General features: G+C 44.8%; 1 protein-coding gene across 1 annotated transcript; it reads left to right on the top strand.

Annotated features, from left to right (window-relative positions):
* Positions 1-28,587: 28,587 nt before the first annotated feature.
* ACVRL1 (activin A receptor like type 1) lies at positions 28,588-114,485 on the top strand. Its single transcript, XM_066585982.1, has 10 exons — positions 28,588-28,790; positions 63,038-63,143; positions 67,665-67,901; positions 70,313-70,509; positions 72,604-72,697; positions 76,696-76,842; positions 80,903-81,178; positions 83,193-83,390; positions 93,381-93,511; positions 113,640-114,485. The coding sequence occupies exons 2-10, from the start codon at positions 63,089-63,091 to the stop codon at positions 113,772-113,774; spliced, it is 1,470 nt and encodes a 489-aa protein (XP_066442079.1). The 5' UTR covers positions 28,588-28,790; positions 63,038-63,088; the 3' UTR covers positions 113,775-114,485.
* Positions 114,486-144,179: the final 29,694 nt, after the last annotated feature.

The following is a 144,179-nucleotide window of genomic DNA, read 5'->3' as shown; positions in this document are numbered from 1 at the left end:
TCGCGAGACAAACCCGATGCATGTGTTGAAAAAAAAAAACGGATAGTACTTACCCGAATCCCCGCGCTCCGATGACTTCTTACTTACCTTGCGAAGATGGCCGCCGGGATCTTCACCCTCGGTGGACCGCAGGTCTTCTGTGCGGTCCATTGCTGATTCCAGCCTCCTGATTGGCTGGAATCGGCACACGTGACGGGGCGGAGCTACGAGGAGCAGCTCTCCGGCACGAGCGGCCCCATTCAGAAGGGAGAAGACCGGACTGCGGAAGCGCGTCTAATCGGGCGATTAGACGCTGAAAATTAGACGGAGCCATGGAGACGAGGACGCTAGCAACGGAACAGGTAAGTGAATAACTTCTGTTTGGCTCATATTTAATGCACAATGTACATTACAAAGTGCATTAATATGGCCATACAGAAGTGTATACCCCAACTTTGTTTCGCGGGACAACCCTTTTAAGACGCGTCGTCACATGTATTCCAAGCCGCTGAAAGTCATTTTAGACAGACTAAATCATGGGTTATGTAAATCGAGTCATGCCGATGCAATACCAGGCTTAATGAAAGCGCCCTCTTGTGGATCATGTCTGCATCACTGCAAAGTACACACATTAAATGTGTCATTTTGAATACTCTGCTTCAATTCTCATTGTTCAAATTCATCTTCAATAACCTTATAGATAATTGTGCATTATTACTATTTCACTTTGCACATTATGTTCCTGGAGGAGGCGGTAACTATGCCTGGCACAACCTAGCAGCTCTTCTGAGTCGAGGACCTGTTACATGGGAGGGAATGTCATCTGAGAATTTCACACCAAAATCCACACTGATGACCGCGAACTTTAATGCAGAAATGCCGTCAGGATTCGGTTATTTTCAATCTTGCACCAAAATCCGTGCGTTAGCAGTGCAGATCTTGGGGCTGAGTATTCCCCGGGAGCATAGTGCAGCATATTCCGTCCTGCGTGAAAGGTCCCTACAATCGGCTTGTTCCATTGAAGTGAATGGGACAAGTCGGTGGAACTCAGAACCTTGTATTACTTATAACGGCCATTCGGAGTATGAACAGGACTGTGCTCAGATGTAATCACTGAAGAGGCTTCAGCGCTCACATGATCAGCGGGGATCATCATTGGAGAGTCCCGGACCTGCCGGCGGGGTACATGCAGGAACCCAGGAGAGCTGAGTAGAAGCTCGGTTATTATTATTCAGCCATAGAGAACATGATTTTAAAATAATTTTTTTTAAGTCACAGAAGAAACTGCCTTAATTTTATTAAAGATGATAAAAGTGATAGAAAAAGGGCGAGCACCTAGACCCCGTGTCCACGGGCGTTGCTGTATCCTGCCTGGGAGCAGGAGCCGGCAGATGGATCTCCGCTGTCAGCCTATCTGACAGATAGGTGGACCGCGGAGAATCGCGGCAAATCGCAGCATGCTGCGATTTGACGTCCGCCAGCGGTAAGTCACATTGATCCTCCGCTGGTGGACAGGGCGCCTGCGCTCTCCATAGCACTGCGTTCCCCGCGGCAGGATTATCGCTGCTGGGAACGCAATGCAAACTCGCCTGTGGACAGTCAGCCTAATGTAACCCTGTTATACCCTATACTGACCACTGACCACATAGAGCACTCACCCCGAAAAGGGTGATCCCATGCTGGGTTCTCACCCTAAATCACCCTATTATTATTACACGATTGACCAGATGTTCGCTATGCAAACATAAAATGTTTGGGAAAATGGTTGCTGTGAACTTCTAAATCCACTTCCTGGTGGCGTCAAGATACACTAATACCGATACACCCACCCTGCTCTCCAGCCACTAATTGACTGCTGTCTACCTATGACTGTGCATAATGAGATAGTTGCCAATCATTGGCTGGAGGGCGGAGTGGGTGAGACTAGCTGCAGCCCATGAATATGTAAGACTACTTCTGTGTCTGGCTGATACTAATAAATGGCAAGTTTCTCCCAAACTACTGCACAGATTCACAGCAGATATATAACTGGAATCAGTGTGATAGGCACTACCTTATGGTGCTCTCTGAGATGGCTGCAAAAACATGGTGGCATTGTCTCTTTAATGCCCCAGTCACATGCTCCAGAAGCAATCTGTGCACAATAATGAACACAGTGGGTTTTAAATGTTCATTTCTACAGTGGATCTAACCCATGTGATTAACCACATATTAACCAATGAGAAAAATCCATGATGGAGTTGCCTAATGCCAAACCAGATCATGTGAACATATCCTCATGCAGGTTCATGGAGTATGGTACAGTTCTGTGACATTGACAATTTTTGAATATAAGTGTATTTTTTTACTTTTGTGGGTCTTTTTGTTTTTTATCTCAGTGCAGTAATTTTATAGAGTATCCAGTTGGGGTTTCTAATTTCCATTAAAAAAATTCTTTTGTAACTATTTTTCTCCAGCAAGAATTAAAACCACCACAAGGTGGGGCTGTAGGTTGTAGCTAAAGCAGTTTGCACAGTCTATAACAAAGCACGTCTGATAATTCCTTATGGCACTGGAGTAATTTTATAAAAGTAGATGATTTTTAGGGTTTTCAGGAATTCCAGTACTGATGAGCTATCCTCAGGATAGGTCATCAATATCTGATCAGTGGCCATCTACCTCTCGGAAGCCACGCCAATCAGCTGGCTGTGCTGTTTACCTGGAGAGGTGACCATGGATGTTCACAGATCTCCATTCACGTCTTCAGTCTATGAGAGTTATGGGAACTGCCATTAGGGTCTTTAACGCCTTAAGGTCAAACAACGGTGTTTTGGTACTTAAGGACCAGACACTTTTTAGGGATTTTACCCATCTGGTGGTTTTACTGCCCTATTTTTTTCTCCAGCTGCCAAAATGATTTTCACTGCGTTATTTTTCCCGTGACATCTAGGGCTACTTTTTATATCGGTTTTACTGACTTTTTCCCCCCATTTTTTTAGCTAAAAAAGTGGTTTTTATAAATTTCTAGTTATTTGTTTTTTTTAAATTAGTGTATTTATGCTAAAATAAAGTATAGGAATGGGTTCCTCATTTTATTTCGGATGTTTTGATATATAATATGTATGGTCTCAGTTTACAGGGCGCATACGGCAACTGTTTTGGTTGGGGTCAACTTTGGGTCATTTTCTTTTTTATATATATATTTTTATTTTATTCTGTAATTTTTTTAACCTATTTTTGTAACTATTCTTTTTAACATCTATGTCTTCCATGACGTCATATAAGACCTTTGGAAGTCATTCACTCATTCACATGGTCTTTTTTTTTCTTTTTTAATTTCACACTTTTCCACTGTAGCTGGGGCATCCATAGGAGCCGCATCCATAGGAGCCCCCTTTACAGGGTAAAATATCCCCCTGTAGTGACATCAATCACTAATACAGCTGATCATAGTCAGCTAAGACCTTGCAGATCTGCTGTAACAGGGGGCACCCAGTGGTCACCGGGTCGCATGGTGGAACTAATGCTTCTGCTTTCACTTTTCAGTACATAGCACTCATTCAGCGCTATGTAGCCTGGGAAGGGGAAGGCAGAAGCGATTAAAAACTACTTCTACCTTCTCCTCCAGGTCTTCGGCTGTGTCTGAATACAACTTCATAGTACAATACAAATTGGATAGTTTGATGTTAAAAAAACAAAAAACTGCAAAATGTCTTTGTCATTGGCAGCCAAGATTTCAGAAAGAAGTTAAAGAAGAAATATGCTTATGTTTGCTTTGGGCTCAAAAGAAAATTGCACGCTCATCTCCTTTAAAGGGAACCTGTTACGTCCGCAGTGCACCATAAACTCATTTATTGTACTGTTTAGATACATGACAGGGAGCCGAGTGATGTATTTTTTATACTCACCCGCTTCCTAGATCCAGTGGTTTGCCCCTCTGAAGTCCCATGCACTCCCATAGACTTGTATAGGAAAATGCGCACACGGGACTGTGAAGAGTCAGATTTTCATGACATGCATTGACTTCAGAGATGGACAGCGCTATATTGTGGTAGCCAGGGAGTAAAAAAAATACATCACCTGGCTCCCTGTCACCTCCCCTAACAGCACCATAGCTTAGTTTAAGGTGCTGTGGGGATATGACAGGTTCCCGTTAAGTTTGCTGCAGCCACTTCCCATTCCAACTCACCGTAGGGCTCAATTTCTTTTGTGGTCAAACTATCTCCTTCCAAAGGAATGAACACCATCTCGGTTGTCATAGACCAGACCACAAGATGGACCGTATTATTTAACCCCTTAAGGACCAGGCTGTTTTGTACCTTAAAGGGGTTGTCCCGCGCCGAAACGGGTTTTTTTTGTTTTTTTAACCCCCCCCCCCCCCCGTTCGGCGCGAGACAACCCCGATGCAGGGGTTAAAAAAACAAACAGCACAGCGCTTACCTGAATCCCGGCGGTCCGGCGTCTTCATACTCACCTGCTGAAGATGGCCGCCGGGGTCTGCTCCCTCCGTGGACCGCAGCTCTTCTGTGCGGTCCATTGCCGATTCCAGCCTCCTGATTGGCTGGAATCGGCACGTGACGGGGCGGAGCTACACGGAGACGGCATTCTGCACGAGCGGCTCCATTGAATACAGCAGAAGACCCGGACTGCGCAAGCGCGGCTAATTTGGCCATCGGAGGCCGAAAATTAGTCGGCACCATGGAGACGAGGACGCCAGCAACGGAGCAGGTAAGTATAAAACTTTTGATAACTTCTGTATGGCTCATAATTAATGCACAATGTACATTACAAAGTGCATTATTATGGCCATACAGAAGTGTATAGACCCACTTGCTGCCGCGGGACAACCCCTTTAAGGACCAGACACTTTTTAGGGATTTTACCCATGTGGCGGTTTTACTGCTCTATTTTTTTCCTTTAAGTACCAAAATTATTTTTGCTGCTTTTTTCTTCCCCGTGACATATAGGACTATTTTTTTAATATCTTTTTCACTGACTTTTTTTTCCCGTTTTTTAATTTTATTGGGGGTAAAATGCTAAAAAAAAAGATTTTTTTTTAACATTTATAGTTTAAAAAAAAAAAGATTTTTATATTTACTTTAAAATAAAGAATGGAAATGTGTTCCTCCATTTATTTTGGACGTTTTGATATATAGTATGTATGGTTTTGGCTTACAGGGCGCATACGGCGACGGTTTTTGTTGGCGTCTGCTTTGTGTTATTCTCTTTCTTATGTATGTATTGTTTTATTCTGTTGTTTTGTTTTACTTATTTATGTAATTGTGGTTTTTACTATCTGTGTCCCCCATGACGTCATATAAGACCTCTGGGGGACATTCAGTTTGTTTGTTTTTTTTTAAACTTTATTTGACACTTTCCCACTATAGCTAGGGTGTCCATGGGAGCCCTAGTTACAGGGGAAAGCAACCCCTGTGGTGACATTAGTCACTTGCAGAGCTGCCAGGCTCTAGTCTGACCCTCCAGCTCTGCAGTAGCAGGGAATCCCGGGAGGTCACATGACCCCCCGAGGCTCCCGTACTGAAAGTAAATGTTACTTTCAGTTTCCCCATACAGTGCTCAATGAGCACTCGATATCGGGGAAGCAGAAGGCAGGAAGGGTTAAAAACCCCTCCTGCCTTCTGCTCCGGGTTATCAGCTGTCACTAACAACTGATAACACGTTCCTGACTCTGACTGATTGCAGAGGCAGGACACTTAGAGCACCGCTGTAAATTTACTGTGGCTGGTCCTAAACGGGTTAAGAAAAAGAAAAAAAAACACTGCAAAATAAACTGCCGAACTGATCCAGGACATTCAGATTACATGGAATTCCTACTAATGTGGTTTCAAATCAAAGAGTGCAGTTCATCTCCAAATTAAGGAAAGGTTTTTTCCCTGGTCTACGAATAGGAGTAAATTTGTTAACTGCTCTTCATCTATATATATAAAATTGAATGTATGCGTGTGTGTCTGTCTGTCTCTGTGTGTGTTTGTCCTTTATGCGCTACTACACCATTCATCCGATCGCCATGAAACTTTGGGAAGTTGTTGAGTAAACTCCTGGGAAGATTATAGGCATAGTAAAACTATCCTATGATAAATGGCGCGCGTGCGAGCGTCGTCGACAGTTGCGCCCCCCCAAGTAGATCGTTTGATTTCCATAACTGCCACTAATTCTCTCACTTCGCGATGTCATAGAAACTTGAAATTTGGCACGAGCATTGATTATGTCATAAATAGGAAAAGTTAATGGGTCCCAACTCAATTATTCAATTCTAAGCGCCAAAGAATTAGCGTCCAAATTTTACGTACGGAATCTAATTCTCTCACTTCCCAATGTCATAGAAACTTGAAATTTGGCACGAGCCATGATTATGTCATAAATAGGAAAAGGTAATGAGTCCCAACCCGATTATTCAGTTCTAAGCGCCAAAGAATTAGCGTCCAAATTTTACGTATGGAATCTAATTTTCTCGCTTCCCAATGTCATAGAAACTCGAAATTTGGCACAAGCATTGATTATGTCATAAATAGGAAACACTAATGGGTCCCAACTCGATAATTCAATTCTATGCGCCAAAGAATTAGCGTCCAAATTTTACATACGGAATGTAATTTTCTCACATAGAAACTTGAAATTTGGCACGAGCATTGAATATGTCATAAATAGGAAACGCTAATGGGTCCCAACTCAATTATTCGATTCTATGCGCCAAAGAATTAGCGTCCAAATTTTACGTACGGAATGTAATTTTCTCACATAGAAACTTGAAATTTGGCACGGGCATTGATTATGCCATAAATAGGAAAAGTTAATGGGTCCCAACTCGATTATTCAATTCTATGTGCAAAAGAATTAGCGTCCAAATTTTACGTACGGAATGTAATTTTCTCACTTCCTGATATATATAAATGAATGTCTGTCTGTCTGTCCTTTATGCATTACTACACCATTCATCCAATTGCCATGAGACTTTGGGAAGTTGCTGAGTACACTCCTGGGAAGATTATAGGTGCCGCGCGTGCGAGCATCGTCGACAGTTATGCCCCCCAGACAAAGATCGTTTGATTTCCATCTCAAGCACGAAAGCAAAAGGCATTACGAGCAACGGGATGCGTGTTCAACCAGAAAATGATGCATCCGCCGAACGTTTCGCAAGGCAATTGCTGGATATTGAGAATGCTGAGGTAACATGAAAGCTGTGCTGTGATTGGTTGCTATTTCTTATACTGCTGAGGTAACATGAAAGCTGTGCTGTGATTGGTGGCTACTTCTTATACTACTGAGGTTGCATGAAAGCTGTGCTGCGATTCGTTGTTATATATTATACCACTGAGGTAACAGGAAAGCTGCGCTGTGATTGGTTGCTATATATAATACCGCAGAGGTAACATGAAAGCTGCGCTGTGATTGGTTGCTATTTCTGGTTGCTATTTCTTATACTACTGAGGTTGCATGAAAGCTGTGCTGCGATTCGTTGTTATATATTATACCACTGAGGTAACATGAAAGCTGCACTGTGATTGGTTGCTATATATAATACCGCAGAGGTAACATGAAAGCTGCGCTGTGATTGGTTGCTATTTTTTATATTGCTGAGGCAGAATAAAAGTTGCGCTGTGATTGGTTCTTATTTCTCTTACTGCTAAGGTAACATGAAAGCTGCGCTGTGATTGGTTGTTATATATTATACCACTGAGGTAACATGAAAGCTGCGCTGTGATTGGTTGTTATCTAGATATATAAAAACGAATGAATGTCTGTCTGTCTTCGCAGCAACGCGCGACGGGTAAGCTAGTCCTCAATAAAATGGGCAAAAGGAAAGTACTAATCAAACTCTTGAATAGTACCATTGATGCTCCATAAGTTATCTTCAGGATAACTGAATGGATTGTCCATCAACAGCCTAGTTTGCATATAATATCTCCAGGCATAGTTCAACATCATAAACTCCTTTCTATGCCAGTACAAGTCTTAACCTGATCTTCATTCCTGAGTTACTAAATTCAACCCCTCTTCCAGCAGGGACTGAATGCTTGACAACATTACAAAAGCAAGAATTGATGAGACTTTGCGTGAAACTCAAAGATCATTTAAACAGGCTTCTGACAAACACCGGAAAACAACCCCTGATTTTCATGTAAGGGACAAGGTGGGGTTTTCCATTTAAAAAAAAGTACTTTCTCCAAAACTAGCCCAGAAATATATTGGGTCTTTTTAAATTTCTGCTCACAATAATAAAACTACTTATTTAAAACTTCCTAAGACTATGTAGGCGCATCCTGTTATTCATTGCTCACTCTTAAGACCACTTAAGAAAAAACCTTTGCCAGGCTGTAATTTGTCCTTCCGCCACCAGTAAAGGTTCAAGGTGAAGATGAATATATTCTTGAAAAAGATCTTGGACTGTAGAAACCATTGGAATAATCTGCAGTATTTGATTCAGTCGAAGAGGTGTGACTCTGAGGAACATTCTTAAGAACCAGAAGAAAATGTTCACGCTCCTAGATTTACAAAGTAATTTTATCACATATTTCCTGACAAGCCCTAGGATGTGATTACCCTGGACGATGGAGGTACTGTCAAAATTCCAAGCCAGAAACACTTGTGTCTCAGGCAATAGCTCTTCTCTCTATATAAGCCTAAACCCAGCATTTCCTCCTTACCAGGTTACTGTGCTTCCTGCCTCTGTCATGGGTCAGAGTATGATGGCACAAGGCTCAGGATACAATGCAGCAGATAGAGTTACCAAAGTATGCAATATTTAAGAACACGGAAATCAGAGTAAACAAATTGGATAATCATGAATAAGCATTGAGATTTCCTTCCTCCAACTCTCTAGACACTACCTGAGATGAACTAGAACACCGTAATACCTTTTCGAGTAATAGTAAAAATATGATAACTTCAGTCTAACAGAGATGCAGATTATGAAATTTAGCACAGTTTCTCTCTTTTGACTATGGCTTTAGTAACCTCTACGGCTGTCTTTCTGTTAACCCCCTGTAAAATATCTCAATCTGGAAATAAGGGGCTCAAGTCACATAACAGTGTCTATTTGAGTTCAATCTCCCTGACAGCTATTAATGGCTGCTGCAGCAGGCCTGCTGACTAAACTGCTCCTATCCCCATGGTATGCACACCTAGATTCTTTGCTTAGGCCAGCCTCACTTACAGTTTGAAGCGTGGGATTTGCAGCTTCTACTGACCCAAGCTTTCCAACAGCATTGTTTGGAGTTTAAAGCGTTACTCTCTGCTCCTCTTTTCATCTCCTTACTGTTGCTGATGGACCCTCACATGTTCAGGGCTGTTGCAATCCTGCTCTTTTTATTGACTCCAGCACAGTCAACAGATCTCCAAGTCTTCTCTCTGGCATCAGCGCAGCAACTACACAGCAACAATCAACCAGTTTTATAGCAGAGGACCAACCAACTACTCAGCCTCTAATGACCAGGCTCAATCTCATTGCACTAAATTGTAGCTCAAAGTTTGGCACATGCTATGATTTTGGCACAATTTCTGCTGCATCTCTCCTAATACATCTCTAAGACATTAACCCTTTCCAATCCACTGTCTGACGTCTTAAGACATTATGATTTAAGGCTGTACAGCTCCGATGTTGGAAGACGTCTGTCGGGGTTCTCTTACTGTATATTGTCAGCCTCTCTGCTTTTGGAGCCTATCCAACGTGTCACCTCATGCAGTACTGGCTTTAGCCAGCAGATAGCGCTGTTGTATAATGGCAGAAAAATAGTACACCCCCTAGGAAAACCAGGATACAAATTGGATTGGAAAGGGTTAATACACATTAATGTGGGTCCTTTAACCTATAGTCTAGCTTGTTGCTGCTCTTGCTGCCTTATTCTACAAACATTTGCTGCTTATCTGTGTACCGAACATGGATTGCTTATGACTACATCCCTGCCTCATGCTACAAATTGTTGCTGCTTATACTGAAACTGGATTGTTGCTTGACATCCATCAAGATTATTTTAGCCACTGGACTCCAAATTTGCTTACATACTGTTACATCCAAACGGGACGCGCTGGATCCATAACCTGAAATGCTAATGCAAATGCACACCCAACAGTGGTAAACAATAAAGACAACCGCAACAAGTGAAACGCTGTCCCTAAAGAACCTACCCAGGGAAGGGACCTGCCTATACGCTGGTAATCCGCCCTGAGAACTGTGAACCTGAGCACATACCTAGCCAATAGCTGACCCTATATGGGGTAGGAGAATAACACAGCAAACACAATGGGAAAGTCCATACCTCTATGAGAGGATTTTCAGATTGAGGGATGGACAGTTCTTTAGATTTTACCCTCCGGTTTAGTCCCAAGCCAAATGGGTCCACATAATTATACTGGACTGTTAGAAATGGGGTTACCACTAGGGGCGCTGGGGTCTGGTTGATGCAGGATGCTCGTCCTGGTGCTGCAGGGGCCTGGGCTGGCGGCTCTGTCCGGGGTTCCCCCACTCTGGTAGTTGGTTGCGGCGACCGGCGGTGCGTCCTGCATTATGCGCAGGAGCGGCGCTGGGGGGAGGAGGCTTTGTGATTTCCTCCGGTCGTCATGTGACTTCACCCCGCGCTTTTGGGCGGGGTGTTCTGCATATATACCCTGCTGAGCCTCTCACTGGTTGCCAGTGTTTGGTTTGACTTGTCTGCCTACACCCACAATCTTTGATCTGACTTTAGTGTGTTTAGACTTCTGCCTTCCATTTGACTCTGCCTCTGTTTTGCCCTCCTGAACTCCGCACGTGTCTTTCAGTTTGACCCTGCTTGTATCATGATTACCCTCTAGTTTATTCTTTGTTGCTTCCAGTTAGCTACGCGGTGCTCACCTGCCGGTCTCCCCATCCCTCTTTCCTTGGGCTCCCTATCACTAGTGCAGCGCAGGGACCATCACCCAGTTGTCGCCAAGGGGCCTAGCCCAAGGGGGCAATTAGGTAGGGACACGGGAGAGAACTGGTGTAGGGGCAGATTTATGACGAGTCAGATAGGGCGGGGTACACCGTGAGTAACCTTTTGAGTCTTCGACAGGGAAGATGTCCCGTGGAAGAATTCTGTTCCCAGTTTCATCAGTTTTGTGTGGAATCTGGATGGAATGACCACGCTCTGAAAGATTTGTCTTTAACTGGTTTGTCTGAATCCGTAAAAGATCTGTTATTGTCGCACCCGGGACCCAAGACGTTAGAGCAGGCCATGACTATCGCGGTAAAGGCCGACCATCGTCTTAGGGCCCGACACAAGACGCTGACTGACCTGCCAGTGACCCGGTCCGAGAATCCGTCCATGACCTCAGCTACCAGCGAAGTCGAGTCAATGGAAGTGGGCTCTATGTGGCCACGGGAATGCAAGGAATTCCAGCTCAGGAACCGATTATGCTTCTATTGCGGAGGTCCAAGTCATCGGATCGCCAACTGCCTCAAGAAACAGCCGCCGGAGAAACTTTCGCTCCTAGGCGTTGTCTGGAGGCATCGCCTAGGAGCTCAGGTACTTCCGGAATGTTCCAAATTGTTTGTGCCGTTCTCAATTTCTTATAAGGCTCATCATGTCAACGGTCGGGCCTTCATTGATTCGGGGGCTGCAACGAACTTCATTAATTTTGAATTTGTCAAATCTATGTCCACATATCTTTTATCGTTAAATCCTCTAATCTGGGTCTCGGGTATTGATTTCACTCCGTTATCGGTGGGGTTAATCAGTACGAGAACTCCTGAACTCATTTTTTCGGTAGGGGCGCTGCATTCTGAGGTGTGTTCCTTTCTTGTGATGGAGAGCCTTTCAGTTGATTTAGTCCTTGGGTTACCCTGGCTCTGGCTTCACAATCCCCAGATTGATTGGTCCACCTCTGAACTAGTGCGATGGGGCAGGATTGCAGGGATCATTTGGTCTCAGTCCAGGTACATCCCGCTGAGTGTAATGTAAGGGGGTTACCTTCGTATATTGAGGATTTTTCTGATGACTTTTCGAAACAGCTTTCGGAGACGTTACCTCCGCACCGTGAATGGGATTGCAAGATCGATCTTATTCCCGGGAGCAAGATCCCCAAGGGGGGGATATATAATGTAACAGTCAGGATGTGCTGCTGGGATCTGTTGTACTATGTGTTTCCTCGCAGCACATCTGACAAGTGGGGTGAATGATTGAGCTAGCTGGGTGTGGTGATCTCCTGCTAGCCCATCCCCTGGCTCTGAGCTCACATATAAAACCAGCTCTTAGCAGTGCCTGTCTGGGTTCCAGAGTGAGCAGTCATGTTACTTCTGTGCAACTTGCTGTCTGTTCTGTGGTGTGTAGCTTGTTCCCACTCAGATCTGTGTTGCATGTAGGTCTGTTGTGTCTTTCTGCTTCCCCAAGATGGTTTGGACACCTGTAGTCCTTTTCTGTAGCACATACAGTGCCCCTTTTCCCTTTACAGGTGCGGCCTCCAAACATCTTATGTCTCTCTCTCTGCATGTCAGTTGGTGGATTCCTGACACAGTTCCCTGTTCGGCTGACTGTCTATCCCCTCCATATGAGGATGCATAGACTTGCTGTGAGTTTCATCTGTGTGAAGTGTGCTCTGGTTCATGTCCGTTTGTACGTTTACTTTCTGTCAGTTTTGTGTTAGCTTGCTGTATGACTTGCAATCTGTGTCCTGTCCTGTTGCAGCGTGCCGTGTGAACTGTTCCGGTTCTGCTGGACTCCTGGTTAGTGTAGGGACTAGCGGTATAACCAGGAGCCGTGAAGGTGGCCCGCTAGCTTCCACGTTTTGTACAAAATGTCAACTAATACCTGGTATTTATATTCAGCTTATTATCTGTTTCTAGTGGTTGCATTTTGGCTGCTGTATGCTGTGTGTTCTGGCTCTGTGTGTCCTGTTATTCTTGTCCCTGTCAGGTGGCATTGTATGTATCCTGTTCTGGTGCGTGGTTTCAGATCCGAAGACCGCTGGGCCGCCCTTTATTGGGGCGATGTCCCCGCTTAGGTAGGGCCATATCATCCTCTCTTGTAGCACAGGGCCAGTTTGTATGAAACCCCGTGTGTACCCGTCTCTTTGGTCATGATCGTGTGGGCCCCGTTCTTAGTTTGGCCACACAACCTGACCAAGAAGGGGGCTTGGGTTGATTCCTGGTCGCAGGAGGCTGTGAAGGCCTTTACACTTCTCAAGAGAGCTTTTTCCATGGCACCGGTTTTGGCTCAGCCGGATCTAGATCGCTCATTCAGCATTGAAGTGCATGCCTTTGAGCATGGTGTGGGGGCAGTCCTCTCGCAGGAATCTCCCGGCCGACCTGGTCTCCAACCCTGTGTGTTCTTTTCCAGGAAGTTTAACCATGCAGAACGCAACTCTGATATTGGCAACAGGGAATTATTGGCCATAAAATGGGCATTTGATAAATGGAGACATTTCCTAGAGGGCGCTCGTCATACCATTACGGTCCTCACTGACCATAAGAATTTGGTTTATCTAGAGTCCACCAAGTGCTTGAATGCTCTTCTAGCAAGGTGGGCATTATTTTTTTCGTGCTTCAATTTTGTAGTCACATATGTGCCTGGGTCCAAGAATGTCAAAGCTGATGCTTTGTCGCGCAGATTGGGGATATCCGAAATAGAGAAGCCTCAGACAGAGAGCATTCTGGGCCCAGGCATGGTGGTAGCCGCCCTTACGTCCGAAACCTCTGCTTTACTCTTGGCGGCCCAACAGTCCGTTCCCAAGGGCCTCCCTGAGGAGAGGTTATTTATTCCCCATGCCTTGCGGCTCCTCATAATGGAGGAAGTTCATTCGTTGGTCTTAACTGGTCATCCAGGAGTCCGAAACACCCTGGAGCTGTGTGGCCGTATGTATTAATAGCCACAAATGTCTTGGGACGTCAGGAAATTTGTCAAGTCCTGCTCGTTCCGGAGAGACCATGGACCCATCTGTTGCTGGATTTTATTACTGACTTGCCTGAGTCCAAGGGGTGCTCGGTCATCTTGGTGATTGTCGACAGATTTTCCAAGATGGTGCATTTTACTGCTCTTAAGAAGCTTCCGTCCACTCCTGAGTTAGCCATATTTATCAAGGAGGTTGTGTGCCTGAATGGGGTCCCCAAAGATATTGTTTCTGACCGTGGAGTCCAATTTATTGCCCGGTTTTGGAGGGCTTTTTGTAAGAGTATCGACATCGGGATGTCGTTTTCCTCTGCCTTCCACCTGGAGTCTAATGGGCAGATGGAACGTATGAACCAGGAACTGGTTTAGTACCTCAGAATGTACGTGAGTGATTGTCAGTCTCTGGGTCAATTATTTGGCATTGGCTGAATTTGCTATCAATAACCATACACATTTGGCGTCTGGCGTGTCTCCCTTCTTCTGTAATTTTGGTTTTAATCCCAGTTTCATAGTGTCTTTCCCCTCTTCCTCTAACAATCCTTCTGCAGACACTCGGGTTCAGGACCTGCGGGAGGTGTGGGAGAAAGTGCGGGGCAACTTGGAGCAGTCCAGGGGTGCGGTGCTAAGAAGGAGTAGAGGTACACATACTATTTCTGGACCTTTTTCTGTGGGCCAGTTGGTATACTTGTCTTCCAAGAATCTGAAGTTAAAAGTGCCTTCTTTGAAGCTGGCTCCCCAATTTGTGGGCCCTTTTCCAGTCACCAGAGTGAATAATCCTATGGCATATGAGCTGGCACTGCCAGACACGTGGAGAATCCATAGCGTTTTCCACAAGTTGCTCCTTAATTGGTACGTCCCTCCAGTGGGTAAGTCCCTCCTTGTTTGCTGACCAGTCCAAACTTGGGGATTGCTGGAGGAAGCCAATCCGCAACTGGGGGCGTTACCTGCACCTCCCCTGTCACTCACGCAGGCCAACCCATGTCTCCACTCATTGTTCCGCGGGAGACATAATGCACCAGTACCTCTTCCTCCTCTTTTTATCCAAAATTCAAGAATAGCATGATCACTACCTTCTAAGGTCCTGGCCACTCTTACTTCTTCAACCATTTCCTCCCTGTTGGTAAGAATTAGGTCCAAGATAACAGATACCCTTGTTTTCTCTTCTACCTTTTGGAAGATAAAGTTGTCAGCAAGAGCGGATAAGAATTTGTTGGATCCATTACTTTTGCCTGAGAGATTCCCAACAAATGTCTGGATAGTTAAAATCTCCCATGATCACTATGTCATGTTTTTTGAGAGCTTGGCCATCTGATGTAGAAAGAGTTCATCCATATCTTCTGCTTATCCAGGTTGCCTATAGTAAATGCCTACAATAGTGTCCTTTCTGTTGTTCTCTCCTTGTATTCTTACCCAAACAGTTTCTACAGAACTACCATGCTCTGAAGCTTGAAGCACCTCTTCCCCTTTTTTTAGGTCTGTTTCTTATAAATAAGTTGTATCCATCAAGTCTTGTAATCCAATCATATGTATCATTCCACCAAATTTCCGTGATGCCTATGACATCATATTTCTCTTCTTGGGTTAGGAGCTCCAATTCTCCTTGTTTGTTTCCCATGCTCTGGGCATTTGTGTGGAAAAATTTTAGTTTGTGATCAGTGTCTCTTGCTCCTCTACTTTCCTTCCAAATTTTTTGTCTTTGTTCTTTCTTTCCACCTCTAATAGCAAGGTTCTCAAATGTATTAATTAGCTGTATATTTTTAGCTGGCCTTTCACTTCCCTTCCCATATTCTTCTAGTTTAAAGCTCTCCCAACATAGAAGAGCATTGTATTTTTTGGCTCCCAAATAATACCTGTATGGAGAAGACAAAATGGAGGGATTGAGGATGGCTCTCATTTCCATCTTGCGGTACTGATAGAATAACCTGCATGACAGAACCCGATTGATAAGAAACATCAGGGGTACTATTGTATCTTGTCTCCACCACATAAATAGGTGGAGATCTGTTACTGTGGGAGGTGTAGGGTACGCCTCCAGCTGCTGATTGTCTGTGATCTATTCTCAGCTGTATGTGCATCTGTCCTGACGCTGATGGCCTCCCTGCTATGGGCCCGCCTTGGACACTGACAGCGGTAGGCAGACAGAAGCACAGCTGGAAGTGGCTTCCTCTCCGGCCTCCCTGTAATGGTCCGCGGCCTGGACACTGACAGCGGCCAGCAGCAGGCGGGAGCAAAGAGCGTCCAAGGATAGTGAGGGAGCGGCGGCAGCGGGGCGCACAGCTGGGAATGCCTTACCGGCCGGCCTCCCTGCAAAGCCCCCTGGCCAGGACATTGACAGTGGCCAGCAGCCAGGGCGACACAGCGGCAGAGGACACTGAGGAAGTGGTGGTGTGTGAGCCTGCATACAGTTAAAGCGGACGGGTAGGGCACTCAGTACAACACAGCACCTACTGCAGCAGAGAGCGGCGGGGACAGTTAGTACTGAAGCCAGCAGGAGGAGAGACGGGTGAGTGGCGTGGTTACAAATAGGAGGCCGGCGGGTACACTCACCGCTGCAGGCAGCCGGGGACATGAGTGAGCAGGGGTGGGTTGGAGGAGGCCAATAGGGAACACATAGGAGACATGCGACGGTAAAGTGGCAGGGCTCATGGAACAGCAACAGGCAGCACAGCTAACATGGCATCCCAGCATCAACCAATTGCCTGCTGTGGGCGTCACCAAACCCTCCCCTAGAACTTATCCTACAGAACCTAGGTCTCCACTCATTCTTCATGGTGGAGACGAGATACAATAATACAGGAGGAAGAACTGATAAGACTCAGACCTCAAGGTGGAATTTTAGAAAGGCAGATTTTAATGAACTCAGAAAGAGAAAAGGAAGAATCAAATGGCTAGATGTTCTTAAGGACAGAAATGTCCAAGAAGATTGGGAAATATTGCGAAATGAAATTCTCAAAGCACAATCATTAACAATCCCTAAAAGAAGGAAGAATGTGAAGCATTTAAAGAAACCAGGATGGATGAACATAGAACTTGCACACATGTTAAAAACTAAGAAAAACATGTTTATCAAATGGAAAGAGGGGGAATAGCTAAAGAAGAATATAATGCGGTCTGCAGAAACTGTAGGGCAAGTGTCAGAAAAGTTAAAGCTAATAGTGAATTGAAGCTTGCAACAGAGGTCAAAAGCAATAAAAAAGGATTTTGGGGGCATGTCAAAAGTAAAGTCAAAGATGCTATTGGATATTTATAGGATGACAATGGTAAATTGGTTAAGAATGATGTTGAAAAGGCCGAACTTTTAAATTCCTATTTTGCATCTGTTTTCTCTCAGAAAGTAGATGAAACATCAACTGATCTTCCCTGTGCTGGCTATCTATAAGAATGCAGGCTATCTATAAGCAGAGAGATGATGAGGGAGTACATAGCTAACTTAAATGAATTCAAGTCTCAAGGTCCAGATGAATTACATCCTAGGATACTACAGGAAGCAGCGGAGGTAATTGCTGAACCACTCGCTATAATCTTTGAAAATTCCTGGAGAACAGGAGAAGTCCCAGAAGATTGGAAAAGGGCAATTGTTGTCCCTATCCTCAAAAAAGAGAAGAAGGTGGATCCAGGAAACTACAGCCCTGTGAGCCTGACTTTTATACTGGGAAAGATCTTTGAACAAATTATTAAACAGTATGTATGCAAGTACTTGGATAAAAATGGAGTAATTAACCAGAGCCAGTATTGGTTTGTAGCATGTCATGCCAGACGAATCTAATTTCCTTCTATGACAGAATCACCAACTGGGTTAATCAAGGAAATGCGGTGGATATAGTATATCTTGACTTTAGTAAAGCATTTGACAAAGTATCTCACACCATACTTATTAAAATGATCAAATATGGGATTGACAAGGCATCTTTTAGGTGGATTCACAACTGGCTGAGTGATCGTACTCAAAGAGTGGTCATAAATGGCTGCACATCCAAGTGGAAGAATGTATCAAGTGGGGTACCACAAGGCTCTGTCCTAAGCCCAGTGTTGTTCAACATTTTTATAAATGATCTAGAGGAGAGAATTGATGGGAAACTGATCAAATTTGCCGACGATAAAAAGCTAGGAGCAATAGCGTACACTAGGGAAGAGAGAGAATTCAAAAAGATCTAGAAAAGCTTGAACAGTCGGCGGCAACTAAGAGAAAGGTTTTTAACAAGGAGAAATGCAAAGTCCTACATCTAGGCAAGAAAAATGAAAAAAACATACGAATGGGAGGAATTGGGCTTAGCAGCAGCACATGTGAAAAATACTTGGGTATACTAATAGATCATAGACTGAACATGAGTCAACAATGTGATGCAGCAGCCAAAAAGGCAAACACAATTCTGGGATGTATTAAGAGAAGCATAGAGTCTAGATCACGTGAGGTAATTATCCCCCTGTACTCTTCCTTAGTCAGACATCATCTGGAATACTGTGTCCAGTCCTGGGCACCCCACTTTAAAAAAGATGTAGACAAACTGGAGCAAGTTCAGAGAAGAGTTACCAAGATGGTGAGCGGTCTGCAAATCGTCCTATGAGGAACGGTTAAAGGATCTGGGAATGTTTAGCTTGCAAAAAAGAAGACTGAGAGGAGACTTAATAGCTGTCTACAAATATCTGATGGGCTGTCACAGTGCAGAGGGATCAGCCCTATTCTCATTTGCACAAGGAAACACTAGAAGCAATGGGATAAAACGGAAAGGGAGGAGACACAAATTCGATATTAGAAAAAACTTTCTGACAGTGAGGGTGATCAATGAGTGTAACAGGTTACCACGGGAGGTGGCGAGTTCTCCTTCAATGGAAGTGTTCGAACAAAGGCTGGACAAATATCTGTCTGGGATGATTTAGTGACCCAGCACTGATCGGGGGGTTGAACTCGATGACCCTGGAGGTCTCTTCCACCTCTACCATTCTATGATTCAGTAGCAAGAGGGTATTTTATGGACTCAAAATATGCTCTTGATAACATTCCAAGTGGAACGAATCAAATAACAATTGATTTGGAAACTGTGGATGGATCGCCTTTATCCTCAGGGCCTGTAACTCAGGAGACAAGTGAACTGGAAATCTGTATTGAATCTAATCACCATGAAATGATTAGTTTTCATCTTATGCTTGGCCTTGTTCTTCTCCAGGTTCAATTTTAATTTTTACTATCAGCTGGTTCAAGAAATGGCACGGCGGATGCCTTCGTTCAGGATTTTTGGTGAACCAGTGGAGTAGTCTAACAAAAGTTTCCTGTGTATTCTTGACTCAAAAGAGTCCTTAACAAAATTTAAAGAAGGGTATGAAAGTGACTCTTTCCTTAATCATCCTTCTAAGGACATGGATCTTTTACTTAAAGAAGGGTTTTAGATGCAGGAAAACAGGCTGTATGTTCCAAAATCTGTTTGACTCAAAGTCCTTAAATTTGTCCACAATTTGAAACTTGCAGGTCATTTTGGGGTCATGACAACTTCAGAGCTACTGCTTAATTTTGGTTGCCTAATTGAAAGAATGATGTGAAAACTATGTCGCTTCTTGTGAAACATGTGCACGAAATAAGACACCACAATCTCCTTCTTTTGGACTTCTTTAACCACTTCTAGTTCCATCTAAGCCTTGAGGATTAATATCAATGGACTGTATTGTGGATCTCCTCCGTTCCAAAGAAATGACTGCCATCCTTGTTGTAGTGGACCAACTAACAAAAATGGCCCGTTTCATACCCATCAAAGGGACTCCCGCAGCTGAGCAAACTACGGAATTAATGATCAAGAAGATATTTAGGCTACATGGGATTCCTTATTAACATAGTTTCAGATAGAGATGTTCAGTTTAAATGAAGATTCTGGAAGAACTTCTGTACGGCCCCAGGGATTACTATTAATTTGTCTTGTGCCTTCCATCTGCAGTTCAATGGTCAGACTGGAAGGACTAACCAGACTCAGGAGCAAAACCTACACTGTTTTATTTCCCATCTCCAGGATTATTGGGTAGACTATTTACGAACAGTGGAATTCGCCTACAACAACTCCAAACATAGTTCTACAGCTCAAAGTCCCTTTTATGCTAACCTTTGCTTACATCCAGTATTTATTCCTGACCTTCCATGTAATACTGCTATTACTGCTGTTACTCAGAGGCTGACAACCTTATGGGAAGTCCAGGAGAAACTGATAGAGGTACTACACAAGGCTGAAGTCAAGTACAAAAAAGCAGCGGTTAGACACCGCAAAGTCTCTCCTACCTTTCAGGTGGGAGATAGGCCTCATGTCAAATGGGCAGGTCGGATTCCGCGGGCTGGAGCCCACAGCGGAATCCCACCCTGCCCATGGCAAGAGGACACTACTTGCTCAGATCCTCTATGTGGCTTTGCGGGTCCTACCATATTCTCCAATGAGGAAGTTGTGGGACCAGCAGAAAAATGGAACATGCTGCGATTGTTTTCCCGCGCGTGCGATCTGCAAATCGGGAAAAATTACAGGTATTTAACCTGCAGATGCCCAATGATTGTCAATGGGCTGATTGAACTGTGGATTGAACATGCTGTCAGGGTAAAATTCTAAGTACAGCACCAATCAGGCCCACCCCACTTGCCCCGCTGCCGGCGGTAAAGAAGAAAACACCACACGGAGGTCTGGTATCGTTCCTCACACGGGGACATGACTGCGCTGCGCTTTATTACAGATTACATGAGATCTTATACCCTTTGGTCTCATCACTAGCAATGGGTGATGGGCTCATTGGCTAAAATTCACAGCATAACCATATATGGGAAGTCCGGATTTCCGGCCTGAGACAGTGAAAGTTCAGATGCATAGTTGAACGGTCTTCATCTAGATATGGCGCTTCTGGGAAAACGGCCAAGTACACGTGGCCTTCGTGTCTGGTTATTCCTTGTGTTCAAGATACATTTTGTCTTCGCCTTGCAAGGCCTCTTGGCATATCTGATGTAAGGCGACATATACGTTTTTCTCATTTTAACTTTGAATAGAACTTGCATACAGGTATAAAAGCATAAAGAACATATGGCAATATATACATATACCCTCACAAACCCCCCTAAAAACTTATATGGAGATCAAGCATCAGACCTTGCACTCTTCCTCGGTCGTCTCTCCCTTGCGTCAGGGTTTCTCCACTGCCCGTAAGTCTCTACTCCTAGGAGGGGGGGATCCCTACCTCACCTCAGAAGGAGGCCATGGATTCCCTGGGCTTATTTCCGGGCATCCATACCCTCTATCTGTACAAGTTAACACCCCACAGGGTGTGCCCTCGCCGGAACCTAAGGTCTTCTGCACTAACCCTAGGCAAATGGGAATTCCACTGACAATTCATCTTATGAGACCGGGGCGGCGCAGTACTAGTCCATTTCTCCATGTTTTTGGTAACGTACGTGGCTGGCATTATCGGAACTGGCTCTTCATCTTTTTCAAACAAGGGAAACGTTGGTGTCACATTATCCATTCCCTTACTCATACTCTTTTTGATCAAAGGGATAATACACATACAGGAAATTACATACCCCACCTCTTTCTGCTAAAATCATATCCAGGGCCACTCTAGGGCCATGGATGCAGTGGGCCCTAAATGGTCAGCTAACCCTTGTAAAGCATGCCTGGTGTAGTTTACAAACCTCTGCTGATTGTAATAGATATAATTCATCCAATCTACATTATTATTAACAGTGACAATAGCAAATAAGGACTCAAAACCTGCTTTAACCTGATCTCTAGAATTAAATTAATCTGGCACCCCCCTTGTCACTCCTATTGCATCTATGTATACATGTGGATCAAAGTTACCACCTGGAGCATCAACTTCTCTCTTAGCACGATGCGGTGTTGGATTCTCACCCTCAGTGTACTCTTCATATTGCACATTTGATTATATTAATTTGTTCTGAACCAGGGGGCGAGTGTACAGTAGTCAAAGGTGTGTGTTAGAGGAATTGTACCACATTATAGCATGTAAAGGATATGCAGGATCATGAGTTTTTGCAGTGCGAAATGTGGATCCAAGTGGGCTTTCCTTCAAGCTTGACCGCAGTTGGGGTGGTAAGCAACATCTGGTAAGGACCTTTAAACAGGGTTTTTCTCTCAAACTCTTTCACATGGACCCTGTCACCTGGTTTCAGATTGTGACACTCATCTGTAGGACCTGGGAGAAAAGCAGAGACTACAGAATGGATTACTAACAATTCCTTGGAGAGACCTATGACAAAATTAACAAGAAAATCATTTCCCAAGCTCAGCTACTGTGGCATGTACCCTCCGGAGAAAAAGAAAAACTAATAGAAGACACTCAATTCAAGATTTGCCCATTTCCTCATTGCCTTTTGGATCTACTTTCCCCCTACTCCGCGGATGGTAGGGTGTGTGAAAAGTCTGGAATATACCCAAAGCAGACATGATGTGTTGCATTATTTCACCTGTGAAGTGTGTACCTTTGTTTGACTCAATCACTTCCGGTACCTCGTATCTGTGGATTACCTCATTCATGAGCTTCTGTGCGGTTACCTGCTTATTTACTTTGGTAACAGGGTAGGCCTCCAACCTGAAAAACATCAACAACAACAAGCACATATTCATACTTCCCAACAAGTGGGAGCTGAGTGTAGCCAATTTGCAATCCCTGAAATGGGTAGAGTGGTCTAGGCAAGTGTGATGTGGCAAATTTACTTTTGCCCTGTTGCTTACGGCAAAGATCATGCAAAATTGGACAAATGATGCAGCAGCTACAGAAAACCCAGGAGCCACCCGTCCTTGTTCAAGCATCGACATCATTGCTGCTTTGAGAGGTGCGTCTTTCCGTGCATCAGCTGGGCCATCATGGGGCACAGGGACTGTGGTGGGCAAGTGCTGTTGACTGTTCACCATATGCCGTCCCTTTTTAGTCTATTTTTCCTTTTCTTCCTTGCTGGCTTGTAACTGTAAAGTCTTTAGCATATCAAAGTCCAAAGTTTTTATCAAAGTCCAAATTCATATCAAAGTCCAAGTTCATATCAAAGTCCAAAGTTTTTATCAAATTCTTCTTTTCTTCTTTTCTTCCACGGCTTGAGGGCCGCTGCTTTTGCTGTGTGGTCTGTGATGGCGTTGCCTCTTGCTTCTCCGGTGTAGGAATTGGCGTGAGCTTTCCACCTTGTCAGGTAGAAGTAGGGCCTCTGTGAGACTCTGCCCGCTGCATCATTCTCAATTGGTTGTCCTGCTGAGGTAAAAAACTATCTGGCCTTCCATGTTGGGCCGTAATCATGAGCTATGCCAAATACATACCGGGAGTCAGTGTAAATGGTTGCCGTCTTACCTGTGGCCACTCTACATGCCTCCGTGAGTGCTTTTAATTCCGCTTCTTGTGCTGAGACATGCGGAGGCAGAGGTTCTGCTTTTACCGTGTCATGTTGTGGTACGACTGCATAAGTGGAGTGGAGTTGTCAATCACCCTGGGTACCATCTATAAAAAACAACTCAAAATATGCATTGTTAACAAGGGCTTTCAGTAACTTTTTAAAACTTAAATTTTCTTGTTGCATCACTGCTAGACAATCATGCTGATATTCTATTTCAAAAAGATTAGAACCTTGTTGCAAAAAATTGTAAAAATTTAAAAATGGCTTGCAAAAAATTTAAAAATGGCTGATTTGCAATACCTGGATCACTTATGCCTTCTCCTCCCCCCCTTTAAACCAGGGTACTCAATTGGAAGAATAGTAGCTGGGTTTAAGTTAGTACAACATTGTATAAAGATTTGATGGATGCAGATAAGGCCTGTAAGATGTTAGCACTAATAACAGAGACATGAGTTACATCAGGGCAGAATAATCTACAAACATCTATTAATATTGGAAATGTGATATTCCTTTAAGCAAATTCATTATGAATCTGATCCTGCCTGCAATGTCTTATCAAATTTGAGAGAGAGAAAAAAAAACAAAAAAAACTTTTACTAGCTGCTCAAGATTCTCACCCCCTCCCTTGTGGACAAGAGGGATGACCCACATTACGTCCTTTACATCATCTAGCTCCACCCCTTCGATACTGGCTGCGTGCGTCTTTTTTCACAGCTTCATTTAAGCTTAACAGTCTAAGCATCCACACCACAACCAAGCAAAGTCCCATGCATGGGGGGACCTCCATCCCTAGTCAATATCCACATCACACATGTTACATACATCACAGCCTGAGCACGGGTCACTAACTCTCATCCATCCATTCGCTCAAGTTTGCTCCGTCACCCCCTTTTGAAGGTGTACCAGTACATACAGATGCACAGACAAAAAGTTTGACAAACATGCATACATCAGTTGAAAAACATTGAGGTGAGTGCTACAATGCTACAAAGTACATGATTCTATTGAGATGAGATTGTGAATGAGTGCTATCTTTGACAAATTATGTGGAAAAAGTTTGCTGAGTGACTGAGACATTCTATCTTTCTTATTTACTGAAACTATTATATGCTGTATTAAACGCTGAAGTACTTTAGTTTCTGTGACACTGAGTTTGAGTCAAGTCTGAAAGCCCCCACCTTTTCAAAATATCTGTTATCTCTCTACGAATATGAAACACAGACTGAATAAGTTGTTTTAGTTTAACTATTCCCTGCATTTGAACTCATAAATAACATCCTGGGACCTTGCAACATTCATTTTCAACCCCTGTATAAGTAAGAATATACCTTAGAAATTGCTATATTTCCTGCCTACTAAGACAGTATAATTAATTAAATTCATTTCAAGCCTCCATTCCATTTAAGCAAGCAAAGATATTTTCCAGGGTCAGTATTGCATTTTCTCTGCTTTGTTATCGCTTGACCTTGAAAACTAAACACAAGCTCTACAGCTTCATGTAAACAATCTTTCTCATCTAAAAGCAAGCTCAGTTAACTATTTGCACACACACACACACATATATATATATATATATATATATATATATATATATATATATATATTATCTATCTTGTATTATACACCTTTTCTTCTTTCTCTCTGCCAACAAATCACATGCTTTGTAACTTTCTTCTCGACTTTGCTTGTTCCCCATACTTCTCTCCCTACCTAACTGCCAATATAACCTTCGATAGACACTCTCCTGACGCCCTCTTGATCACTTACTGTACTTTCCAACATTTCACTTACGGATACTTTCTTAATACGTGTACATACTTAACTTTCTCTGACTGTCTCTCTCTCCTCCTCCTCACTCCAGCACTTTCTACCAAACCTTGGTCTTTCAAGGCGCTTCTTGGTCCTAAAGACCTCCTCCCAGACACCATACTGTAATCTACCGTGCGGGTCCTTGTTACACATTTTCATTAGAGTTTTCTTACAGTCTACAAATTCATCCGCACGGCGGCAGCCCTTGAGGGGCTCTGTCTTCTTTAATAAGGTCTTATGCATATTACAACAACAATAATAATAACACGCTCCATAGAATGCATCCCTCTTAATTTCCAAATTGTCAGCCCCTTATATACCGGCAAAACAACCGAGGGTCCCTTCTTCTATGGAACCAGCCTCACAGAATGCATCTCTCTGAAATCAAATCGTTAGCCCCATATATAAGGCAAAACAACCGAGAGTCCCTTCTCCTATGAAGCCTGTCTCACAAACTGCATCCCTCTTAATTTTCAAATTGTTAGCCCCTTATATACTGGAAAAACAACCGAGGGTCCCTTCTCTTGTGAGACTAAATATAACAAACAACCTTCACTATCGTTAAAACACCATGGACTTCAAAGTACAAATAAACTACAGACTAGTTTCCGGGTGACCGATTGGTGCGCATATCACGGTCAGTGGTCCATGACGGCAAACCCGAAGCCCACACGAGTTACCGTGTAGAACTCTTAACCCAACCCTTCCGGTCACAAAACACAGATAGTCCCTCCTGCTGCAAGACTCGCAGTGTAAAACACAACATAAATATATGCTGGTCTTACCTGGAGTTCTGTGAGTTGATCAGGCTCGGTTTGCAGCAGGACGGCTTCCCCGTGGCGTGGATCCGGGTGGAATGCGTTGTACGGCTCCGGTTTTGTCGCCCCAGTTGGTTGCGCCAAATTGTCAGGGTAAAATGCTAAGTACAGCACCAATCAGGCCCACCCCACTTGCCCCGCTGCCGGCGGTAAAGAAGAAAACACCACACGGAGGTCTGGTATCGTTCCTCACACGGGGACATGACTGCGCTGCGCTTTATTACAGATTACATGAGATCTTATACCCTTTGGTCTCATCACTAGCAATGGGTGATGGGCTCATTGGCTAAAATTCACAGCATAACCATATATGGGAAGTCCGGATTTCCGGCCTGAGACAGTGAAAGTTCAGATGCATAGTTGAACGGTCTTCATCTAGATATGGCGCTTCTGGGAAAACGGCCAAGTACACGTGGCCTTCGTGTCTGGTTATTCCTTGTGTTCAAGATACATTTTGTCTTCGCCTTGCAAGGCCTCTTGGCATATCTGATGTAAGGCGACATATACGTTTTTCTCATTTTAACTTTGAATAGAACTTGCATACAGGTATAAAAGCATAAAGAACATATGGCAATATATACATATACCCTCACAATGCGAGTGACCCTCGCAGATTCTGCAATTCAATTATGCCCGTGGATGTGAGACCAAAATGTGTGGTTATCTACAAAAAAATCATAAATCGCATGTACCCTCTCCAAAGTTTGGCCAAAGAGTCATGGGACCATTCTAGATTGTTGTGTAGATTGGCCAAATGGCCTTCCATTTGAAACTCTCTGACAGCCTGAAAATTCATCTGGTGTTCCATGTGTCACTACTAAATCCATTCAAAGGGAACATCTTTCCCAGAAGAAACCAACCTCCTCCTCCACCAGCAAACATCCAGGGTGACGAGGAATACCTTGATGAAAACATTTTGGATTCTAAGAGGTAAACTGCAATACCTCATCCAATGGAAGGGATATGGTCCGGAAGCAGAGGCGTAACTTTAAGATTCTGGGCCCAATGCAAAACCTGTAACAAGGCCCCCAACTATAATGCTTTATTCATAGTACTCGGCTCCCTATATGGAGAAGAGAGGCCTTATGGGCCCCCTAAGGCTCCTGGGACCGGGTGCAACCGCATCCCCTGCATCCTCTATAGTTATGCCCTTGTCCAGAAAAGAATTGAATGGGTGTGCAGAAATCTGCAGTAAATATGCAGGAAACCTGCGTATTCGCTTTGTATTTATGCACAAAATCAAAGGTGTAAATACACAGTTTATTTACACGCAAAAACTGTTGATAGGCAGAAACACACAGGGAATCAGCGTATTTTGGTCTGTGACTACGCTGTGCATTCACGGACCAAAATACCCAATACATCTGTATGAAAGAACCCTAAGATAGGCAGAAAGCATTAAGTAACCATAAAGTAAAAATCAGGCTTCTTACTTATACTGGTATTATCTGCATTGCCGAATCCTTAGGGCTCAGTCACACGGGCGCATCGGCGCCCGTGTTACTGCACGACAAGACGGCCACACTGCAGGTGCGGATGACTCTCCGCACCGCCAGAAGAAAGAATACATGACCAGCTCCATCGCCGGTCATGTGTTCTTTCTTCTCGCGGTGCGGAGAGTCATCCGCACCTGCAGTGCGGCCATCTTCTTCATGCAGCCCCGTGTGACTGAGCCCTTAAAGGAAGTTTTTCCGCTAAATGTGCCCTATTAACCTGATATAATAAATGTACATGCTGTTATAATGAACCCAACGTTACCCTTATATTTTGCCAAAGCGTCTCTTCCATGAAGATATTGACAAATAAGTATCTCCCGCACTATACACCTCCAGTTCTTTCCGCTGGAGACATCATGCATCCCACCTTGCATGTGCCTGAGTTGCACTGTACAATCGGGCACATGCGGAATGACTTGTTCTTGGCAGGACTGATGGTGATACATGCATGTGATGTTAGTACAGCCAGGAATACGTGAGTCACAGCACATGCGTTCAATCACACATGCATGACGTCACTCCAGCCGTGTCTCAGTGATTGCACCAGATCTCACAGTTTGGTGCAGGCGCATGCAAGGTGGAACTCATGACGTCTTCAGCAGGAAGAGCTGGAGGCGCTACTTGGCAAAAAAGGAGGCAGTGTTTACCGAAAAGGGCTGAAAAGGAGCTGGACTGCTCGCAGAGGATGAACACCCATTGGACGGTCTGGGGCTCATGAGCATATAGCATGGAGTTATTCGCGGAGAAGGCACTTTGGCAAAATATAAAGATGACACTGGGTTCGTTATGACAGTATTAGGTTAATAGGGCAAATTTACCTGACACACTTCCTTTACATAAAAGTATATTTTTGGTAACTCCGCTGGCTCCATAGTACCCTGAAATCTGCATCATGCTCCACCTCCCGCGACACATTTGTGACACTTTCCTAAGGATGAATTGATATTTTAGCATCCAAATAATAGCAAAATTGATGACAGATAAATCCAAAATATTTCCGCTTCCTAAATGCATTGGACAATTGCCTTAAAAAATGGAAAACTTGATATAGTAGAGCTGGGGGCATAGACACGCCACATGCAATGCAGATCATTTCATCATGTGGATAGATGGCAGCTCCAGGACCTCTTAGTCACTTCTCATTAATCCATTTAGTTTGAGCTTTCACATCGGTGGCTGGACTCTGAAAAGGGAACTGTGTCATGTGTTGCATCCTGTATTTAACAAAAAAAAAGACCAACAGGAAGTGCTGGGATTGGTAGCCAGAAAAAAAGGACTGTTTTTAGAGAGGAAACTAAAGACATTAAAAAGCCATGACGCGGGTGTGCATAGTTATAATGAAAACCATGAGCAGGCACTGAAGGAAACTTCCAGCTGCAAGAAGGAATCCCAGGCGAAAGCTGAAGAACAAAACCTAAATGGAAGAATAAGGCTTTTTAATGATCTGCCTCCCAGTTCCAGCTGCTCCGGTTGCTCCTCAAGCCCTTTGCAGGTAAGGCACACTAAAACTGTCTTCTCCTCAGACCCCCTTATCTCTAATGTCTGACTTGTGGACAGGGCAGCTGCCCTCTGCTAGAATTGTTCCTTCTTCATTCCAGATATGAAAACCCTGCCTGCTGCCTCAAAGTGTAGACAGACCTCGTTAGCATATGTTTAGTGTAATCGCTTATAGACTTTGGCTATGTAGCGGTTCATATATGTGTAATGTATATGGAAGTCAATTAAACATGACCTTACTTGAACACATTATATCATATACTCTCTAGGCCGTATAATAGCTCTATGTGTTTATTATTGGGGAAGGCTTTCCTGATTACACAGGACGGGATACATTTTTGTCCTTGACACTAAATATATTGTTCTTACGTGATGCCATAATGTGGACATGGGCAATGAGCCGTACAAGTTGGTTCACACTTATATAGCGGACAAGATAATCAATAGTGACTTTATTCTCCTCCTAGGCCAAGATCGTATATCTAGGAAGCCTGTGGGGCGTTTATTATATAAAAAAGTTAAAAGTTCTAGGAAATTGTATTCAAACTGTTTCTGTACAAAACTGCATCTTTACTATCATATCTACATTTTTGCTACACTTTATGCAGTTTTGTGCCAAAAGTTCAGTAAGTTGTGATATTTAGGAAATACACTGAAACCCCGACTCAAACAAATTGAGGCACATTTATAAAAAAGGTGTAATTTTGCTGATTGTATTGGCAACGGATCATTGTTAAAAGTGAGTCAAAATGTATCAGATGTGCATAAAGTTTATGAGAGTCTGATGAGAACTTTATGCAGGGTTGTGATCATTAGAACCTAAAGTATCACACAAGCTGCATTATTAATAAAGCATCGGACCCGGGATAGGTCAACAGCTTTTAAGGGTAGAATATTTTCTATGGACCTTATAAATTTGGGGCACACTAGTGATGGATTAATCCGCCCCACCAGTCTGAAAACGTTGACACCTCGGTTGGCCAAAAGATAGTATGTGATCGATAAAAGTAGTACAGGGCAGTGGAACTTATTTTCCAACATGTTGGGAAGTAATGTCATCAGATGGTCCCCTGACATCTGTTTTGAAGGCAGATAATCATTTGTCTATTTTTAGGCAACAGAAACAAAAAAAAAGCAGCGTGAAAATCATTTAACTCATAAGGCGATTGTTACATTGCTTACGCTGATACTGTTTCTTTAACCCCTTAAGGACGATGACTTTATTTTTTTCATTTTTGGTTTTTCCTCCCCACTTTTACAAAAATCATACCTCTTTTTTTTTTTAAACTCGTTTTATTGAAAATTAATAGCATGCCAAATCTTTCGTTCTACAAAATCACATATGGATATTAGATACCCATAAAAACAAAGAAGAAAAAGGGAGGAGAAGGGGTAGGGTAAGGGAAGAGAAAGGGGAAAGTTTCCCCTTGTCGTTATAGTGTATAGCCCTTGCAGTGTACTCCAGGGGTGCGAGAAAGGGAGGAAGGATGGAAGGAGAGATGCAGAAAACCTATGCAGACAGTGGACATGTCACAACAGAGGCAGTACTGGACCATCCAGGTGACTGCCCACCCGTCGCTGTGGTCTGACATGACAAAGTAGGTCCCGGATCCCCTCGCCCGTCTCCAGCATCTGTTGATTACTGAGGTCCCCTTCGCAGAGTTGATATAACCGAGGAGAGCAGTCGCGGAGGGAACAGGGTGAGTGAGGAATCACACCATCGACCCCATACCTTCTGGAATTTTTCTGGGCATTTGCGAGCCTTATAGACTAAGTTGTTGAAGGGAATGGTTGTGTTAGTGATCTTTCTCCACATCGCCAGGGTAGGGCCCCTTGGGTCCATCCACCTCAGCGCAATTACCTTCCTAGCCAGGAACAGGATCTATCATGGTGCTGCCAATGCTCCTCGTCCAGAATGCCAAAGAGGCAGACCTCTGGAGTGGCGGGAATCGGAATACTAAGAATCTCAGCTAGCAAATTTATGACCTCGCTCCAGTACGACTGGACCGTCGGGCAGTCCCAAATCATGTGCCAAAAATCGGCAAAGGTGCATGTACAACGGATACAATGTGTTGTCAGGTTTCTGCCCATCCTTTGCAGCCGCGCCGGGGTGAGGTAGCACTGATGCACTATGTACATCTGGATCATTCTATTATTTACTGAGGGGGAGACGAATAAAGGGGATTCTAATAGATCTTGGAAAGTGTCATCAGTTAGCGTCGGGATCAGAGACCTCCATTTAGTTAAGGAGGGGGGAACCACCCGGGTGGCCTTTGAGCTTATTAAATGTGAGTATATTGTCGATATAAGTCCCTGGGGTCCCTGGGACCGCAGAATTCCTATTAGGGGATAGCGGGATATGTTGTTACTTGCCGGAGGGAATTGCGTCTGCAAGGCGTGTCTAATCTGGAGGTACTTATAAAAGTGCGATCTAGGTAATTGGAACTGATCTTTCAGTCGCTCAAAAGATAGGAATACATTCGAGTCGTAAAGGTCGCCCAGACACCTTACACCACCCTGTTCCCATGTCGCGAGGTCAGCCAGTAACACAAGCTCCCGCAGTCCAGGGGTTCTCCACAGCGGGATCTCTGCTACTATGTCAGTGAACCCGCCAGCTGCCTTGGCCAGACGCCAAACCTGCGTCGCCAACCTGTGGATGGGTAGCATCTTTCTTGATATTGTTGCAGAGAACTCCAGCACTGACCAGAGACTCTGAATATCAAGGACCTGTGCTAGGTGGGCCTCAGAATTAGGTAGCGGGCTGTCTCCCAACCAACATTTTAAGTGGGTCAATTGACTGGCTATATAATACAGACATAGGTCTGGGAGTGCCGCCCCGGCGGCTGTCTTTGGTCTCTGAAGGGTGGAAATCTTGCGTTTCGGGCGGGAACTCCCCCATATAATAGAGGACAGGAGAGAGTCCATGGTCCGAAAAAACTTTATCGGGACTGGCACTGAGGTATGTTGTAGGGTGTAGAGGCATTTGGGCAGGACAATCATTTTAATTAAGTTGACTCGACCTGCCACTGATAATGGTAGCGATCCCCAAACCCGGAATTTGGACCTAAACAAATCTACCAGGGGGTATACATTCAGGTCTAGAGCCCGGCCTACGGAGTTAGTGATCTGAATACCTAAATATTTAAAATCATTAACAATTTGGAGGCCGCAATAGAGGTCCATGGGCTTCAAAGGGCTCCGCTCCGACACTGGCATTAGGGCCGATTTGGACCAATTAATGTGTAATCCTGAGTAGGACCCAAAATTGTTGATGATATCCATGGCCCGGGGCAGGGAGTCTATCGGGTTGGACATGAATAACATTAGGTCATCTGCATACAGCGCCACGCTGTCCTCCCTATCCCCTATCACAATCCCCCTGTACGTTGGGCTCGTTCGGAGCATGAGAGCCAATGGCTCCACTGCTAGGGCGAAGAGGAGTGGGGAGAGGGGGCACCCCTGTCTCGTGCCTCTACGTAAAGGGAAATATGTAGAGCAGGACCCATTCACCGATACAACGGCCAAGGGAGTTCTGTACATTAGAGAGACCCATCGAATAAATCCATCTCCGAACCCGAATCTCTTCAGGACCTGGAGAAGAAATGGCCACTCGATAGAGTCGAAGGCTTTGGTGGCATCTAGGGAGGCCAGGGCCCACTTCATCTCCCCGGCTGAGCCGATCTGAGCCACTACCTGGACCCGCCGTAGATTGTCACTTGTAGATTTACCCGGCATAAACCCGGTTTGGTCGGGATGTATTAGGTCCAGGATGACGGTGTTAAGTTGTCTGGCCAACATCTTAGTTAGAAGCTTATAATCTGAGTTTAACAGGGAGATGGGCCTGTAAGAGCCACAGTCTAGAGCGTCCTTTCCTGGTTTTAAAATAAGGACTATTGTGGCCTCATAAAAGGAGGGGGCAGGGAACCGTTATTATATGCTGCGTTGTATGCGTCTAGTAGTGTGGGAAGAAGGGTCTCTTGGTATTTTGAATATACCTCGATCGGCAGGCCATCTGGTCCTGGGGCCTTGCCGCTGGACATTTCCGCGAGAGCCTCTGCCAATTCCGTCAGTGTGAAAGGGGCATCTATCAGAGTCTGCTGGTTGGGAGTAAGCACAGGAAAATTAATACCAGAAAGATAGTCTACAAGTTCTTGTTGGGTGGCCTGTAATTTGGTTTCGTACAGCTCGCTGTAATATCGCTGAAACCACTCCCCTATTGTTTTCTTTTCATGCAGGATCTCTCCTGTTTCGGATCTGATACGAAGTATCGATGGGGATGCAGAATTTTGGTGCACCAGGTGTGCTAGCAGACTACTGGAGTGGTTGCCCAGTTCATAGAAACGCTGCTTTGCAAAAAAGGATGCTCTACGGGCTTTCTCTTGCAGAAATATTAAATATTGCCTTCCCTGCCCCAGCCATCGTTCCCTATTTTCGTCCGTCGGGTCTGTCACGTAAGCTGTCTCTAGTCGCACGTACTGGGATGCCATTTCTTGTTCAAGTAGGGAAGATTCCCTCTTGATGTATGAAATTGTGGATTTTAAGGCGCCCCGTAAAAAGGCTTTCGTTGTCTCCCACACCATTACTGGGTCAGCCTCTGGTTGATTCAGCTCTAGGAAACTAGTAAGCTGATCAGGGATCCTATCGTTCGAACCAATCAGGCTTAGCTAGAATGGGTGCACACGCCAGCTATGTTTATGGTCTCGTACATCCGGAGTTGTAATTTCAACCCGTAGGGGGGAGTGATCCGATACGCCCCTAGGGAGGTATTCAATGCGGGCGATGGCTGTACAGAGTCTGGTATTTCCCAGGCAGTGATCTATCCGCGAAAGGGTATTCCTTCCGGCGGAGTGACACGAGAACTCACGCGCTGATGGGTAACGGACTCTCCAGACATCTCTCCAACCAACCTCTTGCATAAATTGGGCCAGGGGAGATGGAGGAGCCCGAGCCAGGGGAGCGTGTAGTGTACTGAACCTATCAAGCTGGGGGTCCAGGACCATATTTAGATCGCCCATACACAGGATGGAGGCGTTGGGATACTGAGTGGCAAATTGGGCCGCCTGGTGGAGAATTGCAATATTGGCTGGTGGGGGGAGATAAATTCCTATAAGTACATAAGGGAGGGATTCTATCCACGCCTGTATGAAAATGAATCTACCTTCTGGGTCTCTGACAGTGCGCCCTGGCTCCCATCTAAGTCGCTTATGGATCAAAATTGACACCCCTCTGGAGTAGGATGTGTGTGTAGAATGTAGGGCCCATTGGACCCATGCCTTCTGCAGTAGCCTCGTTTTTTCTGGGATCAGGTGCGTCTCTTGGAGACATACGATGTGTGGGTTGTGGCCTCTAATGTACGAAAAAAACATAAATCGCTTCCCAGGGGTTCCCATCCCGCGTGCGTTCCAGGAAAATACCGTTATATTAGCCATTGACATAAAAGGTGCTATCCGTGTATAGGAGGACTCCCCGTTTCGGGGTGGGTATGCCCTGCGTATGGCATAAGTGTTCGTCGGGGGATTACTGGCGTCTAGGCGATCTTGGTATACGGCTGAGCCATTCTTCGGCCTCTTCCGGAGTGGAAAGGAAGGAGGTGCGCTCATTATGGACCACACGTAGTCGGGCTGGATATACCATGGAATACGGTATGGATGCGTCCCTCAATCTACGCTTGACAGCCACGAAGGTCGCTCTAGTTTTCTGGAGGGCGGCGGAAAAGTCCGGAAAAATAGAGATATTTGCGTTCTGGTACTGGAGAACTTGCTTGCCTCTTGCTGCTTGGAGGGCGATGTCCCTGTCTTTACTGCTGAGGAGTCTTGCTAACATTGGTCTTGGGGGTGCGCCGGGAGGTGGGGGGCGGGCCGGAACCCTATGAGCTCTTTCTATCGCGAAGGCTGTGGAGAAGTTGGCATCTGGCAGGAGCTCCTTCAGCCATGATTCCATAAACGAACAGGGGTCGTGGCCCTCTGCTCGTTCTGGCAGGCCCAGGATTCGGAGGTTGTTTCTGCGTAGCCTATTCTCTAGGTCGTCCGCTTGTTGAGCCCAGGCGTTTGCTGCCTTGTCTAGTTCTGTGAGTTTACCCGGCACAGGAGCAGCAGCGTCCTCCAGTTGGGATATACGCGTTTCCACCTCTCCGACTCGTCCTCTGAGATTATGCATGTCCTGCCTCAGTAGACCCACATCAATTTTGACCTCCTCTATCTTTCTCGTCAAGGATGTGGTGCTGGAGTGTATGGCCTCTAGGAGTTGGGCTGTAACTTGCCGCAGTGTGGGTTCCTGCTCCTCGGCAGGGGAAGAGACAGAACTAGGGGTTTTAGCGGATTCTCTGTCTGGACTGGGAGTTCGTCGTGAGGTGCCAGCCGTTGGCTCAAGTGCATAAGCTTTTAGGCGTTCCGAGATTGGTGGGGGAGTCATCTTTGAAAGCCTGCGGTTGCCCCGCTTACAGGAGGACGACGGCGGTGGTATGTTGGCGGCCTATTTGCGTTGAGGAGACTGCGGAAGGTGCGTAGGTAGTGAGTTAAGATAATGGACTCTGTACAATACTGGAGGAGCAGGGAGTCCTAGATTGCAAAGGGTCAATAGTTCAGTCCAGCGGTTTAGTATTCAGGATGGTGGCCAATGCCCTGTCGCTGCGGCAATAACGCTCAATTTCCATTTGATAATATATCTGGGGTTTAACTGTGCGGGAGGCTTAAATTGCAAAGGGTCAGTAGCTCAGTCCAGCGGTTTAGTATTCAGGATGGTGGTCAGCGCCCTGTCCCCGTGGCAATACCCCTCAATTTCCGTTTGTTAATATATCTGAGATTTAACTGTGCGGAAGATTTATATTGCAAAGGGTCAATAGCTCAGTTCAGTAGTTTGCACTTCCAGGGACTAGTTGGTGTGTATATAACGCATACAGGTCCGATGAGGGGGCCACCTCCAGTGTCCGCCCTGGGTTGTTTTAGGTATTGGTGTAGGAGAGTGTCCCAGGATGTAAAGGGTTTACCCTTCGGGCTTGCGTTTCTGTCTCTCGGGGCTTGGTTGCTATCAAGCGCAGTTGGTGGAGCAGTCGTGCATATGGGAAGCAGCTCCTGGTGTTTGTCTGCTGGGGAGCTGGACTTTAATGTTGGGAGTCTGGGACTGAAGGGGTTAATACCCCTTTTTCTCCCCCCAGTGGTTTGTCAGTCGGGTTGGTGGCCTTGATTTAGTTCCTACTATTGGGGGGCGGAGGGGGGAGAGAGTATCTCCTACAAGAGGGTCAGCCCCGTCCTCCCCTGGAGCAGAGCTGTAAATTTGTGGCCGTTGTAAAATGGCTGCTTCCTATCATCCACGTGGCTGTCTGGAGGCGTTAGAGTGGGGGAATTGCCGTTATTGGCCGCTGCGCTGCCTTTCACCCAGCTCCCGGGGCAGGGGGGGTCTCCCTGATGGACTAAGCGGAGTGATATTGGGGGGGGGGGGTCACACCGGGTGCACGGCGCCGGCCAGCGGGGCTGCACTAAGTATATCTCCCCCCCCTGAGGTAGCCTCACCGCTCTTCACTGGTCCTCCACTCGAGTTCCTGAGGGGTTCAACCGGGGGTGCTGGGTCTGCGATGTCTCGCCGATGCAGAGAACCCCGGCGCAGGCTGTTCCTCCTCCGTGCGTCTCTCCTCTCCTCCGCTGCAGCAGGTCTCCCTGGGTGGTCGGGGTCCGGCCGCTGCGCGCTCAGGAGCTCTCTGCCGCTCGTCGCTGCCCTCCTGTCAGGATCTTCTTCCAGGCGTTCACAGATGTCTCAGCGCTGCTGGCTCCAGAGCCGGCGGATCGTAGATGCCTTTCTCTCCTTCCCCCTACCCGGAAGTGGCGGCCGGTGTGTTCAGCGAGAGCGGAGTCCAAGCCGGGATCGATGTATTCGCCGGTGCTTTCTCACCGGAGCCCTCGCAGAGTCCCCTCAGAGCAGCCAGATGTGTTCCCCGTCGGGTAGGTGCTTCTTTTCGCGCTGCTGGCGGGTTAGGCAGACAGGATGATTGCAGGATATTCGGGGTCACCACGGAGCTCAAGTTCTATGCGTCTTCACAGCATGGCTGCTGGACACGCCCCCCTCATACCTCTTTTTTAATGATTCATCCACGTAGATGTCTGAGGGTTTGTTTTTTTGTGGGATGAGTTGTATTTTGCAATGGTACTATTTAATGTACCATATAATGTACTGAAAAAGCATTTAAAAAATTCTATGTGGAATGAAATGGAAAAAAAGCGCAATTCCGCCATCTTGGGTGGTCATGTTTCTACGTACACACTGCAACAAAAATGACCTGAATACGTTATTCTACGGGTCAGTGCGACTACTACGATACCAAACGTTTCCAGAAATGAAATATTTTTGGAAAGAAATAAAATTATTTTTTGCCGCCATCTCCTGACAGCCATAATTTTTTTTATTTTTCTATCGACGTAGTTGTGTGGGGCGCCGTTTTTTTGCAGGACATTCTGTAGTTTCTATTGCTACCATTTTGGAGTACATGTATACTTTTTGATCGCTTTTTATTACATTTTTTTCTTGGAGACAGGGTGACCAAAAAAGTGCAATTCAGAAGTTTTTTCTTTCTTTCGGCATTCACCATACGGGGTAAATAATGCGTTACTTGGATAAATTGGACTTTTATGGATGCAGCGATATCTAATATGTGGTTGGGTTTTTATTTACATTTTATTGTTATTTTAAATATGGCAAAATGTTTTTATTTAACTTCTATTACGTTTTATTTTTTTATATAATTAATAAAACTTAGATTTTAACAATTTTTTTTTAGTCCCCATAGGGGACAAGATCTTGTGATGGTTTGATCGCTACTGCAGTATAATGTAATACCATAGAATTATATCATACCGCAATCTGACAGGCAATCTATCAAGCCACCCCATAGGCATGGCTTGATAGTCAATCTGCAATGAATGGCATCCTCCGATCTCATTGTGGGGGGCCGTTCGGGACCCTGTAACTGTGATCAAGGCATTTAAACATCGCTGCATTTAGGAGGGTTTTAGCTGGAAGAAACAACCGGCACCCACATTGTAGGAAGCAGGATGGGCTCCCGGTCCACCTCCATGCAAACCTTTAACGGGTTAAAGATATATTAAACCTGTGTGAAAGCATCTGATAAATTGCCATAAGTGGAAAAGCTCCTTTCCTGCATTGCAGCTATAAACTCTTATTAAGATTATTATTTGCTATTTATAGTACAATAAGGCCGCTTTCAGCATATTTTAGCTCCATATTTGGTCCGTGTTTTGTGGATTATAATACATAGCTAATGTAAGTATACGTATCTATACACATGGCCATATTTCTCATGGACGTTTCTTAAAAACGCTGCAAGATCTACTTTTTTTCTGGTATTGCCTCCATATTGCTATTATATATGGATCAATATTTGTCCAGTAGATGAGAAGATATATAGAGTCAAATAGAGATAAAATTTTGATGAAATACTGATGATATATGATTGACATATAGATCTTTATTACGTGTTACAATACGCACGTCTGTAACTGGTCTAAATAAGAAGAAGTTGTCGTTTTACTGCAAAACTCGTCCTGCAGTTACATCTCAGGCAGATATGCAAATGGTTAGCGTTATGGTATGATTAGATGAACGGTCTTGCCACTTGAGGCCCTAAAAGTGGTTCCACCCTTGCCCTATTAAAAGGCTCTCAGGGGCTACTTGTGTGTAGTGACCTCTTTTTCCGCTTAAGCCTGAAGAAGAACCCTGCATTGGTTTGCAAGCTCGCTATTGCATCATGTATTTTTGTTAGCCATTAAAAGGTATCAGATCTACAAGATTACGTCGTTTCTCTTGCTGGGAACAATCACATTTTACAGCCTATTACCCTGTAATGCTGATCCCGAGGAAGGCAAAAAAACCCCAATTGAGATAGAAGCTAATTTTCCTAATTTAGGGAAAAGATTAATTCCCATCTCCAATCTGGCAATCAGGTATAATTAGGTATAATGGAGGAGATCACAGCTCATCCTACGTTCGTCTGAACGAGCCTTAAAGGGGTTGTCTCACGAAAGCAAGTGGGGTTATACACTTCTGTATGGCCATATTAATGCACTTTGAAATATACATCGTTCATTAAATATGAGCCATACAGAAGTTATTCACTTACCTGCTCCGTTGCTGGCGTCCCTGTCTCCATGGCTCCGTCTAATTTCGCGTAGCTCCGCCCCGTCACGTGTGCCGATTCCAGCCAATCAGGAGGCTGGAATCGGCAATGGAACGCACAGAGCCCATGGTGCACCATGGGAGAAAACCGCAGTGCATCCCTGGGAAAGGACCGGCGGCCATCTTGGGAGAAGAATTTTATAAGTTCATCTTTCATCACATCGGTGAGTAGCAAGCGGTTTAAAAACCGCTTTAAAATGCTATTTTATGCCAGGGGGGTGACACGGGGAATGGGCTAATGTAAAATTTTGATGTTTGCCGCGAGACAACCCCTTTAAGGTAAATTCACATATCCTACTAGTGGCAGAGGGTAGTAGAAAACATAGCTTAGTGTCAGAATTTGTAAAAAAAAAACAATAAAAACAATGTAAATGTTGTGTGCGTCTCACCTGTATGAACAATATTGGGGGTCATGCAGTTGCTGCAGTTATCTGGTGTAAAGCTGACCTTGCATATCCATTTCTCCTCGCTCTCCATTCTCGGAAAGCAGCGGCTGTTCAATATTGAACGGCTGCTGTTTACACCGAACGATCGTCGTTTAGGATTTTAAGCAGCTTAAACTGAACAACTGGATGATTCTCGTTCAAAACCCCACAGGAGCCTGAACAACCAGAACGATAATCGCCCCGTGTAAAAGGGCCTTTACTGAACATTCCCTCTGCAGCAAACAAGTGGTGAATGACACCAAGGACAACCTGCCATTGTCTAATATAGTGTATTGTATTCTCCAGCAGGTATGCATTGTGTTGCAGCATACAGTACACGTTAGACCATTTCTATAGATTGGCATACAGTACCAGTCAAAAGTTTTAGAACATCAAAATTTTTTTCACATTTTTGACATTGACACAGTTCAAGTCTAGGAAAGAAAGTGAAATAGTTCAAAAGCAAGTTAAAAACATAAAAATAATAAACTTTAACCTGAAGCACAACAATAGTCTGAGTTTGTGATTTTAACCAAAGGGCTTTTTTTCAGGGAACACATCAAGTCTCACTCACAGGCATATTGGGGCTACGTATTACGTGCGTATTGTTCATGCTTGTAAATCCGCTGTACACAGTTAAATAAGGTTGTAACATGCATATGTACTACGTATTTTAAACCTCCATAGCCTATAATGGGCGTAATACACACCAAAATAGGACATGCTGTGTTTTTTTCATGCATAATGAAACGTGAAAAAAATGCATTTCTATGTGGCCCAATGTAAATTAATGATCGTTTTGAACTGTGTATTACGCTCATGAAAAATACACGTTATACGCACCTGCCATATGCCCATGTGTATGAGCCCTTAAGGACAGTTGCTCTTCAGCACAGAAAGCAAATTATGGTTTGAAATTGGATGCAAACGATTCCTTTAGGTGTCTCAACCTTTGTAGATTACTTTCAAACCCTCTGATTCTATATAACCAGTGTTGGAACAGACTGCATTACAACGCTCTCTTGGGCAGGATTTGGACAGTTTCGCTCTTAGATAAAACACATTGCTATCATAATGACAACAAAAAGGCAATTAAACGAAAAAGACAAACAATTATAACTGTTAGAAGTTTAGGTCTGTCCTACTGAGAAACTACAAAGAAGCCAAAGTGGCAGTCAGTACAGTTTCCTATATCATCAAAAGGCACTGGGAAACTGTACTGAGTGCCATCAAAAGGCACTGGGAAACTGGAGGAAACTCTGACAGGAAGAGTTCAGGAATAGTTTGCATGATTGCCGCCTCACGGCACCAAATCTTCATGCACTGCTTAATGCTTTCATTTCAAAGTACATGTAAGAGCTTAAACTGTATAAATATAGGACATACCTTATTGCTGGATTGTGCTCAAAAAAAGAAATGTAAAAAACTGGGCCGCTAAGTGAGCCCTTCCCCTTTAAAAGCTTAGGAATAGTCTAACAAACAGCGAGGCACTGACGTGTTACCCCGGAACAGATCCCAAAATATTATGGCATATACAGAAGGTGCAAATAAGGGTCAAATAATACTATCGTATCATGGCCACATAGCGCCACCACATAGTAATGAAATAATACCACTATACTGTCACTGAAAAAAATACTATACAAAGACCAATATTACCCTCATATAGTGACCATATAGTGGGAAATACCAGCTCTAAACAGGTACTTTCAGATTGTATATGTGATTACAGCACTGTTATATCCAGTGATTACAGGTGACATCTTCACTGATTGGAGTTGTTCATATTCTTTTTTCTTCTCCATCTGGCTCAGACCACCATCATAGCTTCATGTGGACACAGCTTTTTTTCTGCAGAATTTGACATCTTTAGCTCCTTGCTTGTCCAGCATCCTTCCACTTCTACACAATATCCCCATCCACAGTGCTGCAGTTAGTAATAAGGCCTTACACAGTAATACCCCTTTTTTAAGCTTTAAAATAAAAAATACCTCTTTTGGTCACCGCGCCATTTTGATCTTTCCTCACTTCCTTGTAGCATGATCACAAACTAAATGGCATCTGACTGCTGCAGCCAATCCCTGGCCTGAGGCATATTTTTTTTTTATTTTATAGCCTTCCCACGTATTTTCAGAGAGCCCAGTAGCTTGGTCCTTGTGACGGAGAGCCTGTAGGAACCGTGGCAATAGTTATGCCCCTGCTTGATAAGATTAATGAATATCTAATTGCTATAAACTATACAGAGGCATAGTGCAAACCACTTATGGAATGGATTTCATACCTATTATACACTAACAATAGTTATGCAATCAGCTGTTTAGTGACATTAAAATGTATGCTTATCTTTATACATCCTTTTACAGTTTATATATTAAATCTTGTACTGATCCTGAGGCTAGTTTACCATGGGAGAGTGTGCACTATCGGGCTGTGAATCACTGCCCGATATCGCACTTTCCACCATGTGAAAGCCCTTGGATGTGAGGCGTTTTCATGTGAAAACAGGCTTGCATCACTATGGGGAATCCCTTCCTCCCTGTGGGGAATCCCTTCATCTCCGTGGGGAATCCCTTCATCCCTGCGGGGATCAAGGGATTTCTCCAACTGCTGCAGAAGGGATTCCTCCAGCTGTGGCAGAAAGGAATTTCCCCAGCCGCTCCTGAAGGGATTCCTCCAGCCGATTCTAAAGGGATTCCTCCAGCCATGGCTCAAGGGATTCACCAACTGCTGCTGAAGGGATTCCCCCAGGCGCTGCTAAAGGGATTCCCCCAGGCGCTGCTGAAGGGATTCCCCCAGGCGCTGCTGAAGGGATTCTCCCAGCCGCTGCTGAAGGGATTCCCCCAGCCACTGCTGAAGGGATTTCCCCAGCAGCTGCTGAAGGGATTTCCCCACCGTGGCTATCAGTCACGGCAGAGAATCGCAGAGTTCTCCCATTGAAAGCAATGGGCGATATCGCAAAAAGATCCCACAATTTTTTTTTCTTGCAACATCACATGAGTGAAAACATTGCAAAGGTAAAGGAAACCATTGAACATCATTGGTTTCAGAATTCTGCGTTGGTCGGTGAAAGACAATTCACTGCGAGTGTATGCGCCTTTTATATCAGTTTTACTTTAAGTATTTCTGGTTTGAACACGAGACTGCAATGTGAGTTTCATCAGTTTGAAAAATAAAAAGGAAGGTGGCGCAATTGATGTAATTTGAGATGTTAAAACGCTGTGACATGCTTTCAAAAACGCATGTCTTGAAATCACGGTACAATGGCGCGGTTTCGAGCAGTGTTTATTTGAACGCATGTGTGAGAGTGGCCTTAATGTGTGATATTTTTATCGCCTGTGTTACACGAGCGTATGCGTGTTTCCATGCGCATTTACATATGCGTTTTTGCATAATAGGCGTTTTATATATTTTTTGCGAGCACAAAAAAAAACATGCAACGATGCCCCCCGCCATTAAAATGGCCAATCAGTGTAAGGAGTTCAGGATTTTTTTTTTACTGCACAAATGCAGAGGAAAATAGTGCATACTACATTTTTTTTTGCACAACGTAATTGCACATGCAATATATGTGCTTGTGAATGAAGCCATTGATAGGCTCCATTTTCTGCATATTGCGCATGCACAATTGTCATGGGTAAATACGCCTGAAAATGTTAGGTCCAATTTCAGGAGGAGTAAAATTTGTAATGATATCTCTGGATTGGTGGGGGTCCCAGCAATTGAACCCCCAACAATCAGCAAGATTTCTCCTATCTTGGGGGTAGGGAATAACTTGCTGAGATGGTACAACCCCTTTAACGCGTTCCCACTCCAGGACGCAAAATGCACGTCCTGACTGGGAAGTAATTCCCACAAATGGACAGACATTTACTTCCTGTGGATGGCACAGGCTCAGGAGCTAGGCTAACACCATCCGAAGCTGGAGCAGACTGTGAAAGACGACCGGCCTGCCATTTCAACAGTGGGGATCCCTGTTGTTAAGCCCTTACATGCCACGTATAAAAAAGGGTTCATAGAGGAAGGGTGCCCCCTCTGTGACATCATCGGCCCTCCACTACATAATCACTGAGGACCAATGAGTCCGGATCTACTATGGCCTGTGATCACTATGATTAGCGATGATGCATTGCAGCACAGAAATACTGCAAAGTATTATCAGAGCGATCATAGGATCGCAGGTTCAAGTCCCCTCCAGTGATGTAAAAAAAAAAGAAATGAAAATGCTTTTTTTTTAAATGGTTTAAAAAATTAAAAAAACACACTTGGTATTGTTGCCTTCGTGACAATCTGTACAATAAATTGAACACACTTTTTATCCTGCATGGCAAGCCCTATTTAAAAAAAAAAGAAGCAAAAACGCAGTTAAAATGCTTATTTTGTTCATTTCACCTCTAAAAAAAACAAAACAATAAAAATGATCAAAAAATCTGTTTACACCCCAAAATGGTACTAACACAAGACTACAGCAATGCAAAAAATAAGCCCCCATACAGCCATGTCAACAGAAAAAAGAAAAACTTTTAAAATGTAAAAAAGAAAATCCCAAAAAATAGCAGCGTGATTGGGTCAAAAATGGGCCGCGCCACTAAGGCCTTAGTCAGACGGGCGTTTTTTCACGCGATTTGCGGATCGCATGATGGATGCGCATCCGCAAATCGCGTGACCGGTGCCCGAAAATCTGCTCCTAGCCGCGTTTCATTAGAAACGGGCCGGAGCTGTCCAGCGCATTGCATTCAATGGAGTGGCAATACAGCCCGCTCCATTGAAAGCAATGCGCTGCGGGCGAGTGTGGGATGAATTGTCGGGAAGGGCTTAAATATATAAGCCCTTCCCTGCAATTCATCCAGAAAAGTGTTAAAATAAAGAATATATATATACTTACCTGCTCCCGGCAGCCGGAGTACCACGCGGCCGGCCTGCAGTGGGTGTGAAGGGGGTGTGAGTCAGACCTGCCCCCTGATTGGCTCAGCGCTGTATTGCCCGCTCCATTGAATTCAATGGGCAAACATCGTTCTTCTCTGCCACAGCTGTTACAGCTGTGGCAGAGAAGAATGATTTGTCTTCTATATGTTCTCAATGGGGTCGGCGCTGCCGCCGCCGGCCCCATTGAGCGCATATAGAGAAGAGAACAGGAATCGCAGATAGGTGCGATCTGCGATTTCTGTTCTATAATTTATCGGACGAGCGCATAAAAAGCGCTCATGTGTCCGATACCATTGCAAAGCAATGGTTTTATAAAATCGCTGGACGCATGCGCATGCGCAAATCGCGGCAAAAAACGCCCGTCTGACTAAGGCCTTAGGCTGCGCTCACATCCGCGTCTGTTAGAATGTTTTTGAACAGCGCTTTCAAACGTGTTCAAAAGTGTTTAACGGCTTTTTTTAACGCACCGCATCATTACAAGCGCTAAAACGCACTAAATCACAGCGTTAGAAATGCTGCGTTGGAACGGTAGTCTGCGAACCCCATTGAAATCAATGGAGGTGTTTTACACTGTTTAGAGCGGCGTTCGGAAACGCAGCGGTAAACTCTGTAAAAAGCGTTGTGTGTGTGAGTGGTCTAAGGGTTTAAAGAACAATCCCTCCTACATAGGTGATCACAATGAGCCATCTAACTGCCCCCTTTATGGGGGGAGCCTCCTAATATATTACAGAGTCCTTGTTTTTTACCGGCTGGGGGGCTGCGGATTATTGTAAGATCCTATAGAGGCCAAGTACATATGTTTTATTTTGGTTCCTTAAAAGTTAGCCCATCATCTGGGAAGAAGAGTTTCAGCAGCAGCCTTGCGTAAGACTGACTCATATGGGAATTGTGGTAGATTAGTCAGTAATGCCGTCCAGTTCTACACCCAACGCACAGATGTGACACGTTTCATGCTGTAAGTATGTTAGGCAATGTATTGTCCACCGTATCTCCCCACTACAATAAACATAGCACATTGCTGGCAGTCTAATAGCTTTCATATGGTTTCCATTTTAATTTGAGAGTTCTAAGGCAGACCTCGCTGCCAAAAATCTTTTTTTTTTCCTCTGTGGACCTCAATGTAGAAACAATGTGGATCATTTCCAGAGTTAGAAGTAATAGAACCTTTAAAGTTCAGAGGATTCTTTCAATAATGGACATATCTGGAAAACTTTTATCAATTTGGGTGCCTCTCTGGCGATGAGCAGTATAGATATTTTTGGCTCGTGATTTAGGATCAGAAGACCAAATTCTTCCATAATCCTCATGCTTGCAAAAGAAATTCTTTTCTGGCCCGCATGGACCATGAAGCTTATTTGTAGGTTTAAAGTGGAGGATTTTACCTTCAGTGTTCTGATATTAATTCTCATTCACCTTCCACCAAAGAGGGGAGGTCCTAGGAGCCTCAAAATCTGTCCCCTTACCATTTAAAGGGAAATATCCCAATTGCCTCCAGCCGCACTCCAACTGACTCGGAGACCCACTAGCCTTTACAAGGCTAGACACACCACCATCTCTGCAAGGACTACCTCCTGTTAGAGCCAAGAGGCGACAGACCCAACAAATACCAAGGGAGGAAGGTGGCAATCCGCCCCCTGCCTCCCCCCCCCAACCAATTTTATACCGACTCCATGGTTTCCCACCACCGCCATTACAATGTTTATATAATTCACCCACCAACCATACTATAACTATTATAATCAACCATACAATCCCCTAACATATATAACCTCCATCAAGTTATACAGTAAGAAAATGCAGCACAAAGCTGGTTTCACATGACTAGAATATGGAGATGTGTCATTGTCCAATTATGCCTACATACCCCCAACTTAGATTACCATAGGGTTCTGCGATTCAATTTGGTAAACCTTGGGGTTACACGTTTTTCAGATTTAATACCATGGCCATCAGCAAGTTGCACTTCAAGTTCAGAGCTCGTTCATGATAGAGACAAGGCTACCAATTACCAAAGGCTCTAGGGCCTGTACTATACACAGCCGAATTAGAGCTCCATACAACTTCCATGTTGAGCAGATCTATACTTCCACCCTATAGAAATATATACCTCAACTGGATCTTTGTGTTCTTCCATTTTTATACATATGAAATCCCTGGGGGAGAAAATCTGTGGCGTAATCCATTGATTTCAATTGTTTCGTACTCATTTCCTCTTTTTGCACACGCATTTCTCAAAAACAGAACTCTATCTTTCTGTGCATTTGCACAACAAAGGTCCCCATAGAAGTCTATGGGAGGTGTGCAAGTGCACAACGGGATACGCAATATGCTGCGCAAACCTGCCGAGAACAGAACACAACGGGAAAACAGAACACACAAAAATAAACTATTAACATGCCTATTTTTGAAAGCATTCTCACTTTGCACAGCACTGTATGTCTTATACTGCACCCCAGCCAAATAACATACATGCCCTCCTTTCCTTAGGCATCATGTCCACGGGCGGGGTGGGATCTGTGGGTGGGAGCGCCGCCGTGGAGTCTCACTCTGCCAGCAGCACGAGGACATTACTTAACAGTCCAGGTGCATGCTGGTCGTCTGTCTTCTCCTCCATGCCATGTGGGCGGGCGCACTGGCATGTGGGCGGCACCCCCCCCCCTTCCCTTCCCACACATGCGCAGTGGAGATTTTTTTTTTAAAGGATCCGCAGAACACCCTGAGTGACAGTTTTGGGTGTGCCGCAGATCAGACGGCTTCCATTGACTTCAATGGAATCCGTTCCTGCGGAGCATGCTGCAATTTTTTTTCTGGACCAGAAGGTGCGCAAAACAAATCTGCATGATTTAATTAAGTTGCGGGCACCCATGATTTTCTATGGGTGGCTTGAACTCCGGATCCCCACGCAGATCCCGAAATTCATACCTGTCCGTGGACATGAGCCCTCAATCTATAACACCTTACATGTAGGGAAGGGAGATTTTTTCCACCTGGCAGATCTGACTGCAATAGGGAATACAAACTGCTATTTAGGGCTGCTTGCAATGTACTGTATGACTAGGACAGCGGCCAGGCTGACAGGGAAATTACACTCCCTCTGCTGCCTGCTGTTATTGGAACATTCACACTGCTGAAATGTCAGATACATAATAACTCTAGAAGGCCGGCTTCAACCTTTTTGCACTATGAACTATGTGTATCAGCGTAATTTACTGTACTTTTTCTGTCGGCAGGACATGTTCATTTGTTTGCAGCACTGATTGAAATGGCTAATTAGTGCCAGATGTGTTCTTTTTTCAGCAGAATTACACAGTGTTTTGTGCATTTCCTTGCATATTGCATGCGCATTTGTGCGGAGATCGGCCGCGGGATAACGCAACGCCCGTGGACAGGCAGCCTAAGTGTGCAAATTCACAGAAAGATAGAGCATGTTCTATTTTTTCTTGTATGGCCAAAACACGCACGCAAAATACATATTCTTCATATGTCTGGGCTGTGAGTTCGGAGGGGCAAAGCGGAAGGCTTTTCTAACAAAGAAAAACATCCAAGCCCGGATATGCTTTGCCAAAACCTCAAGTCTGCTAGAAATATGGAGGAGAACGTGTTATGGTCCGATGAGACCGAGGTTGAAATTTTTAGCCATATTTTCAAAGGGTATGTTTGGCGCAAAGCCAACACTGCACATCACCAAAAGACCACCATACCCACTGTGTTGGTGGTGGCAGCATTATGCTTTGGGACTGTTTTTCTGCTGTTGGAACTGGGGCTTTAGTCTAGGTGGAGTCAATTATGAACAGTTCCAAATATCAGTCCATTTTGGCACAAAACCTTCAGGCCTTGGCTAAAAAGCTGAAGATGAAGAGGAATTTCAGCTTTCAGTACAACCATGACCCAAAGCAGACCTCCAAATCAGCAAAAAATGACTTCACCAGAGGAAGATCCAAGTATTGGAATGGCCCAGCCAGAGCGCAGACCTGAATTTCATCTGTGGTTGACCTGAAGAGGGCACCACAAATGAGATGCCCTCGCAATCTGACAGATTTGGAGCACTTCTGCTAGCAAGAGCGGGCAAAGATTGCCAAGTCAAGATGTGCCATGCGGATAGACACCGACCCAAAAAGACTGAATGCTATCATAAAGTCAAAGGGTATATCAATAAAGTATTAGTTTTAGGGTGTGTGTATTTATGCAACCACGTTAGGTTTTTAAAATTATTTTTTCACCCTAAAAAAGTTAACTTTTTTTGCACTGGAATTGTACAGATAACGGGTCACATCGAAGGTGAAAATATATCTGAAATGATTCATCTTTGTCTGATTTTTTTTTTAAATAACAAAAACATGGCATTTTAACGGGGGTGTGTAGACTTTTATATCCACTGTAATACAAAGCACAAAGAATGTTTTAGTTGAGCTCAGTACAGTAGAATGTCTGTAACACTGAATGGCCTGGAAATCCCCCAAAAGTCCTAAATGTAGTTCTAATCAGGAATCATCAAATGTACTGGTATTTTTAAAAGGCTAAATACCAACGTAAAAGCATCAGAAACCTTAGAAAAGCATCAAGTAGTGGATTTTAACTATTTTGCAATCTAAGTAGAGATGAGCGACCATACTCGATAAGGCAAACTACTCGAGCGAGTAGTGCCTTATTCGAGTACCTGCCCGCTCGTCTCTAAAGATTCGGGTGCCGGCAGCGGGCGGGGAGCAGCAGGGGAGAGCGAGGAGTAACGGAGGGGAGATCTCTCTCTCCCTCTCTCCCCCCCCCCCGCTCCCCCCTGCTCACCGCCACAACTCACCTGTCACCCGCGCCGGCAGCCGAATCTTTAGAGACGAGCGGGCAGGTACTCGAATAAGGCACTGCAGATTGGTTATACCTTACAAATATCTAGTAGTTTAGTCAATCTGCTAGTCTAGTTTTGCATTTATCTAGTGAATAATAGACAATGAGGGAAATGTATTAAAGCAACCCTCCAATCCTGGACAAACAAAGATGGTGAACCGATTCTCTGACTACCTGATGCACATTGTGTATTAGTTTGCATCATTAGTCTAAGGCACTACACCTAGCTTGATTGAATAGATCATAGACTGAACATGAGTCAATAATGTGAAGCAGCAGCCAAAAAGGCAAACCCAATTCTGGGATGTATTACGAGAAGCATAGAGTCTAGATCACGTGAGGTAATTATCCCCCTCTACTCTTCCTTACTCAGACCTCATCTGGAATACTGTGTCCAGTTCTGGGCACCCTACTTTAAAAAAGACATAGACAAATTGGAGCAAGTTCAGAGAAGAGTTACTAAGATGGTGAGTGGTCTGCAAATCATGCCCCATGAAGAACGGTTAAAGGATCTGGGAATGTTTAGCTTGCAGAAGAGAAGGCTGAGAGGAGACTTAATAGCGGTCTACAAATATCTGAAGGGCTGTCACAGTGCAGAGGGATCAGCCCTATTCTCATTTGCACAAGGAAAGACCAGAAGCAATGGGATGAAACTGAAAGGGAGGAGACACAAATTAGATATTAGACAGTGAGGGGGATCAATGAGTGGAACAGATTACCACGGGAGGTGGTGAGTTCTCCTTCAATGGAAGTGCTCAAACAAAGGTTGGAGAAATATCTGTCTGGGATGATTTAGTGAATTCTGCACTGAGCAGGGGGTTGGACCCGATGACCCTGGAGGTCCCTTCCAACTCTACCATTCTATGATTCTAGCACCAGTGCTGTTCACTTGAGTGGTGCTGGCCAGTCAGAGCAGCATGGAGTGCCTTAGATTACCGATGCATGCTATACAGAGTGCACCATGGTGTCAGACAGGTTATGTCAACCGGCAGAAGATCTGGTGATGTCCCATAAACCCGTCACATGTAGAATGTAGAAGCCCCAAGGCAGGTTTATGGGATGGCTTGCTATTGTCTGTAGTAGGTAAACAACTCACATGACTGCTGTAGCACTGATAAACAGAAAACTGGAGTGCAGCAAGCACTCGGGGGTAGTAGCGCACAGTGAGAGGTAAGTATTTTGGGTTTTTATAATATACATTGGGACTTATTTACTATTCAAAATACAACAGTCTTCTGGTGCAAATTACGCCAGAAAACTGTCTTCCATGCTTTGCGGCACATTTACTTTTGGCGTAAACTAAGCCATTTAATACGTGGCCCAAACGTAGACTAGATAGGCTTAAAATTCAACAGATTTATCATTAAAGAGAGACACTATGATAAACTGGCACAATTTAAGACTGTCTATTCTGCACTGTATTAGTAAATAAGCCCCAATGAGTCCCCCCACTGCCGGCAACATTAGGGGGTACATGGAAAACCCCATTTAATAGTTCTACCTAAACCTTTCTACTTTTAGTAATAAGCAGTAAAGGTATAACTTTAGAGGCATGAGTTGAAGTTGTTAGGCCCCAATGCAAAATCTGTACAGAGCCCCCATCTATAAGGCTTTGTTTATAGTACAGGTGTCCTTATATGAGGAAGAGAGACCTTGTGGACCACCTTAGGCTCCAGGGCGTGGGTGTTTCCACCCCTCCGTACCTGTTATAGTTACGCCCCTGCATTACTTGAAGCTCGGGGCCCAAATGGACAATATTCATAGCGCCCCACAACTACCATGTACCTTACCACTCATAATTCCAGTTCGAACAAGCTATCCCCATTGGATAGGGGATAATTAGCTGATTGGTGAGGGTGCGACTGCTGGGATCCCTACTGATCACAAGAACAGGGGACCGGGTAGTCCCGATTGAAGGAAGCGTAGGTCGGGCAGTGCAGGAAGGAGAGGTAGGGCAGGCGCACTGCTCTCCATTCATTTTAATGAGAGTGTAGAATATTCCAAGTGCTTGAATTGATTATTCGGGGGACTATCAGCCTGTGTGCATGTGCCTGAAAAAAATAACAAATCTAGAATTGTGCTTCTTAATGATGAAAAGGTCGTATGTAGAGATGAGCGAGCACGCTCGGGAAAAGCAGTTGCTCGAGTGAGCATCGCTCTTCTCGAGTAACTGCTTACTGGTCCGAGCAGGCTCGTGGGGGGGAGGGGGCGGGGGTCAGTGGGGGGTGGCGGGTGTTAGCGGGGGGTAGAGAGAGAGATCTCTCTCACTCTCCACCCCCCGCTCACCCCGGCCCCCCTGAGCCTGCTCGGACCAGTAAGCAGTTACTTGAGAAGAGCGATGCTCGCTCGAGTAACTGCTTTAACCGAGTGTGCTCGCTCATCTCTAGTCATATGCTCTCCAAAATAGAACCAAAAGAAACTACAGAAAGCCCTCACACAACTGTGCCGATGGAAAAAATAAAAAAGTTAAGGCTGCCAGAAGATGACGGTAGAAAATAATTGTATTCTTTTCAAAGATATTTTTTAAAATTTTTTTAGAAGTAGTACAGAAAAAAACTGTAGAAATTTGGTATTGCCGTATTTGTACTTTCCCACACAATAGAGTTATCATGTCATTTTTGCCACAGTGTGTATGATGTGAAAATAAAACCCCTCCCCAAAGATGTTGGGTTTGTGCTTTTTTTTATTCATTTCACTCTACTTAGACATTTTTAAAAGTTTTTCAGTACACTATACACTACATTAAATAGTTCCATTGAAAAATACAACTCATCCTGCAAAAAAACAACAAGCCCTCGGACAGCTACATCAGTAGAAAAATAACAGAGTTATGATTTTTTTGAAAGTGGGGAGGAAAAACCAAAAAATGGAAAAAGAAAGGTCTGTGTCCTTAAGGGCTTATTCAGACAGGCGTATATGGGTCGGGTTTTCACACCTGTCCAATATACGCTGCCCCTCTTTGCAAGGGGAGGAGGCAGAACGGGCCGGGAGCAGTGCACTGAGCTCCCGCCCCCTCTCCACCCCTTGCCACTGTTTGCAATGGGAGGGGCGGGATCGGGGGGATCTAAGTTCCACCCCGTCCAGCCCCCTCCCACTGCAAACAGTGGCAAGGGACAGAGAGAGGGCCGAGAGAAGGCGGAACTTAGTGCACTAGCTCCCGGCCCCCACCTCCCCTTGCAGAGAGGGGCAGCGTATATCGGCCAGGCATGAAAACCCAACTGATATACGCCCGTCTGCAAGCTGCTCGTGTATATGTAGCAAATATACATTTCATACTACCAGCATTTCTATAGATAATTCCCATATCTAGTTTATTTTATAGAATTTTATTATTATGTCAGATGAGGTACGAAGTCCGAATGGTTTTAGATCTAAATAGGCAACCGATTATTAGAAATGGAAGTAAACACAGATTTGGCCATTTCAAGTGAACGTCTTACAGATGTCCTATAAGCAAAGTACAGCTGACGCTAAACCCATTGAAGCTTAATCGGACAGGAGGCCAAATCTGGGGTCAGACTTGTTTAATGACCTATCTCCCTTTTTGGTATGTAGGAACTCTGTGAGACTTTCCATCCAACAGACGTGCCATATTTAATTCATTACATGAGAGATATGATGTGGATGGGACTGGAGCCAAAAACTAGCAATAACACAAGTTGTTACAAGAGCAATCTGAGCCGCGGTGATATTCCAAACACAGCCGGGATTGTGGGAATGATACAAGAATGACTTCTCTGGAGTCATTCCTCTGTATCTCTGGTTTTAATCAGCGATTGTTGAAGTCTGTGATTACATTGACTCGAATGCATGGGAAATAAGTGATCGGGGTTAGGCGGATCAATACGTCACAGTGCCAACTACGTGCAAATTCTGCCTGCTCATATTGTGTTACTGATACCTTATTAGTTGCATCTTAGTATCATGGCTATCGTCGCTCGCTTGTCATCAGCTAAGGGTGGATTGACATCTGCGTTGGAACCTTACCGTAGACCCGGCACAAAATACCGGAAGAAAAAGCTCTGTATGCAATGCACTAGAGTCTTGTGATGCAGAGTGTTAAGACAGCAGTATGCAGTCCTAAGCTCTTGCTCATGACCTGAAGGTTGCAAGTTAAATTCCCACATGGTTCAGGTAGACAACTCAAGGTTGACTCAGCCTTCCATCCTACTGAGGTAGGTAGAATGATTACTCAGCTTGAAGGGGGGGAGCCATTCGGAGATTCTGCTTTCTGAGCAGAGCAGGAAAACTGAACCCCTACGCAGGTGTGAAACAACCCTTAGAACAGTGTTTCCCATCTCCAGTCCTCAAGGCACCCCAACAGGTCATGTTTTCAGGATATCCTATAGTAAGAGCACCTGTGGCAATGTCTGAGACACCGACAATAATTACATCACCTGTGCAACACTGAGGAAATCCTGAAAACCTGACCGGTTGGGGCGCCTTGAGGACTGGAGTTGGGAAACACTACCTTAGAAGACACGGTAATTGTGCTGAATGTGTGTCTTTAAATACTTGTGAGGCCTGAATGTACAGAGTTAACCACATCTTCCTGCTTCTGCTTCCATTCAGAGTAGTTCAGAGTGCGTGACTGCGGTTCTCCATCACTGCCAAAATCTAAACAATCTTGATTCCTGAACTTGCTTCCCGAGAGACAGCCGGGTGCCTCAATTCAATGCCAGGAAGCTTTGCACATCTAGACTTTTTTCATAGGTTTTTAAACAATACTTAGAATTTTTTTTCTCTTACGAATATTTTGGTATGGCCGTTCTTTTATTCCAGCATACTGTTTTGATCAAAATCGGGTGGGTCTGTCTGCATCTATTTTCTTGCACAAATACTATAGTGCGTATTTTCAATTTCCTTGAGGCGGACTGGAGCTGTTGTGTTTGTCTGTAGATGGAGGTGATAAGGAGGTCCACCGGCAGACTAAGCATGTAAGCAACATGTCTGACAGACTAGGACGCCAGCTAATGACAACAGCGCATAGTTGTGGCTAATAATATGTATATTTATATAATCCCTTCTGAACTGAGACATTTTGAGTACTATTGATCTAGTACAGGGTTGCACAACTTTTACTGGTCTGAGGGCCACATTGCCATAATGAACCACTTCCAAGGGACGCAGAGGTATTCCCATCTGAGATATGTACTGTATATCCTCAGTAAATGCCATAATAAATAGAAGAAAGTTCCACTTCCATGACTCCCACTTAATATATAGGGGACCCAGATATAACTACACAGTGCACCCTTAGTACTTGTCCTAATATATAGGAGACCCAGACATGGCTACACAGTGCACCCTTAGTACTTGTCCTAATATATAGGGGACTCAGACATGGCTACACAGTGCACCCTTAGTACTTGTCCTAATATATAGGGGACCCAGACATGGTTACACAGTGCATCCTTATTACTTGTCCTAATATATAGGGGACCCAGACATGGCTACACAATGCACCCTTATTACTTGTCCTAATATATAGGGGACCCAGACATGACTACACAGTGCACCCTTATTACTTGTCGTAATATATAGGGAACCAGACATGACTGCACAGTGCATCCTTATTACTTGTCCTAATATATAGGGGACCCAGACATGACTACACAATGCGCCCTTAGTACTTGTCCTAATATATAGGGGACTCAGACATGGCTATACAATGCACCCTTAGTACTTGTCCTAATATATAGGGGACCAGACATGGCTACACAGTGCACCCTTAGTACTTGTCCTAATATATAGGGGACCCACACATGGCTACACAGGGCACACTTAGTACTTGTCCTAATATATAGGGGGCCCAGACATGGCTACACAGAGCACCCTTACTACTTGTCTTAATATATAGGGGACCAGACATGGCTGTACAATGCACCCTTATTACTTGTCCTAATATATAGGAGACCCAGACATGACTGCACAGTGCACCCTTAGTACTTGTCCTAATATATAGGGGACCAGACATGACTGCACAGTGCACCCTTAGTACTTGTCCTAATATATAGGGGACCCAGACATTGCTACACAGTGCACCCTTATTACTTGTCTTAATATATAGGGGGCCGAGACATGGCTACACAGTGCACCCTGAGTACTTGTCCGAATTTATAGGGGACCCAGACATTGCTACACAGTGCACCCTTACTACTTGTCTTATTATATAGGGGACTCAGACATGGCTACACAGAGCACCCTTAGTACTTGTCTTAATATATAGGGGACCAGACATGGCTGCACAGTGCACCCTTAGTACTTGTCCTAATATATAGGGGACCAGACATGGCTACACAGTGCACCCTTATTACTTGTCCTAATATATAGGGGACCCAGACAAGGCTACACAGTGCATCCTTAGTACTTGTCCTAATATATAGGGTACCAGACATGGCTGCATAGTGCTCCCTTATTACTTGTCTTAATATATAGGGGGCCGAGACATGGCTGCATGTTGTGCACCCCTGCTCCAGAGGCATTCCACTGACAGTAAATAAGAATAGACCTCCACCTTACCTTGTCACACACCGCTGCACACATTAGTATTGCTACTGATAAAACTGTGAGCCATACAGACTCACAGGGGCTTGTGAATCAGTTCCATGACTCTATACATCACTGTTCATTATACCATGCAGATCTTGGTGCAAGTTGCATAGATTATGAGTCAGCAACATCTTATAACTGTACAATTCTTTCTTAAGACTTTTTTAGCCTTCGTTGCACTGTCTGTGGATGCTTGCTGGCACCAGGAACAAAGGTTTTGTCCTTAGTCTTAAGAAGTGAACACGGATATGAAAGTAAATGTTTCATAGGCAAGGCTCTGAAAAGGGAAGTTTAACTTCCTCAAACTTTTTCAGCCCTCTGCCCACATGGAGCCTCGAAGTCTTGTACATAAATAGCTCAAGAAATATTCACAGGAGCTTTTATTCTAGAGTTATTGACAGCATAAGGGCTTGGTCAGACGAGCGGTTTTCTTTGCACGTCTATGTGCGTAACCGAAGCTCCGTGCTTTTTTTTACATGTGCCACGAAGGTCCCCTCATCACTAAACACTGTGACAGCACTGTCACAGTGTTCAGTGATAATGGGACTCCCCACGGGGACGAAAAAAATCCCCTGCCATAGCTGTGGCAGAGGACCGTGATGCTATTATGCTATTCCATTGCTTTTAATGGGGCCGGCGTTGCTGCCACCCCATTGAAAGCAATGGGATGAAGACAACCCCTGCAGCGATTATGTTCAGGGGGAAGGGGGGGGGGGGGGCTTGAAATATAAGCCCTACCCCAGAAATTATCCCTAAATGTTAAAAAAAAAAAGAACTTAACTCACCTAGAAGTGCTGTCCAGCTCTTCGCCCCGTCCCCAGCAGTCCTCTTCTGTATTCTGGTGGCCAGGAATTGAAAAATCCCCGCCTCCAGAAAGTGCTGCCTCTGATTGGCTGAGCGCTGTGACCAATCAGGGGCAGCGCTCAGCTGTCATTCAAAGTTTGTTTTTTTTCCTACAGCTAGGGATGATTTTCGGCATAGGGCTTATATTTCAAGCCCCCACCTCCAATGAAAATCACCACTGCAGGGGTTGCCTTCATCCTATTGCTTTCAGTGGGGCGGTAGTAGCACCGGCCCCATTGAAAGCAATGGGATAGCATCGGGTCCCCTGAGACAGCTGTGGCAGGGGATTCTTTCATCCCCGCTGCAGACCCCTTATCACTGAACACTGTCAGAGTGTTCAGTGATGAATGGAGTCCCCGTGGGGTTTAACGGACACCACACGATGTCTTTACACACAGCACGGACCTTACCAGCGTGCAGGGCATGCGTGCCTGTAATATCTTTTGCAGGTGCTAGTATTTTGCGCATCTAAAAAACGGACATGTGAACACTTCATAGGAAAGCAATGGTTCTAATAGATGCAATTTTTTTTGCACACATAGGTGCATTAAAAAAACACTCGTCTGACCGCGGCCTAAGTTGCACCATCATCTTCATCATCCTTTTCTAGTTACTATGTAAAAAAACTTTCAAAAACTGCATGTAACGTGGATTTTGGCGTGGATTTCACCCCCTCAATTGAAGAGGTGAAATCTACTCTGAAAATCTGCAGCATAAATTGACATGCTCTGCATTTAAAGTCTATACCTCAAATCAACTTACACTGCAGATTTTTTCCACATCGCATGAATGACTGATTTTGAAGTCTCATTTAGGCTGGTTTCACACTTGCGTTACAGTCAGTTCAGGGTTTCCGTCTCTCTGCTCCATTTTTGAAGGAGAGAAACTGAAGTAAAACAAGAAAAATTTCTTTTTTCCCCCCACTGATTTCAATGGGGTTTAAAAAATGGTAAGCAGATGGAAAGGCTTCCGTTCCATTAGGTTTCCATTTTTTTTAAAATGAGAAAGTAGTGCCGTCTGCTGCGTTATTTTTGGGAAGCTTGACAGAATGGGAGTAGAGATGAGCGAGTAGTGCCGTAGCCGAGTATCTCCCTGCACGTCTCTAAAGATTCGGGGGACGGCGGGGGTGACAGGTGAGTTGCAGCGGGGAGCGGGGGGGAGTGAGGGAGAGAGAGAGATCTCCCCTCCGTTCCTCCCCGCCCTCCCCCGCTGGCCCCCGAATCTTTAGAGACGAGCGGGGAGATACTCGGCTAAGGCACTACTCGCTCGAGTAATGTGCCTTAGCGAGTATACTCGCTCATCTTTAAATGAGTGTGGAGGTAGCCTTAAGCAAGCAGCCTAGTTTGCTGCTTAATGATGCAGCCATTTTTCCAACCACAAAGCTTTGTGGGTGCTTGATTTTTGTAGAAAAATTTGTAGTTTTCATTGGTGTCATTTTGGGGTACATGTAACTTTTTGATTATTTTATGCAGCTTTTTTGGGAGGAGGAATGAATAAAAAAAAACGTATTGTGGTTTTGTATGAGAGGAGAGCGACAAGACTTAAACTTTTAGCAGCAATCAATTACAGTGAAGTACAAAAATACACTCACCGGGTGAGTATTGAAAAAGAAAAAAATTTGACACGCATGTAGCGAGTCAAGGGGAGACGTGATGACGTCAACCTTACCTTCTCAGGTAGCGAAGTCTCCGCCCAACAGTTTTCAGAGAACGGCGTGCACCGATAATGCACATGGACAAGTGAGTCATTCATTTTAAAACTTTGTATAAATTGTCTGTTTTTTATGTACTATTTGAGCTTGAAAAAGGCGACGGATGGTCGCAGAAACGCGTAGCTCAGTATATCGTGTGTTAATAAATTGATTATAATATAATCAATTTGAACTTTGTGTCTGTTTCCCCGCGAGCGCAAGCAACTGTTTTTCTTTTCTTATGCCAGTATTGTGGTTTTGTTTAATTGATTTTGTATTTCTGGTGTTAACCGTGTAGTTTACTTTACTATACAGGTTGCTACAGATACAGCGATACCAGTTATGCAGGTTTTTTGCAATTTTTTTACAAAGAAATAGGACAAGGAGTATAAAACAGTTTTTTACTTTATTTTTTTTTCTATTTTTCCATTAGGAGACTTGAACCTACAATTTTCTGATCGCTCATATAATGTATTAGTGTATTATTACTATTCCAGTACATTGCCAGCATGGCAGGCCTGGAAAAGTCAGTTAAGACTCCGGCTACTACAGTGGCCCATCGGCTCTTTGTGATCACTTGATGGAGTGCTGATTCAGTGGCAGAGGGGGCTCCGTCCCAATGCTGAAGGGGGTTTTCCAGGCAAAAACTATTGATTACCTATTCTTAGGATAGGTTATCAATAGTTTATTGCTGTAGACCCGCCGCTGTGGATCCCCGACAATGATGTGATTATTACTACAATTCCAATGCTTTCGCCTCCGACATTGGGGACAGCCATGAAAGTGTAATAGACACTTCAGCTGCCATTGATTTCAATAGGTGTGAAGCCAGCCAGGGCACTTCCGCTCCTGTCCCCCATGACACACGTCCTGCCTGCTGCACAGACGGCGGGTGGGGCGATCACTTCATTGCCATGGATCCTGAGCGGTGGATCCCCGGTGATTAACTATCGATGACCTAACCTTAGGACAGGTCATTAATAATTTTTGCCCGGAAAACCCCTTTAACCACTTAGATGCTGCAATTGCTATTGACTCAGGCATTTAAAGGGCTTGTCCGATTGATCACTAAGCTCTGTTATTTGCTGCAGCCCCTGTGATGTCCCGTAATATGGGCGGAACTGCAGCTATAAACAGAGACCAGAGTGGAGGACCGAGCACTGCCAGGGGACACAGCTGGAGGAGAGAGAGGTAAGTATATCACCATTTGTTATTTTAATGCATGGGGAAGGGGTTGTCCAGAATTCTTACAACTCAGACAAGCCCTTTAAGGAATCAAACATCCAGGATCAGAGTTGTCTCTGATCCCAGCTATTAGTGTGGGGTGCCAGCAGTATAATACATTAGGCAACCGAATGAGATGCCGCGGGCACAGTTTCTATGAGTATACCGACACCATCGCTGTGCCGTACTATTACATCGCTTCGCGGGAACTATGTTCTTGCAGTGACATAATAGTACAGTTCTGGGCAGGAAGTGATTAATGCTATATGATACAGTATACTACAACGTGCAATAGGCCACTTCACACGGCTGTATTTTGCATTGTATTTGTAAGCGTAAACCATGAATGATTCCAAAATACAGAAGACTACTTTTTCTTTGTAGGATCCAGCTTGCAAATAGTGAATAAAATACTGCTGTGTGAAAGTGCCCTCACTCGTTTTTTCAGTATGACTTTTGGCAGAGAAAGCACTGAATAGCTCAGACTTGATAAATGTTTTGTCCACTCCATGCCAAGCATCTCTGATGATCAACATCCCCCTGTCCCCATCCCTGTGTTCAAAGTGAAATTTCTGCCAGGGAATACCTTGGCACGGACCAGGTGTCACAGAACCCTGGTAGGGAAATAATGTATTCTTTTGACACTGGCACATATATAATAATTAATACAGCTGCTTCTACTACATGCGGGCAGAGGTTGTTGTTTCTATTATAAAGGTAATATAACTACAGATACATATTTCAGGATAGGAGATAACTTGCTGATCGTGTAGTGGCCCAAAGTTAACGGGGCCCCTCCATAAGTATGAGTGAGTTTGTCTTGTGTTGTCAGTATCTTTTATGTTGCATGAATTTGATGTGTATTGCACCTCTGCAGCACTGAATGGATTACTGTCTGGGTTATGTCTGGAAAATGTATCTTGTTGTGTGTCATGTGAGCATGTCATATATATGTGATTGCAAGGTGAGCGTGAGAGGAGCTGCCATGCAGCATTGTGTGCCCATATTCCAATTGTGAGTGTTGACCGGTAGAGAGCTGGAGAGAGAGAGAGAGAAGGAAAGTGGCCAGGGACAGAACCCCACAGATAACTTGGACTGTGGACTTGTCTGTTATCATGTGAGTCCTCCCTGTCACACCACTTTTGTGTTCTGCTCTACAAAGTTAACCCTGTGCGTGGACTTTTTATTGAACCATCTGGATTCACCACAGAGGATGGAACAGTGGCGTCACGTGTGACAAGGGAACCTTAAGGTAAACCACTACTTGGGTTACCCTGTGAAACTCCCCCAGCAGCAACTTGGACGGGTCCTGTGCTACCCCCAGGGGAGGAGATAGTAGAGCCATCTCCTTGGCTGTGGGCCCGCTCCTCGGATGCTGCAATCAGTGTGGGTCTCACCGCTAAAATCTTCACTGATCTCGAAAATGGGATCCTGTGTCTACCTCTGCTGTCACTGTGGGGTTGTTTCTTCTCCTGCAGTGACATCAGAGTGAATGGAACGCAGCATGTGCGGGTGGTGGTCCATTCATTTCAATGGGGCTGATGGAAATACCCAAGCGCATACTGCTTGGGTATCTCCGCAGTCAAAGGGAATAAAGCATTAGCACGGTTGTGTGACCAGCGCTCCATTCAATCTCCTCCTCAGTGACACAGCAGTGAGAAGCACGGGGGGAACAGGACCCCTTCTCCAGCGGAGATTTCAATGGTGAGACTCCCACCAATCAGCAAGTTATTCACTATCCGGAAGTTAGTGGATAACTTGTAATCTTGATGCAACCCCTTTTAAAAGAGTTTTGTAACACAAAAATATTGCTGCCACATGTTACATTAAAAGGGTTTTCTGAGATTTTTTAAAAAAATTGCCCCAGAGTAGGTAACAATATAAAATAACTGTTACTTTTGGCACTTTTACACGGGCCAAAAGGCGTTCATTTTCCTGCGATCCAGCAAGAATCTGAACGATGCTCGTTCAGTGTAAATACATGTGCCAACGGAATGACCAATGACTTTTCATTCTCTGAATGTTTGGCGTTTATTTTTCCGCATGCAGAAAAACATGCGGAAATTAAAAACATTGGCCACAATGATTGGCCAAGGTAAACAGGCAGTCGTTCATCTATGAATGAGCGATGATCCTACCTGTGTTAAAACAGTTCCTGTGTAAAATACCCCTTACCCTTTTACGGTGTCATTGACAGGACAGGCGATGGTGATATCCTTTGTGATATTCAGCACAGTGTTAATTTCTCATTCGAATCTGATGGGATCCGATGGCAAAATAAAAAAATTAGAAGTAAGCAACAAATAGGTAAAAAAGGTGACATCCACTGGTGCGAGCACCGAGTCATGAGCAACTCCTAGGGTGATATCTCTTTGTGATGTTTTCTTGGCAGACTGTTTTGCCATTGCCTTCCCCATTAATCTTTACCCTCCAGCAACAAATGGTGACAGTCAAATCCCAAAAAGTCATAGCAGAAAATAACTCATTGCTTCGGGGGCCAAATGATAATGTTTTTACCAACCTCAGAAGGATGGAAGGCTGAGTCAACCTTGAGCCAGCTACCAAGCAGGGATTGAACTTGCAACCTTCAGGTCATGAGTGAGAACTTAGGACTGCATTTCAGCTGCCTTAACACTCTGCGCCACACGAGGCTCTCCAAGCAACAAATGGTGACAGTCAAATCCCAAAAAGTCATAGCAGAAAATAACTCATTGCTTCGGGGGCCAAATGATAATGTTTTTGTGCCTTAGGTAATTTAAAGGCAGGCAGATGTCTTAGCACACGTAGGTGGTGGTGAGTGATCTGCCTGTGTAGCCACTAGTTCATTATTTGTGACTCATATAGCGTATCTTAAACGCATTAGCCAATAAAGCCGTCTATTTCGTGAGCAGCGCAGGGTCTAATTTTATTAGAGTCAGTGGGAGACTTGATATAAGACAGAAAATGGAGAAAATCAGGTTGAGAGCTACATACTGCAAGAATCCGTTCTCCTCGTGGCACAAAGCAGGACGCTGTCAAGCGGATGCAGGATTATTGTGGTATTAAACATATGGAATTTGTCACAAATTAGTGATATAAACTGTATTATCTGTCTATTAGAGATTGAGATTTCATAACTAGATTTCACTGACAAGTAACACTTGACAGATCCGGCACACCTGCCGTGTGTTGTGTTCCCCGTCTGGTGGAACTAGCCCAAAATGAGTGGGATAAGGAGTGTACTGTGCCAAGAACCAGGGCAGCAGACAACAGTTGTTTAGCAGCAGGGAACAGAAGGCACAATTATGAAACAGTATTTTTTAATGACTTCCTTCCTGATGAAAAACACACATTGAAATTTTCATTAAGGGTGCAATTAAATAAATAAGTGCCTCTATGCGAATCTAATGATTTCACAAAATAATTAGGAAAATGTAACTTGGCAGGGTTTCTCATCCATCATGGAATCTTTATTTTCCAGTTCAACCATCAATTACTTAATCCATGAGCAAATTATTGAAATATGCTGATTGTATTTAGGCTATTAGGATGAATAATGAGAAACGTATCATTTTTTTCCTGCAGGATAAGCTCTCTTGACCACGGCTGAGCAAGTTCAAACATAAGACTGGCAAAATGCTACAAAGAAACATTTGGATGCTTTCACTGGCAATTATTACATCTGCAACGGGTAAGAAAAATGAATCCTGAAATCTTCCAGTTTTCACCCTATCGCAGCATCTTGTGCAGCCCACTTTTCTGAGACAGAGTCGGCATCAGGTTTGCTTCTCACGGGACGGAATATTCTGCTGTCAAAATCCACGGAATTTGACGGAGAATTGCCAACAAAATTCTGCCATTTTCAATTCCACATCAAATTTTGTCAACTTTGGTGCAAGTGTCTTTCTTTTGTAGGGATAGTTCTACTTTTGACCCAAATGTTTTTGTCCCTCTTTGCTCCTAAAATGTCCCTCTTTTGAACTAACATTAAAGGGGTATTCCGGGACTTTAACTGCTGATGAACGTAGGATAGGTCACCCACAGATGATCGGCCGGGCCAGCTGCTTGGGATCCTCACAGATTAGCTGATCATTCAGTCCCCTGTAAGTACATAGGACTAGAGATGAGCGAACGTACTCGGATAAGAACTACTCGTCCGAGTAATGTGCTTTATCCGAGTACCTCCCCGCTCGTCCTGAAAGATTCGGGACGCACTGCGGAGCGGGAAGCTGCAGGGGAGAGCGGGGAGGAACGGAGGGGAGATCTTTCTCTCCTTTTCTCCCGCCCGCTCTGCCCCGCTCCCCGCTGCGACTCACCTGTCAGCAGCGGAGCGCCCCGAATCTTTCAGGACGAGCGGCGAGATACTCGGATAAAGCACATTACTCGGACGAGTAGTGCTTATCCGAGTACGTTCGCTCATCTCTACATAGGACCGAACGCTGTCATAGGTGGTCAGGAGGAAGTGTAATAGCCAGCTTCACTTGAAATCAATGGGAGTGCTACCTCCTATTACACTTCTGGTTCCTCACTGCAATGATGGCACAGTGGGCCATATGATCAGCGGAGATCCTGAGTGGCGGTTTAACTATTGATGACCTATCCTGAGGATACATCATTAGTAGTTAAAATCCAGGAATACCCCTATTTAATATATTCATAAATCATAGAATGGTAGAGTTGGAAGGGACCTCCAGGGTCATCGAGTCCAACCCCCTGCTCAGTGCAGGATCACTAAATCATCCCAGACTACAAAGTTTGTGTTTGAATCCTTACACTACATGAGACTCCAGATTTTACTTTTTTGTGGATGGGAGGTGGGCATTGTGGCCAGTATAGGGCTTTTCAAACTGTCATAACGGGTATTGTGTTCATCATAAAGATCGGTGGGCCACCATAAGGGACTCTGTGTCTGTCATGTAGGGGATCATGGAGGGTGAATGGTGTGTAAAAGTGAGGAGCCAAAAATATGAAACACTGAACAATAAGTGCCTGAGGAATGCACGATTCTCAAGGAGAACGAGTTGATAATGACGTCACAAGCTTGTTCCATCGCGCAAACAAGAGTCGTGAGTTTCTTGGCCTATGTAAAATGGCAATTATATGGACCCAAAAAATCCAGTAATACTATGGCGGCCTAAAAACTAGCCTACCGCAGAAAAAAACAACATGTTGCCCACAAGATGAAGCATCAGACCTCACAGAGAATCTTCAGTATCCCTTTTCCACTCTCACAACTACTTCCGACTCAGATCAGAGTCTACAGCAGAGCCTTGGATTTTAGCCGTCACCGTGGGTTCTTATGATATTGACAGCAGGATTTTGTCTGTAATAGTCCATGTGGTGATAAATACTGTTGGCAAACGGAGGTGCCAAGGGCCATTCAACATCTGAAGCTGACAGGCATATCCCATGTCAAGCAACACTTGGATAAATAGTAGCCAAAGGTCAAAGCCAGGGAGCCAAGAACAGACAGTCCTACGGGTTCCACAAGGAGATACTTCATTCTCCAATGTTTTATATCTGTAAGATACAGTCAGCAATATCTCAAGCCACAACCGACCGATCACTAGTGTTAAATATCATTCAGAGTATCTGACGGACATTTCTGTAAATACAATCATTGTACATAATGCTCAAGAAGAAAAAATAAAGTGCGCATGTCACGTCTGAGCTGGACGCCTAAACACTCTGCCAGATCAGACATAATAATTATACGCTCTTGTAAATAGTCGGAGAACTAAAAGGATCAATAATGAAACTAAACAAGGAAGGAAAAGGGAAATCTCACCCTAAGGTACTAATACGGGAAACTCTGACTCAAGCGAGGCTATGGCTTTGAGGGCAACTCCATGTCTGGGAACCCCAGGGCTGCCTAAACTGTCCTTAGTTGGATAGGGGAATGAATATGAACAGATACCTATAGTGAGGGTCCAAACCCAGATTTCAGGATACGATGAAGCCAACGGAATACTAAAAATATACAAGATTTATATAAAAACACAGAAATGCAAAAAAATAACACTGGTATGAGTGTAAATAAGCAAATTATCTTTCACTTTAAGGCTGAATGCAGACGGCCGGGTTGGATTCCGACTGCGAGAAATCGCAGTGAAATCAGACCCTGTGCCCTGGCGGTGACTCCCGGCTTACCTGTCTGGCGCCTTCTCTCTGCTCTGCGGATATGCCGGCTGGCGTGCCACCGCATATGGGCAGTGCAGAGCCGCCGCTTCAGCGAGGACGCGGGAAAGACTGCTTCCATTGACTGCAATGCAAGCTGTCCCTGTGCCGCTCAGACTAGAATAGGACATGTTACGATTTTCCCCCCACAAGATGATTTCTGCTCGTGGGCATGGAAAAGCATTTGCTTAGCATGTCCTGGGGAGTATATGCTGCGGGAATTGGAGGCAAACGCTTGCTCCGGATACTGCAGTGCAAATACGCCCATGTGCATTGGGCCTAAGGCCACCTGCACATCACCAGGTTGGATTCCGGATGCAGCATTTAGAAACTTGATTTTTCAGCAGCGACCTCTTTTAGTACCCCCAGGGGTGTGCCTGCAATACTGGGGTTCATATTCATGCGAGATTTGTGCCTCCCGTAAAACACAAATCGTGTGCGATTTTCTCGCGGTTATAGTAGTGTGCTGTCTCCATGGTCCTGTGCTGGGAGACCAGCCCAGGGGTCATATGCCCTCTGCCACCTGGTCCAATCCGCCCATTATCCCCCGGAACGTTATCCATTACCATTAGGGCTCCTTCACGCTGGTGATTTTCTCGCGATGCGAGAGTGGGTGAAAATGCATGATTATGAAGCTGATGTCTCTCCTGCAAATCGGAGTCTCCTAGCAGTGCAGTCCCACAGTTTACTCCCGAGTCCCTCTCTCTCTGTGGCTTAGCTTCCTCCTCTCTTGGAGCTATCTCCCGCTATCTGCCTCTCAGCGGTGACCAGACTGCGCAGGCAGCACCGCTCACACGTCCTGGTCTGCTCCTTCACTGCCCGTGACACAGATGCCATCACCTCCTTATATCTTCCAGAGCCATAGTGACTTTTTAGGACCCTTGTCATACCATGTGACCTCCCAGATCAATCAAATTACATTTTATACAGTAGAGTAGTACAACTGAAATTACAAATACTTGCCACTAGATGGCAGGGTGCCTTCACATCGGTGATAAAAGTGTGCGATTTTTGTGCAATGTGAGAGTGATAGAATTATGAAACCAATATTTTTCAATGGTTTCCTTCACATTTGCGATGTTTTCACCCATGCGATGTTGAGAGAAGAAAAAAAAATTGGCATGCCCTAGCTTTCTGCGTTTTGCTTTTTTTTAAAATCCCATATTTCTCTATGGAGCCTCCTTTTTATCGCATCACAAAGCAGGAACGTGCGATTTTTGTGCGATGCGTTTAACTCTCGGGCTAAAAAATCATGGCAAAATCGTGTGAGAAAATCGCAAGTGGCAGCGATGTCTTTGCAAGAAAAAGCAGCACTGAGACTTAAAAATCATGGGATTTTCTCGCAGTGATATCGCGATCGCCAGTGTTAAGGAGCCGTAAGGAAGCAGGGGATTTCTCTTTCTTTATACCCCCTACCCCTCTTACTTGGTTCTCCTGCCAATATTAGCTTATCCTCCCAGCCCCTAAACCCTCTGCTGTCCTCTAGGGGTCCTGCTCACATAAAAAGCTGAGCCAATAAACAATTACTTAAATGGATATATGATTTTACTATATACATTGTTATGATTCAGGATGGTACGTAATATTATATTACTACAGTATACTTGTCAGTGTTCAAAAAATATAAGCTGTGTTTAGCTGTATGAGATATTAGAGGGGGCATCTAGGCAGCGCCCGGTGGGATGCACTGGGGTCGGAGTAGAAGCACTGCTCCGACCCCTGTGTAGCAGCCAGCGCTCATTATTGCAGGCGCAGCTCTAACTGAAATCAATGGGACCTCAGTCTGCAATTACAAGCACAGCTCCCATTGATTTCAGTGGGATCTGTGCTTGTAGTTACAAGCGCCGGCCACTACGTAAGGGTCGGAGCTGCGCTTCTGCTCCGATCCCGGCGGGTGCTGCCTGGATAATCCCTTTAATATCATGCAGATTGAAACGGTTGAATAGATAGAAATGCTTAATAGTCGTGCAGACAATTGTCCGTTTTGGCTGAAGTGATCGATGAGCATCTGAAGTCTCACTACTTTTCTTCATAGATATCATCTATTACAACTGTACCTGTCATGGGACGACATTCTGCTCCGGGGAGACCTGTGTGGGAAGGGCATGCTTCGTGACGGAGCAGATACTAAGTGACTCTCCAGCTATCCATACATCACGAGGCTGCTTTAATACAAACATCAATGAACAATGCAACAGCAGGACGGAAGTTTCAAGAGCTCATTGCTGCTTTTTTGATTTCTGTAACAAAAATGTTACCATCTTCAAACCCGGTACAACACTACTCATAGTGCATAAGACTCTGGCACCATTTTTGCACGCCTTTCTGGGGGCAGAGTAAGGGCGCATTCAGACGACCGTATATCGGCTGAGTTTTCACGCCCGGCCAATATGAGGAGTCCCTCTCTGCAAGGGGAGGAAGCTGGAAGAGCCGGGAGCAGTGCACTGAGGTCCCGCCTCCTCTCCACTCCCTCTCCACTATTTGCAATGGGAGGGGGCGGAACTGGGGTGGGGGGGAGCCACATCCGTAAACTTAGCTCCGCCCCTTCCCGCCCTCCCATTGCAAATAGTGGCGAGGGGCGGAGAGGGGGTGGAGAGGAGGCGGGAGCTCAGTGCACTGCTCCCGGCTCTTCCAGCTCCCTTCCCCTGCAGAGAGGGACGCCGTATATCGGCTGGGCGTGAAAGCACATGCACAGAGGACTACTAAAGTAGTCCTGGATATATACTAAAAGTAGTCCTGGATATTCATAAGCTGCAGGCTAGCTACACCCACCCCGCCCTCCAGCCGTTGATTGACTGCTGTCTGTCTATTACTATGCATAGTGAGAGAGCTGGCAATCAGGGATGTAACTATAGGGGGCCCATAAACCCTCTCCTCTCCATATAGGGAGGGTCCTGTTACAGATTTTGCATTGGGGCGCAGAAGTTTTAAGTTACACCTCTTCTGGCAATCCTTGGCTGGAGGGCGGGGTGGTGTGCAATTTTTTTTGGCACCTGTTTTGTAATGGCGGGGTGCAACTCACACGCCATCACTTAAGTATGGCCTAACCCTGTAATAGACAATAGAAAATTAGCTGGTTCATATGCCATCTTTATTAAGATAGTGCTCATATTACATCTTAAAGAGAAACTTTCTCCAGTTTGTAGAAAAGTAAACCAGTGGCAGCGCTCCAATTATGTCGTATATGTCTATCCCGCACTGGTTATACTACTTGTTGACTACCGGCGCATGCGCCGATGAGCGCCTTGCTTCTACCCATAGGTGGAACAGTTTATCTGTGCATGCATCGGTAACCGACCTCATGGTGCAGACGCAGCGGTGTATGGATGGCGCCTACTATGTGAAAAGCATGCTCGTAGCAGAAATAGTCTGACCCGCCCACCGGACTGCTCTGCCTCATTTACATTTGACGTGGGACAAGTGCTATTAGTCAGGTCTGCTTGTATCCACAGTGTGGGAAATACTTATACTTCAGAATTGTAGCTATGGTTTACTTTGCTAAAAACTGGTGACAGGATCCCTTTAAAGGACCATAAACTTCCTTATGGCGCTGTATGACGGCTCAGTCTCCAGCCCCTCTCTCCCTTCTCCTAAATGATTTCCTAAGCTGATCTATGATCAGGGTACCTTTATACTTGCGATCGCGATATCGCTGCATTTTTTTATTGCGAATGTCAATAGGACTCTCTAATGTTAAAAACGCATCGCACAAAAATTGCAAAGCACAAACTTGCGATTTTTGCGCAATGCGTTTTTAACATTAGAAAGTCCTATTAACATTCACGTTAAAAGAAATGCAGCGATATCGAGATCGCAAGTCTGAAGTCGCCCTTAGAAAGTTTCAAATGAACATTAAAATAAAATCAGTGCAAAGGTCTATATAGCCTTTAAAGGGGTTGTCCAGGTGTATACTATTGATGGCCTATCCTTAAGATAGGTCATCAATAGTAGATCAGTGTAGGTCTTTCACCAAGGATCCCCACCAATCAAATGTTCTCTGGGTCGATGCGGTCCTGCAGTCAACTGATTTTTCCAGGAAGCAGACAGCTCTGTTCCCATTGTAGTGTCCAGGCTTGGTATTGCAGGACAGATTCTTATTGAAATGAATGGGGAACTTTGCCTGTAATACCAAGTCTGGCCACTGTAGTGAGAACGGAGCTGTCTGCTTCCTGCAAAAATCAGATTAGTGCGCACACTAATTAGAGCACACTGATTGGTGAAGGTCCTTGCTGATAGATCCCTACAATCTACTATTGATGACTTATCCTGAGGATAGGCCATCAGTAGTTTACAACTGCCAACCCCTTTAAGTATCCACTGCGTTATGATTGAAAAGTCAACATAAAAAAAGCAGCTACAGTGGGTGTATACATAACTGTTGGACCCGTTGCCTGAGGAATACTGCCACATTAGACGAAACCACTATTAAAAATCACTCATAGTAGGTGGTGGGCCGTAAAAAAAATTGTATTGAGGGCCTAGTGAGCTTCAAGTCATGTCTCTGGAAGCAATGATGTACTAGGAAATCACCAAGTAGGGAGATTACCTGCGTCTCACAAGCTGACATTTATTAGAGGACTACTGAGTTGCTTTAGACCTCTTGTATTATGTAAATCCATTTTTTTCTTCCTTGTACGTGATCTGAAGACACATAAGTAACAATATGTTTCTTTTCTACTAAAGTCGAGGAACCCCAAGTGACCAGCCTCGTCCTCGTGACCGTCCTCCCCATAGTTCTCTTTGTGATCTTTCTGATGCTTTTCGCATTCTTATTCTGGAAACTGAAGGAAAGCAGCCGGAAGAAGTCCTTGCCAAGACTCATTGACTTTGGTCATGTAGACATTGTTAATGCATCAATAGTTGGTGACAGCACTTTAGGGGTGAGTCATTTGAAGGATGGAATTTTAATCATTCTTAGAGCACTGTATCCAGTTCTTTTTACTGAGTGGCTACTAATTAATATGCAAATATCCACAATTATCTGTTTTCCCTTAAGGTCTTTTTACGTGGGCAGATAAATTGCCTCTAATGAATGGCGATTGACAATATACGTACGCTCATTGACAAAAAAAAATGCATCAAGGAGTTGTTGGAATCGAATGAAACTTTGTATTTGTAAATGTAATGGTGATATAAGTAAGTGATTACAATATCAGAGCGAAAGGATATGTTTTATTGGGAAAAACTGTACAATTTAAAGGAGCCTCTTGTACCCTGTTGGGCCGCCTCCAGCCTGAGATACGGTTGGGCATGGAGGCATACAGGCTCTGTATGTTACCCTGTGACACATTTTCCCACAGATCTTGCAACTGGGTGTCTAGATTCTGCACAATCGTAGACTGCCGGAGCTGGAGTCCGAGCAGGTTCCATAGGTGCTCAATGGCAATAAATGTGCCAACTGGGCAGGACAAGGCAATGTAGCAACCTTGTGAAGGCATTCCTGCTGTGTGCGGGCAATCATTATCCTGATGGAAAATGCCTCTAACCCTGCCATGAGAAGCAACACATGTGGCCACAGGATTTCCAACAAACGTCACTAAGCTATTATTGTCCCTTGATGATTACTAGGGTTGACTGACCATCGTATGTGATGGCTCCTTAGATCGTCACACCAGCAGTTGGGGTACTGTGTTGCTCCACAGCAGAAGAAGAATTAAAGCGCTCACCATGAGGCCTCCATACTCAAACATGACCATCGTCAGCTCCCAAACGGAACCTGGAACCTGGAATCGTCACTAAAGATGATACGGTTCCTGTCCGTAGCTGTCCAGGCTTCACGTTCATGACACCACTGCAAACAAATGCAACTGTGTTGAGGCAGGATAGGTATTGGGAGCCATGACACCATATTTCCTTTTGCTAAGCACCCGGAAATGGTCCGGGCAGAGACAGGGTTCTGCAGTGAAGGTGCCACTTGTGTCTGGATGGTGGACAACAAAACTATTAGATCTACTCGTGCTTGTCGGCAGATCAAACAATCCTTACTATTGGTGGTCTATCTGGACCGTCAGGAGCCTGTTCACCATACATGTGTGCCCTCACGTAACCACTGATCCAACCCCCTCCTAAAAGCCTGGTCAGAGTGGCCTAGATGATGAGCAATTCATCGAAACGACCATCCTGCTTCTCTCATCCCAATGACATGCCCCTCTCAAAGTCTGTTAACTGGGCAAAATGTCTTTGAGCGTGTCATATAGGCATGTCTAGCAGTCAACGATGTCTCAACAAGGGCTACACTACACAAAAGTAGCCCCTGAGAGCCTTGTTATAGGGTCATGGGGGGAAGCTCTTATACGGCCTCTGGTGCAAAACCCCAGAGTCTTATCAGACCACAACTGTAAACCTTCTCATATCTGCCTGTGACATAACTGCATGCCGAGTTTTCCCGCAACCCAACATTTCTATCTGGGTGCATTATTTTTTGTCAATGAGTGTAACACGTTGGTTGTCACGTGTTTACTGGCACTTCCAGTATATATTCAATAATCTGGGGCTTCTGTACGAACGTTCATACCCGCCAGTTACATTATCATCAGCAGCACATGCTCTCTTGTAAATGATCATTTTTAACTTCTCATATGGGCAAATTATAATTTATCGTCCGATCGCTGGACAATAACTGGATGATGATCAGTATGAATGTTCAGACTTTTTATCAGATCTCAGTCCTCCATATTACACAAGATACATTTATTCTGAAAGTAAAGAAACCTCACAAAAATACAATTATAACGGCACCATAGATAATGGATTTAAGAAATGTCATTGCAAATATTTTTTAATAATGAAAACTCGTCGCACTGAGGATAGGTAATAAGAGGCGATAGCATTTAGGTCATTTAAGAGACCCTCTAGTCAGACTGGATCTCTACTTTCAGTATAATAGTATTAGGGAAGTCTTATCTTAATGGTCTTCTTGATGCCTATGATCCTCACTGTGCAAAGTATAACTAGATGTGCCTTCATTTTGGCAGGATCTGTTAGACTGTACTACTGGTAGTGGCTCGGGGCTTCCATTCCTGGTGCAAAGAACGGTGGCTCGCCAAGTTACACTGGTCGAATGTGTGGGTAAGTCACAGGGGCATTTACAATAATCAGATGCTACAAGAATACAGTAACAATTGAGAAGACTGATCATACAAGGGAGAACAATAGAGGCTGCGTTCACATCTGTGTTGGCCTCTCTGGTCGGAGGTTCCATCACAGGTCCAGCACAAAAAACGGAAGAAATAGCGCTGCATGCTGTGGTTTTTCTTCCAGTAAAATGTAGGCAGCTGAGCGGAAACAGAACGGACCCGTTATAGCCAGTGGGGTCCGTTTGGTGCTGTTTGGGTCCATCATAAAATGGATCCATTCGGTCAGGGGATTACCCTTTCCTTCTCCTTGAATGGAGCAGGAAAATGGACCCCCGTCGCAGATGTGAAGGCAGCCTTACGATGGCTTGCACCCATTTTGCCATTCACCTGGCTGCACAATGCCGTTTTTATTTTTTAGATACAAATGTGTTGAATACTTCTTTGGATTCCTCCTCAAAATGTGGGGGGAAAAATGCAACTTTAGGATATGTTTTCAGGACTGAAAAAAATTACCTGCGTGAATATACCCTAAACATCATCCTAGAAGGATCTCCTTATTTACAGTATGTTCACCTATAAGCAACCAATATACGATACACAGTTTTATCTGACAGCGGTCTATATAAACTGCTCTGGTTTAGAAACTGCTCTAAGGAACCTTTCACACGGGATGGATTTTTTCACGCTCCCGAAAACCACTCAGGTTAATAAATGCATTGGACTCCAATGCTTTACATGGTCTAAAGCCTCCTTCACCCAAGCGTTGTGATTTTTGGCTACTTGCATCACGGCTAAATCTCGCATTTCCTTGCCCATTTACATGGCCAGGTGCGGCATCTATGCACCGCAGCCCTGAGTTCCGTCGGCTGGGGAGAAATCCTTCAACTGGCTCAATAGGGTCAGCTGACATAGTGTGGCAGAGCTAGCCGCTGCTAAAGCGCCCATCTCCTCGCTTTGCCGGCAGTTCCCATAGGCTTCTATGGGAGCTATCAGGTTATCGCGGCCAAAAGATATGGCGAGACCTATCTTTTCCGGCCACATGTAAAAGTGGCCACTGGAATCGGCAGTGTAAGTGCTATCTTTTCCGGCCGGCCAATATTACGCAGCTATACATCGCTCATCTGAACGAATGTATTGAAGCGCAATTCTTCAGATGTTCGCGTTTTTCGTCCGATGTTTTATCACGATAAAACGCTTGCATGAATAAGGCCTAAGGCCTCATGTCCACGGGGTTAAAATCTGTAGCGTTTTTCCCGCACGCGGATCCGCGCACCATAGAGATGCATTGGACACCCGCAGGTAGTTAAATACCTGTGGATGTCATTTTTCCCATCAGGCGCGGATCCGCGTGCGGAAAAAAAAGGACATCCTCCATTTTAGTGCGGGTCTCCTGCGGGGACGGCTCCCGCAGGCTTCTATTGAAGTCTATGGAAGCCGTCCGGATCCGCAGGAGACCCGTACCAGAATTAAACTCACCTGCTCCGGACGATGCGGTTCTTCCCTTCTTCGTGGCCGGATGTTCTTTCTTCGGCCCAGCGGATGTGCCCGGCGCATGTGCGCAGCACGCCACCGGCGTGCCGAGCACATCCACTGGGCCTAAGAAAGAAGATCCGGCCGCGAAGGAAGGAAGATCCGCATCGTCCGGAGAGGTGAGTTTATTCTTCTTTTTAGGCCTCATGTCCATGGGGCAGGAGGGACCCGCTACGGATTCAGCATGAAGAATCTGCGGCGGGCCTGATTTTCCCCGTGGACATGAGGCCTAAGGGCTTAAACAGTCGAGTCTGTTTTTCTCTTCTTATACAACAGTCATAATCACGGCCGTATAATGGGACAAAACAAAACCACTGATCTCAATAGGAATTCAACTGTTTCATTTTCATTGTGGGATTTTTCAGCTGTCAATATCAAAGCCAAGAAAAGATAGGACCTGCCCTGTGTCCTCCGCCCGCAGTGAATACATCGGGCAGCCGCTATCTTCCCGCCTATTTTTTGAAACTCTTGCCCTCTGCCACAGAGTTTGAACTGCCATCGAGGGAATGAAAATCTCCCTCGTTCAGATGCGACTACGTTCAGTGCTACCGAGCGTATTTGCGTATACGGCAATGTGTTTTCAGCCTAAAAGGACCTTTAATAAATGCAGAAGGGAGCGGTCAATGAGCTGACCGTGCTAATGCTTACTAGCGCTAATTTCACTTGACAGACTTCCTTTAATCTGAATGGGGATTTCAGAAATCCATGTACTTGCTGCAGAAACAACCCCCCACACATGTATAGAATGACTTTTCGGTGATGGAGCCTTCAGACAGGAGTCTGCTGTGTGGGTTTCCCCTGTATGGTCACATTACAAAAAGTGACTGCAGCCGGAAGCTTTCCTATATCTGATGTAGGGGACGCTTTTCTGCAAGGGAAATTTTCCACAATGAACATACTTCTGGTCGACAAGGCAATGACTATAATCCAATTATATAGGTGCTATGAGGGGTGTAAGAGCCCACCTCTGTCTAGTAGCCTCTACTCTGGTCTAAAATAGATGACCCTCTTGACTAAGCTCACTTTTTATCCAATATATGTCTTTTGGTTAATGGATGTCCAGAGGCGTAACTTGAAGCTCCTGGGCTCCGATGCAAAACCTGTAACAGGGCCCCCAACTATAATGCTTTACTCATAGTACTGGGCTCCCTGTATGGAGAAGAGAGGCCTTATGGGCCCCCTAAGGCTCCTGGGCCCGGGTGCAACCGCATGCGCAAGGCATGTGCATTTGTGAATGAAAAAAAAACGTCAATGCTCCCAGCCATTAAAATGGCTAATTAGTCTAATGCATTCAAAACATTTGGTACACGAATGCACAAAAAAATAGAGCGTGCTGCGTTTTTTTTTTGCGCGCGACCAAAATCTGCTGGAAAAATACTATCAATGTGTTCTATTCACTGTGTATTGCATGCACAAATACACCTGTGTGAAGCTGGCCTTATAGTACAAGTAATATTGCTGAATGATTATGGTGACTGCATTATCCACAATGGTATAAATGCTGAGGAAGTGAATTGAAGAAAACCAAGACATAGAATTCCTTTGGTGAATTCACAAAAAAGATTGACATTTTAAACAGCGAGTTCAGCAGCCATATATTGGTTTGTATACATGTAAAGGCACACTTCAGTCCATGTTCATATGCAAAAATCTCCATTGAGAAAATGACCTTAAATATATTGGCAAAACCACGTTATATGCAGATTTTGCAGCTGAATTCCAGATTTAGCTGAGGAATTTCAGTTGTTGAAATTCATGCCAAATCCAAGACTAGTTAGGAGTGAACTTTTGAGAAGTTTGATTCGGCCGGTTCACTGAACCGTTGCAAAAAGTTTGGATCAGTATGAATTAGTTCAAATTGAATCGGAAGTTTACCAAAATCCCTAAAACTGGTGTCTAACGCTGTCTGAGATCCATAAAAGCCCTGTATAATGCTCTGAGAGTCGTATACATGGGTTTTATAGCTCTTGGACAGTGTTGTACGTCAGTATTCAGGACTAGTGTTGAGTGAACTGAACCCTATTCTGGTGAGAACTTTGCTAAAGGCTCGGTCTGGCTTTGTGCCGAACCAAACTTTCAGCAAAGTTCGACCTCAATCAGGGCTCTACTGGTTCAGTTCACTCAGCACTTTCCAAAACTGATTGGGGCATGCTGTGGATTTGAAAGTTTGCGAAGAAATCATACTCTGAAATCTGCTTTTTTGTTTGTAGCATGTGAATGGAGTTTTGTATTTTACTGCGGATTTGACCACAAATCTCACCATTTCCAATGCAATTAGATTAATCTGTGGCAAATCCAAAATCCACAACAAATCCACATTGCAGATCTTAAAATGCCCTCAAATTTGTGCAAATATTTCAATGGGGTTTTGTAAAACGAAAGATGCTTTGTTGCTGATTGTAGGTGTTAAATCTGCAGAGTATGAATACAACCTGATTGCTTTTGTTTTGCAATATTTAGGTAAAGGGCGATATGGAGAAGTATGGAGAGGCTTGTGGCAAGGAGAAAACGTGGCTGTTAAGATTTTTTCTTCTCGCGATGAACAGTCGTGGTTTAGAGAGACAGAAATTTACAACACAGTTTTGCTACGTCATGAAAATATTTTGGGTAAGGTATAGTATACTTTGTATTTACACGATTAATTAAAGGGGTTTTCCAAGGAGAATACTATTGATGAGCTATCCTCAGGATAGGTCATCAATAGTTGATCGTCTGGGGTCCACGCTCGGAACCCCCGACCGATCAGTTGATTGTGCAACCGCTGACAGAGCCGCAATTACACAGGAGTTGGAGTGTAAGCAGTGGAAGTCTGTGCTCCAACCTCTGTGAAGTGGCCGACGCTTATAACTGCAGGCACGGCTCATGTTAATTTCAATGAGAACCGCGCTTGCAGTTATAAGTGCGGCCACAATCGGATGATCAGTTGGGGTTCCGAGCGACGGACCCCAGCCGATCAACTATTGATGACCTCTCCTCAGGATAGGTCATCAATAGTATTTTCCCCTGAAAATCCCTTTAAAGAGAATCAAATTACATAAGCACCACCACAGCCTTACACTGTTGAGGATTCATTTTCTAAGCATTTTCCTAATTGCATAGAACAATCACTGCATCAAGAGCAGTTGGCACGTAACATCTTGTGATCAGTAATGAGGTACCACATGATGGCCGCGTCACGATCAGCTCTCAGATAATGTGATGACTTCTCCTCAGCGCAGTAGAAGGCAATATTTGACAGTCATGGATAAACAGGGTGACTTGAGTGACTTTGACCTGGGGCAGACTGTTCCTGGAGGTGTGGTGCCAGTATTACTGAAATAGCTGTGATTGTTAGCGGTTCCCAAACCACGGTATTAAGAGTGTACCAAGACTGATTGAACCATGGACAGACATCCAACACAAGATCACACAGACCATATGTGGTTGATCCTAGAGGCGATCTTCAGGTAGCACATCTGATATCTCATCAACTGCGCGCCACAGTACCACAATTAAGCCAGCAGTACAGCAGCGGGAAAGTTAGACAAATTTCTACAATGACCATGTGGTGTACCTTGTCTTGACTGGCGTTCAAAAGCCAAAGACCAACAAGTGTGCCCTTGATAACCCTGTCTCATTGCCAACAACGACTCGCATGTGCCCAGGAAAGATGTCAATAGACCTTGGACACGTGGCAGAAGGTCATCTGAAGTGAAGAGATGGGTCCCCATCTGGTGTAAATAGCATGATGTTGTTTCACATGGATGCACTGTTGGGGTTCAGCAGGCCAGTGGTGGCAATGTCATGGTCCGGGGAGTGTTTTCCTGGCATGGCCTAGGACCATTCGTCACCATACCACAATCCTTAAATGGTGAATAATAAAGGGACCTGTTAGCTGACAATCTGCACCCTTATCTTCAGGAAATCGTCCCCAAGCACAGTGCCATCTTTCAGCAGGGCAATGCTTCATGTTGTTGAGCTTGGATCACTAGAGAGTGGTTGGAGGAGCACAATAATGAATTCTCCACACTGACTTAGACCCCAAACTCATTGGACTGTAAGCCCAGTGAATATATTTTGGATATGCTGGAAAGGGCTGTGAGATCTGCTCCTACTTAACTGAAAAATATGCACCGACACAGCTGCTGCAGTGGGCAAGGTTGAGGATGGAGGATGGCTAGTGATGACATGGAATATCAACCAAGTGAGGATGGATGTGTTTAGGGACAGGCCAGCATGACTCTTCAATTGACCTGCACCACCTCCAAGACTCTTTATTGGTCATTTACATGTGGTCCGTACTGTGTTCAAACTGTGTATTTTTAAAAATAATGCAGCAACTAATAATAGATATAGAGACGTGTAGAAAATGTATCCCTAACAGTACAAGATTGTGGTGGCACTTGGGGGTCGAAATTTGTCCTGGTAGGTTTCCTTTATCTACAATTACCTTGTTACTTCAATATATTCCAATCCATTTTATAAACCTGGAACATTTTCCATAATCTATTTTGGTCGTCTTCTCATTAATTATGCACACACAGTGATTATGGATTGCTGAAATTACTTTGAGGGCTGCCATTCACTAGTACTGACAAAACCACACTGTTAGATGTAGACTGTAGTCTAGACTCACCAAATGCCCATGCATTGCACCTCAGAGAGTCTGAACATTTCCAACATACTGTACCCTTGAGACACGGATTTCTGCATGAAGCTGGACTTAGAACATAATGTATTATGCATAGTAGACCGAACACCCTAGAGCCTAATTGCCCCCACAAAAGCTATCTCTTGCCAATAAAACCCCAGCCCTTTGCAGTCCATCCCATAGTTCTACCATGCCACAGTCCAACGTAGACCAGGACTGCTTCATAAGTGCTTCTGGTATCATGGTTGGAGCATTTCAGTCCTGTTCTCTCCCAGGCTTTAATTTGAATTAGGCCTGGGCTACATGGTAACATGCAGCACAACACGTACATCACATAGTCACACAATGAGGTTGAATGCAAGGGATGTCAATGGTTTTGCATTACAACCTACAACCTAATACGACTGCAACACCGCAGTTGAAAAAACAAAACTTGGTTGCATTTTGGTCGCAAGTGGCTTTCTCACCACTGACATCAATGGACATCACTTGCGCCTGCGACTTTCCTTCAGTTTGGTGGTGATTTGGCTGTTTTTTAACCCTTTCCAATCTAGTGTCTGACGTCTAAAGACATTCTGATTGAAAGCTGTACAGCTCCGATGTCGGAAGACATCCGGCAGGGTATTCTTACTGCATATTACTGGCCACTCTGTTGTCGGGGGCCTCTCCAGCATGTCCCATACCGCAGTACTGGCTCTAGACAGCAGATGGCGGCATTGTATAATGGCAGAAAGAGAAAGCCCCCTAGGAAACCCTAAATCCAAAATTGTATTGCAAAGGGTTAACAGTCAAATTGCAGCTCTGAAGCAGTCCTGTGGTAGCAAGCTGCGCAAAATGTCATCATGTAGCCATAGCCTGAGTATCTGGAACAATCTTATGCTGACTGCAAGTCTGTTTGTGTGCTTTACCATAAGCAGAATATTTCCGCAATGCGCACTGCAAGATGCTGAAAATTTTGCCCCAAAGTCTGTATTGCTCCATATGGATTTTGATGCAGAACTGAAATTGGCTTAGCTCTGCCCGCAATTTCACACCAAAAGCCACATGTAAATATGCGGTTTGTGAAGTGGAATTCTGCAGCGTCAGATTAAGCTGCATCTTGTGATGTGTATAGTGGAAATATTGCGCTTGTGTGAAAGCACCCTTTAATAGACTAGATTTAGATAAAAACAGGAGGATATAGTTTGGAGCAGAACAGAAAATCACACTGTAAGGGCCGCTCACACAAGAATAATTAGTGTCCTTATTAGGTCTGCACTTCTTACTGAGTGAAGACAGACAGCCCACGGACACATTAAATTCAAGTGGTATATTCAGCTGTGTGCTTTTTTATGCGGACCCATGTTGCAGGCAAAAAATAGAACAAAATCACAGCACGTCCTATTTTGGTGCATATTAACGAACCCAAATCACCCATTAACCCTTTCCAATGCAATTTTGGATTCAGGGTTTCCTTAAAGGCTTTCTCTTTTTGCTGTTATACAACGGTGCCATCTGCTGGCTAAAGCCAGTGTGTGCGCCCCAGAGAGGCTCCGACAGCGGAGTGGCTAGCAATAGACGGTAAGAATACCCTGTCGGATGTCTTTTGACATTGAAGCTCTACAAGTTTCAATCAGAATGTAGGGAGACATCAAACAGTGGATTGGAAAGGGTTAAAGCCTATAGGTGCATTAAATTATAAGCAGCGAATATGCATTAGTATCTGTTCTGTTTACCCTGTTTTCTGTGGGTTGTGACAAAACTGACATTACTGGGGTTACTTTGGGAATAATGCAGAGGCTTAAACCAGCTTTGGATATGCAACTGCTTCCTGGTCAAAATTCGCAGCATTTTGATGCATTTTTTTTAGTTGGAAATGCGTCAGAATCTCCCTTGGAACTTTCTGAAGCGGACATTTCGCAGCGTTTCCTCGCCATGTGAATGTAGCCTTAAGCCATCTAATATGTGAGGGGCGACTATCTAGCTGTTCAAAAACAGTCCTTATGCAATTTTCTACAGCTGGGTAACGTGTTTAGCATCTTCTTCTACCTTTTCTAGGCTTTATCGCGTCTGACATGACTTCTCGGAACTCCAGCACTCAGCTGTGGCTCATTACCCATTATCATGACAATGGATCGTTGTACGACTATCTCCAGAGGACAACTGTGGATCCGGAAGCTTGCTTACAGCTGGCGGTATCTATTATCTGCGGGTTGGTGCACCTTCATGTGGAGATATTTGGCACCCAAGGAAAACCTGCTATTGCACATCGAGACCTGAAGAGCAGAAACATCCTTGTGAAGTCCAATAAGCAATGCTGCATTGCAGACCTAGGTATGTGCTAGTTAGTAGTAGGAGTCCATAGTCTCATGGGACTACTCATCTCTCACCATCTGGGTGATCTGGAGGCAGTTTAGTCACTTTTGTTTGGCTATCCAAATAATTTTTCTACATTGTTATTTTTTAATACACTAAAATAGCAAAAAGTATCTACAGTAGTAGCAGAGAGGGGTGGTGATAGAAAAGAGGACGAGCCGCATCACAATATTGAACAATGGAGTAGGAGATCTGTGGCTGTACAGGCCTGGTAGTGGCAGGTGGCTGCAGTTATGGTGGACTGGTGCTGGTAGAGAGTCAATAGCAGGGGTGGTGGTAGTAGTAGCAATTCGAAAGCAGCAATGGCGGATCTAATTAGTGGCATCAGCCACAACAGTTTTAATATCTTCAACGTTCCATGCCTGATTAATTTTCACAAACTTGAGTTTTTCCAAGTTTTTGGTGGAAATTCCTGTTCGCTTCGGGTTTAGGACACCACCTGCCATGCTGGATGCCCTCTCTGATGCTACACTGGATGGTGGACAAGATAGTATACCCATAGCATACAGGGCCAGTTCTTGCCAATGTTCCAATCTGCTGACGCAGAGGTCCTGGAGGTCTGGGCTCAGGGTATCTGCCGGAGAAAGGCACAGTCCAGGTATAACTGAATCCGGTTGTTGAGGTGGTGGTGATGCAATGGCTGCTGAAGCTATGGTGCATAGCCTTTTATAGTGGCTCTTCTCTTACCGCTATACTGCCTCCTGATTGGCCAGATGAGCTGTTTGGAAGGCATTATGGGCATTATGTGATCCTTCCTCCTTCATGTGGCAAATGCCATTTTAGTGAGTTTGGCTGAGATGAACTTTTAACAAAGTTCAACCCAAAACAAAGTTTGACTTTTTTGGTTCGCCCAATGCTACTACAGCAAGCAGTATTGCCACTTACTCTATTAAGCACATGGAGCCCACTGAGTAAGGGCACATTTTGGCGTAACGATTATCATAGAAAAAATCGTTCAAATGAGTAAAAGTGAATGGTAATTATTGGGTCTAAATGCGAGCCAACAAAGAATGAGAATTGTTAGCTTTTCGTTCGTTGTTCATTTTATCGTTAGCTCATTCGCTTATCGTTCGGTTTGAACAGTAATTGTTCAGTCCCTGTATTCGCTTATACAGGGACTGAACGATTCTTGTGAAGACAGGCAAATGCATCGTTGGCACCTTCAAACAAGCTGAATGAATGCGAACGAGTTAGCAGTGATGTTACTTGCTTGTGCGCTCATTCAAATGAGAATCGGCTTATCTTAAAGGACCCTAAAGGGAGCTAGTATCGTTAGTTCTCAGCGGGGAGGCTGCAGGAGATTTCTCTCCTCTCACTCCTCCGCCCCTCTCCATTGACATAGCGGCTGCTATTTACACTGAGCGATCAGCAGTTAGCTCATCGTCCATCATTTATGTTACATAAACGATGGACGATGAGCTGATCGCTCATCGTTCAGTGTAGATAACGGCCGTTCAGTACTGAACAGCCACTGTGTTATGTCAATTGAGCGGGGAGGGGGAGCGAGAAGAGAAATCTCCTGCCGCCACCCAGCCCTCTGCTGGCCGGTCTGTGAGCGAGCCAGCAATACTAGCTCCCGTGCACGGGAGCGAGGACACACAGGGACGAGTGTCGGGCATCGTTGGCCTGACATTCGTCCCATGTAAACCCAATTTAACAGGTATTGAACAATCAGAAAGACAAAGACAGTAATAAACCCTACCCGGCTCATCTATCTTGAGGTATGGCTATCTCTGACAGTCTACTCTCCCCTCTTATAGCCACACATTTACTGTCGTACCTTTTAATCTGCAGTTCCATTTATAATCACCAATGTAAATTCATACCAACCAGTCCGATGTATGTCATCATGAGGCAGTCGGCCAAGTGCCTGGGGACTCCTGAAACACATTTCTTTAGTTTTTTTGTGCCAAGTACGTTACATGTTGTTAAAATGTACAGCGATACAATAAGTGCGACTTCTTGCTTTCAGGCCTTGCAGTGGTGCACAGTCAGACCAGTGACTACCTTGATGTTGGGAACAATCCAAGGGTTGGCACCAAACGATACATGGCACCGGAAGTCCTGGATGAGACCATCCGCACAGATTCCTTTGAATCGTACAAGCAGACAGACGTGTGGGCGTACGGACTGGTATTGTGGGAAATCTGCAGGAGGACAATTACAAATGGTGAGAAATGTTCTAATCTTCATGGATGTTCTACTGTCTTTGATTCGAGTACCAGTAGAACGTGTCTGTTGTCTATCATACATTCGCCTAACATTTAGACTGCAGATTTTGATGCAGAATTGCCAACAGAATTCTGCGCCAAAATCCGTATGTCACCAGAGCGAATTTTAGTGCTGAACATCCCGTCCCGTGTGAAAGGTGCTTCCAGAGAAGAAAAGCTGCAGCGTGCCACTGTTTTATTTTATGTGAAAACCCACTTTGTGTGAAAACAGAGGCGTATGAAGGCCCCCTATGGGTGAGAGGGAATACGTATAAGTCCATTAGGCCTAACAGATTAACTCTTTGTTTACATTAAAACTGTAAAATTTTGTTTAAAAGGGAATTACTGTTTGAAGAAAATTGTACATTAGTGTCCATGACAACCAGGTTTAGATTTTGTATTTTCAGTGCAGATTAGCCAAAAAAAATGTAAGCCGATCTCCGATGGGCAGAAAGGTCACTTTTATGTCAACGAGGCTGCAATGCTTGTTACATTATGTCTAGGTAATAAGATCGGGCCCCCAGCACATCGGTGGGGATCTCATCTTCATGTGGTGCAAAGAGAATATAATATACAGTGGTGCCTTGGGTTAAGAGTTTAATTCGTTCCGTGATGGAGCTCTTAACCCAACACTCTTATCTCAAAACCAGTTTCCCCATTGAAATGAATGGAAAAGCCATTAATCCGTTCCGGATCGTGAAGCTCTCCCACAAATTTCAATAGTACACTGGCACCTCCACAGTGATTTTCGGGGAAGGGCTTTAAATATAGGCACTTCCCTGAAATCATCTCTAGCTGCAGTAAAAAATAAATAAATAAATAAAAAAATATATATACTCACCTGTCTGCCGGGGCTCAGGTGCGTCTAGCTGCCGCTTGTTCTCCCTGCACTGCTCTGAAACTTTTCAGCAGGCAGGGATTAAAAGTGCAGGGAGAACAAGCGGCGGCTAGACACTCCTGAGCCCCAGCAGCGGCAGACAGGTGAATATATATTTTTTACTACAGCTAGGGGTGAGTTTCAGGGAAAGGCTTATATTTAAAGCCCTTCCCCGAAAATCACTGCAGGGGTTGTCGGCAGGCCATTGCTTTCAATGGGGCCACCGGCAGCAGTGGTGGTGGCTCCATTGAGAACAAGGCTCTTAACCCAAGTTTTTGCTCTTAAGTCAAATCAAAAATTCGGGAGAGAGCCTGCTCTCAAGTCGAAAAGCCTGTAAGTTGAGGCACTCTTAAGCCAAGGTATCACTGTATATTTTTTAAACGTTTAATATTAAAAAAAAGTTGTATTTTCAGTGACTTCCACCAGGGGGCAACGTGTTGCATTATATGGCAAGATGTTTTAATACTGTTTTCTGATCACTTTATCACAGTTTGGCCGGGCGCACACGAACATATTTGCATATTATGTGCACAATTGGTGTCGGTGGAAGTACAATGATTTTCATTGTTCCATTCTTGCATATATTTATTGCGTATGTTATGCGTGTAAAAAGAATGCAGTATGTCCTATTTTACAGCATATTATGTGCATAAGAGGCCTATTGTTCTCTACAGGCGCGTTTGAAACGCAGTGTATTTGCAATGACACGTGCGGTGTATTTCACGCATGTTGCTAAAAAACGGAAATTTAAAAAAGAAGGAACCAGAAGCCAGTGCAGGACAGCATGCGTAAAATACGCTGTACATGCGCAGGCATAAAAGAGGAAAAACGCAACAATACTCAGGAATACGCAGTTCCATTTGCTGCGATTTTTACCATATTACCATATGGTTGTGTGAGTCCGGCCCTTCTGAGATGAAGGCTAAATTCATCTCCGGTTACCACGGATTCAGCACTGTGAGGCGCACAAATATAAATGTATTTCAAGAACGATTGACCGCATTAAGAGCGGTCTCACACAACCGGATTTCTATTGCGGAATCCTCAGCCGGCGTCCGCACGGTGAATCCGCTGCAAATCGCATGCATTAAAAGGTATGTACTTTCGCTTTTTCCTACACGCTCGCGGATACGAAATGCGATTTTGGCGAGTGGAGGGAAAATGGCAGCATGCTCTATTTTGCTGCGGACTCCAGGTGGACAGCCCCGTTGAAGTCAAGGTGGACAGCCCATCTGCAATTGATATTGTGCATAGGCCGCGGGTACCCAAGTCATCATCCAGCGACGGCGTGGGAAATACAAATATATATATATTAAAATCTGTACTGCGCATGACAGACGACGATCATCCACGGTCATCCTCAATACAGGAAAAGAAGGTACGCGGGGTTCGCCGGCTGCGATCAGAGCCAGATTCTGCATGCAGGCTTCTACATGCGGAATTCAACTCGCTCGTGCGAGACCTGCCTAAGGGGGGTTTCATATCTGCTTCGTTCGGGAAACGAGAAAGAGAAATCCCTACGGCCGAATGGCTCCGTCTTATGATGGAAGAGAGCAGTGCTAAACGGACTATAATGCGAGGAATAGACCGCAGCCCGCTCCATGTCTCGCGTACCATGCAGCGTGAACCCTATACTTTTATATAGGCAGTGTATGCACATGCCGTCCATCTACAATACATTGTATACACTGCACATGACCAGGTTTTACCAGTATGGCCGTGGGAAAAAAATCGCGGCATGTTCTATTTTACCGTGCTTCTCCACGGCGGGAGGTCTCCATTAATATAGTATTAATGGAGACCATGGAAAAAACATGGTAAAAAGCGAGTTTTTCTGCGATCGCCAGCGGAGACTTTTTTGTTTATCCCGGCGGGATTCTTACGGTGTAAAACCGCAGGTTTATCCCGCTCTGTCCGTGGGCAGGCGGCCTTAGTTGTAGAATTACGTCTCCTGTATGTTAGAAATCTGCAACAACAATTCTGTAACACAAAGCTTTTCCGCTGCAGAATTTAAAGGGGTTTTCCGTGCAGATTTTACAGAATTCAAGTCCAATAGGGATAACATTGTGACGCAAAAATGTCCGCAAAGACTGATTCCGTCCTGTGTGAAAGGTCTTAAAGGGTAAATCTTAGTAAGGGCTCTTTCACATGAGCCCTGTCTGAGCGCTTAGATAGGCACGCTAAAACAGCGCGGCTATCGAAGCGTTAAATCGCGTGAATGCATAGCAGGTCGTGGTTGCTATTAGCGTGATTAGCTCCCCCTCCCTCTGCCGGACGGCTACCATTAGCTCCCCCCCTTCCCTCAGGTTGTTCAGTCTTTCAAAGGCTGAACAAGTGCCATTTAAATGAAGCAAAAGCAAACAAACTAATGACCATTTTTATGCAGGCTATAAACGATGGCTTCGCATTTACACATAACTATTATCACACAAATTAGTTAGTTTAAACAAATTTTGAACGATAATCGTTGCATGTAAATGGGCCTTAATTCAGCTCAGCCTTAGGGCTTATTTACATGAGCGTATATTGGTTGGCGTTTTCACGATATACGCTTCCATCTAAGCATTCCCCTCTTTCCCTCTCCCTCACTGGCTCTCTGCTTCTCTCCTCTAAGCAGTTTGCAATGGGAGTGGGTGGGATGGAGTGGAGCTAAGTTCAGTTCTGATTTTCGGACGCCCGCATCGCTGCCGAAAAGTTCCCATTTTCTTGCCTGTTCACGTGGCCAGGCTGCGGCGTTTATACGCTGCAGACCGTAATTCTGTTGTCTGATAGCGGCAATTGAAGATCCCATAGAAGCCTGTGGGAGCTGCCGACAAGGGGAAGGGGAGGGACTTTAACAACGCGAGATGCTGCTAAACTCCCTCCCCCTTCCCTTTTGCATGTATAGGATCCAACAGCACTTGCTGAAAATACAAAGTCCACACAGGGTGGGGGGGAAAGGAGAAGGCAAAGCAGTGACAGGGTTAATGAACCAAAAAGACCCCCAGCATAGAAGAGGAAATCCGACATCCCCTTTCCCTTTTTTGACAGCTCTCATAGGAGCAAGTCCTATCTTTTCCGGTGTTGCATAAAAGCGGTGGGCCTGAATGCGCACTGTATGCGTTATCTTTGCCGGCTAAATACATTGGAATCCAACGCTTCAGATGGTCGCGATTTTCGGCCGGTGTTTTATCGCGGCAAAACAGCTGCGATAAAAAGCTTGTGTAAAAAAGTAGCCCGAGGAAGAACTCCCCACCAACATAAAAAGGCCACACGAGGCACAGGCTGCATTTCAGCATCCGTAGTAGAAAATAATGTAGTGATTATGGGAAATGTAAGATTCCTTTCACGGGAACGCCCAAAAACAAAACATGCAGCGATTTTATATTTTTTGGTGGGGGATAATAAGTCATAATTACCTGAAAGCGCTGCGGAATAAGTTGGCGCTATACAAATACCAAGATTTATTTATTTATGTATGTCTCACGGCGCACAAAGCTCGCACAAGAATCTCTCCAATGTGAATAAGCGTTAAGTCTCTGTAGTAAAATATCCCAGGTGGCGTCACTTTCAGAAAACCTTTTATAATTCATTTTTAGAAGCTTGTCCACATCATGTGGCGCAGAGTGTTAGGGAAGTAGAAATGCAGTCTTAAGCTCTCGCTCACGACCTGAAGGTTGAGAGTTTAATCCCCGCATGGTTCAGGTAGCCGGCTCAAGGCTGACTCAGCCTTCCATCCTTCCGAGGTCGGTAAAATGAGTACCCAGCTTGGTGGGGGGTAATAATTAAATGACGTGAAAGCACTGCGGAATAAGTTTGCGCTATACAAATAACAAGATTTATCTGATTCTATATAAGGCTTGGCTCACATGTCTGCTAGTATGCATATACCTGCGTACTTGCTGCATTACGCCAATCCCAATAGCCTATCTTGGCGTGTATGTGCGTGTAACACGCGCCAAGATAGGACATGCTGTGATTTTCTTCGTGCGAGTAATATGCGCGCTCAATAGAAATCAAAAGGCTATCGGCATTGTGTGTTCTGCATGCGACGTGCAATGACAATACGCTAGTGTAAGACCGGCCTGAGCCCCTATTTTGTGTATAGGTCTCTGTAGACAATAAATACATTAGTAAAACCCCTAACCATGCATTAATTAACCTGGAAATAAATGTACAGATAATTAGCTTGACTAGTGGATCAGGTTGGATTGGGCCAATCAGCAACCTTTTCACTAATCCTGATTCCGAATCAGTTCGCTCATCTGTAATTGTAATGCGTTAATAGGGTATTAGGCCCAAATCTGCTACATCTTGTAAGACATTCATAGCACTGCCACTAATCCTCTCTTTCAAATACGTGGCAGCTTGCACAGACCTGTGTATCTGCTTTACACTTCCACGCCAGCGAACCATTTCTCATTACAAACGCCAATTAATTGCTTAGCTAAAATAATCTGACAAGGCAGAATTTAACGCTTCCATTGGAACACAACGGACACCATGGGCCTGCTAATCAGCCCTTTGATTCCAACTGGTTGTGTTTTCCACAAAGGATTAGCTGTAAATTATAAACACTGTAATCTGGTGTCAGCACCCAGGCCCATGATTAAAGCAGCCATTACATTCAATCAGCACTCTGTTTATTCAACACTGATTAGGAAGCTAGCAGCATCAGAGGCGCTTGGAGCGCTGCCATGCTTCCTGCAGCCTCGCGCCATCAATCTGAATGCAGCGCAGAAGAGAGTGGCAGCGGAGCACAGAATGCATGTTGTGATGTGGAGAATAGGCCCTGCCAGGGGTTTACTCTTCACATCGAGTCGATTCCAGCTCCGCAGTTCAGTCACAACAGTGAGCCGGAGTCTGACATTCACCCACAGAATTCCTCCGGCAGTAATGAATCTACAATGTCGGGTGGGTGTTAATAGCAGAAGGAAGAAAAGCCAGCCAATTAATGATTAAAGAAAACACATGAAGCGAGTATGTGCGTGCACTTAGGCCAGTTTCACACGGGCTACAAAATCTCGCTACAAAACGCATGTATGTGAGGCCTCGTTCACATGGGCGACAAAGTCGCGCGATTTTGTGCCAATGCTACAAATTGAATGTATGTGAAGCCCATGCTTTCTTATGGGTTCCTTCACACATATTTTGTAGCATGCGACAACCCGACACAAAAATCTTGCGGATCCGGCGATATGACCGCAACTCGTGAGGTTTTGTAGCCCATGTTTCCCTATTGAGCCTTCCTCTCTGTTGCATCGCATCGCACGAAAACGCGGTTTTCGTGTGGTGCGATGCAACTTTGACAGTAGGAAATCCTACTGCCAAAGCTATAATCTAAGCTCTAGCTGCATATAAAAATAAAATAAATACTTATATATCACCTTAGAAGTGCTCTCCGACGCTGCTGCAGCTTCCCCCCGTGTCCCGGCACTGCTTCTTTTCATCATCTTCTAGCCGGGGATTGAAAAATCCCCACCTTCTGGAAGCACTGGCTGTGATTGGCTGACACTTAGCCAATCACAGCCAGCGCGCAATGAATGGTTGTGGTTGAACCAATCACAGCCATTCATCGAGTGCTGGCTGTGATTGGCTAAGCAAGCGTCAGCCAATCACAGACAGCGCTTCCAGGAGGCAGGGATTTTTCAATCCCCGGCAAGAAGAGAAGAAGAAAATCAGTGCCGGGAGCCAAGGAGAAGATGCGTCCGGGCTGACAGCGCAAGAGAGGTGTATTTTTTTTTCTTCTTCAGCTATAGCTTTTTTACAGTGAAGGGCTTATATTTCAAGCCTCTTCCGAAAATCCTCGCATAAGGTGCTACAAAGTCACAGTATCACAGCGAGAAACCACAACAATATGGCACAGAATGTGATATTGCTGCGATTTTCTCGTGGCGATGCCGGGTCGCCCGTGTAAACGAGGCCTGAAGCTCATGGTTTCCAATTGGTTCTTCAAAACATCTATCTTGTGAAAGAACCCCTTTGAGACCATGAGCTTTAGGCCGCATCCACATGGGCGACATGATAGTGACGCAAGAAAGTCGCAGCAATACCGCATTTTGTGGTGCTACAAAGTTGCAAGCGGTGCTACAAAGTCGTGCACCTTCTGGGTGCTCTCCTTAAGGAGAAATGGTACCACTCCTGACCCACATCTATAGGCCTCTCACTAGCCAAGCCAGAAACAGCTGTCCGTGCATGGTTGTTCTGGCTTTTAAAAAGTCTGACATTGACTTGCAGTAATGCTGCCTTCTAATTGGTGGCCTTGCAAAGGTATTGTTCCATCTTCCCAAAACAGTAGTAATCCAATTTGTATGCCCACACAATAAAATGCTCACCTTTGTACCCTCTACTAGACAATACTGCCCTCCAATAGTTAATAAAATATTAAAACTTATGTTCACCTTACCCTAATCCTATAACAAGTAGATCTGCTAAGGCCTCTTCTGGCCTGTGAATCAAGCAGCCTGGTGAAGGAACGGCAATTCACTGATGCCCTGCCATCTTGTAGGGCTCAGGTTTAAAGTAGCCCATGAATGGCAGAGCATAGAGCCTCTGGCTCCTTCTTCTGCAATGGGGCCTCTTAAGGATCTGGGGCAAAAGTCAAACAGTCCAGGGTTCCAGTTTTGTTTGTGGGTTACTTTAGGGATGGTGGCCCTAAAACTAGTCCAATTTGTCTCCCCATCTCCAATGCTGGCAATGAAAAAGGCAAGCTAGCGAAGGCAGTGTGATGATTTGTTCAACATTGACTGGGAAACTTGGGCCCTAGCATTCATGTTATTTTGACACTTACCACCTACATACTGTAAATATTATTGCAGACCAAGTACACTCCTTCATGCAGTCTTCCCTAATGGCAATGGCCTTTTTCAGCAGGATAATGCTTCCTGCCACACTGCAATAAATGTTCAGACATGGATAGAGAAACATAACAAAGAGTGTTGACTTGGCCTCCAAATTCTCCAAATCTTAGAGTGGTTTCAAATCTGCGTTGGAACCTCCGGTCGGAGGTTCGTCGCAGATCCGGCACAAAATACCAGTTGAAAAAGTACTACATGCAGCGCTTTTTTTTTCCTGCTAAAGGCCGGGCAGCTGAGGGGAAAGCTAACGGACCCAATTATAGTCAATGGTGTCCGTTAGGTGTTGTTCAGTTCCGTTCTAGGATGGAGCCGTTCAGCCAAGAAGATTCCCCTTTTCTGCTCCCTGAACAGAGCAGGAAGGTGGAACCTCTGATGCAGATATGAAACCACCCTTAATCTTACCAAGTACTTGCGGGATGTATTGGAAAAATAAGTCTGATCCATTGAGCCCCCACCTTCCTACTTTAAGTGACTTAAAGGGGTATTCCCACCTTTTTTTTTTTTATAGCGGAGATGAGAAACCTCCGGCTGTTTCATGACCAACTTTGCTGGGTGTCATGAAAACAGCTGAGGCAACAAGTTTGCGCTGTTTCCATTTCTCCCATTGAAGTAAATAGGTGTTACGGAAACAGCATAGATAGGACAACATCTTTAAAAGATTTGCAGGTACAGTACCATCTTGGTTGCAGATACCCCAGGACACCCTCAGAGGTCTTGTGAAGTCCATGCCTTAACAAATCAGAATTGTTTTAATGGAAAAACATATAAACAATCACCCAGGACCTAAGGCCCATTTACACGCAACGATTGTCGCTCAATATTTGTTAAAACAATGGCATATGAGCAATAATTGTTGTGTGTAAATACTATCATTGTGCACTTTTCGTCTATACGATGATTTTTAGGTGAGCTTAAAAACCATCGTTCAGACCGCACGCTGTGGTCTCCATGGGAGCAGGAGATTACAATGTATTCTCTCTGCAGCCCCTGCTAGAAAACAGACCACAGGCTGTTATCTCCACAGTAGCTAGAGATAACATTGTTTTCTCTTAGCAGCCCATGCCAGAACAATGGAGCTAATTACAGAGCTCAGACCAGCTGCTGAGTTCTGCAAGCAGCTCTAGAGGCTCATTTGCATGCAAATGAAGCTGATAAAGTACTAATGGGCATTAGTGTCCATTAGGACTTTATGAAAAACGATCGTTTGAAAGATTATCTTTGTGTGTAAATGGGTCTCTTAACTTTCCTGGTAAAATGTTAGAGAATACAGAGTAGGATAAATGGCATTATAGCAGGTATTGTGAAGCTGCACATTCAAAAGACAACTCAATCTAGTAAACATAACTAGGATTTTCAATATATTAAATTGAGCTCCATCTTGTTTTTCACATTTGTGACAGTAACTAATACAGTGTGATAATAATCATGTTTCTCTTTATGTTTGTCAGTAAAAAAATACAGTAATTACAAAATTGGGAAAAAATGTGAACACTATAAAATACCATGATGGAAAAGTCTGCCTGGGAAACAAGAAATCACCAACAGAGGGCACTCTACTGAAATCTCCTTCGAACATTAACGACGTGTATAGATTAAAATTGTATTATTGAAAATGATGATACCGGGAACTGCTGCCGCTGGAAAGATTAGACTTTAGTTTGTCCCTATTGGAATTTCGCGTTCTCCCAAAAATAGCAGAAATCCCTCCAAAAAGACTTTCTCTTTTCTCTCTGCAACTTCCAAAATTATAGTATGTGGAACTAGTTGTCCCATCCCCTTCTCTATTAGGTCACTTATTAAGTTAAGGGTCAGCCTGTAGTAATCAGCTGATCACTGGGGAAGCCGAATTTGGAGAAGGGTTAATCCTGATTGTAAAACCTCATCTAGCTATCTAGGAAATGACAGTTGAGCACCTAATCTCATCTCCATCCTCCTCTCCCTGACAGCTAGATACTAAAGTGCTAATAGCATGTATGACTCCATTACAGCACTCCATTACAATGTGACCGGCGACACTGCATCTCTACAGACATCCAGTGTTGTCAGTTGTCGAATACGCTTTTGTTTCCAAGCAGCAGCCCCAACAATGTTACTTAGTAAATAGCACATAGGAAAGGTTACTTATCAAGAAAATGTATCAGTTTTAATAAACAGCAACAATTGTTCTTACTGGCTGTACCTTCTTATACTTGCATCTTAATACTCTTTACTTTACTCCTGTATCATGGCTGGTTTAGGTATGGTGGAAGATTACAGGCCTCCATTCTATGACATGGTTCCTCATGATCCAAGTTTTGAGGATATGAAGAAAGTTGTCTGCGTTGACCAACAAAGACCAAATGTTCCTAATACCTGGAGTTCAGATAAGGTAAGCCAATTTAAAATATATGCAACATGATACTTATTGTTTAACAGCTGTATGGGCATTAGTCAGGGCTCCTTGACACGGGCGCTGCAATTTTCCACTGGCTGCGAAACAGCCGCAGCACGGCCAAAAAGCACATGAACAAGAGGCAGCCATGACCCAGTCACAGCTGCATCTCCCATTTAAGCGCCAGTTCAGACGGTCTGGGTGCAGTGAGTATACTCAGCAGCCCGGAATACTGTCGGGTGGGGAGGGAGAGTTTAGCTCTTCTAAACTCCCTACCCCTTTCCTCCCCCTCTCCCCCACTTGCAGGCTCATGGGAATGGGAGGGGGCAGGAACTAGTGTGCTAATCTCCCGCCCATCCTGCCCCCTCCCTTTTGCAGGCAGCCGGCAAGCGGAGAAGAGGGGGAGGGAGTTTAGCATAGCTGCTGCTAAACTTCCTCCCACCTCCCTTTTCCGGCAGCTCTTATAGGCTCCCATAGGAGTCTATGGGACCGGCCAGCGTACTTCGGCCGAAAACATAGGTCCAGAACTATCTTTCCCGGGCGGCACAAAATTGGCTAACTGGAATGCGCACTGTTTGCGCTGTCTTTTCTGGCCGGCCGTTCTTATGCTCCAGAAAATCGCCTATCTGAATGGATACATTGGAATCCAATGCATTAGATGGTCGCGATTTTCGGCCGGCGTTTTATTGCGGCGAAATTAATGATTTTCTAATGGAACACTGCATGTGGGCACAAAAGTTTTAAATAACATATACACTAGTGGCAAAGGTAAGCAAAGAAGTTTAGTGTGGCAACTGGCATAATGTTTCACATACCGGAGCCGGCTAATGATGATGGATATGATGGAAATCAAGTTCTGCATATCTTGGAGGATGAGAGGGGCAAAGTTCTAGCTAGAACTGTTTTTGGGAGAACTGGCAGGCACTGTAAAAGTATGGCACCTGTAAAAAAAATTGCAGTGCTGCATAGATAGCATCACATAAGTATGCCCCTCTTTCAGATCTCCAAAAGGTTTGTGGAATTGTTACATACTGAATGTTCATGTACATTAAATGATGCAAACCACTTACCTCTCTCCATTCTTTTCCATGTACTGGTAGCATGCGCAAAGAGGAATAATGTATATAAAGATATTGTAATCACAGAATTAAAGCTACATTGCAGCAGCCTCTAGTGAACGCTGCTTGTGCAACATTTTGCATTTTTGTCACAAGATACATATGTCGCTTGTCTGCATTTCTGTTATTGTGAAGATCTACATTCTTTGATACAACTTTGTATGCACATATACATTACACTGCAGCAGCAAACAAGGCACATTGTAATCACTGCAGCGTGCACACCTGTAGGTTTCAGGAGATTTCGTCCAGTCTAAACCTCATCCAATCCATAGATTTTGTCCATTGCTTTCCTCATCCACTAGGACATTTCATCCAATTGCTTTCCTCGTCCAGTAAGACATTTGACATTTCGCCATTCATGCTTTATGCCATACTTAAAGGGGTTGTCCCGCGAAAGCAAGTGGGGTTATACACTTCTGTATGGCCATATTAATGCACTTTGTAATGTACATCGTGCATTAATTATGAGCCATACAGAAGTTATTCACTTACCTGTTCCGTTGCTAGCGTCCTCGTCTCCATGGTGCCGTCTAATTTCAGCGTCTAATCGCCCGATTAGATGCGCTTGCGCAGTCCGGTCTTCTCCCTGCTGAATGGGGCCGCTCGTGCCGGAGAGCTGGTCCTCGTAGCTCCGCCCCGTTACGTGTGCCGATTCCAGCCAATCAGGAGGCTGGAATCGGCAATGGACCGCACAGAGCCCATGGTGCACCATGGGAGAAGACCCGCGGTGCATCGTGGGTGAAGATCCCGGCAGCCATCTTGGTAAGGTAAGTAAGAAGTCGCCGCAGAGCGGGGATTCGGGTAAGTACTAAACGTTTGTTTTTTTTAACCCATGCATTGGGTTTGTCTCGCGCCAAACGGGGGCCTATTGAATAAAAAAAAAAAACCGTTTCGGCGCGGGACAACCCCTTTAAGAATAGAGATGTGTGTTCTCCTCTCAAACATGCAGCCTATATGAAATCACTGTCCGAAGGACAACTTTCTGACCTAATACTGTAGTAAAAAAGTTGTAATATCAAAATTTTTTAACTGATCACATGATGGTGACATCATCGCAGGTCCAGTAACGCAAGCGCTGAAAGGCCTGTTATGACATCAATCATACACAGATTGACAGACCTTTTAAAACAAAGAAATAAGCGAAATCAAAGAGACCCAGACGTGACAAAGTTCACCAAGTAACTGATGTACTGTACATCTGTGATATTCGATTCTCATAAGCACCTGAAGTGTCCCAGAACCAGCAATCCTGTCACGAGCCAGTGCAAGGTTGTCGTGTGGTTGCATAAAACATATTTTTCATATGCATAATAATATATATTGTTTGTAGTTTGCATTGCCCTGCCTTATACTTGCTGAGTGGATGAAATCAAGGTTGGACATAGCGATATATAGGACAAATTGAGATTAGACGAATTGTCCGCTGACGAGTTTTTTCTTGGAAAAACTTATGAAAGGACAAGATATCTGCATTAGAGATGAGCGAGCATGCTCGTCCGAGCTTGATGCTCGTTCAAGCATTAGCATATTCGAAAGTACTCGAGCGAGCACCACGCGGTGCTCGAGAAAATTTCACCCTCTCCTCCCCACATGTTTAGCGGCTTTTTTAGCCAATGAACATGCAGGGAAGGCTTTGGCACCTCCTGCTACGACGTGCCAACCCTGTGCACGTCTATAGCAGTGATTGGCTGGCCGGAACAGGTGACCTGGGATCATAAAAACTCAGGTCACCTGATGCTCGCCTCACATGGATGCTGGATTAGCTGAGGGACAGAGCTGCTGACAATGAGGGAGAGCGTTAGTGTAGGTTAGAAGGACCATTTAGGCAGGGATCCATATTCAAAGAACCCAACAGTCCTTTTTAGGACCACAACTCCACTTTTGTGCATCAGCAGTTTGGCTACCTGGGACCAGTAGTGTGCACAAAGTATTCACAAGCATCCTAGCTGTATACTGCATACTGTTAATGCTTCTATATAGTATACTGCTACTGGTGTACACAGACTACTTAGGAACTAACAAAAGTCCTCTCATTTTTCATTTTTTAAATTTGTTTTTATACAAGACTGTACACATTTTTCACGGTCTTTTTTTTTTGCCATAGTGTACGCAAAATACCCCAGTGTGTGTTCTGTCGATCCACACTATATAACAAGACTGTACACATTTTTCACGGTCTTTTTTTTGTATAGTGTACGCAAAATACCTCGCAGTTTGCGTAGCATTTTGACAAAGTGCATTATACAATATGATCAAGACTAGGGGTAAGGGTCGAGGACGTGGGCGTCCGAATGAGGGTGTGGGCAGAGGCCAAGGTCCTGGGCAGGGTATCTACACTCCCTAGCTTCATCTCACAGTTTGCCGGTCTGCGTGGTACACTATTATTAGAACCACAACAGTGCGATCCGGTGATCACGTGGATAGCGGATAACGCATCCAGTAATTTATCCACCACCCAGTCAACTCACATTAGCCAAGGGACTGGACCTGTGAATCCTCACGCTGATCCTCCTTCCTTCAAGCCTGGTCACTCCAGGAAAAGGAGAGATTCAGAACAGGCATATTCACAGGAACTGTTCTCAGGTCTCTTCCCTCAGTGGCAAACAACGGTTCATGAGCCACCTGAGGAGTTTGTTGTGATCGATGCCCAAAATGTGGACCTTTCACAGTCTCAGGGTGATGAGGGTGGAGACTTCAAAGTACCTTTCCCCAAAAATAAGACAGTGTCTTATATTAATTTTTGTTCAAAAAGGTTTAACCTTTTTACATGTATAGCTGCCTGAACACTATTTAAATTGACTTTTTAAATTAACTGTTAGCAGGGCTTAATTTTGGAGTAGGGCTTATATTTCAAGCATCCTCAAAAAGCCTGAAAAATCATTTTGCATCCTCAAAAATTTTAGAAAATCATGCTATGTCTTATTTTCAGGGTATGCCTTATTTCCAGAGAAACGGGGTAGTGTCTCAAGAGGTTTTTGTTGATGATGATGAGACACTGTTGTCTGTCAGTGAGGTTGTTGTTAGGGCAGTAAGTTTGAGGGAGGAGCAGACTGAGGAAGTGCTGGTGGATGATGAGGTGACTGACCTGACCTGGGTTGGTAAGCCTACTGAAGCCAGCGCTTCAGAGGGGGAGGCAAGTGCAGCACCAGAACAGGTTGGAAGAGGCAGTAGGGTGGCAAGAGGGAGAAGCAGGGCAAGAGCAAGTAATCCCCCAACTGTTCCCCACAGCACCTCCTCGCTGCAAGCTCCCATGCAGAGGGCTAGGTGTTCAAAGGTCTGGAGATTTTTTATTGAGAGCGCAGACGACCGATGAACAGTGGTGTGCAACCTGTGCCGCACCAAGATCAGCAGGGGAGCCACCACTACCAGCCTGACCACCACCAGCATGCGCAGGCATATGATAACTAAGCACCCGACGAGGTGGAACAAAGGCCATTCACCACCTGCGCGTCACACCACTGCCTCTTCCCCTGTGTCACATGCTGGCACTGAGATGCAATCCCCCTCCCAGGACGCAGGCAAGAGCATCTCCCGCCCTGCACCCACCCCTTCGCCTGCACAGACCTCCACTGCCTCCACCAATGTGTCCCAGCACAGCGTTCAGCTGTCCATAACACAAACATTAGAGCGCAAGCGCAAATATGCAGCCACCCACCCGCATGCACAATCGCTAAACGTGTATATCTCCAAACTGCTGATGCTGGAGATGTTGCCATATAGTCTGGTAGAAACTGAGGCTTTCCGCAACCTCATGGCGCCGGCCGTCCCTCAGTACTCGGTCCCCAGTCACCACTATTTTTCTACTGCGCCGTCCCCGCCCTACACCAGCACGTGTCACGGAATATTAACCGTGCCCTCACCAACGCGGTTACTGAGAAGGTCCACTTAACCACCGACACGTGGACAAGTGCTGGTGGGCAGGGACACTACATCTCCCTGACAGCACATTGGGTTAACCTGGTGGAGGCTGGGACCGAGTGTGACCCTGGGTCTGCTCACATGCTACTCACACCGAGAATTGCGGGTCCTACCTCGTTCATCGTTTCACCGGCTTATTTTGCCACCTCCTCCAACCCCCCCCCCTCCTCCTCCACCTCTCAATTACCATCTTTGAGCACGTCGCCTTCAGTCGGTAGCTCGAGGCGCTGCAGCACTGCCGTTGGGAAGTGTCAACAGGCCGTGCTAAAACTCCCGAGCTTAGGTGATAAGAGGCACACCACCCAAGAGCTGTTACAGGGTTTGACGGAGCAGACAGATCTGTGGCTTTCGCCGCTGAACCTCCAACCAGGCATGGTCATGTGTGACAATGGGCGTAGCTCTGCAGCTTGGCAGACTAATACACGTGCCATGCCTGGCCCACGTGTTCAATCTGGTGGTTCAGCGCTTTCTTAAAAACTACCCCAATTTGTCTGAGCTGCTCAGCAAGGTGCGTCGCGTGTGTGCACATTTCAGAAAGTCCACCACAGATGCTGCCACGCTCAGGAGACTGCAACAGCGCTTCCAGCTGCCAGTTCACCGACTGTTGTGCGACGTGCACACGCGTTGGAATTCAGCTTTGCACATGTTCGCCAGGGTTTCCGAGCAGCGTAGAGCCATTGTTGAATACCAGCTGCAACATGCCGTTGGAGTGGTAGTCAGCCTCCGCACTTCTTCACAGAGGAGTGGGCATGGATGTCTGACATCTGTCAGGTGCTAGGAAACAGGAGACTGAGAGTCATTCTCCTAGTGAGGACAGCGATGTGTTGCGTACTGGGACTCTGGCACACATGGCTGACCGTGTTAGACACATTCTGGCCAACATGGATTACTGGGTGTTCAACCTTCTCGACCACGGTATAAGGAGAACCTTTCCACTCTCATTCCTAAAGAGGAAAGGAGTACGAGGCTGATGCAATACCACGAGGACCGGGTGGAAAAGCTGATACTAAATTTCCCATCTGACAATGCTAGCGGTAGAGGATGTAGTTCAGTGGGCCAACTAGCAGGGGAGACGAGGGGAACAGGCAGCATGTCCAGCGCAGACAGGGGAACACCACTCTGTGTCACCACTCCCCAGTCTAGGCCGAGTAGGAGGGAACAGTTTAAAAAGATGGTGAGGGAGTACATAGCTGATCGTACCAATGTCCTCCGTGATCCCTCTGCTCCATGCAACTATTGGGTGTCAAAGCTGGACACGTTGCACGAACTTGCACTGTACGCCTTGAAGGTGCTGGCCTGCCCTGCCGCTAGCGTGAGAGGGTGTTTAGTGCTGCTGTGGGGATTATCACGGATAAGCATACCCACCTGTCAACTGACAGCGCCGACAGGCTTACACGTATTAAGGTCAACAAAGCCTGGATTTCCCCAGACTTCTCTTCTCCACCGGTGGAAAGCAGCTTAACATAAACTTTAAGCTGGAACTGGAGAACCATGCACCCTCTATCACCCCAAAAAAGGGTAGAAGTAGCCTGGTCGATCCTTCTCTGATCCTCCTCCTCCTAAACCAGCACGTCAGCACGCTGAACAGCCAATTGTTCAGAGGGCCAAAAGGCTTTGTAAAAACTATTTTTTCCGGAGGGCTGCCTTCAGGCTCTGTCAAAACAATTTTTCTGAGGGCTACCTCGAGGTTCTCGCCCCCAATTTTGAAGAGGTTCACCACTAGAGTTCAGCAAACGTGCTTGTTCCAGCTTCATACGCCCACAGAGTCCACAAATGTATCCCAGCGCAGTGTCCAACCATCTGACACCAAGACAGAATAAATTGTCCTGGTTTGGCCACTCTAATTTCTTCATAGTACATGCTGTCTTTCCCTGGGGCACTGGTTAACAAGCCCCTCGGAGAGAGGTAGGGGCTGGGATAGGCGGTAGCTTGCCTGTCGGTGGACCGCCACCTGGATCCAATTAAGCAAGTACGAGCTCTATGTAAAAAAAATCTTTCAGGGGTTCACCTGCACTTTGGGTAAAAAAAACTTTCAGGGGTGCACCTATACTCTTGGTACACAAATCTTTTAGGGGTTTGCCTATACTCTTGGTACACAATTTTTTTAGGGGTTCGCCTATACTCTTGGTAAACAAATCTTTCAGGGGTTCACCTGCACTCTCTGTAAAAAGATCTTTTGTTTTAGAATGGGTTTTTGAATTGCGGAGATGTTTAGAAGTACTGGCATCTTAGTCCCCTTTATGCCCACGTTTGTGTCTCATGAAATTTTGTGACGGAGGTGGCATGGAATTGGAATTATGATCATACGTTAATTTATCAGCAATTCTCATCAGCATTGTGGGCTATCGCCCACAATTTCAAAGAGGGTCGCTGCCTGGCCCTGCCGACCCTCTGCAATGTGTGCCTCCGATTCCTCCTCATCCAATACGCACTTATAAATAGACATGAGGCTGGTGTGGCTATCAAGCGACCGTGTGGCATGAGGGCAGCTGGGAAAAATTTCAGTACGCTGTGGACTACTGAGTAGGCAAAGGGGTGTGTCTTACCCCGTCTGGGATGGGGACAGCTGGACGTTGCATTGGGAAAAATTTCAGTACGCTATGGACGCAGGCTCATGCCTGCGTCCTGGGGGGGATTGGACAGCAATGCCAGCATGTAACACAGGAGAAGAGGCAGTGGTGTCACCCGCAGGCAGTGATTGGCATTCATTCCACCTAGTGTGGTGCTTAGCTAAGATGTGCCAGAGCGTGTGCCTTGCTGATTATAGTCTGTCCCAACTAAATTGTTAGGGGGGTGACCACCAGGCTCTTGCCCACAATTTGACTTAATAGTGCGACCTGGGTGCTTCAGATGCATACCTGCATGCTGCCCTGCTGTTTCTTATCCATTTCTGTAGTGTTTCCATCACTTTCTGATGTTTTCAGGTGAATCACACACCCTCCCCTATGCAGAGCATGGGTCACCTTGAAAAATGCTCGAGTCTCCCAATGATTTCAATGGGGTTCGTTACTCGAAACGAGCTCTCGAGCATTACAAAAAGCTTGGCTTGAGTAATGAGCACCCGAGCATTTTGGTGCTCGCTCATCTCTAATCTGCATGCAGAATTTTTTAATTTGGTAAAATGCCACACAGCTGAATGGAAGCCATAGTCCATGGGGTCTGTTCAGTGATAATTATAATATGTTTCTGTTATAGTATGGATCTTTGGCCAGGAAAACAGAAACCCCAACACATGTGAAAGCAGCCTTACATTTTTGTATTTGTAGTCAACTACACTTCAGGGACTACCAGAAATTCTGAACAGACTCAGCTTGGCTTTTTCTGCCGGCCCCATAGTTTTGGAATGAAGCGCCAGTGTGCAGCTTGACTGCTGCTTCATTTAAAGTCTTCTTCGTTGTGGTAATGTGGGGTGCCACAGGGTTCAGTATTAGGCCCCATTCTGTTTAATATATCTATCAACGACCTGATAGAGGGGCTGCACAGTAAAATATCTGTATTTGCAGATGATACAAAATTATACAACATAATTAATACAACAGAGGACAATGTGCGGCTACAAAAGGACCTAGATAAGTTGGAGGCTTGGGCAGAAAAATGGCAAATGAAGTTAAATGTTGATAAATGTAATGTTCTGCACATGGGCAGGAGAAACGGATGTCACCAATATACACTAAATGGGGTACAGCTAGGGAAAAGTGATATGGAAAAAGACCTCGGGGTACTAGTGGATTGTAGACTAAACTGGAGTAACCAATGCCAGTCAGCTGCTGCAAAAGCTAATAAAGTCTTGGGGTGCATTAAAAGAGGCATAGGGCCAAGAGACGAGAACATTATTCTCCCACTATAAAAGGCACTTGTCAGGCCTCACATGAAATACTGTGTACAGTTCTGGTCACCGGTGCTCAGGAAAGATGTTACAGTGCTGGAGGGGGTTCAAAGAAGAGCAAGTAAACTAATACATGGAATGGAAGGACTGGAATACCCAGAGAGGCAAAATTGGGATTATTTACCCTGGAAAAAAAGACAGCTAAGGGGCGACCAAATAACTATGCATAAATATATTAGGGGACAATACAAGGATCTCTCCCATGATCTGTTTATTCCCAGGACTGCGACAGTAACAAGAGGGCATCCGCTATGTCTAGAAGAAAGCAGGTTTCATCACCAACATAGAAGGGGGTTCTCTACTGTAAGAGCAGGGAGATTGTGGGATGCTCTGCCTGAGGACGTGGTGATGGCAAAATTCATTGAGTAGTTGAAGAGGGGACTAGACGTCTTTCTTGAGCGGAAGAATATTACAGGATATAGACATTAGCTGACCACCGGGTTGTTGTTGTTCTGGGTCTTACAGTCAGGTAGCAACTTCTCTGAATCAACAAGGTTGGTGGGGTTGGGGGTTGAAACAGGCTGAACTAGATGGACATTGTCTTCATTCAGCCTAACATACTATGTTACTGTGTGGTCATGAGGAAGAAAAGGGCACTTTGAATTACAGTTACACCAAGTACTCAGCATTGGAGCACCAAGCTGTCATACATTTATCAATCATCCTGTTGCTAGGTGATATTCTTAGTGGCAATAAACTTTTAAAAGGGACACTAAGTTTTCAGACAACTTCTGCTCATCTATAAGTTTGTGTTAGTTTCATCATATCTGTAATATATTTGCATTAAAATGTTGTTGCTTTATCACTGTAAATCACATTTGAAGTGCCTGCCACTAGGGGTCTCCCAGCTTCTCTGCAATCCACTGTGTTGATAGGAACTGAGCTTCTGTACTATCAAGGACACAAATGTTTTCTTAGCAATGAGGGGAGGAGCTATCTTCACAGGCACATATATCTGTAGACACTATGATAACAATCTCCACAATATCTGTCTCTCTTGGTGTGTGTGTGTGTCTGTATTTGTACATGCATTATATTGGGTTTACTCACCATTTAGCCAGAATGCCTGAATCATCCTGGGAGAGCAGAGGGGCGGGCATTCATATGCTGCCGACTTGCTGATTGGACTACAGACTGTGCAATGCAGCATCAGAAGTCAGGGCAAGGAAGTGCAGGACAGTGAACTACTGGCAGAAGGCTAGGCCTGCTACACGTCTCCTGCCTGAAAGTGGATTGCAAACAGTAGGACAGCAGTAAAATGGGGAAGACAACCTGGAAATCAGAACTTACAGATAGGTAACAGGGTATAAACAGCAGGAAATGAAAGGGTAAGGAGAACCTGGTGTATTTTAGTAAACTTGTTGAAAACTCCGGTACACTTTAAATATTGAAACACATATAATGTTCAACAGATGTTTGCTTAAGCAACAATTGTTTTCCACTTTCTCTTCTTTACACATATTATATCAAATATATTATAGCAATTCTGAACAGAATACAGACAAGCCATAATGTTTTATAGGTCAAGACGCTCACTTACCTTCCGTATTCTTAGCATACTAATTGTCAGCCGCTCACACACTCCTTCTCACCCACCAGGCCAGCATGAATCCTTCAAAACCTTCTAACTTCTACAGCTACAATATCATAGATGTGGGGGTTTCAGGCACACGGAGTACAAAAATCAAGTAGGTGTTGGAACATTGGCCGGGGAGATGATAAATATGATGTTCCTGCTGAAAACTATTTTTATTCAATACAATTATACCATATAACCAACATAATTGCATTAATAAATATACTTCATTGTTTCTTTCTCAGTTGAAAGCAACTACATTGATCTGTTTAGATGAAGTATAACATTTTACCTGAGTGCTGCTATGTAGATCCATCTGTCATCTGTTTTTACAGATAAATTGATGGCAGATTATACCTTGTACTGCCATTCTGTGCTAGGTAATAAAAGGGTTAATCTTCTATTATGTGTTTAACCTTTGTGTGGTACCATGGGGTCAATTTGACCCCAGCCTTGTTCATTGCAGTCCTGCACTTTGAAATTGGTGCAGCACAAGGGTTAATGTGTTAGTACTCTACACTGCTGTTCTGGCTTTTGGCCTAAAATGCAGGTACAGCATAATGTAACAACAATCAATCTTATATTTGTAAAACAGGTTATCATAATATTTAGCTTTTTTCCATTATGTATTCGCCTGATCCTAATAAAATTACATAAGACACAGACACAGCAACTGCTTGTAGTTAAATGTGTTGCATAAAGACATGTTCTTAAAACTTTGGTGTGGTATGAGGAAATGGGAAATAATTGCAAGGTGTGACTTCCCATGTTGGAAAGAAATAATGTCCTCATAATCAAACTTTAAAGGCACATGAGAACAGAGAGAGCTGGAATAGTGGGCTGCGACTAACAGGATGATATTTAAAAGGGAGAAGCTCTACATCTGGGCAAGTAAAATTAAAAAAGCACTACATAATTGGGCTAAGCAACAGCATATGTGAAAAAGACTTGGGTATACTAATAGATCATAGACTGAACATGAGTCAACAGTGTGATGCAGCAGCAAAAAAGGCAAACACGATTCTAGGATGTATTAAGAGAAGCATAGAGTCTAATTCATGTGAGGTAATTTTTCGCCTCTACTTTTCCTTAAGCTCGGCTCACACAGCCGTAAGCATAAAAAGTGCTGCGTTTTACAGCTGTGAACCTAGCCCTGACCCTGCATACGGCTGCTTATGGCAGCAAAATTGTACTGTGCATAACTGTATTCTCGTGCACGTGGTCATGTGCAGTACACCTGCTCTTTTTTGGGGTTCATTTATATTTCCCTCACCATTGCTTAGCGATGATGCGTATACCCACACATCATATTGCGTATATACTCAGCAAAATAGGACATGCGGTGTTCTATTTTACGCTCAGAGATTACGCAATTCCGACACATACATGTGAGTGAAACTACGTAAGGCAATGTAATTGATTGCCTGTGAGCTACCGTGTATGGGCATACAGAGATGTGTAATACGTAATTCCAATACAGTTGTATGAGCCCGGCTTTATTCGAAACTCATCTGGAATACTGTGTCCAGTTTTGGAGACTCCAATTTAAAAAAGGCATCAACAAACTGGAACATGTTTAGAGAAGAGCTACCAAGATGGTGAGCGGTCTGCAAATTATGTCCTATGAGGAACGGTTAAAGCATCTGGGAATGTTTAGCTTGCAGAAGAGAAGGCTGAGAGGAGACTTAATAGCTGTCTACAAATATCTGAAGGGCTGTCACAGTGCAGAGGGATCAGCCCTATTCTCATTTGTACAAGGAAAGACTAGAAGCACTGGGATGAAACTGAAAGGGAGGAGACACAGATTAGATATTAGACAGTGAGGGGGATCAATGAGTGGAACAGGTTGCCACGGGAGGTGGTGAGTTCTCCTGCAATGGAAGTGTTCAAACAAAGGCTGGACAGACATCTGTCTGGGATGATTTAGTGATCCTGCACTGAGCAGGGGGTTGGACCCGATGGCCCTGGGGGTCTCTTCCAACTCTACCATTCTATGATTAGAATAACAATATGTCCCAAAAAATCAATATGATAACATTACTACAAACGTATATTCTAATATGAGAAAAATAAGAGAGGTCATTTTACTATTCTACAGTACTCGCTTTTGAGACATTCAAAATTTGTAGTCCCAGTATATTGCACCACTTTAGAATCATAAAAGTGGCATACATATAGCTATGCCAGGTAACCATAAAAGTGTTTTTTACCATTATAGGAAGTGATAAAATTTAATTGGGAATGGAGCTGACTTATAGTTCTCTGCAAAACAGATGGCCAAGAGTACAGCGATACAAGAGAACTGCTCCATTCATTTTCAGCCCAGTGGGGGCCCCCGGATGTTTGAACCCAGCAACTAGAATGCTATGGCAAATTCTAACGATATGCCCAACCTTTGTTGTTGTTGTTAGCTGTTTAGTCGTTCCTGACCCTTAGCGACCCTATAGGCTCCCTTCATGTTTTTCGGTTTTGCACTGCTTCTTTCAGTTGTGTGATATCCATGCCAGTATCAGCTCTGACAGTATCGGCCATCGTGTCCTTTGGCGGCCGGGTCTTCTTTTGCCACTGATCTGTCCAAGCATTATAGATTTTTGCCCAACCTTTAATCCCCCCATTAGTTTAGAATGAGCTCTGTTTGTTCTACAGGAAAGGGACACTACAGTTTTGGACTAATAGAGTTCTGCAGTGGCCAAATCTGTAAATGGTTAGCATTTGGCCACGTTTTCACTTTCGGAGCAGATGTGAAATTCAGCCCTTGTATTTCAGGGGTTGAATTTGTAGTGTGGTTCTGCGGCATAAATAGACATGCTGAGAAATCAAAATCCGCATTTTATGTCCGCACTGAGCGTTAAAGCATCACGTCTAGAACAGAAGGCAATGATGACATGGAACAAATAAACACCAGTTAGTCCCATGAATAACACTAAAACCACCACCAATCACAACCAAGGGGAAGAAAAAAGTGGAAATCCAGCCATATCAGCTACAAGAGGAAATACCCCTTCCTAAAGCGGGGCAATCGCCCCGATAAGAGCGGCCCCGCACCCCAAACTTGGCCCACCTGCACAGCTCCAAGGAGGAAACAGGGAGTGCCTACAATTAAATGCAAATACAATAGACACAACTGAGGCTATGGTTGAAGTTACACCACTATATAAATACACCAGCTACTTAACTTGACTAAGATGGCTGCACCCAGGGGGATATGGAGCAGACCAACTTCACCAACATGAGATGAATAATTGGCACCCTGCAGGAGTAGGGGCTGAAATATATAAACCCCCAATCTGGTGGATTGGCCAACCAAGGCAAAAAAAAAGTGTCATAATGTGGCTTGGACTGATGTTGTGCCACCGGTTGGTTTCAGCTTCGCGGCCACTATGCCACAAGCCTGTCGCGACTGTCGAGCCGTGACACTGCAGAGTTTTTACAATGATGCTGCAGATTCATTATGGAAAATATCCGCACCATGTGAAGGGGGAAGGGGATTTTTTTAAATCCCTTCCACATGGCCTGTAATGTAAACGCTGCGCAATGCACTGATTCCACTAGAGGAAATTCCACAGCAGATCCTGCACGTGTGAAGGCAACCTAACTTCCCCCATTTTTCTGGGAGGGCTTTCCACAAGATTTTGAGCGCAAAACACCTTTTGTGAGGTCAGGCACTGATGTTCGGTGAGAAGGTATTTCAGTTCATCCCAAAGATAATTGATGGAGGTTTGTTCAAAACTCTGTGTAGGCCAATGCGGTTCCTCCACACCAAAGCTTTCATCAGATCAAGTTTTTATGGACCTCACTTTGTGCACAGTCATGTTGGAACAAGAATGGCCCTCGCTTAACTGTTGACACAAAGTTGAAAGCGCACAACTGTCTGAAATGTCTTTGTATGCCATAGCTTTAACATTACCCTTCACTGGAAACAGGAAGCCTAGCTCAAACCCTGAAAAACAGTCTCAAACCATCCACCGAAGTTTACAGTAGGCACAATGCATTTTAGTAGGTAGCATTCTCCTTATATCCATCAACGCCAGTTTACCCATCAGCGGTCTGAAAAGAGTCCGATTTTCAGACCGCACACCGCCTTCACCAGTAGACAGCTCGGGAATGGGAAAGCAGGGGAGTATAAAAAAAATACATCCCCGGCTCCTCATCACCTCTCTGAACAGAATCACAACTTAGTTTTTGGTGCTGTTTGGAGGTGACAGGTAGCTACACCATACAGAATTGTATTGAACCCAGGTTTCAGGCAATTATGAAGCAGCAGTTGGGTATATGCCAACCAATGAAACCAGGTTCTTTTGAGGATGGAATGAGTCCCTTTGTTGCTGGGGTAAGATTCTCTATGTCCATACAGTATAATATTGTTAATAGAGATGAGCGAGCATACTCGCTAAGGACAATTACTCGGTCGAGCATTGTCCTTAGCGAGTATCTCCCCGCTTGGGAGGAAAGGTTCGGCTGCCGGCGCGGGTGAGAGGTGAGTTGCGGCAGTCAGCAGGGGGAAGCGAGGGGGGGGGGGGGAGTGGAAGAGAGAGATCTCCCATCCGTTCCTCCCCGCTCTCCCCCGCAGCTCCCTGCCCACCGCCGGCAGCCGAATCTTTGCTCCCGAGCGGGCAGGTACTCGCTAAGGGCAATGCTCGATCGAGCAATTGCCCTTAGCGAATATGCTCGCTCATCACTAATTGTTAATACTAAGCAAAAGTACCAGAACCACTGATCGCCAGGGATACATTGTCTGATGTGTTAGAATTAAAGGCTTCTATCATTTAAGGACAATTGAATTGTTGAAGAAGTGTTACATTGTCTCGGTCTAACTTTATACCAACAACTAAACTATCATAATGTTACTATTTGAAAATAATTCCTTTGCTTTTAAGCCTGTCTATGTGCTCAATAGCATGTGTGAATGCTTAGGGTCAACCCTGAGGATCTTAAGGTGATGGAATGGAATCCGGCTGTATCACCCTTGTATTATTTGTATTACTTTTATTGCTCAGATGCATCTAAAAGATCTTTACAAATATCGTTAATTACAGATTGCCTACTGTTTTGTGTCCATAGCTGCAGTGCACATCTATTCATCTCCATGGTAACAAACAACATAGTGTAGGTCTGCAGAGGACTTGTAAATCCAGAACAGTGAGACATTTTTAATGAAAACCTTTTGCAAAGTTGCTTTTTCTTAGACCTCATTCACACAGGCGTATTCAATTTTGGACAGTGAAAAAAAGTTTTTGGTGCACATTGCATGTTTTTTTTATATCTGTGTTGCTTTTTTCTTAAATCTGTGTTGCATCCGTATTTACTGCATTTTTCAACTTGAAAGAGATCTTGCGCTATCCGGCAGCGGTAGCTGGCTGTCACTGATAGCCAGGCTCCTGCTGCAACAGCGAGGGTGCATTGGAGCAGCGACCCCCGCTGTTAACCCCTTCCCTGCTGCGATCTATGTAGATCGCGGCATGGGAAGGGTTTACAGAGGGAGCGTACTCCCTCTGTGACTTCACCGGGCTCTGGCGATGTAATCGCAGAGAGCCCGACTGGTTGCCATGGTAACAGGACACCACCTACAGGCGTCCTGTATTACCACTGCCTATGATCGCTGTAATAAGCGATAAGGCATTGCGATGATGCCTTATCATAGCGGTCATCGGTGCTATGATGTAGGTCCCTCACAGGGACACAAATAGAGTAAAAAAAATTAAATAAATAATGTACAAAAAAGAAAAATATAAAAAAAAACTTTTTTTGTGCTTTTTCTCATATTAGCATTAAAAAAATTAAAATCCCACATATTTGGTATCGTCGTGTCCGTAACGACGCGTACAATAAGTTGCACCCTGTATAGAGTGTCAGTCCCACAAATACATGTAGTGCACTATGCAAGCTTACACATTTTTTTTTTCTTTAATGGCTTTTACCCACTAGTGTTTTTTTTTACGCTGCGATATCGCTGTGTTTTTTCAATGGGACTTTCTACTGTTAAAATCGCATCGCACAAAAACTGCAAGTTTGTGCTTCTGCGATTTTTGTGCGATGCGATTTTAACATTAGGATGTCCCATTAAAAAAAACGCAGCGATATCGCAGCATTAAAAAAAACGCTAATGGGTAAAAGCCCTTAGTTTGCATGGTGCATCATGCATCTATGTGGTTGGCAGCCTATAAAAGTGTTATCTGTATGCATGGTGGGTGTATAATTGTTTGGTCATCAGTATTTTGCATCCGAGCTACCTCTCCTATATAGCATTTTGCCTTTCTGCATGCTGCTTGGAAGTGATGGATGCACCTGTCCATATGTAATAATATATAATAATCTTTATTCGTATAGCACCAATTTATTCCGCAGTGCATTTGATGCATGGGGGCTCAATCAGGACGGGGTGGGGTGGGGGTATGGGGGCAGGGAGTGTACATGATGGGCATAGTTTGAGGGCAGGGGACTAAAGTCAGGGGAGTTGGTATGCTTCTTTGAAGAGGTGAGTCTTTCGGGCACGTCTGAAGTTCCATGCATCAGGGATAATCCGGATGTTCTGGAGTAGGGCGTTCCATAGGGTCGGTGCTGGTCTTGTGAAGTCCTGGAGGCGAGCATGTGAGGTTCGTATAAGGGGAATGTCTAGTCTGAGCGTGTTGGCAGAGCACAGCGTGCGGGCTGGGTGACGTATTGCCAGGGGGGAGGTGATGTATGGTGGTGCGGCGCCATGGAGAGCTCTATGAGTGAGGGTGATTAGTTTAAATTGAGTTCTGTAATATATGGGCAGCCAGTGCAGCGACTGGCATAGTGCAGAGGCATCTGAGAAATGCCTGGACAGGAAGATGAGTCTAGCTGCCGCATTTAGTATGGATTGGAGAGGGGAGAGTTTGGTGCAGGGGAGGCCAATTAGCAGTGAGTTGCAATATTTGAGTCTGGAATGGATGAGGGCAACAACGGGTGTCTTGAGCGTGTCCATGGTCAGGAACGGACAGATTTTTGCGATGTTCCTGAGATGCAGATTGCAGGTTTGGGCCAGAGATTGGATGTGGTGGGTGAAGGAGAGGTCCGTGTCTAATGTGACCCCTAGGCAGCAAGAATGCAGTCTGGGGGATAGGGTAGTGTCAGCTACTGATATGGAGATGTTGGGGGGAGGTCGGCTGGTAGAGGGTGGAAAGACGAGGTCAGTTTTTGAGAGATTGAGTTTAAGAAAAAGGGAGGATATCGTGTTTGAGACAGCGGACAGACAGTCAGAGATGTTTTGGAGGAAAGGGGCAGAGATGTTACGGAAAGAGGTGTATAGCTGGGTGTCATCGGCATAGAGGTGATGTAGTCGCCCCTCAACTTGACCACTATCAGGTCGTTAGACACTTTTGCGAAGGCGTTTTCAGTCGAGTGAATGGGGGCGAGTTGTCAGAGAGAAAGCGAGTAAAGCAGGAATAGACCAGGCATTCAAGTAGTTTGGAGATGAAGGGGAGGTTAGAGATAGGACGGTAGTTGGCAGCATCAGTTGGGTCAAGGGTCGGTTTCTTTAGGAAACAGGATATGATAGAATGTTTGAATGTGGAGGGGAATATACCAGAGGACAGGGAGAGGTTGAATATGGCGGTAAGTTGGGTGATGACAGCCGGGAAGATAGACTGGAGAAGGTGTGAGGGGAGAGGGTCGCTAGCGCAGGTGGTGGGGCAAACTGTGCAAAAACAGTCTGGAGAATTCTTCCTCTGTCGTTGGTTCAAGAACAGATAGTGAATGGGTGATGGGTGCAGTGCTGAAAAGGCCGGGATCAGGGCAAGCTGCGCAATGTTTGCGGAATTCTTTACGGATAGTTTAAATTTTTTCTTTGAAGTGGGTGGCTAGCTCTCCAGCACTGAGGTCCATCACAGGGGCCTGTTTTATAGGGCTTAGTGGAAGGTGTCAAAGAGTTGTTTGGAGTTGTGGGATAGTGAGAAGATGAGGGAGGTGAAGTAGACTTGTTTAGCATGGTGGGGGGGTAAGGTTGTAGATTTTAAGCATAAATTTGTGAATGAAGTTTGCGGGGTGTTTAGATTTATGCCACAGCCGTTCGGCACATCTGGAGCACTGCTGGATGAAGCGCATTTGAGGTGTGAGCCATGGTTGTTGTGGTCCGCGGTTGACTGCTTTAGTCTCGGGGGGGGGGGGAGGTGCCGCTTTATCAAAGGCGCATCTGAGGATGGTGGAGTAATGTTTGGCAGCCAGGTTAGGGCATGAGAGGAGAGGGATAAGGGACAGGAAGGACTGCAGGGTCTTGGCGAACTGTTGGGTGTGGACGGTCTGGAGGTGTAATAGATAGGAGGGTCTGGGGAGATGTTAAGGTGTCTAATGGAGAAGGAGAGGAGGTTGTGATCTGAGAGAGGGAGAGGGGAGTTAATAAAGTGGCAGGCGGTGCAGATGCGGAGGAAGATTAGCTCGAGAGTGTTACCGACTCTGTGAGTGGAGGAGTCGGAGAGTTGTGAAAGGCCGAGGGAGGAGATGAGGGTTAGAAGTTGGGAGGCAACTTATGCTCATCTACCAGCTTGTGTTAGTCTCATCATTTCTGCAATATACTTGCATTAAAAACTTTGCTGCTTTACCATTGTACATCATGTTTGAAGTGCCTGCCACTAGGGGTCTCCCTTCCAGCTTCTCTGCAATCTACTGTCTATTGTTAAGTACAGAGCTTCTGTACAGAGGACACAGGGATGTTTCCTTGTCAGTGGCAGGATGCGCTATGTTTACAGGGGCACTTCTGTGCACTCAGAGGCTGCGGGCTGACAGATCTGAAGACACTAACCAGCAGTTACAATAGTCAGCAGCATCACCATATATCCAAAACGAACGGAGAAGCTAAAAAGGTGCACGCTCATTACAAGGGCCCTGAATCCAAGGAATCCACCGATACTGATCAAAAATAAATGTTGTATAAACAGCATAAGGGAATCTTCCTAATTAATAATCACATGTCCAGATGTATGTTATTAGGTCCACTGGTAAAAACGTTTCGATCACAACATGTGGTTTTCGTCAAGCTTGACGAAAACCACATGTTGTGGTCGAAACTTTGTTTTTACCAGTGGACCTCATAAAGATACATCTGGCTATCTGATTAATAATCAAGAAGATTCCCTTGTGCTGCTTATACAATGTTTATTTTAGATCTGCAGACACTGTGATAAGAATCTCCACAATTACTGTCTGTCCTTGGTGTGTGTATACACACATATTATATTGTGCATACCATTTGGCCAGAATTGAGATATTGCCCCCATGCTGATTGAGATAGGAAATCAGGGCAAGGAAGTGCAGAACAGTGAACTACTGGCAGAATGGTAGGCTTGCTATACAAGTGAAGTGAGATGCAAACAGCAGAAAATGAGAGAGTAAGGAGAACCTGGTGTATTTTAGAAAACTTGTTGAAAACCCATGTACATTTTAATTTCGTCTGTGACATGTACATGAGAAGGAATAGACTCTTGTAAGCTATTTGTTTTGACTTTTTTCAGTTTTGCCCAAGGCGCCACGAGCAGCTGTCAGAAGCTGATATCTCCTGGCATGGACCAAAGCTCTTATGTGGGAAAAATCTAAAAATATTTTGTTTCCTAAAATTACAATATAAATGATGTATAGAAAGTTAACATATTTTTACTATCTACCCACCAGATATTATCAGCACTTATGAAGATCATGCGAGAATGTTGGTACCAGAGTCCATCAGCGAGGCTTACTGCCCTAAGGATCAAGAAAACGTTAAACAACCTGAAGAATTCCCTGGAACAGAGGAAACAAGACTGTTGAAAAAGTGACCAACTTCACATTCTTAAAACTTAAGATGGAAGTGAAGCCCAAGGAGAAAACTTGTTTCAAGTTATTACCAACCACACAGTCTGTGATAACTCCAGAATTGAAAGCACATCTCCATTTACCATGGATTCCTTCCAATCTACCAGCCTCCCACCAGCATTACTTTTGGCATACATGCCTACTGTATGCTAGAATAACAGAGCAAGCACCTTTACCAGTTACCTGTAAGCCATGCTTTCTAGACATCATTGGGTATAAATATTCAGCAACATGCAAAATACAGTATACTAACACTCTTTACATGTCCAATGTATCTGTACTACTGAGCTTCATACCCATTGGGAAAGATTTGCAGAATTCACTTAATTTAAAGGGATTTTTTTAAATAAGCTTTATCATTCATAAGAAGGATTGACTGTTCTTATGTACATCACATATACTGTAGTCAACCACTAATCTAGGATCACACAGAATGGCATCTACCTTGTTTGCAGGTGATAGCGTTGGTAAATCCTCAGAGCTGTGCAATGAACATATAATGTAAATGTACTTCAGCTTCAACAGGTCCATCTGTGGCCAGAAAAATTCTGTAACATGTAAAGACAAATGTATATTATAATGTACACATTAAGGATTTTTAATATATACACAGTTTATTATAACCTTGTTATATCAGCAAAATATATGGAGACAAGTAGGATCTTCTTCAGCGTTCTCTTCAACTGTTTCTTAAAAGTTGAGTTATATACAGATGTTTCAGTTACTGTTGCCCGAATGATCCATAAGTTTAAAAGATATAGCAAAGTGTCCTATTCCTTTCATCTACCACAGTGTTCCCCAACTCCAGTCCTCAGGGACCGCCAACAGGTCATGTTTTCAGGATTTCCTCAGTGTTGCACAGGTGATGTAATTAGTGCCTCAGACATTGCCACAGGTGTTCTTACTATAGGATATCCTGAAAACATGACCTGTTGGTGGTCCATGAGGACTGGAGTTGGGGACCCCTGATCTACAGGATATAAGACAAATAAAGATATTTGGCAGATTGATCTGACAAGCAGTGCATAGGAGCAAGGGTGGAAGGTCATTATGAATCTGGCCCATTGACACCTACGTTAGGGCTCCGGTGGGGCTTTCCATCTCTGTTCAGTTCTGGGAGCAGAGAAATGGAATTAAACATTTTTCCTAATGATTTCAATGGGTTTTCCAAACAACAAAGAAAAGATAAGGGTGGGCTGTCAGTTTGCTTCCGTTCCATTTAGTTTACGTTTTTTAACTGAGCAAATAAGGCTCTAGTCACATACGCGTCGGAGGATCTGTTCAAAGCCTACAGCGGAGATCCGGCATGAAATGCCAGAAGAGAAGTTGTGCATGCAGGACTTTTTCATCCGGTAAAAGTGCCGGACAGCTGCTGGAACCAAACGGACCCCGTTATAGTTAGGTCTGTTCGGCACAGTTTGGTTCTGTTATGAGGGGATTGAGGGGATTCCGTTTTCCTGCTCCCATAATGAAGCAGGAAAACAGAATCCCTAGTGCAGATGTGAATAGAGCTTGATGTAGTCTGCAGAGCTATTCAAAAAACGGAACCAAATGGAACGGTAGCAAACTAAAAGCTTTCAGTTCGCTTTCCGCTTTTTTTCTTCTTTTTTTTTTTTTTTAAACCCATTGAACTCCATGGGAGGGGGGGGGGGGATCTGTAATCATTTCAGTTTTAAATCGGTTTCTTCTCCAAACGTGGAGCAGAGAGGTGGAACGCCCTAACACAGAAGTGAATGGGCCCTTAGAAGTATTTGTTTTCACACAGAAAATTTTTAAATAGTTTCTTTATTTGTGGTCATTTAAAGTACTTTTAGAACTGATTTCCCAGTATTCTGCCTAAGGGCCTTCTTACATGGAATGATTATCGTTCAGTTTATCGCTGGATCATGCAAAACTAAAGGATAGTTGTCCAGTGTAAACACTGCCAGCGACTAAAGACAACGATTATTCGCTTGCTTATCGTTTGTCGTTCAGTTTCTGCAGGCACAAAAATCAAACGATGATCGGCCCGAGTGAACAGGCAGTTATTCATGTATGAAGGACTGCCTGTTTACTGTGAATAAAGGGAAGTAGCCAGAAGAGATCACTGGCGCACTCCATCTCCATTCACCAAATGATTATTGCTCCTGTGTGAAAGCATAGTGGTGATAATCATTGGGATAAATGTTGGGCTCTTAAGTACCCTTAAAATAAAAATTTCTTGTAATTCCTGTTAAATGCTGAAACCTACTTACATACATGTATTGTTTGACTAAGGGCTGTTTCACACGAACGTAGGCGTTTTACATGCACCCATTTTTACTAGCTCCCCCCCATCGCATTGCAAACAACTAGCAAGGGTCGGAGAAGAGGAGAGAAGGGGGAGGGAGTTTAGCAGTCATGCTGCAAAACTCCCTCTACCTCCCTTCTCTGGCAGCTTTCATAGGCTCCCATAGGAGCCCATGCAGCGGCCAACATATTCCGGCCAGAAAGATAGTTCCAGGACCATCTTTCCTGGCCGACTTGTTTTACACGCATTGTTGAATTGGCAACTGTTTCCTATTGAATTCAATGGGAAACATCACATCGCACTTGAGTTCACGGCATGTGACGTGTTTGAATGTCCCCTTGAAAACAATGGGCGATGCATTCCGAGGGACATGAAAAAAAAGACATGCAGCAATGTTTTTTACCTTGCAGTGTTGCGTCTCGCAACACGCAAAACTTGTGCAAGATTCCCTTTTGTGTGAATGTAGCCTAAAGAGGAAGTTAAGAAATTGCTATTTGCAGTAACTGCCGCCATGTATTAAATATCTTTCTTCACATGTCCATTACTTTCCTAAAAGTATATTCTTCTGTGTTCACACCGGTGTTGAGGTTTCATTCCACCATACTGAAAAAAAATCATTTAAAGTGAACCTGTCACCGGGTTCATGCTGCCCGAACCACCGGCAGCGTGAACTTGGAGCAAATATACTTAGAAGAGTCAAAGAGGCGGACAGCACCCGGCTCTCACCGACGCATCACCAAGCAGGGAGAGAAGCTGTCAGTCTTGGTGATGTCAAAAAGGTATAAAAGGAGCCAGCAGCACTCTCCACAACCCGTACGGGGGGGAAACAGAAGTCTTCTTTCAAAGAGCGAAGATTTGCACGCCTGTATCGGGATTAGATCCAAAATCCCAAATAGATACAGTGAAAAAAATGAAACAGGCAGCAAAATTATTAGGTGCAAAAAAATTGGTATTTATGCCTCCATAGGAAAGCAGTATAGTTACTGCATCTTCTCACAAATGGCGACGTTTCGACCTCAACATTCGGTCTCTGTCAAGCCTTGGTGATGTGGCAGGGAGAGTCCGTTTTGAAAGCTCCAAGAGTTCTGTTTTGAGTCAAACTTCTAAGCATGTTCTTTCTGAAATGCAGCAGCGTTTCAGAATAAAACATACATGTGCCAATCTGTCTCGTGTTCATGCTGCCCAAACGGTGACAACACAACAGATCCTTCAAAATCTGTTGCTGAAAGGATCCATCATATCTATTATAGACCCTTTCCAATTCAGTTTCCACCCATGTCCGACATTAAGTTTTCTCTGCATAACTCCATGTCGGACGAGGGCTGACACATGTTTCTAATAGTGTTATGGAAAGCATCCTGATGTCGTAGACTGTTCTGGATATGTATGTTAGACCCCATTAACACTGACAGATGATAGCTCAATTGTCGCTCAAACGACAGTTTGAGTGACAGTTTTGAGCGATCATCTTTGCATAGTCTATAGTAGCTAAGTAGCTACTAAAGACCTATGCAGGCGGAGCGGGGCACCGCCCGCTATCGCTCGGCGAACAATACAGCTGTTCTTCATAAGCAAACAGCTGTATTGTTCTCCGCGATTACAGCACGCTGTGAACTACCAGCAGTACATGAGCGGTAAGAATCTTATCAGCGCTGCCGACTGTGATAAAAGCCTGAAACGCTGATATGAGTTCATCACTCAATTCAAGAAAACTAGAATTGAGTGAGGAACGACTCGTGCACGAAAAAGACTCGTGCCCATTTAGACCCAACGATTCTCGCTCAAAAGACGGCTTCGAGCGAATTTTGAGAGGGAATCGCTGAGTCTAAATGGGCCTTTACAGTATACAGGATAGCCTTCGACAGCGAAGCTCTGTTCTGCATACTGTAATATACATATGCAAAACAGCCTCCAACAGTAGAGCTTTGTCTTGCATACTGTTAGAAATGTGTGTTGACCCTCCTCCAACATTGGAGCTGTGCAGGGCCGACACTGAATTGGAAAGGGTTAATTTTCAAAAAATTGCGAATAAAATTATCTCGAGAGTTCATTTTTGACTGTGTCGTAGATCAGTTCTGCCCATATGAAATGTCCATATCAGCAACCCAATGATGCTTTAATAAAATCTAGTGTATTGCTCCTAAAATACAAATCGGCTAATAATGCTAAACCTTGTGACTTGTTCATAAATATTAATATAAAAGTGACGGTGCGCAACTTTCATAATTTTATTTGGCAGTTTCTGATTCAAGGTAAATGTTGAGCAAAGTTAAAGGGAGGGTTTGCATCCAAAATAGACAGCGCCCTTTAATAAGATCATACATAATGGAACCATCTTAGTACATAGACGTGATTCTCTGTTCTATGGCCGGCCTGTACATTGTTCATGTTAATCACATTTTACAATAAAGTTGACAGTGTGTCTGGGGGCACACATTAATACTGTAGGCACAATCGATCCCACTTCAAAAGTATATCAAATTTGATTTTGGCAACCGAAATGCAGACGGATAAATAAACTAGCTTCAGGCGAACAAGAATAAAATGGATAGATAAATCAATTATAACAATATTTTTTTGCATTTACATTTTGCCCTTACAGAAGCTGCTGCTAAAACACACATCCAGTCACTTGTCTTAGATGCTTGTTCACTTCAGCATCTGGCATGTCTCAGGGGATGGAAACGAAGTATTAGCTGCTTTTAACAGTATTGTGTGCATCTAGTGAACACAAGTTTCTATGTGCCTTTATACTCCAAATATATATATACATATGGTATAGTAAAAAAGACTGATCCAGAACAAATTCCCCAAAAAAAGCATTTGCCGAACTAGAAGAGAAGTACAATCTGGCCAAAGGGGACTTTCTTAAGTACCTGCAAATTGAAAGTTTAGTAGCGAAATATGGGAACCCATCCGCGTCGCTCCCCATGTTCCTATAGAGCCAACTACTTAATTCAACACACTTCAATTGTAGTTTAAAATATCTCTCCTGTACAATCCTTGGGAAAAGAGAAGACGAGGAGGGTAGATATAAAGGAAAGCATATACTCAACTGGGAAAGAGACTTAAGGAAATTCACCACAGCCCAATGGTCAAAGGCATTTATTTGGTCCCATAAAAGCTCAACTTGCACCAGCCTACTAGAAAATCACGCTGGTATTAATCCTCGAGCAGACTTGCCAGGATCTTTCCAGACACGCTGGATCAGTGTTTAAGAGATTGTGGGAAGTCAGGATCCTTATACCACATATTTTGGAGCTGTCAACCAATAATGCCCTTTCTTGGAAAAAAATATATGAATTAATATATAAATTCACAGAGATCCGATTGGCGCCTAACCCCCAGATACATAGTGGCCCATCTTTTACTAATAGCCAAATTGGCCATAGCAAGGAATTGGAATGAACTGGATATGGTTTTCTCCAGCAGGTTTCGGGGTATTTTGTAGCTTCCGAATTGTATAGTGTGCACACATCATTGACCAGATCAGACACAAATGCTGGTCTAAAACCTGGAGAGTCTCTACCATGTGTAGAGGCTCAGGCTTTTTATTATAACACATGATAACCGCCCTTTAATGGGCGTGCAACAGATTACATCAGTAACATATAAGATTCTCATTTGTCGGATCATATAGAATCCTCCGCCTCTCTGCCCACCCTTCCTCAAGCCAGGATGTAGCGTGGACTTTGTCCTAGCTGAAGTCATTTCTGTGTGCGTGGCAACCCATTGTTTTGAGAGGTCTCTGTGTTATTTAGTAACTTTCTGTGTGGGGGCAGGGCTGGGGATTCATCCAAGATGGACACAAGCAATAGATATATATATATATAACACTGTGATTTAACTCTTTCCTTATGCAGCAGAGTTCCACATTAGGCTGAAGTCATTACAATAGCATAATACATTTGGTTTATACAAATCAATAGACATTTTACACTGACTAATCATCATGTCTATCACAGGAAGACCATAGAGCCACAAAATATTATAGACAGGATGTCTGAAAACGGAATGTATGAAAAAATACTAGCTATTAGGAACAACAAAATAGCCAGTTATGAGGCTTCTTGGTCACCATGGATAAACTACTACAATAGGTTGACACAATAATAAGCAACCGCACAGTTTAGTGAAATAGTCACCCCTTAAGAGGATAAGGAAAAATAGTATTTAACTACCTTAACACTAGAAAGTGGTAATGTCATAACTCCCACCATTGATTTCAATTTTGCGTTTTGGTCTCTGTAAGAGAAAAAGAGTTTAAGGCCGCCTGCAGACGGCTGGGTCAGATCCCACTGCGAGAATTCTCACCCGTGTGCAGGGACCTAACTCAGTTGCAAGATTGAAGAGTAGCATGTGAAAAGCAGAAATCAACTTCTCGTGTCTCTCTAAGTCCCATGGGACCGCTGCTATGACTGAAGGAAGGAAAGTGTACTCAAGGTGGCCATCTTCTGCTATGATAGGGTCTGATCATCCAGGAAGTCATCTACAAGGGATTCAGGTTCCTATCCGCGTTGAGAGTCCTTGGGATGACCACAGGTTCAACAACGGTTCCATGCATATATTGTAGCAAAAGGAGGTCGCTTTGAGTACACTTTCCTTACTTTTGTCATAGCAGCGGTCCCACGGGACTTAGAGACAAGCGGAAAGCAGATTTCTGCTTCTCACATGCTACCACTTTGCAATTGACTTTTACTCTCTATCTGTTAGAGGGACCACAGCCTAAAATTGAAATCCATGTTCCTGGGCCCCTAGGGACCCGTACACCATATCATCATGTAGCGCATCCATGCATTTCTATTCAAGTAGGCTATTGTTATTTCAATATAGGACACTCGTAGCAAGATATAGCGCTGGATCTGGCTTTATGACCACACTGTATATTTAATGTCTATAAATGTATTGATGTAGTCCAGATAATTAATCAGAACGATTTGATCTTTCAATGTATTCATCCTGCTTTAGAATTTATATTCAAAGGTAACCAAGAAAGCTACTGATATTTTTAGAATGATCTAAAGTTAAAAGTGGCGAGCAAGGATAGAACTAGCGCACCTAGCGGTTCATTAGCTGCAGATGGTTCCTAACATTGCCTCTACCTAGGAATGAAACACAAGCCTTAATGGAAGAACAAGACCCTATAGTGTTTATGTTCCCTCCTGGGGCATAGCATTTATGTTCTGGTTTTCCCAGCTGAGTACAAGCAGTGTTATTGCTAGACTCCAGTTACACCAGCGCACACTGCGCCGTAGATTCTGTACAAGGCCCCAGTGATTGCATTGCTTCCAGTATGGAGGGGGTGGATGCATAAATACATTGGACACCTGTATATCATCAAATTTAGTGCCGCAGTAACATTGCAAACACACATTAGAAGGTCGTTAAGTGAACCGATTGGCTGTGTAGTCCTGAATGTTGGTGCTACTGTAGAAAGAGTATTATTGTTTCCTGTATTCAGTTACATACATTTAAAGGAGTTATCCAGAAAGTGGCCACCGGGATACACAGCGGTTGGAGAGGAAGCACTTCTCCGACCCATGTGCAGTGGCTGGAGCTCGTAATTGCAAGCGCAGCTCTCATTGAAATCAGTGGGAGCTGCGCCAGTAATTACAAGCACAGCTCCCATTGATTTCAATGAGAGCTGCGCTTGCATTTACGACTGCGGAACACTACACAGGCGTCGGAGCAGTGCTGCTTCTTCAACCCCGGTATAGCCCAGCGGCCACTTCCTGGATTACCCCTTATAACTCAGGATATTCAACTGGTTAGTCTATTGACCAATAATTTCAGTGTACCATTAAGGCTTTGTTCACATCTGCTTCATGGCATTCCGTTTTCCTGTTTTGTCAGCTGGGTACGGATCCATCATATGATGGAATCAAACAGCACCTGACGGACCCCATTGTCTATAATAGGGTTTGTTGGGCCTTTGTCATGGCTCCTGGCATTTTCCCAGACAGAACACTAACTGATCCACTGGAGAACATCGCTGCAGCTCCTGCAGGTTTTCTCTGTACAGATGGTTGGCGGTAGTGTCGCTGTGCAGGAAAAACTGTGCAACAACTAGATAGTAATGTGCTGCAGTACCCTCCCTGCACAATAGGTGGCTGGGCGTTCAGGAGAAATGCAAAATAGAACTTAGTCTGCACCATAATGTTATGGCGTATCCTAGCAATACGCCATCACTTTAGAAGATGGGAATACCCCTTTAACTGAACGCTCTCAGATATCTGAGCTTGTGGGTAAATGTCACTTTCTGAAATATGTGCTTTTCAGAGAATCCCACTATGTGACATTTCAGCCCACCATTAGAGGCATTCACTGTCTGTACAGCTTCTACTAATCGCATAGTTTAGTCTTCTGAGAATTGAGCTCATAGCGATATATTTGCTCTATTAAAATCCTGATTCTCGGGAGTGGGAATTTATTGTCCATATGTTACATCTAGAGATGAGCGAGCGTACTCGCTAAGGCAAATAACTCGAGCGAGTAGTGCCTTATGCGAGTACCTGCCCGCTCGTCTCTAAAGATTCAGGTGATGGCGGGGAGCGGCGGGGGAGAGTGGGGAGGAACGGGGGGGGGGGGGAGGGGATCTCTCTCCCCCCCCCCCCCAGCTCACTCCCGCAACTCACCGCTCTCCCCCGCCGCCACCCGAATCTTTACAGACAAGCGGGCAGGTACTCACATAAGGCACTACTCGCTCCAGTAGTTTGCCTTAGCGAGTACGCTCGCTCATCTCTAGACTGCACCCAAGCGGATTTTGATGTGGTATTAAAAATTGCAGAATTGTGCCGGCAATTCGGCACCAAAATCCACACACAGGTAATTCTGGGACGGCATTGCAGAATATTCTGTCTTGTATGAAAACTCCCTATTACTTTGACTTTATACTAATCAGCTAGACTGATTAAAAGGAAATTAGCTTGAATAGGTTATGAACGTGTTAGAACTTAACAATTCTGCACCTAAATTTATATCAGTGAAGCAGACCACGCTATTTTATGCCGGATCACATATAAAGCCTGTTCTGTAATTATGGTGGAAAGTGGATATGGTGCTCCATCACCTTAGGTGGTTTGAGAAATATAATGGGTGAGAACAGTCTCCTATAACATATGAAGGTAAAGATCCTTCACCCCACAGCTGTGAGCAGTGCTACTTTATTGGTATCTAAACTGTAAGGACCTTCCATACAGGACGGAATTGTCTGCAGGTGTAGATTTTGTCAATTAGTGCGGATTTTGTTGCGTTTTTGACTGTGGAACATCTTGCGGAATTTCTTTCATTTTTTTCCACAGACGTTAATTGCGGAATTCCATCTCCTGTATGTTACAAAGTCCACAACAACAATTCCACAAGGCGTCCCTAATTACGCAGCACAAAACGTAGCCACCGTGGAATTTAATCTGGCGGTTTTGAAGTGCAGATTTTAACAGATGCAGAATTCTCATAGGGATAACATTGTAATGCAGAAATCTAATTCCATCCTATGTGAAAAGTCCCCTAATGTATCCTCACACAGCTTGAAATTGCTGCAGGCATTCCGCAACAGAATAATTGCAGCAATCCTGCAGGAAATCCGTAGCGGCCAAACCTGCATCTGAATGGTGTGGATTTGGACGCGATTTTATTTGCGGAATACAACCCTGGTATCTCAAGAGTTGAATTCGACAGCATCATTTCGCAGCATACTTAGACATTCTGCGGATTCGTCACGGAACATTTCCACAATTCATCTGCTTCGACTACAACTTTGAAGCTTGCTTTGCTGCACTTCATATAATGGATTGTATATTTGTATTAACAGGTTGTAAATAGGCAGAATATAATCAGTGTTTACTATGTAATGATATTGCTTAACTTATTTATATATCAGGATTGTTCTAATGTTTTATATATTTTTGCAGAGGATATACTCCTTGTTTATACATCTTGAAAATTAAATTTACATATATACCTATACAACACTGAGTGATGGAATTTGTGGGTGGAAAGTTCAATTATGCCAGGTAGTGATGAATGGGTTTTGGAAGGAGCTCTATAACCATACAGTTTATGCATTTTTTTTCATATAGAGTCATAGAACTTTAAAAGGGTTTGGGGGGGATTTTAATATTGATAGCCTATCCTAAGGTTAGGCTATCAATGTGAAAGTCCCGAAAAACACCTTTAATTCTCACTAGGGAACACAATTTTTGTTGACTGAGATATTAGAACCTTTTTGGGGTATCTTGTGTAGGTAGAGTCTGAAAATGACATTAGATTATCAAGATATAACATATCTGTATAAATTTATACATATTGCGTTGTACTTCTTTTTATGAAGTCAGTTATAAGTTTTCTGTGCTGGAGGAATGTGTATGTCAGGGCTCGAATCCATGACCTCCTGCTCCCAGATCAGCAGCTCTCCCTGTTGAGCTATCCAGGCCTTTGGACAAATTACACTGCTGTTTACCTAGTTCCTGCCTCCCTGTCCTAGCTCTTGATTAAACCCTCTATATAAATCTGGCCCTTCATGCATTGCGTGATTATTCTGCTCCACAGCATTGGTCAAGCTCCACTTCTGCCTGCTCCTGTGTTATTGCTACAAGACCTCCTGATACTGACTTCTGGCTTCCCTTCTGACTACGCTACCCGCCTCATCCATCTATACTGCAAACCGAGACCTGACCTGAGTTGCTGACTCCTAGCTCTTCCCTGACTACTCTTCAGACCTGCGGCTGCTATGCCTGGGGCTCCACCCTAGAGCCTGAAACCGCTACAGTGTATTTCCCTGCAACTGAAACAAAAAACATCAGGATGATTTTGACATTTTCTTCATGATGAAGTCATGTCAATGTCTGTAACAGAAAATAAACACGTTAGAACATGTAAAGTACACATGCAAACAAAATATCAACAGAACATCAGCAAAATGATAAGTATCATGAGTACTAAAGGTAAATACTGGTGGGAAAATGACATCAACAATATCACAAAAACTAGAGCTCCTAGAATGAAACGGATGGAATTTTTTGGAATCAGCTGCACAAAAATACAGAGAATAAGGTCTAAAACAGCAGGCAGCACAAAAAAAAAAAATTATTGATGTTCCCCACCGTTATTAAAGCAAATCTTAAGTACCTTATAAGCACACTGAGTTGCAACATACTGATACTTTGAAATAAAAGTGGTGAATTCTCATTGGATATGGCCGTCTGCACACGGGCGGAAATCCCGCGGCGGTATTTCCCGCGGGATTTCCGCCACTGAAAGTTTGCATAGGAGTGCATTACAATACGCACTCCTATGCAGACGGCCGCGGTTTGGCCGCCCGAAATCTCGCGCGGCAAACAAACCGCGGCATGTCCTATTTTTGTGCGGGGCTCGCACTCACCCGGCCGCCGGCCCCGGTCTGCGCATGCGCCGGCTGCGCAGCAGCCGGCACATGAAAGAGCTGGGGCCGCCAGGCGCGGGAGAGTACGCGCTCGTCTCTGCAGGCTCTCGGGTCGGGTCCCGTGGCGAGAATTCTTGCTGCCGGATGCGACCCGCTCGTCTGCAGGCGGCCTAAAAAGGGATGAGTAGAAACTACGCAAACAATGAGAAATTAAGTAAGGCTTCCTGTCTACGAGCAATATATCACTGCTCTATCCGCGGCGATAATCCGGCCGCAGGTAACGCAGACTTAACTATGGAAAGCGCAGCCCGACGTCCACGAGTGGAGAATCATAGTGATTCTCCGCTCGCAGGATTTAAATCACGGCATGCTGCGATTTACCGCGGATCTCCGTGGTGAGCTGATCCATTTGGAGACCTGTCATTTCTGCCCCCTGCGGCGGAATATCGCTAGCGGCAGTGGACAGGCAGCCTTAATGAGCTTTTACACCTCTGAATGATCGTTCCATGTATAAGCACCTTAAGTACTTCTTACAGTACAGTCACAGTACAATTTAGCAATACACACACATTTCGGTGGTGTTTGCATTGTGTGTCTACTTACAGTATATGGAAACAATAATCAGTGACTCATCGCAATCAGCCAGGAATTCCTCCGCGCATTCCAATACGAAAGCTCTAATGTTCTGATTTTGGGCTATGATTGGAACACATTTTTTCTGTTAACATTATTGTAATTACTATTTAGACATATGGAAAACATTAAGATATTGAAGCAATGTAAAAACGTTTGTTATACCAGGATTTAGGCTACTTTCACACGTGTGTTCGGGCTCAGTTCAGGGATTCCCTCTCTCGGCTCTATTTTTGGAGGAGAGAAGCTGAAATAAAACAGAAAAAACAAATCTACTTTTTCCCCCATTGATTTCAGTGGGGTTTCAAAAAAACAGAAAGCAAATAGAAAGGCTTCTGTTTGCTTCCATTCTGTGAGATTTCCTTTTTTTAATGGAAAAATAACGCTGTAAACAGCGGAATGGAAGCAAATGGAAGCCTTTTAGGGATGAGCGAGTATACTCACTAAAGGCGAGCATTGCCTTTAGCGAGTACCTCCCCGGTCGAGATAAAACGTTCGGGTGCCGGCGGCGGGCAGGGAGCTGCGGGAGAGAGCGGGGCGAAACGGAAGGGAGATCTCTCTCTCCTCTCTCCCTCTGCTCCCTCCTGCTGACTGCCGCTACTCACTGCTCCCCCGTGCCAGCACCCGAACCTTTCGTCTCGAGCGGGCAGGTACTCGCTAAGGGCAATGCTCGCTCGAGCAATTGCCTTTAGCGAGTATACTCACTCATCTCTAAAGAATTTCCATTTTTTTTTATGCCAATCAATGGACCAAAAAAAACGGTTCCTTCTGTTTCAGTTTCATTTCAGTTTTTCTGTTCCAAAAAATAGAGCAGAGAGACAAAAAACCCGGAACTGAGCCCTAATGCAGGTCTGAAAGTAGCCTTGTTCAGTGAATTTCTAGCCAATTTACATGGAGCTATTGTAGTACTTAAGAAATGTTTTTTTCCATTAGTATTAACATTAATGTATTGTGAGTTTTTTCTTATTTGTTTTTGAATGCACCCTAATATGCCGTACACTTTTGTATCTCTTTACAATATGAAGTAATTAATGATTGTAATGTATAATATGGTATCACTCAAGAAAAGCGTCCAGGTCCCTCTTTTAGTGAGTTTTCTATCATGTCCTCAGGCAGAGAGTTCCATAGTCTCATTGCTCTTACAATAAAGAACCCCCTTCTATGTTGGTGTAGAAACCTTCTTTCCTCTAGACGTAGAGAGCGCCCCCTTGTTACAGTCCTGGGTATAATAGATGATGGGAGAGATCTCTGTATTGTCCCCTGATATATTTATACATAGTTATTAGGTCGCCCCTCAGACGTCTTTTTTCTAAACTAAATAACCCCAATTTTGATGACCTCTCTGGGTATTGTAGTCCGCCCATTCCATTTTTTCCCCGGCCCGCTCCGCTTCCATTCACCAAGCTTTTCTCATTCCAGTGTAAAAGCACAGGAACGATTATCGCTGGTACGATCTGTTGGGCATCTGCACCCGACAAATCGTCCCGTGTAAAAGGGCTGTAGCAAGCAGGCTGCACTCACCTGGGGATCGCTGACCTTTCGTACGTGAAATGGCACACCACACGTGTAAACACGGCTCAGGAGATGTGTATTTCTTTGTCTGGCTCCTGCCAGCCTTTATTCCACAGCACATCACACAACGTCAATATATACAATTCAAATAAGCACCCCAACTTGGGTGTGAGTCCAGGGGCTTCATCCCTGTCGGACTCTGGCCTTTTCTAGGCCACCGGCCTGTAGCACCTCCTTCTGCTGCATTGGTCCTCTCTCTCCCAATTCTGTCAGGAACTGGCACTTTTCTAGTTCCTGCTCCACCCCTTTGTGTTAACCCTCGCACCAGAGGTCCTGTCTGCAGCCCTCTACAGGCCCTTCTGTGTACTGCACTACTACAGGGCCCTAAGTGTGCCATTACCATTTGTTTACAGCAATGTCAAGATTTGCAAGCTAGAAGCGGGAGAGGCACAGCACCTGTAAGAGTGCTGTTATACTTTCACTCTAGCAATTTGTGTGTGTTTGCGGGTTCCAACTCACAGACCCTCAACAATGAAAACTTTTGTTGCCTTCATGACATATGAGAACTTTTTAAATATCATAGGTACAAGTCAACTACCTGCAAACTGCTCACAGACTATAAATATGGCCCCTATATAACTCTGCAGAGACACAAATATTCTAAACCACATGTTATATATCAAAACTTGATAAAGTCGCTTTTACGCGACGAAACGCGTTGTACTCTAATAAATCTTTTTAGACAATATTACATTGTCAGACTCGGTTGTTTGTTGAGACAGCGCAAGAGTATTTTTTCAAACTTTTTAACCTTCATCACGTTATCGTGGGTATAATCCATTATTAGACATAGAAGCTCTGCAGCAGACTCCAACAACCCAGGAACCTGGTCGACACCAGAGGAGTAAGACCCTTCAGAGGTCTGATAAGCAAACTTGGACAAGGAGGTGTTGGTGGGGCTCCTCTCCACAGGGGTTTCCACCATACACCGGGTAAGTCCCATTTCATTTTATTTTATTTTATTTCACTTTTCCTGACCACCCAGCGTCACCCCCCAGTTAACTGGTTGAAGCGCCTCCCTGATTATCTTTTTATATATATCAAAATTACACATTTTCCCTGTCCAACCAGCAGAACAAACTAAAGGAAAGCTTTTTCTTCTCTCCGGCTTTATTTGAACTTTTTTAATGTCTGGAATAGGCTAGCACCTATTGGATTAATGCCAGCTTCAGTTAAGTATATTGTAGCTAATATGGATGACATTCGAACCATATCTCATCAATATTTCACCACTATTTGATCAGTATTTGCTTCTGTATATTTTACTGATTGCCCAATGTGCAAGTACTGTGTGTCTCACAATTGCATAGAACTCTTTATTCTCCGCCATGTAAATACGACTTATGGGGATCTAATCTCTCATCTCATCCAGAATGGCCTGTGTCACTCTGATTGTCTTTCACAAGACTTTCTGTCTTAAAGGGGTTGTCTCCTGCCGAAACGTTTGTTTGTTTTTTTTCCATAGGCCCCCCGTTCGGCGCAGGACAACCCCAAGGGATGTGTTAAAATATATATATATATATATATTACTTACCCGAATCTCCGCTCTGCGACGTCTTCCTTCTTCATACTTCTTCCTTCACCAAGATGGCCGCCGGGATCTTCACCCACGATGCACCGCGGGTCTTCTCCCATGGTGCACCGTGGGCTCTGTGCGGTCCATTGCTGATTCCAGCCTCCTGATTGGCTGGAATCGGCACACGTGATGGGGCGGAGCTACAATGACCAGCTCTCCGCCACGAGCGGCCCCATTCACCAGGCAGAAGACCGCACAGCGCAAGCGCGTCTAAAAACGCCAGAAGAAAGCGAAATTAGACGGATCCATGGCGACGGGGACGCTAGCAACGGAGCAGGTAAGTGAATAACTTCTGTATGGCTCATATTTAATGCACGATGTATATTACAAAGTGCATTAATATGGCCATACAGAAGTGTATAACCCCACTTGCTGCCGCGAGACAACCCCTTTAACTGTAAAAATAAGAATTTATTCCTTTGTATATAGTCCAGACAGTTCCAAGAAAAGATGATAAATTGTGATCTGGGATCCAAAAATTAGAGAAAAAAACCCCCTAGACAGCTACAGCTGTAACCTGATTTTCTGGGACATCATGTGTCACATCAATCACCGGGACCACAGCAGGACTCCATCACTGGATCCCAGCGGCCGCAGATGGGTAAGAAATGCTCAGTTTATTATTTTAATACAGGCAGCTCTATTGAAGTGGGGTTGTCCAGTAACCGGACAACCCCTTTAAGCATGAACAATACGTTTACAATGCATTTACACTGGACAATTATCATTCTGATCACTTGGACATATACCGGGTTATTAGATCTTCCCAATTTGAAAATCCTCATAACTCCGATTTAATGACACTCAGATACATAAATTTGACAACAATTTAAACAGAAAATCAAAGATTCTGTTGCACAACATTAAAAATGTTTTCCCCATCAGAGATAATTAGTGTGCCCCCCTTTGTCACTGGACATACATAGAAATCCTGCCATACATGACTGGCTTCTGTGATGTGTCCTCACAGATAATGTATGGTGGGTGGTAAGGGGGGCGTGTAGACTCTCCCCCAGAGGAAACACCACAAGGCGTAAGATCCGGGGAACGGGGAGGCCAAGGAAGAAGGTCACTATCATCACCACCTGCATGGCCAATCCATCTGTTGGTAGTCGCCTATAGAGCTCACTTCTGACTTTATTGTGAAAATGGAGAGGGAAGGGGTTGTCCCATCCTGTTGGGAGATGACACCTGGGATTTCCTGTTCCAGCTACAGCAGAAGCCATATCTGTAGCGTCCAGGTACGATTATTTCCTCATGGAAGAAGAAGGGACCACACACTTTCTTACAGGGTATAGCGCAAAACACATCACCTTAGGGGAGTCGCACATATGATCCACCTAGACAGGTTGTTTTCCCTCCCCCAGATTCTGTCACTACATTTGTTAACTGTGGCCGAAAGCTGGAAGGCGGCTTCATCACTAAACACTGAAGATTCCATGAAACCAACGCTTTCTATTACAGTCTGCATGCTCTCACAGAAAGAACGTCGTCGCGCTTTGTCGTCCAGTTTCAGGGCCGGTAACAATTGCAATCGGTAGAAATAACATCACAAACGTTTGCACAGAATCTTCCACACAGTCGGCGGGGGGACGTCCAGTTCTCTGCTCGCTCTGACAGTGGATTTCTGAAGACTTCGTGTGACACTTGCACGGACGCGCTCCGCTGTTTCCACATTTACTGGTGGATGATTTTTGCTTACAGGCGCAACCTTTTTCCTTAAAACTGGATGCCCCTTACAAATTGTGCGCCCACTGGTTGGATCTACGCAAAACTTTGTTCAAAGTTGACGTTGCACACTGGTTCACCCAGGCCAGATTCCTCCCACGGCAGCCCATGGGGGGTTCAAAGTGGGGGGCCATGGCTTCCTCCTCCATTCAGGGGGCGGGCTCCCGGTATAGGGGCCGGCGCGGCAATCTCCAGCTTCCTTAAGGGCTGAGGGACGGAGGGCGTTGTCACGTGACCGGCGTAATGATGTCAGCGCGGCAGCGTCTATCGATGCGAGGAGGGGCGTGGCCAGGGCGCAAGAGGCGCCAAATTTGAAAATTAAAAAAAAAAAGGAATCTGAGAGAAGACTTGCTGGATGTTAAGATAAGCCTTGCGGTTGCAGGCTTGGTGTCTTAAGAGTAACTGCAGCACTTGAGGAGTATGAGTGCTCCAGCACCGGACATTCCAGACCCAGGGGCGACTTCGGGGGTCGAAAGTAACCTGTGAGGTAAAAAGCATAGACATATTTGTTGCAAAAGTATTTTTATGCTTATTGTGGTTTTCCTTTATGTTTGTTGCCATGGGGATAAGAAAGACGCCCCTCACGAGACAAAACCAAAAAAGTGCGCAGAATGCGAAAAAAGGCTACCACCCACGTACACTAAACCGCTGTGCAGGGACTGCATAGTCAAGTTGGTTAAGGAGGAATCTGGCAGTTTCATGGAGAACGTTAGGAAACTGATTAAGGAGGAGGTCCGTTCAGCTCTGACATCACAAACAGCGCAGCTGACGGCAGCATCTGGGTCCAGGCGCCGTAGGCACCCCTAGGGTCCAGAATGATATTGTTACGATCGTGTGGGCAGGCAAAGCACGGGGCCCACACGATCGTGACCATAGGGGACGCACACGGGTATCACCAGGGTCACACGGGACTCACACCGGTTTCAGGCAATTGACCCTGTGCTACAAGGAGGAATGAGAGTGGCCCTACCTGAGCGGGGACATTGCCCCAATAAGGGCAGCCCAGCGGTCTTCGGATCTGGGCCCTAGCTGATCCTAGGGGCCACGCACCAGAACAGGATGCATTCACATGCCACATGACAGACCCAGAATACACTGCATACAACATGCAACCACTAGTAACAGATTGGAAGCTGAATATAAATACCAGGTATTAGTTGACATGTTGTACAAGATGTTGAAAGCTAGCAGGCCACTTCACAGCTCCTGGTTATACTGCTAGTCCCTACACTAACCAGGAGTCCAGCAGAACCGGACAGCGTTCACACCTCACGCTGCAACAGGATAGGACACAGATTGCAGGACACACAGCAAGCTAACACAAAACTGACAGAATTTAAACGTACAAACGGACATGAACCAAGTCACACTGCAAACCTCACCAGACAAGCATTCATGACTACTCACCTGAGGGGCCATGCAGTGACTGACCAGGAGCTGGGTTTATATGTGAGCACAGATCCAGGGGGCTAGCAGAAAGTACCACACCCAGCCAGCTCAATCATTAACCCTGAGAGTGCTGTGCTGCTGGAATCACAATAGTACAACATGTCTCAGCAGCACACGTAACAGATATTCTGATTCTGAAAGAAGTTCGGTAATTTTGGACTTTGAGGAGCAGCCAGCTCCCGAGGAATCCTCAGATGAAGACGACTATAAAAAATATTTGTTTCACCAAGAGGATCTTTCGGAGCTCATAAAATCAGTAAGGCCACTCTCAAGATGGAGGAGCCCAGGAGGCCTCGCACAATTCAAGACGAAATCTTCAGAGGATTGGGGAAAAGGAGTAGGCATACTTTTTTAGTCCATGGAAATATAGTGAAATTAATCCAGAAGGAATGAAATAAACCGGACATAAGTTCTTTTTCCACTTGAGGAGTCAAGAGGCGCTATCCATTTGAAGAAGAGGTGTGTGCGGGCTGGGAGGAAATAACTCGGGTAGATGTCCCAGTAGCCAAAGTGGTGAAAAGCACAACACTCCTGTTCGAGGATGCTACACAATTAAAGGACCCTATGGACCGCAAAACGGAAGGTCTCTTGAAGAGGACCTGGGAAGCAGCCGCTAGTCTGCTGAGGCCCAGGGTAGCGGCTACCTGTGTGGCTAGAACTCTAGGGGTATGGTTGGAGCAATTAGAGCTTCATTTGTCCAACAAAATGCCAAGAGAACAGATCCTGGATTCACTCTCGATCTTAAAGATGGCTACGAATTTTTTGGCAGATGCATCAGCGGAAACGGTGAAGCTCTCAGCACAAACAACGGCACTTTCCAACTCCGCTAGAAGGGTGCTGTGGTTAAAATCGTGGTCAGGTGACCTAACTTCTAAAAGTAAACTATGCTCTCTCCCTTTCCATGGGCAATTTCTTTTCAGTCCGGATTTGGACAAGATCTTAGAGAAAGTGGCAGATAAGAAAAAAGGTTTCCTGGAAGAAAAGCAACAGAAAAGGAAAACCTTTTTTTGGGCCTCAGCGCAACACTCTGAGCCCTAAAAGCGAAAGGGCAAGATGGGCAGATGGAGCTACCCTAAAGGGGGTAAAGGGAGAGGCTTCCTCTTCAACCCTCACCAGGGGGACCCCGCCAAGCAGCAACCCTGACACCATCCCGGTCGGGGCGAGACTAGGGAGCTTCGCAGATCGAGGGGCCGTAATCTGCAAGAGCCCTTGGATCCCCGAAATCCTACAATATGGATACCGAATAGAGCTGGTATCCCATCTTAAAAGAAAGTTTCTAACTACAGGGGGCTCATCACATCAGTTGCGGTTACTCCAACAGGGGGTTCGAGACCTGCTACACTAAAAAGCAGTATCTTCGGTACTTCAAAAAGAGGAATCCAAAGGTCATTACTCCAGGTTGTTTCTGATAAGGAAACCTTGCGGGAGGTCGCGCATAATCATCAACCTAAAACCCCTGACCGCATACATCCGGTATCGGAGATTCAAGATGGAGTCGATATCCTCAGCGGTGCAGCTTGTAGGAAAAGGGGTGTATATAGCATCCATAGATCTGAAGGATGCGTACTTCCACGTACCAATCCATGCAGATTCCCAAAGATTCCTCAGATTCGCGTTAAACATGTGGAGAGGGATAAAACACTTCCAATTCAGATGCCTCCCCTTCGGGTTTTCATCAGCCCCCCGAATCTTCACAAAGATCATGGCAGAACTAGGGGCATACCTAAGACAGAAATCAATCTCGATCGTGCCCTACCTGGATGACATTCTGGTCATAGCAGAATCCAGGGAACTCCTAGTGGAACATCTGGCAACGACCCTTCATCTGCTCCAGTTTTTGGGCTGGATAATAAATTGGGAGAAATCCAGCCTAGATCCCAGCAGGGAAAAATTGTTCCTAGGCTTCATGCTTAACTCAGAGAGCCAATGCTCCTTCCTTCCAGAATCAAAGGTCCTGGGACTGAAGCTGCTGGTCAAAAATTTTCTGGGGGAAAAAGACATGCACAATCCGGGAAGCCATGTCCCTTTTGGGGTGCCTGACCTCTTGCATTCCAGGGATAGCCTGGGCTCAGTCACACACCAGACTTCTTCAAAACACAATACTTTCAGCCTGGGACAGGAGACAGTCCTCTCTAGGGACCAGGATGCGATTAGAGAATGCAGTGAAAGTGTCCCTGCGCTGGTGGACGTAATCTGTGAACCTTTCGAGGGGAGTTCACTGGATTCAGAATCTGGCTATTTGCGTCACAACAGACGCGAGTACCTGGGGATGGGGTACTCATACAGGAGACCAATTTTTGCAGGGGCCATGGCCCTCGGGAGTAAGGGGTCAATCATCTAATTACAGGGAGCTCTGGGCGATTTGGGAGACCCTTCAGCTGTATACAACCAGCATATACAAATGTTATCAGACAATACCACGACAGTAGCCCATATTCAGCATCAAGGAGGAACAAGGTTCCCAGCCTTACAAAAAATCTTACAGAAAATCTTCCACTGGGCGGAAGCTCGAGTGCTGTCAATTTCAGCAACACACCTAAAGGGTGCATTGAATCAGAGGACAGAATTCCTCAGCAGGAGTATAGACACTGGAGAGTGGTCCCTATCGCAGGAAGCCTTCAGGACTCTGACGGTCAGGTGGGGGCCCCACGGATCGACCTGTTCGCGACAAAAGAAAACTGCAAAGTAGAGAACTTCTTTTTCCTCAAGCCAGGGGATCAACCGACAGCAGTAGATGCCCTAAACCAGAACTGGGGCGGAGGACTGGTCTATGCATTTCCGCCAATCCCTCTGATTTCGAGAGTACTCCAGCACTTTCGTTTCCAGAGATGTACTCTAATGCTAGTGGCTCCCTTTGGCCCTCTAAAAAACAAAAGCCTACAAGATCCAGTTCTCCTTCCTACCCAAGCAGACCTACTAACGCAGGGCCCTCTAAACCAGGGGTCCCCAACTCCAGTCCTCAGGGACCACCAACAGGTCATGTTTTCAGGATGTCCTATAGTAAGAACACCCGTGGCAATGTCTGAGGCACCAACAATAATTACATCACCTGTGCAAGACTGAGGAGATCCAGAAAACATGACCTGTTGGCGGTCCCTGAGGACTGGAGTTGGGGAACACTGCTCTAAACCACCCAAACTTAGATAGGCTCCACTTGGCAGCATGGATTTTGAAGAATCCATACTGTTAGGCAAGGGATTTTTACGAAAAAGTAACCCAGACCCTACTGTCTAGCAGGAAAGTAACAACTAACTGTATCTACCAGAAGGTCTGGAAGAAGTATATTCTCTGGGGTCAGGAAAGGAAATTGCAGGTTTCTTCTCCAGACATCCCCACAATCTTGGAATTTCTACAGGAAGGCTTGGATATGGGCCTCTCCCCAAGCATATTGAGGGTCCAGATAGTGGCCCTTAGTGTCCTGTTCGACACCAAATTATCCGAAGTCAAGTGGGTCAGTAGGTTCTTGACAGCAGCTGACAGGTTGAAGCCAAGAACCACAAATCTATTCCCTGACTGGAACCTAAATTGGGTCCTCAGGGCCCTGTCTTCAGAAACATTTGAGCCTTTAGAATCACTCCCGATAAGAATGCTGACGATAAAAACAGTCTTCTTGGTAGCAATTACTTCTGCCAGGCGGGTTAGCGAACTACAGACTCTATCCATCCGCCACCCCTTTCTTAAAGTCATAAGTACTAAAATAGTGGTTAAATGTGATCCCGCTTTCATGCCTAAGGTAGTGTCACCTTTACGTAGAGCGCAGGACGTGGTGATTCCCTCATTTTTCGATAAACCTAGAGACACTCGGGAAAAAGAGTTTAACTGTTTGGACGTTAGAAGAGCAGTCCTGCGATATAGCGATGCCACGAGTCAGTGGAGACAGGACGACAATTTGTTCGTCCAATTTTTTGACCCAAATAAGGGTAGAAAAGCAGCGAAAAGCTCCATAGCCAGATGGATCCACCTGGCTATTACAGAAGCTTATAAAGCATTAGATAAAAAGGTCCCCTCGGAACTTAAAGCTCACTCCACAAGGGCAGTAGCCTCTTCGTGGGCTGAACATAGTCCAGCATCCGTAGAACAGATTTGTAAGGCCGCAGTATGGAAAGGACCGCATACGTTCATTAAGCATTACAGGGTAGACGAGGATTTGGCCTTTAGTCATAAGGTCCGCTCGGCGGCGATCCCACCCTGAAAAATTTAGTTAGTTGGTACGTCTTAGGTGGTGCTGTCGTGGAGACGACTGGGAAAAGGTGGATAATACCTACCCGATAATCGGGTTTTCAGGAGTCTCCACGACAGCACCCGTACATTTCCCCCGAAGGAAAATATATAATTTATTTCCCATTTATAAAGACCTAGATAAAATACCAGGCTTGGTAATAATTTTAGTTAAACCTCCTACCCCTGGCAATTCGTTTGAAATCACTGAGGAAGGTGGGAAAGTGGGGAGCTTTTAACCTCTCGGTGTGATCCTGTGCTATCAGGAGGGGGCTATCTCAGGTGGTGCTGTCATGGAGACTCCTGAAAACCAGATTATCAGGTATGTATAATCCACTTTTCGTAGTCCTGATGGGTTTATTCAAAAGCTATTGTTCTGTTATCTTAACACAACAAAAGCAATTGTAAATCAATTGAAATTGTAAACAAACTGTGGCACAGAAAGTTTTCTTAAAGGAGTTTTTTAAACCCGAAAAAGTGGCAGCAGTGGGAGAGGGAACAGTGATGTGGGTTGTTTACCTACGTGACTGAGGCATCCAATGGAAGGCCGACAGGTAAGTCATCGGTGACATCCCGTAAACCTCCCTCGGTCGGTCCATGTGACAAGTTTATGAGACATCACTAGGCCTTCAGGCTGGCTGATGTCAGATGCAGTAGCAGTAGACCGTTGAAACAGCAGTCCGGTGCCACAGTGAGTATATTACTTTTATATAGTATTGTGCATGGGGGACCCAAAACTATATAAAAGCAATAACTTGGAAAACCCATTTAAAGTGAAGTTAAACTTTGGTACATCTGTTCCTGAAAATGACTTGGGCTACTGAAGAGCAAACAGATAACACATTAGGGAGCCCTCTCCATCTGGTTTGGTACCATTTTTTTAAGTCTTTCTTCCGTCTTCAAATCCAACTTGTCTTATTTTAAGATGTTTTCAGTTTCCCCTTATCAACTCTTCAGACCTTTTATTGATAGGACCTTTGAGGATTGTGCTAAAGTGACTCTGAGACATTGGACCAATTCTGAAATGGAACAAGAGTCAGCCATTTCTACAACAAAATATCATTGTTCAGCTCTCTCCCATAGAAAGGTATTGACAATTACTTTATACTCCGCAGTCTAAAGCCCTCCCAACGCATTTTATAGTTTTTATATGTCTGTCTGGAAAGTAGAGATGTTTTTACTGTACCGAAGTAGGGAATGTTGCCTTGTTTTGTGATATTAAGTCAAAATTCAACTATGGCTGATAGCATCCCACAATTATATTCCTTTTACGTTACAGAGCATAACATAGAATTGGTGCCAAAGAATGCATACCGAAGTTAGGTCATTTTATTACTGATTGTAATTTGTCTTCATGAATACAATTTACTGGTATATAGGAAATTACTGAGCAGAAACGACTGTGTTGAACATAGTGTGTGAGAGAATATCCAGGAAGTTTCATCAGATATTACGCAACATACATTCTGTATAATGACTATACTAGTTTTGGCACTGAAACCTCAAGATGGATTTTATAAAGAGAACCTGTGACTAAGACTAAGTTATTAAATTAACCACATCAGTACGGTACCCTAATAGAGTTATACATATGGATATAATGACACCTACTAGACAGCCCCCCAAAGTGCCAAGGAAGATTGCTAAAGAAAGCACTTGTGGAAGCTTACATGATCCTTCTCTGCCAGGAAGCAGTTCTTAAAGGATCTTGTTTCGGAAGAGCTGTGAAATGTATGCTACACAATCCTTTTTAATGTAACACACTGGCAAAGAGGGATTGTGAAATGCACAGAACCGGGAAATGCTTTCTTTCCAGCCTCACTGATTGATATATTAAAGGGACTGTCCACTTGTAAACTATTGACTACCCATCCTCAGGTCAGGTCATAAATAGCAGACCATGTTGTCCAGGAACCTTTGATGATAAGCTGATTTCGGTGGTAAGCAGGCAGCTGCATTCACTTTCAATGGACCTGTGGAGATACAAGAGCGTCAAACGCTCAGGTATTTATGTCAGCCCCTGTATCGGTTTCAGGCACTGGGTTGGAGCCTCAGGTATAATAGCCACAGGTCTGGGGAGCAGAACGTTGGAGGCCGACTCCTAGGAATTCTCCTCTGGACCATATCCCTTCCACTGGACCACGTACTGCAGCCACCGTCTATGTGTTCTGGAGTTCAGGATCTGGTCCACTAGGAACTCCTCTTCACCCAGGACTGTCACTGGTGGAGGAAGTGGTTGACTTCTTCCAGGGAAAGTGTTCTCCTTGAACGGTTTGAGTAGTAACACATGGAACACCGGATGGATCCTAAGTCTGCCAGGGAGATTTAGGCATAAGGCGACCTAGCCCACCTTCGCGGAAACCTAAAAAGGCCCAATAAATTTTTGCCCCAAATTGAGAGCAGGTATGTGAGCCTTCAGGTTCTTAGTTGACAACCACACTTTATCACCAACCTGGAAGATAGGAGTTGCTTGGCAGTGTCTGTCCGCTGCTCTCTTGTAGGCAGTCTGGGCTTTTTGCAAGGTTTCCTTCAATTTTCTCTGGGTTTCGGCCAACCCCATCAGTCTGTGACTGACCATCGGGGCAGGAGTGCAGATAGAAAGGCCTAGAATAAAGACAAGATGTATCCTGTAGTTAGAATAGAATGGGCTTTGGGTGGTTGAACTGTGTTGGGAATTGTTGTAGGCGAACTCTGCTATTGATAAATAATCCACACAATCATCCTGGAGATGGGGGATGAAGCAGTGGAGATACTGCTCCAGAGTCTGTTTTGTTATCTTGGTCTGGCCATTAGACTGAGGATGAAAGGCAGAGGAAAGATTCACGGTAGTTCCCAGGGCCGTGCAGAACTGTTTCCAGGTGAACTGAACCCCTCTGTCCGAAACCACATCATCAGGAATTCCATTTAGTTGGAAAACTTTCCGGATCATCAACTCCACAGTGTGCTTGGTGGTGGGGATCTTTTTTAAGAGGATGAAGTGAGCCACCTTCATGAGTCGGTCCATGAAAACAAGGATGTCAGTTTCTTTCGAGGGGGGCAGGTCGACTATAAAGTCCATAGATATAGATCCCCATGGCCTGGGTGGAACTGGAAGAGGTTGTAGGAAACCCAGAGGGCGAGCTTGTGGCGTCTTGTTCCAAGCACATACTGCGCAAGAGGTGACATACCTCTTTACATCCCTCTTGCAGTCGGGCCACCAGAAGGAACAAAGCAGGAGTTCCAAAGTCTTTGTGACCCCAAGGTAACCGGCAAGCTTGGAATCATGAACCAGTTTAAGGACTTCGAGTTGACCAACCTCGGGAATATATAGTTGGTATTCTCACCGTCAAAGTCCATCTTTGAAATACAGCTACAGGAAAGGGTCTTCAGAGTGCAGGATACCCGAAAAATTTTGGTGGGACAGAATTGTTGTTACGTTGTGCTGATGACCTGTAGTACTAGGGTTTCTAGCAGCACAGCTACACAGGTGGTGAGGTGGTGATGATTGAGCTGGCTGGGTGTGGTAACTTCCTGCTAGCCAACCTCTTGGGTCTTTGCTCACATATAAACCCAGCTCCTGTCAGTCTCTGTCTAGTGTCCAGAGTGAGCAGTCATGTATCCATGTCCGTTACAGCTTGCTGTGTGTTTGGTGCTCAGCGTGAGCAGTCATGAATCCTTGTCCGTTGCAGCTTGCTGTGTGTTTGGTCTCTTGCTGGTTCATGTCCGTTTGTATGTTTATTTTCTGTCAGTTTGTTCTGCTGAGTTTGTTTGCTATTTCTGCGCTAGGGTGGCCCCTAAGGTCCTCTAGTAGATGTGTCTTGCTAGAGTAGGGACTGCAAGACACGAGGGGCCTTGCAGCTTCAGTTCATTGGCCAATGTACGAACTAACACCTCGCTTGCTTTACCATCTGCTGTGGAGTGCGAGGTTGTGTGGTGAGTTTGTGCTTTGTGTCAGTTTCCGCCTGGTTGTGAGTATTCCTCATTCAGAAAGAGCAGGGTCGAGGTTCCAGCGTGGGGCTGCCTTTATAGAGGCGATCGCCCTGCATAGTAGGTAGGGCCTTATCATCTTCCCTGTAGTTCAGGGCCAGTTGTCAGAAACCCATGCGTATCTGTCTTCTCGGTCACGATCGTTTGGGCCCGTGCTTAGTTTGCCCACACGATTGTAACAATTGTGTAGCCTGTGTTTGACTCCTCTTTAGGCTACGAAAATATCCTGGACAATGTGTCCGCCATTCTGTTTCTGGAGCTGGGGCGGTAGGACACGATAAAATTAAACCTGGAGAAGAACAGGGTCCATTGTACTTGTCTCACAGATAACCTCTTGGCAGTACAGAGAAATTCTAATTTATTATGGATGATGGGTTGCTTCCAAGGGGTGCCTCTTAATAAGCTTTGTTACTGGATGATAGGCGTCTTCCAACAGGTGCTTCCATTCAGTGAAAGCCACCTTGATGGCCAGAAGCTCCTTGTTCCTGACGTCATAGTTTTTCTCCACGGGTGATAAGGTGTAAGACAAAAATGTACAAGGAAGTAGTTGCATCTTATCTCCGACTCTTTGTGACAGAATAGCTCCCACTGCGGAGTTGGAGGTGTCTACCTCAACAACAAAAGGCAACTCTGTACTGTACTGGTGCTGAAGTAAACAGAGTCTTTAGATTCTCCAAAGCCATTTGTGCCTCTGGGGACCAGGAAAAGTGTGTGCTTTCTTTATAAGGGAGGTGATGGGAGACATAATCTTTGAGAAGTCTTTAATAAATCTTCTGTAGAAGTTCACAAACCCAATCAAGCACTGTACTTCCTTCAAATTTCTTGGAATGGGCCAATCCAGGATGGCTTTAATCTTACTGGTATCCATACTTGGGCCATCTGGAGAGGTATTGTATCCCAGAAATTGCATTTGGGTCTGTTCAAACTCACACTTCTCTAGTTTGATGTAGAGATTATTCTTTTTGAGTCGTTCCAAGACCACCCAAATGTGCCTGCGATGTTCCTCCAAGTTACCAGAGAAGATGAGGATGTCATTGAGATACGCCACTAAGAATTGGTCCAATAAGTCTCAAAATACGTCATTGATAAAGTGCTGGAAGGTGGCGGGAGCATTGCAAAGGCCGAATGTCCATATCGCATTCTAAAAGCAGTCCCCACTCTGGCATGCTCGTTCTTTATACTCTCAGATAATCCCCATCGAAATTGGCTCTGCCGGGCAGCCAAGTTCCATGTGGTATCAGTCACACATTGAGGAAATTCTGTTGTGTATTCAGCAACGGAGCGTCACCCTTGTCGAAGATTATGTAACCTTCCTTCAGCTGTGGCACAGTGAATGGGATCATCAAAGACCTGATCCATAGCGGTAGTGAAGGCAGCAAGGCTGTTGAAGATTACTGTTGGTCTCTACATGTGGTGAGGCCCATGCAAGCGCCTCATCAGTGAGGAGGTTGATGATGAAAAATACCTTCTAACTGTCACTGGTAAACAAGATCGGCTGTATCTGGAAATAAATCTGGCATTGATTTAGGAAACCACGGTATTGCAACCATCCCCCGAAAATTACGCTAGCAGTAGCATGCGGACGTCTGGCACTAAACTGCACATCTCCAAGAGTTGCCTCTGTAACCCCTCGATCTCTCGTTGCATAGCACCAACCCTTTCCTGGTAGGAGGCACAAAATTCTTAGAGCTGTGTGACTTTTTTCCTGAGCGTAGCCACTATGGACTCCATTTTGATTGTGTGATTATTTTGTAGCAGTTTGAGGCACTGGGTTGGAGCCTCGGGTGTAATAGCCACAGGTCTGAAGAGCAGTCAGGGAAGAGCCAGGATTCAGCAACAGGAAGTCTTAGTTTGCAGTACAGATGGATGCGGCGGGAAGCATAGTCAGAAGGGAAGCCAGGGGTCAGCAACGGGACCTTTTCGGTATCAAAAAGACTCAGTAAAATTGCAGAGGAGCAAGCAGAAATTGAGCTTTATTAAGGCTTGGAGCACAACAATGCATTAAGGGATATGTAAAGAGCTTAATTAGCTGCAGGGCGGGGCCAGGACAGGGAGATAGGAACATAGAAGAAGGCTAGGTATGCAGGGTCGTGGGTTAGAGTCCTAACAGCCCCATTGAAATGAATGCAGCTCTGACCACACATGCTTGGATAAAGCTCTGTTCATTCTGATGTCACTACAGGGGGGATGAGAAGCAGGGGATTCATCAGCAAGTTATTTCCTATTACAAGTGGTAAGGTAAAGGTAAAGTCCAGCCGGGATGAAAATACCCCTCTAAGTGCTTCCTTTACACGTTCCATGATAAATGTGGCCCTATTTTTCCAAGCAAGAAGGCGGACGCCATAGTGGAAGCCGAAGGAAAGTGGGCAATGTTGTCTATCGGGCACTATTGCTATCCGTCATGTAATTCTTGCTTTTATGTTCCTATGGTGGAACAGAAACATGGAGGTGCAGATGTGAACCTAGCACTACATGACAAAAGTATAATGGAAACTGAAATAATTCACTTGGATGCAAGAACCCTGTAACATTCAGAAAGTATGCCTGGTGCATGAAAAATGAATGTTGATTTAAAAATTACTTAAAGGGGCTTTCTGTGAAAAATAATACTGATGACCTATCCTCAGGATAGGTCATCAATAGTTGATTGGCTGCGGTCTGTCGCTCGGGACTCTGACTGATCATCTGAGTGGGCGCATGCTGTCAGCGCTGCAAATACACAGAGGTCGGAGCGGACATCTCCGCGTCGATCTCTGTGTAGTGGCTGGCGCTTGTAATTGTTGGCATGGCTCTCATTGGAATCAACGCTAGCTGAGCCTACAGTTACAAGCGCCGGCCACTACACAGAGGTTGGTGCGGAGACTTCCGCTCTGACCTCTCTGTATTTGCAGCACTGACAGTACATGTCTGCTCAGCTGATCGGTCGGGGTCCCGAGCGATGTATGCCAGCCGATCAACTATAGGTCATCAATAGTATTCCACGGAAAACCCCTTTAAGTAATTTTTAAAATCAACATTCATTAATAGAGAAACATACTGGATTTTTGGGGTTGAAAACTAGCGCCCCCTTTGGTTTAACGAAAGATCTGACCTGATTTTGCACTACTAAGTGTTAATTGCCAGATGTTCTATCTTCCTTTTTTCTGCTTAGTCACATGATTCCTTTTTTTTTTGTTTATCGGTTGTATGTTTCTTTCTAAAAAAGCAGGTGCGCCATGTTCTTATGCTATGAGCCTATGACTAAGGCTGGATTCACATGAACGTATATCGGCTCGGTTTTCACGCCGAGCCGATATACGTCGTCCTCATCTGCAGGGGGGGGGGGAGGATGGAAGAGCCAGGATCAGAAACTAAGATCCCGGCCCCTCTCTGCCTCCTCTCCGCTCCTCTGCACTATTTGCAATGAAAGGAGGTGGGACGGGGCGGGGCTAAGTTTCGAGAATTAGCCCCACCCCCGTTCCACCTCTCCCCATTGCAAATAGTGCAGAGAGGCGGAGAGGAGGCAGAGAGGGGGCGGGAGCTCAGTTCCTGCTCCTGGCTCTTCCATCCTCTCCCCCCCCCCTGCAGATG

Source organism: Eleutherodactylus coqui, chromosome 1 (genome assembly GCF_035609145.1).
Source record: "Eleutherodactylus coqui strain aEleCoq1 chromosome 1, aEleCoq1.hap1, whole genome shotgun sequence".
In the NCBI taxonomy this organism is placed as follows: Eukaryota; Metazoa; Chordata; class Amphibia; order Anura; family Eleutherodactylidae; genus Eleutherodactylus; species Eleutherodactylus coqui.
The sequence above is the reverse complement of the archived record's forward strand: the minus strand, read 5'-3'. Positions and strand labels throughout refer to the sequence as shown.

Excerpts from the sequence above, each read along its gene's own strand:
- ACVRL1 (XM_066585982.1), top strand. The coding sequence starts at position 63,089 with ATGCTACAAAGAAACATTTGGATGCTTTCACTGGCAATTATTACATCT. Across the intron at positions 63,144-67,664 it reads AATTATTACATCTGCAACGG|ATATCATCTATTACAACTGT; the intron begins GTAAGAAAAATG and ends TTTTCTTCATAG. Across the intron at positions 72,698-76,695 it reads TACACTGGTCGAATGTGTGG|GTAAAGGGCGATATGGAGAA; the intron begins GTAAGTCACAGG and ends TGCAATATTTAG.